Source organism: Dermacentor andersoni, chromosome 4, assembly GCF_023375885.2.
Source record: "Dermacentor andersoni chromosome 4, qqDerAnde1_hic_scaffold, whole genome shotgun sequence".
Classification (NCBI taxonomy): Eukaryota; Metazoa; Arthropoda; class Arachnida; order Ixodida; family Ixodidae; genus Dermacentor; species Dermacentor andersoni.
In genome coordinates, this window is record NC_092817.1 from 184,468,661 (window position 1) to 184,612,839 (window position 144,179).

Sequence of the window (144,179 nt, forward strand, 5' to 3'; positions counted from 1 at the left end):
TAATAAACCGTCTCAGTGTAATGTCAGTGGCTAACCTTCTCTGCTTGTCGACTTATGTTAATGTGCAGCGCAAACGATGAGGACAACGAACTGTGCGGAACGAGCCCTGAACTAACTACATTTAATTCACAGAAAAAGCCTGTTGGAAAACAAAGAAAAAGTAAGTAAACCCAGCTATTACACAAGATGAACAAAAAAAGATGGAAACAAACCACAAGGATAACACAGATTTAAAAATATAAATAACTTATGTGTGGACACCAGGTGCATGAAACTGTGCGAGAGTAGCTGAAAATCACATTCTCAAAAACTATGTGCCTGACCAGTCCTTGTGCAACAAGGTTACTTCGGATTGTAAAACTGATATTGATATCTGGCTGACACACGTGATTTCTTTTTTCTTTTTGTTTTATGCCTCTGCCAGATAGTGAGCCCTCTGATTTCTGTACTGCAAAATCATATCAGTATCACTAGAAATTGGCGTGCGAACTGGTCAAGGCATAACACATATATAGAAGAGGGATTGCGTGCATCAGCCAGACATCAGTATCACATTTAGAAAACAAGTAACTTGCATAGTTTTTCACAACCAATGATTCTGAACTAGTGTGTCACTTGTTAATGTACGTGATAAGTTGTTTTACATTTATAAGTCTGTGTTATCCTCAAGGTTTGTTTCTCTTTCTACTGTCGCTATCATCGTGTCATAGCTGGGTTCATGTATGTTCTTTTGTATTAAAACAGGCAATTTAAGCGAATAAAATGCATTTGAAATTCAGCGCTCATCCTGTATGGTTCTTTGTCCTCGTCATTCGACCTGTCCGTTACTATGAATTCAACCGACTTGCCCAATTTTTCATTCTTTCAAGCATCTATTTATGTCTTCGTCTCAAGTCACACTTTGAATCAGCGTGAAGCACACTCTTTTTTGCTAACTAGTTGGTTGATACTTGGAGGAAGGTTAAAACTGCGTGAAAAAACGAGGACAAGCGGAAGGAACACACAAGTCTGCACTCGTGGTGCATTTTGTGCTCCATCTACTTGTATTTCGCACAGTTTTAACATTCCCACGCTCATTAACAGGGTGAATTCCTATAGCAAATCCTTCTGTCCCCTGTGCCACTTTTGCCCTTCAACCACACTCGTGAATTTCTTACAGGTATGGGATGAGAATCAGGAAACTTTGCTGACAGAACTCAGCGACACCAGCCTGCAGCTTTGTGGGGATGGGCGATGTGATTCCCCTGGCCACAGCGCAAAGTTCCTCTAATACTCATTCCTGTGCCCTGAAAAGGGAAAAATCATACACACAGAGAAAGTTCAAGTGAAGGAGGTAAGTCAAGCAAGAAGCACTTCAGATGCATTCCTGATAAATCTTATTATGCAAGCAATATTTACCCCAGCCAATTAAAATATGGTATGCAACGTTGACATGCAATCCGCGCCGTTCAGTGACTCACCGCAGTATAGAGGTGGTCCTTCTTTCGAGATTTCTAAACTGGGGAATTGCTACGATTATATTTTTCAAGCTGTATATGAATACGTGAAATATGAAGATGTGATTAAGAAACACCAATGTATGAAATCTTCCAACCCTACAGCTAGAATAGAACTGGCAGAACTTTCCACCAACAAGCGTAATATAGCTGATTTAAGTAAGTATAATATGGATAGAATTGAGCATGCTTTCAGGAACGAAGGAAGCCTAAAAGCAGTGAAGAATAAACTAGGAATAGGCAAGCATCAGATGTACGCGTTAAGAGACAAAGCCGGCAATATTGTTACTAATATGGATAAAATAGTTCAAGTGGCTGAGGAGTTCTATAGAGATGTATACAGTACCAGTGGCACCCACGACGATAATGGAAGAGAGAATAGTCTAGAGGAATTCGAAATCCCACAGGTAACGCCGGAAGAAGTAAAGAAAGTCTTTGGAGCTATGCAAAGGGGGAAGGCAGCTGGGGAGGATCAGGTAACAGCAGATTTGTTGAAGGATGGTGGGCAGATTGTTCTAGAAAAACTGGCCACCCTGTATAGGCAATGCCTCATTACCTCAAGAGTACCGGAATATTGGAAGATCGCCAACATAATCTTAATCCATAAGAAAGCGGACGCCAAACAGTTTAAAAATTATAGGCATATCAGCTTACTGTCCGTTGCCTACAAAGTATTTACTAAGGTAATCGCAAATAGAATCAGGAACACCTTAGACATCTATCAACCAAAAGACCAGGCAGGATTTCGTAAAGGCTACTCAACAGACCATATTCACACTATCAATCAGGTGATAGAAAATGTGCGGAATATAACCAACCCTTATATATAGCTTTCATTGATTACGAGAAAGCGTTTGATTCAGTCGAAACCTCAGGAATCATGCAGGCATTACGGAATCAGGGTATAGACGAGCTATATGTAAATATACTGAACGATAGCTATAGCAGCTCCACAGCCACCGTAGTCCTCCATAAAGAAAGCAACAAAATCCCAATAAAGAAGGGCGTCAGGCAGGGAGATACGATATCTCCAAGACTATTCACAGCGTGTTTACAGGAGGTATTCAGAGACCTGGATTGGGAAGAATTGGGGATAAGAGTTAATGGAGAATACCTCAGTAACTTGCGCTTCGCTGATGATTTTGCCTTGCTGAGTAACTCAGGGGACCAATTGCAATGCATGCTCACTGACCTGGAGAGGCAAAGCCGAAGGGTGGGTCTAAAAGTTAATCTGCGGAAAACTAAAGTAATGTTTAACAGTCTCGGAAGAAAACAGCAGTTTACGATAGATAGAGAAGCACTATAAGTGGTAAAGGAATACATCTAGTTTGGGCAGATAGTGACTGCGGATCCGGATCATGAGACTGAAATAATCAGAATAAGGATGGACTGGGGTGCGTTTGGCAGGTATTCTCAGATCATGAACAACAGGTTGCCATTATCGCTCAAGAGAAAAGTGTATAACAGCTGTGTGTTACCAGTACTCACCTACGGGGCAGAAACCTGGAGGCTGTGGAAAGAATGATGAGTGTAACGTTAAGGGATAAGAAGACAGCAGATTGAGTGAGGGAAGAAACGCGAGTTAATGACATCTTAGTTGAAATCACGAAAAAGAAATGGGCATGGGCAGGGCATGTAATGAGGAGGGAAGATAACCGATGGTCACTAAGGATTGCGGGCTCGATTCCAAGAGAAGGGAAGCGTAGCAGGGGGTGGCAGAAAGTTAGGTGGGCGGATGAGGTTAAGAATTTTGCAGGGACAACGTGGCCACAATTTGCACATGACCGGGGTAGTTGGAGAAGTATGGGAGAGGTATTTTCCCTGCAGTGTGCGTAGCCAGGCTGCTGCTGATGATGACGATATCAACACCAGCGGTGCTTTCTCTGCATTCCAGTTTTGCATAGTGAACGAGTCCAGATGGATAAAGAGGGCCTCGTAAGAGGTCTCAAATTTCTTAGTGAGCAAGGCGTGACCGTTAGCTCATTGACTACAGACCGCCACTCGGAAATTAAGAAGCACATGCGGCTGCAATGTACGCAGATCCATCATCACTTCGGTGTGTGGCATGTTGCAAAGGGTACTAAGAAATTTATGTTGTTAACCTGCAATAGATTTCCTGTGTGTAACCTAGTGCATTTGGTGAACGGACATGCAATTGTATAATGGATTGTTCAGTGGATACGCATGCTAAGACAAGGAAATTCATACAATCATCATACAACCACGATTATGCCGCTGCTGTGATGGTTATTGCAACGTTGTCACATATTTGTTGTAATATGCTTATTATACGGTTATCGTCAGCCCATTGTCATGATGCTGTTTTCGTTGTACTGCCTTCATCATTCCATCGGCATCATTATTCATCATTCCATCGTCCATGTCTCATGAGTGTCGTCATACACTCATCATGCGATCATGGTCAGGGCTAACCCTGGCGATAAAAAATTTTCAGTATGAAGCATACATTCTTTAGCATGTCAAATTTGACCAGAACGGTATTTCAGATAAGTAGGAACAATTGTGCTTTGTAACAGGTCATACTTCTTATTCAGCACTTGACCCATCTTTCTGTGTTGTTCTTTACATTGTTAAAATTTAATTTCCTGAAACTGAACTAACTACTCCATAAACAAATACTACTACATGCCTCTTGTGTGCGCATTGTTTGTTCAGCTCCTGCAGGAAGTTGATTTGGGATTTTGGAGCAGTGGTATGGCTCTTATCGCGGTAGGCTATTCACTGCCCTCATGGCTCCTCTGTTCATATCTTTAGTATTCAAGCTGTATCAACCTTGGTTAGATTCTTAGACGCAGGATGCCTTTAATAAGTTTGCTTGCAACCTCGGTTCGTACAATGCCTACCAATGCTGCTACATCCTTATGAGGCTTATGGTACGCAAAGGGAAGATCCACGTGACATGGAGCAATAGTGTGTTGTGCTGTTGGCTTGTTACAGTCATCAGGAAAAAGCTGGCTGTAGCTTCACGAAGGGCTGGATGCAGTGCTATCACAGAATGGACACAAGCCATTACCAACTACCTGTACTGGTGTGAACGCGCTTGAGGTGGCAATGGGGACATGCTGGTGGCGGCATGGAGAAGCGTGCTGAACCACATAAAGAACATACATGAAGGATCGACATTTGGGCGAGTTGGTACTGGCTGAACATCTTGAAGGGGCAGCGCAATAAGACGATGACAGAAGGCAGGAAACACACACGACAGCGCTGAACTCGCAACTAATTTTTCGAAGGCATACACATACTTATGTACACAACCCATAGCCACGTGCTCTCCCATCCATGGCGTCATTATCGGTGCGCAGGCAGAAAACACGCAAAACTATTTAATCGAATGCTACGCTATGACGCCGCTTAAAAATTCAAATTCACTGTCATGCAAATTTAACGATGGCGTGCTTGCACAACACGACCCTTTTTTCTGATATAGAAGGCCTCAATAATCTCCCTCGTGGTCTGATTTTTATGTGCGGAAAGTATTGTGGTGTTTTTATATGTTGGAGTGCACCCATGCTCAGTGCAATGCCGCGCGACATGCGAGTAGACATTACCCGTTTTTGAGCGCCTATCCTCAGGCAATCTAATATTCAGGCAGCGACCTGTTTGACCGATGTATACGCGACTGCAGGAAAATGGAAGCTCGTAAACAACTCCCATTCTACAGTGCACAAACGGGGAAGTATGCTTAACAGTACAGCCTTTCCCAGCATGAGTGGAGGCAGCCTGGGCCAATTTCCTATCGATCTTACCACAAATTTTGATCAACTTGTTAGGAACAGAAAAAACAACCTTTATATCAAATCTGCCTGCTACATTCCCGAGACTGTGTGATAGTTTATGCACATATGGAATTACAAAATTACGGAATTACGTAAAATTAGGAGCACCCACAAGAATGAACAATCCAGAGCCTGCCGAGAAGAAGAAAAAACTGGTTGTAATTCAAGTATTCCACAAATGTGGCTCAAGGTTAGTTTTCACACATGAAGTGCCAGATAAGAACGAGCTACAATTTTTAGATACGAGGCTCAAACTAACTGATACGCATGTGTGCTGGATGTATTGCCCAAGGTCAGAAAAACCAATTTTAAATTTTAACTCCGCACATTCCAAGGTGGCAAAAATGGCATTGCCTTTTCGGTTCTATTTTCCGCACTTTCGAAATCGTGTTTTCACAAGACGTCTGAGAGTTTCTTAAAACAACTGGAGCGTTTGAGAGCGGCAGGTTTTCGAGAGGATTCTATCCGCATGACAGTACAGAAGCATGTTAAGCGTGTAAAATTAGGAGCACCCACAAGAATGAACAATCCAGAGCCTGCCGACAAGAATAAAAAACTGGTTGTAATTCCATATGTGCATGAACTATCACACAGTCTTAGGAATGTAGCAGGAAGATTTGATATAAAGGTTGTTTTTTTCTGCCCCTAACAAGTTGATAAAAATTTGTGGTAAGATCGATAGGAAATTGGCCCAGGCTGCCTCCACTCATGCTGGGAAAGGCTGTACTGTTAAGCATACTTCCCCGTTTGCGCACTGTAGAATGGGAGTTGTTTACGAGCTTCCATTTTCCTGCGGTCACGTATACATCGGTCAAACAGCTCGTTGCCTGAATATTTGATTGTCTGAGCATAGGCGCTCACTAACGGGTAATGCCTACTCGCATGTCGCGCGGCATTGCTCTGAGCACGGGTGCACTCCAATATATAAAAACACCACAATACTTTCCGCACATAAAAATCAGACCACGAGGGAGATTGTTCAGGCCTTGTGTATCAGAAAAAAAGGGTCGCGTTTTGTAAGCATGCCATCGTTAAATTTGCATGACAGTGAATTTGAATTTTAAGCCGTCTCATAGCGTAGCATTAGATTAAATGGTTTTGCGTGTTTTCTGCCTGCGATCTGATAATGACGCCATGGATGGGAGAGCACGTGGCTATGGGTTGTGTACATGAGTGTGTGTATGCCTTCGAATAAAGTTAGTTGTGACTTCAGTGCTGTCCTGTGTGTTTCCTGCCTTCTGTCATCGTCCTATTGCGCTGCCCCTTCATGATGTTCATACATGAAGGGCATGGCGGCCTGTACCCCCACTGTCTTCACGGACAATCCCGCAGCATGCAATGGCTCACTGCTGGTAGGCGCAAATAACCAAACAGCACCAAGATAAAGTGCAGCACATATAAAACAACTGTATTTATAATTCCCTTTCTTGTCAGACTCTCCAGCCTACAAGCAAAATTGAGTGCATTGTGGCAGCACCACTGTTACAGTTGCTGAAGGACATCCGCCAGCTGTCACCATCTGTTCAGACGTACAGCCTGCAGTCCTTCCGCAGTGTTCTAAATGGTTTTGCCCCAAAGTCCACTGCATTCACGTATGAAGGAATGAAGGCCCGGCGAGTCTGCATAAGCTAATGTTCTAGCAATGAAACTACAGTGGATTATTAATGCTGAGACAATAAAATTTTCTAGTACACTGATTGCTGCGCTTCACTTCAACGAGAACTCCCAACGAAAGCAAGCAATGAGCTGGGATGGCACAGAACAGTGGCGCATAAAGTCCTCCAAAGTCAGGCAAAGTACCTCGACTGCATGTGCGCTCAAGACAGCTCCCACATTTGGCAACTCAATCTGAAAGTACTTGCTGTGCTATGCTTTGCCTATTATTGCAATATGTTATGCAGCAATGTTTCTAAAAAAGAGAATGTTTTAGTCCGCCTGTCCTGTCTACCAAAAGCATCGACATATTTTGCAATGGAGAGTGAAGTGGCTGCGTTAGCTGTTTTTCACAGACATTTTCTTAACCTTCATGGCAGACTGCCCAATAAAGACATTTTGTCCGATCAGTAAAATTTTGGTCCGGATTGCCACGTACTGTCAAAAGCTATACATCATAGAGATGTCTCACTGAATAGGTGAAATGACAGACGCTCAGCGATACAGAACATGGGCAGTCAGGTAGCTGACTTTTGAAAAAGGTATCGATGTACAACTTTGCTACACATAACCAACTTCCTAGTATGCCAGAGTGTAAAGCAGAAGAGAAATAGTTGACGCTTACGCTATTTTTGAAACTAGCAACCTGTGCACAAGCAGTCAAATGGTATCACACATAAAGACAGTTAAATTGCAGCGTGGCCATGTCCTATGTGGATGAGAGGCCAGCCGCAAAGGTGTTTATTTCATATGAGGCACACTGAACCAACGCTTGAAGCCAGCACGTTTGTCTATTGAGGTGCCTCACCATTTCTTGACTATTTTGGACTTATTATGTAAGATTATGAACTACAGTTCATACTACGAGGGTTGATCCGGAAATAGGGTTCCCAAAGAGCTTCATCCACACGGGAAGGTGCGAGGCGAAATCCGGCAACACTGCTTCGCACGGCTGTTCCCCTACTCTCGATTCCCCTCGGCCACGCTTCGCTGCGCCATTCATTCTTGGCTCAGCAGCAGTCCGATATGGAGGTTCCCATTGTTGATCTCTCCATGTGCGAGATTCGTTTCGAAACTCGCTTTTTGCACGCTAAAGGGACTCCACCCGTGGACATTCATGGTCAATTGACAGAGGTGTACCGTAACAAGTGTATGTTCATTAAACACGTCCGAAAATGGTGCAGGGAGCTTAGTGCCGGTCGGAAGGAAGTCCACGATGAAGAACGGAGTGGAAGGCCGGCAGTTTCACAGGTGTTCACCGAGATTGTCCAACGCGAAGTGCTTCAAAACAGGAGGATCACCTTCCGTGAAATTGTTGCTCAGATTCCTGGGAGTTCTTACGGTACAGTGGAAATAGCTTTGGCTGAAAAATTGGGGTATCACAAGTGCTGTGCTCGATGGGTACCGCGGCTATTGACACCGCCAGTTTCTTCAAAAGTGTCAAGAAAATAACGAAGAATTGTTGGACTCTATTGTTAGGGGAGATGAAACGTGGGCGTTTCATTTCGCTCCCGAAACGAAACAAAAGTCCAAACAGTGGCATCACCCAGACTCACCAGTCGCAAAGAATTTCAAACAAATTCCTTCTACTGGCAAAGTCATGGACAGTGTTTCTTTGGGATCGTAAGCGGATACTGCTGATCGATTTCATGGAATGTGGGACAACAATCAACTCAAACAGTTATTGTGCAACACTAAGAAAACTCAGGTGACCTATTTAGAACCGCCAGCGAGGACGACTGGCAGCCGGTGTAACGCTGCTTCACTACAAGGCATGATCTCACGTCTCCTCTCAAACCGAGGAACTTAGGAACCGAGGAGAAACTGAGGAACTTTCACAAACTTTGGATGGACTGTCATGCCCCACCCACCGTACAGCCCAGACTTCACGCCGAGTGAATATACTTGTTCCCCAAGTTAAAGGAACATTTGAGTGGCCAATGCTTCCGGAGCGACGATGATGTCAGAGAGGTGAAACGCTTCCTCGACGGGCTGGCGGTGGAGGTCTATGACATTGGGATACAGAAATCGGAGCACAGTCTACAAAAATGCGTAGAAAGAGATGGCGATTATGTAGCGAAATAGACGAAAGTTGCACCTTTCCAATGATGTAAATTTTTATGAGAATAAACAATGTTGTCTATTTCGGAAATTGATGGAAACCTTATTTCCGGATCAAGTCTAGTACATGAAGTGTTTGTTTATGCCATAAGACATTCCCCTTTTTAGGTGTGTGCACGTATGAAAGGGAAGAAATGAAATAATACGTTGACCTTTTCATGTTTCAGACTATGTGCAAGACCTGCACAAGAAACTGATTGAGGTGTGTACACGGTACGAAACGTTCTCGAAAGCACTTGCACAAATGGAAGAACGTGTTCTAGCTGCATTCTCATCTTGGGATGAGCATAGAGTGCTCAAGAGACCTTGTTGCTGCACAAAAAGCACGGTTCGTCAAGTTCTGATGTGGTGCACAGATCGCCACCACGCATCTTCTTGACTCTTTCCTGACCGTTAACAATGTGCTCACTTTCAAAGTGATCATTTCATTTCAAAAAGTACTAGCCGCAACCCATACGATACAAAAAATTTAGCTTATATGCTATTTAGACGGGCAAATTTAGCTTCACTGAGCCAGTGCACCGTTAGTGTTGTTGTAAGGAATTACTGTGTTGTGTCGCTTTAGAAAACGATGCTAAAACAAAGCAAACGGCCAAACAGGAAAGAACATTGTTATTTCCTGTTCTGATGAAACGTGTAAACAATATGTCAAATTGCTTGATTTCCTATGTCCTTGTAAGGAAAGAGTTAAACATGCACGCATGATTCTTCCTACTCTGCCGTATCGCTGGCATTCTAGTCATCACTAACTTTTCCAATATGTCTCAAGTGACGCAACACATCATCAACAAGAATAGAGAATGTTTTACTGCTTAGCACTTTAGCTTTCAATAACTGAAAGCCTTGTGACTACTGATATGTGCTGACAGGTAAGCTTAACGTTTTTCGATATCTGTTCAGAAACTCAAATGCGCACGGCGATTTATCGTTGACAATGCACTGCTTCCCGCATTTTTTTTCCCTCTAGGACTCTGCGAAATTGAACCCTGTGGGTGTTTCTGTGGGGAATGTCGCGCGAATTTTTGCGACAGCACATGATGGCAACACAAAGCGTTAGCCTTTTCGAAGCCGCTCCCACAGCCACCGTACAAATTGCCTGCACGCTATGTAACCGGTACATTCTGTAAAGAAAAAAAACACAAAACAATTATTACACAATTGCGTGGAAACATTCAGTGAATTTGAGGGACTTCACTTGGCTGGATGGATTGACGCTGTGAGTAGCATCTGTACAAGAGGCAGCAGGCTATGGCCCCCAAGCAATATTTTATTGATATTATTAAAGCAATTTTTGTGGCTTCAGTTTAACTTGCATACCATGTTAAATAACTGCCTAACAGGCACTGAAAGTAAACAAACACAGTTTGTTGCAAATCTATTCGTCAGCCGGCAGGACTATGGTGGCTTTACTTCACAAGCCTAGGAGGGGGTGCTCTCTCCCTACAATTTTTTTTCAATAAAACTGTTCCATGTTCAATGTAATACACGTATGTCTTTTAAGCGGCTAGTTCCTTGGTCATATATTACCTTACATAATGTGCCATAACTTCACTTCAACATTAGGTAGCAGTCGACAGCCAGTGTATAAATCCAATGTGATATCACTTTTTCATTGTTTGCATGTTTACTATAATAAAATGTGCTGCTCACAGATCTCTTAGGAGGTTCCTATTGGTGTCAGTGAATCCATCCATGTCAACCATGTGTATTAGTATTCTTAAAAACATGAACTACCGATTCTTCTACCCATCCGCTACATCTTGTGGCCACCTATTTTGCCACACTTTCAAACCAAATATATATTTTACGCATAAACCTTGACCTCTTTTGCTACATTACTTTATGAATGAGCATACTCAACTGTCCATCTTAATTTTTGTTTTGTATATCTAGCATTCTTTCTAATTGCCATTTTTAATAAGTAGCAGTCACTCTAGATCAATAGTCATTGTAAATACATACAGACTCATCTGCTGTTTGTTGGATTCCTTCTTAATTCCCAGCCATCCTGAACTGCTTCTATCAATGTATGAATAAACAAAATGTTTTGGCAAACAGCTGTTTCAACATCTATTAGCTTTGCTATTGGGATATGTCATGCAGTATCTGCACACCAAGATGTTTAGCGGCAGAATGTTGCAATGGGAAGGCTGGCACAAAAGAATAGAAAAATGATGCTAACAAACAAACCGACTGAGTATTCTTGAGTGAACCCTTGATAACAATTCGAAGGCTTCTGATGAGGCCACTATAAAAATTAATGTTAATAAAACGGTGTACATGACCATTATAAATTACAAAACTGATGCACAGCTATTTGTTAACCAATGCTGAAATTAGGTGCGCCAGAGAAGTAACAACGTGTGATAATTGCATGCAATATGAATTGCAGTAAAAGCATAAGCAACAGAGCTGGATTCACTTGGAAGATCAACTTTACAACAAGAAACTATAAACTTGTCTCCCCGATGGTACCTGCGGCCTCCTGGATGAGAATCAACTCGATGTATACGAGGCATGTGCCCAGAATTGTTTTTCGGGAGCGGGGGGGGGGGGGCATCCCCCAAGGTAACGTTTCTATGCAAAATCAAGGGCGGGTCTACTTTTACTAGTACAAAGCTTAAAATTCCCCATCGCTCGCTACAGAGGCACATCGCAAACCCGCGCAATGGAAATGAAGCAACGTGTATCTGACAAGAACGCCTGTGGTATACACCTCTGCTTTAATTAGCAAACAAGGAACCACATCACATTGACTTGCGCAGGAAAGAGGCACAGAAAGGACACAGCCAAGAACAACTAAAATGAAGATTTCTAGTAGTGTTTTTCTAAAGAGCTGTGGGTGAAAAATAGTGAAAGATATGTTTGCAGGACAATGACAGTTCTTTTGGGTCCCTCCGGCTCCCTCGTTTACACTGCCCTACCGAGTGAAGTACTAAGGCCCCTAGAGTTTCATACAATAATTACTAGAGGGAATTCTGGCGGTAGTGTCTAAGGGATCTGCAGCGGGAGCGGTTAAGCCAACATGGGAATTATGGGAAGTGCATGGATTTGCCTAAACTTCGTTCTTCCGGCTTCATATGGCTTTGCAAACTCGTCGTTTTTAACAATGTACTGCACAGTAAATAATTAAATAAGGATTATTAAAATTGTCCGACCGCAGGATTCCAACACAGGACCTCTTGGCACAGAGGCCCGGTATTGAAACCATTATGCCGCTGTAGCATGCATCTACACGTGACAACGCCCTGTTGAATTTATTGCGGGCACACCAGTACCTTGAGACGCTAAGCGCGTTTCGACTTGGCCACCTCGAAAAGCTGAACCGTTGCAATTAGCAGCGATTGTTTGTGTTCGTAGCGTCTTCTGCACTTGGAAAAGTATACATTGCGCTGAAATTTATGGCAATGAATGCATACAAAGCGTAACAAACAAATCCACAAGCATGAAGATAAGACAAATCCATGTACTTACCATCGTGGCTCAAGAATTGCAACGCCAGAGTTCCCTTTAGTACATTGTTCGAAGCTCTATGCCAAAACCGACTCGTATTGTTATTTTGGGAGTTGCCTAATGATGCGCGGCCGCTAGTCCCGTACAAACGCGTAGAGCGCACGACGCTGTGGTTCTAGACGTACTGCGCCCACCGTGAAAGGTTAGAAAAGCGCCCTCATAGGCACAGCAAATAAGTGCCTGCGTCGGGCGGCTCGAATGATAACTGTAAAGCGCCGTTCAAAACACACGGAATAATTCTCCACTTCTGGCGGCGTTTTCCCTACTTCCTTTTTAAATAAAGATTTTCATGTATAAATATTTTCATAAAAAGAATAATTTTTCAATTTTTGCAATTCTTGTATCCCGTCGCCACTTTTCCACGAAAAATAGTCTACATTTAGGGGGAAAACCAGATAAAGTAACGGGTGACATTCATACTGCTTATGGGTTCAACAGTTATTGCAGAGTTTCATTAAAATTGTTGAATGTTGGAGAAGTATGGGAGAGGCCTTTGCCCTGCAGTGGGCGCAACCAGGCTGATGATGATGATGATGATGATGATGATGATGAAATTTTCAGGGACGACTAGGAAACGTAGATCGGTGAAAATATATCAGTGGGGCCTATTTAGCGGCAGCACCTTCAGATTTCGAAACAAACATCGAAATAATGAGAAAGACGAAAATATTCCGCCATTCTTCAGCTGGGAGACTATCAATCTGTTTCACGCCCTCAATTCAGTGTCCTTTCGCGTGACCCGTTCAACGATCGCTTCTATGCTTTGGCCATAATAATACTTAATAATACTGTAACAGCAGCCCAGTGTTGACCGCCGAATAGCTGCGAAGTCTCAAGATTGATTTGGCGGCGCTTCGGGAGTGGTGGCGTGGCCGGGAGGAGGAGGGGATAGTATGCCGTTTCATTTCGTGGTGGAGGGCAACCCCCCTGGCCCCTCCCTGGGTACGTGCCTGATGTAAGCTCTCCTACCCTATACACAGCTAGAGAGTTGATGTGCACAAAATTTTCATTTCTGATGCAAACAATTGTCGACTGGAAGTCTTGACTTTGCTGTGTTTGCAAACTAATTCTGTTAACATATTGAAAGAAATCTTTCTTCGTGTCCTTTATTTGTCCCTTCCAAAACAACCCGAATAGGTGCACAGCATTTAAAAATGCTAACGTGTTTGGTTGTTTAACAAGCTATGTGTTTTAGCGATGCCCGTTTATTTCACTGGTGCAAAGAAAGTTGCGCAAACGAAGAACTTACTTGTGCATTTCATCGTCCATAGTGTGCCCTATGAACGAAGTTCAAGGTACGCCGCACGGAGCACAGGCAATGTTCAGACAGAGAACATTAAAGTCCGGATGCTCCGTGAGGCAACCCTGCGGTTGGGCAACAGTTACGAGTGCACCCACCTTGCGACAGCACAGACACTCCTACTCAACAAAGTTCGCCGGCACCTGGCAGTGTCCACATTCGTACCTTTAATGTGAAATGTGAAAGTAACAGTAATGAACGCGCCATAATATAACGATAACGTCCAGTCTAAGAAGCCGGTACAGAATCACACGTAATTCGGAATGCTGCGTCCCGCACTGTTGACAGCACTACTCATAACTTCACCCAACACAAAGCTACAGGCACCGTGCTTGTTTGGGCTTGGCCCTCAACTGTTTTCCATCATTAAAACACGAAAATGATATGCCGCGTGATAGCTGGCCGCGAAGGAGGAAACGAGCCGGCTTCGATAAGATTCAACGGCACATTGCGAATGTCAGGTAAAGTTTCTAAGCGACCGATGCAGCACGTAATAGCAAGCCTCTGTACGTACCAGTCCATGCTTGAGAGTCGCGACGACATGTCCAGACGGTAACCATCTTCGCCGCCCGAGGTCGCATCGCTGGAGTCCTCGTTGCTTTCGCGCTCCGGAGAGCCAGTATCGAGGCCTCCGTCGTAGTAGTACGCAACGACGCCGGCAGCGCAAGCCCTCAGCAGCAGGTCGCCCTCATCAGTGCTTAAATCGCTGAAGTCAAGTCCAGCATCGCGATCCATTGTGTCGTTGTCAGGGTCCATTGCGACGAGCGTCGACGTTGGCGTCATAGAATTAAGAACCAGCTTATTGTCGCGCGCTTTTCCTTCCGCTAGCCACCATACTTTCGCGTTCGCACTGCTATCGGCTCTGTCTTGGTCTGTTTCTGGCCGCGCGCTTGAGTTTTGTACAGAAAAGCCGTAGCAGCGCCTGCGGACACCGTTTTACTCACTGACGGCGCAACGTCAATATGAGACGATCTGAAGTAGTCCATGTGATGCGTCTTAAACCCTTTTACGGACGCTGACGAACTTACTTATTTTGTTGGTTTCTTCGTTACAGGTGTTTTTCTTTATTGCTGTCGTTTGTTTGCAGCATCGGGTTTATGCTTTTTAGGGGGGTATTGACACGTGTACTTGTTTGCCTTTATCGGGCGACACGTTTCACCGCCTAACAAATATTATCGCACAGCGAAGGACGCGCCTGCATGTATCGGAAGTTTCTGGAATGGTATCGATACTTCCATCCGCTGTCGGTGACCAAACCTTGTGTAATCTGATTGCATGTGTGCGCGACGCGAATAATGTAGAACTTTGTGGAAGGCACGCGGGTCCCAGCGATTACTATGGAACATTCGGCGACTGATGTACAAAAGCCGACCGACGCGCTTAACCCGCTGACCAGATTTTCGACGATCGCCGACCGTGTTCGCCGCTATCGTTGTGCTTTAAGTGTAGCCTGTTTTTGTGGGTACAGGTTGGCCCAATAAAGGTTAGTTTTGTCTTTCACAGTATTGCTACTGTGTTCTTCAACGTCACCACCACGTGACATCTCGTGGAGGTGCTTGTGCGTTCATGTACCGAACGCCCCCGCAAAGTCGCGATCCAAGCCCGAAGCCCGAGGACAAAACCAACATCGGCCAAGACCAGCTTGCTAGCCGCCGACTGCAAGGACTGCCCCCAGAGCACGGACTTCTACCTGAGACGAGCAGGAAGATTGCCACCAAGTCCACCCCAATGGCAGCCCCAGCGTCCCCCGTCGTGCTGCAGCAGCCCAGGGAGCCCCCGACGTTCCGCGGTTCAACATTCGAGGACCCGGAATCCTGGCTCGAGACGTATGAGAGGGTCGCTGCATTTAACAGCTGGAACAGCGACGACAAACTGCGACATGTCTTCTTCGCATTGGAAGACGCTGCCAGGACGTGGTTCGAGAAACGAGAAGCCACCTTAACGACCTGGGACCTTTTCTGAAGCGGCTTCCTGCAGGCATTCACAAGCGTCGTACGCCGAGGATGAGCCCAAGCACTACTAGAAACCCGAGTGCAGCTGCCTAATGAGACCACCGTGATTTTTACAGAAGAAATGAGCCACCTATTCCGCCACGCCGACCCGGAAATGTCCGAGGAAAAAAAAGTCCGCCTACTGATGCGTGGTGTAAAGGAGGAACTTTTCGCCGAAATGGTACGGAGCCCACCGAAGACCGTCGACGAGTTTCTTCGCGAGGCCACCAGCATTGAGAGGACACTAGAAATGCGGAACCGGCAATTTAACCGCCGCACTAACTCGACAAACTACGCCGGAGTTCAGTCACTGGCCACCGACTACCTGCGCGAGTCTATCCGAGCAGTCGTGCGGGAGGAGCTACAAAAGTTGTTCCCTTCATCACAGCCTCAAGTGGCTGCAATTACCGGCGCCGTCCGTGAGGAGCTCCAACAACTCGGAGTAGCCCCTGAATCGCCGCAGCCTCAGCCGCTGTAGCCCGTCGTCAAGTACCCCTTCCGCGCCCACGGCAGAGCCCAGTAACGATACAGTTCCGTCGTCCGCCACCACCACCGCTGCCAGCACACCAACCCATCGTCCTACGTAGCATTCCAAGGTACTCTGATGTTTGGCGCACCACCGTCCGCTTTGCTATCACTGCGGAGAAGCCAGCCACATATACCGTCGATGCCCATACCGGGAGATGGGACTCTGGGGGTTCGCCGTTAACGCGCCGCGACCCCAGATTGGCGAACGACCTCGCGATATCGCAGACTACCTCGCCGCCACTCAGTGGAGCCCTCGACGACCGTCCCGTTCGCCGTCACCAGGCCGCTACCTGTCGCCGAAGCGCCGACCATACACCGGCCCAGTACGGGGCCGCTCTGCGAGCCCATATGCGGAAAACCAAAAGCAGCAACCGATGGAGGTGTGGTTGCTGTTCGTCGAACTGACGAAGATCCTTCGCCGCCGACGAAGACGACGAAGAGGCCATCTCGACGACATAATAACGACACGCCGCCGTCCCGACGAAGTCAGGAAGCAGAGACTACACCGACGAAAGACGACTTGACGACGCGACGTTCCAGCTTCAGTTCAACACGACGCAGCCGTGATCCGACGCCAAGACCTAACTGCAACGCCAGACAAAGAACCACCGACCTCGACGTGCTTTTCGACGGCTGCGCAGGTACCGCCTTAGTGGACACAGGGGCCGATTACTCCTTAATGAGTGGAAATATCGCCGCCCAGTTGAAGAAAGCTAAAGCTGCATGGGAAGGACCTCAAATTCGAACCGCTGGAGGACACCTCATTACGCCGACTGGAATCTGCACGGCAAGAATTACCGTTCATGACCGGACTTACCCTGCCACCTTCGCTATCCTCCAACAGTGCTCACGAGACGTCATTCTCGGCATGGAGTTCATGAACCAACACGGCGCAATCATCGACCTGAAGTCAAAATTGATAACGCTGTCGGAAGATCAAGCGATACCGCCGGAGCGCTCTCGTAGTCACCACGCCTTGAGTGTGCTCGAAGATCAAGTGAGCATCCAGCCGCGCTCCAGCATTATTATTTCCGTCGGCACCGAAACACCCGCTGACGTAGAAGGCGTCATCGAGGGCGACCAACATCTACTGCTCGACCGTGACGACAATCGCGTACATCGAGGAAATTGTGGAAACCAGCAATGCCTTTGTCATCTCGGATTCTGCCGCCTCTACCCCGATGAGCATAGTCCCCGAACCGGACTTCGACGTAAATCCAAGTCTTCCTATGAGTAAGCAGCAACAGATCAGAAGTCTTCTCCGACGATACACAAACTGCTTTTCGACGTCATCGAGGATTCGACAAACACCAGTTGTAAAACATCGCATAATACCGAAGAGTGGGCTCGACCACTCCGCCAGAGCTCTTACCGAGTTTCCACGCGAGAACGTGAAGCTATTAGGCAACAAGTCGACGAAATGTTGCGCGACGACATCATCCAGCCGTCGAAAAGCCCGTGGGCATCTCCTGTAGTCCTGATGAAGAACAAGGACGGAACCCTGCGCTTCTGCGACGATTATCGTCGACTGAACAACATCACGAACAAGGACGTGTACCCCCTTCCACGGATAGACGACGCATTGGATCGGCTCTGCAGCGCTAAATACTTCTCGTCGATGGACCTAAAGTCTGGCTACTGGCAAATAGAAGTCGACGAGAAAGATCGCGAAAAGACCGCCTTCATCACACCAGACGGCCTCTACGAGTTCAAGGTCATGTCATTCGGACTGTGCTCGGCGCCTGCAACGTTTCAGCGCGTCATGGACACGGTGTTAGCAGGATTGAAGTGGCAGACGTGTCTTGTTTACTTGGATGACGTCATTGTCTTCGCCGGAAATTTCGACGATCACCTTAGGCGGCTTGCCACAGTATTATAGGCCATCAAGTCATCAGGGCTCACTCTGAAGCTGGAAATGTGCCGCTTCGCATACGATGTGCTTCTATTCCTAGGCCACGTCATCAGCAAATCTGGAGTACACCCCGACCCGCAGAAGACAGCTGCCATCGCAAAGTTCCCGCAGCCAATCGACAAGAAGGCAGTGCGCAGATTCGTTGGCATGTGTGCCTACTATAGGCGCTTTGTCAAAGACTTTTCACGCATCGCGGAGCCGTTGACACATCTAACCAAATTTTATGTCGAGTTGAAGTGGGAAATGCCGCAGGCCGATGCATTCCAAGAACTCAAACGACGTATGCAGTCGCCGCCGGTACTTGCACACTTCGACGAGGACGCCGCCACCGAAATCCACACTGACGCCAGTAGCTTAGGCCTCAGTGCCGTCCTAGTCCAGAGGAAAGACGGACTTGAACGGGTGATATCTTAAGCTAGCCGGTCGCTGTCAAAAGCGGAAAGCAAGTATTCTACGACTGAAAAGGAATGCCTCGCCATCATTTGGGCTACAGCAAAATTCCGCCCTTACCTCTATGGCAGGCCATTCAATGTCGTCAGCGACCATCACGTGTTGTGTTGGCTAGCTAACTCAAAGGACCCTTCTGGACGGCTGGCGGTGGAGCCTCAGACTGCAAGAATATGACGTCACCGCAATATCCAAGTCCGGAAGAAAACGCTCTCACGCCGACTGCCTGTCACGCGCCCCCATCGATCCCCCGCCGCAAGAAGACGAGGACGACAACGCCTACCTTGGAATAATAGCGTGGAAGACTTCACTAAACAGCAACGAGCAGACCCGGAGCTAAAAGGCCTCGTCGAGGATATGGAAGGGAACACCGATGTTGTCCCCAGGGCATTTAAGCGCGGGTTTTCTTCGTTCAAGCTACAAAACAACCAGTCCGCGCCAGCTACCTCACCAGTCTGCGCCAGCTACCTTCTTGTAGTACCGTCAACGCTGCGTCCAGAAGTACTGCACGCCCTACACGACGACACAACCGCCGGGCACCTCTGATTCTTCCGGACGCTGTCGAGGATACACGAAAGGTATTACTGGCCGCGTTTCACCGCCGACGTCGCCCATTACGTCAAGACATGCCGAGACTGTCAGCGACGCAAGACACCACCGATAAGGCCAGCAGGATTACTACAGCCGATCGAACCTCCTCGACGACCATTCCAGCAGATTGGGCTGGATTTGTTGGGGCCGTTTCCGACGTCAGCATCCAAGGATATGTGGATCGTCGTGGCGACGGACTATCTCACCTGCTTCGCTGAAACTAAAGCTCTACCAAAAGGCAGCGCAGCCGAAGTGGCGAAATTTTTCGTCGAGAACATCCTGCTGCGATATGCCCCAGAAGTCCTCACCACCGAGAGAGGAACGGCTTTTACAGCAGAGCTCACCCAAGCCATTCTGCAATACAGCCAGGCAAGCCACAGGAGGACAACTGCCTACCATTCGCAAACGAATGGTCTCACGGAGCGCCTGAACAAGACCCTCGCCGACATGCTAGCAATGTACGTCGAGGTCGACCACAAGACGTGGGACGCGGTGCAGCCATATGTAATCTTCGCATACAACACGGCGGTGCAAGAAACAACACAGATCACGCCATTCAAGTTGGTTTACGGCAGGAACCCGACGACGACGCTCGACGCCATGCTGCCATGAATGTTGACGTCCCTACCTACTTCCAGCGCGCCGAAGAAGCCCGACAGCTCGCCCGCCTACGGATCAAGAACCAGCAGCGTGCCGACAGCCCACACTACAACCTGCGACGACCGTATTTGGGTATGGACACCGATACGCCGACGAGCACTGAGTGAGAAACTATTGCGACGCTATTTTGGAACCTACAAGGTCATTCGACGTATTGGCGCACTGGACTATGAGGTCGTGCCAGACGGCATTCACAGCGGTGCCGCGCACGATCTGAAGTTGTCCATGTGATGCGTCTTAAACCCTTTTACGGACGCTGACGAACTTCCTTACCCGCCGTGGTTGCTCAGTGGCTATGGTGTTGGGCTGCTGAGCACGGGGTCGCGGGATCGAATCCCGGCCACGGCGGCCGCATTTCGATGGGGGCGAAATGCGAAAACACCCGTGTGCTTAGATTTAGGTGCACGTTAAAGAACCCCAGGTGGTCTAAATTTCCGGAGTCCTCCACTACGGCGTGCCTCATAATCAGAAAGTGGTTTTGGCACGTAAAACCCCAAATATTATATTATTATATATTACGAACTTCCTTATTTTGTTGGTTTCTTTGTTACAGGTGTTTTTCTTTATTACTGTCGTTTGTTTGCAGCATCGGGTTTATGCTTTTTAGGGGGGTATTGACACGTGTACTTGTTTGCCTTAATCGGCGACACGTTTCACCGCCTAATAAATGTTATCGCACAGCGAAGGACGCGCCTGCATGTATCGGAAGTTTCTGGAATGGTAGCGATGCTTCCATCCGCTGTCTGTGACCGAACCTTGTGTAATCTGATTGCATGTGTGCGTGACGCGAATAATGTAGAACTTGGTGGAAGGCATGCGGGTCGCAGCGATTACTATGGAACATTCGAGGAGTCATGTATAAAAGCCGACCGACGCGCTTGACCCGCTGACCAGATTTTCGACGATCGCCGACCGTGTTCGCCGCTATCGTTGTGCTATAAGTGTAGCCTGTTTTTGTGGGTACAGGTTGGCGCAATAAAGGTTAGTTTTGTCGTTCACAGTGTTGCTACTGTGTTCTTCAGCGTCACCAACACGTGATAATATTAACCTGTAGTGTCCCTTTAAATCGGGCCAAGCGCGGGGTGTGGTTGACTTCGTGTGTCTGTCCAGCTTCCCTTCGCTCACACTTGCCAATCGCTCAGCAATATCATAAGTCGGATCGCGCTCGGTCATCAGCTTCAGTTGTCGTAACAAGTATGAAGATAGGAAAGATAAGACAGAGACGCACGATGAGGGGTGCAAGGAACGTAAGACGCAGGAAACCAGGTCTTCCAAGCATTAGGCGAAGATGGCTAATTCGCGTTATCACATCTTGTGCGGCTCCCGGTGTTCTAACACCGGGATTTCAGTTCTGCGACGTTTTCCTGTTTTCCTAATGAAAATTCGTAAACTCAAGTATTTCAATCTATTTTCTGAGCACGTATTCATTTTGCATGAGTAAACCATTTGTGTACAAGCCTGAGTGGACTGACACAGAGCAGTGTCGCTCGACTCGTTCGTCAAGACGGAAGCCCATCTGCTGCCGGTGAAATACTTGTAATTAAGGGTTTGAGTGCGTGTTTGTTGGGCTTGTAGAGAAGGATTGGAACGTTATAGTGGGTGGTCCTCTCGTGAATGCCGCTGGCGCTCGTAGTGCGTGCTCTGCCTAGAGTGTCGCCGCTACGCTGCTCCTATACCAATCAAATAAGCACGTTAACATTTGGTGGAGAGTACTATGCTCTCAAACCTCCCACCCTGTAACTACGATCTCGTACTCTGCCGTCCACCGTGCCTCAGGACGCCTCCCAGCAAACACCTCCTCCTGCACCAACCACGTGTCGTGATGTACCTCGTCACCGCTACCCTGTCATCTTCACTGTCACGTCTTACACCGGTGTAGAGGACTGTCTCACCACATACGGGAGGGTCAGCGCTCATAACAAGTATGCAACTCATTTTACTGGCCTACCATTTACGCATTGTCCCAGTGTATGGAATGACGTAGCCCATGCCGGAGGATATAGTGGAATAGGACCGACGTTTAACTACTTATCTATAGTAAATCGCGCGCGGAGGGGTAGGAATCTTCACTCCCGAAACGCGGAGCCCGTGCTGCTGCTAAAACGACGAAGCAAACTGGACTAGTCGCCGGCGCTCCGTTCAATCAGCTCAGTGGCGTAGCCAGGACAGCGTTCTGGCCAACTCCGGTGGCGTGAGCGTTCCGCGCACGCATACTATAGGCGATAGCACGTGCAGCTGTGTGTATGCACTGGTCTGAGCGGAATGGAGAAATAACGTGAAGCTAGCATTATGTAACAAGGCACTCAAGAACGCCGACGGTTTCTCGTAGGTCTGGTCTTGCGCGCCATTGAGGTGCACCGACACCTCCGCCATCGGCGGTTCTCGTCATGACGCCAGCGTTGGGACACTCTGGGGGTGGCTGGCACGAACATTTAACAAGGCAAATAATGACGATTTTAACAGCGCGTTAATAGGCATTCCATAGAATGCTCCAATTACGTACCTAGTCTACAGGGCGCGGGAGCACCCAACTTCACGCTGCTGTCCCTAGCTCGTCGGCCACTTCGTAGACGAGTGGTGCGACGTAACACCTCGATCAAAACTTGGGAGGCGCTTAAGCCTCGCCTTTAAGATAACAACGCGACAGCGTTAAGGGGTTGCTGACTGATCGCGTCTCATCTTCTCGTTTCTCACCACGACCTGCTTATCGTGGTCTCGACGGGGGACAATCACTTGCTTCTCACTGCAGTGGCGTTGTTTACTTTACGCCATCATTTGCTTATCATCGCATCGCTGTTTACTTTATATGCTTTCATGCGACTTTTTCCTTTCTCTTACATTTTTTTCGTACTTTAGTACTTACTCGATCATGTGACCTACTTCGATGAGCAGATGCGCAAGTGCGGGTGTTGGCCCGCACTTGCGTGTAGCTGGAACACAGTCTTAAGAGTTCACATTCAAAGCATTTTTTTTCGTGTGGAGGCATCTCCTGCAAAGCGAGTATGTGATCTATGGTTTTGAGACTAGTAAGACAATGGTCTCCACATAAAAATACCACCGCAGGCATTACTGTGAGCAACGTTTGCCGTAGTTTTTTTTTCTACTAATCGCTTCGCTTCGAAGCTCATTCACTGCGGTCGCGCGGCCTAGTTCGCAAACGGTCATTTTTCTAGAAAAGCTACCAATTTGGGCCAGTCGCTCGCTGCTCGACTTTTAAGTCACGCGACCGTGGTCGCAAAACCGTAGTCACCGAAAGTTATGTTAGCATGCGGTTCCATCCGGCGTCGTCCTTCGTCGCACCAAATACAAAGTCTACGCCACCATGGCAGACTACAGAAATGCAGTTCCGTAGTGTCTTGCCTCGTGATGCTGAGGTGCAGCAGTTCCAGCAACGTGTCGAGTGTACGCGGTAGCATTCCCAGGAAGTTAAACAGCAGCAAAATAAAGCAAGAAAATTACGCACCAATTACCATGTAACGCGAAGTAGAAGTTACTTCTCGGTAATACTCCTCGTTGTGCGCACGGAGTTCGGGCAGGAGGCCGCTTACGTGGCCAGCCACTTATGGAGGCAGGGGCTCACCCGCTAGCATCGCTTTTTCTTTGGAGGCTTCGCGCTGCCACAGCTGACACCATGGCAGAGCACATCGGCACTCTTTTCTCGAATCAAAATCCATGGCTGTTGCTGGAACGCGAAGCCAGCGAAGTGCGGTCCGTAGATCTTTATAGAGTGCTCAGTGAGAAGGATAATCTCCGGGAATGCGACCTGCACGTCGCCCTCAGCCTCGCTTGCCAGCGTGAGCGCCGTTCGCATTCAGTGGCTTTTTGGTCGCCTGTCGCAAATGGTCGCGCGACTTCTTCCAGTCGCAGATGTGATTGAGCCTTATTTCTATGGATGTCCGGATAACCGCACATCCCCTGACCCACTTACCCCTCCACCGCTTTTTTAAAATTCACACGCGCAGCGCAAGCTAAAGGCACGTGGTAAACTTATCCAGGTCATTCCTCCAGCTGTTACTGTTCTTTTGCCCTAAAGAGACAAGAAATGTTTAACGATAATGGAAGACAGCCCGGCACCACGTAGAGGCAACTTCACATTCAACTTCAACTAAAGCAAGTATTGTTTACCGCACGTGAACAGTGAAAAGGTCGTCGCAGAACATTTCTGCATTTTTAGTTTTACGATAGAGCATTTTCTATTTGTATTTTTGACTTTTTATTGGGTTCTTGATACCTTTATCCCTGTAATAAATTAATGCTATGCTTATCTGCATGTCAGCGTTTGTATCAAACAAACTGCAACTGGCGAGCTCGTTGGCAGGCCCGGCATCGCTGACAGCATTATTGCTAAGTTCTGTTAATACTGATGCCGCAAGTAACTTGCATTTAATTTAAAAGAATATACGCAGCGTCGCAAGCTGGCCCTCGTGCGCTTTATTTCTTTTAAACCCCGTTGGATGTTCACTAACTATACTAAATAATACACTATCGGAGCGCACGCGGCCGGCCTGCTTACTTCGTCATTCCCGGAAGCACGTAGGGCTGCTGCTACAGAAGTGGTATCGAGGCGCCTATGCCGACAAAACAATTAATGCATAAGCTGTCCGATACTTCTACACTTTGTCCGTTACCCAGTCGCACATTTACGTAAAAACAGCGCACATAGCATGCCTACATGTTTGAAGCGAACAAGAAAAATTTCGTATCAGTTACTCTATCAACTTACACATGGGGCTGGGCCACCATCACAGAGGCACGCGTCGATCGCCTTCGTAGAGGCTGTTATTCTCCACTCGGTTCTCGGTGTGGAGTGCAGCCGCTAGCACTGAGAAAAGGGTACTACGCTACAGGGGCATGATAAAGGTTTTTGTAAAGCTTCTATGCCATGTTATCATGGGGGAAAATTGGCAGGACCCATCGAACGATGAACGGTAATGCGTCGAGCACTGAATCAATACAGCAACCCAACGTATTGCCACCGTTGAAACGAGTTATGTATGAGGAGGGCACTGGAGGGCGGGACAGCTCTTTCGCGCGTTCACAAGAACGCTTGGCTCCATCTAGCGCCGATGCGACAAAGCCTGCGCTTGGCCTCCGAAATGTGTGCCGCGCCAGTGCGTGCGATGAAACGCGTCGTGTGGCGACCGGGCCCCTCTCTCGGGCTTCTTTCTGAATACGCTCTGCCATCTGGTGGCACCGCCGAGAAGTTCGCACGTGGCCCCTGATGAAACAAGCGTGGCGTGGCAGTGCCTGCGAACGCGGAGAATTGTTACCTATAGCCTGGCCGCACGCTCAGTGGCACATACTCGGCGATGCATGTTGGCGAGAGGTTCAGTGAAGAAGCGGCACATTCCCAGCGCATTCACGGCGCAGCTCTCTAAAGCATTGGCACGAAAGGCGTTCATTGAAAAGTGTCCCGTATACCCAGTAGAATTGCGGCGCAGCCTGCTCTCGAGTCGGGTCGCTATCCTTGATGAACCCTTGTGGCGTGTGTTCGATAAGGCTGAGCATCGAAGAAATTTAAGGCGCATTCGCAGTGGCACATACCTAGCTACCCAAGTTGGCGTCAAAAACGTTTATTGAAGAGCGTCACGCACCTAACCGCACATACCCGGCGACCTCAGTTGACGTCAGAAAGGTTCACTGAATAACCAGCGCAGACCGAGTGACACATACCCAGTGCTGCGGCCTATCTGTTTGACATTACTCACAGAAACGGAAACTAAACGAAACCTTTAACTGAAATACAAAATTTCGTATCAGTTACTCTATCAACTTACACATGGAGCTGGGCCACCATCACAGAGGCACGCGTCGATCGCCTTCGTAGAGGCTGTTATTCTCCACTCGGTTCTCGGTGTGGAGTGCAGCCGCTAGCACTGAGCAAAGGGTACTACGCTACAGGGGCATGATAAAGGTTTTTGTAAAGCTTCAATGCCATGTTATCATGAGCCAAAGAAAATTCATATGACATTGTGATGTTCAAAGAAATTTACGAGAGGGAAAGATACAAAGATTTTACGTGCACACGATGGTTCAAAAATATGCAAGGCTCAAGGGCGCAGGTTGCGGCATAACATGGTAGCTTTTGTGAAGTAGCAGACGTATTTGCTTTGCTGGGCAAAAGAAAAAGAAAAACTCTCTTGGGAATGGTACAGAAAGCTAAAGCTGGTGTCCTACGAAGGCAGATTACGGCAAATGAAAGCGATGGTAAGCCATCAATGACAAAATTTCAACTCTTCAATAGACGGTTATTGCCCAAAGTGTCAAAATGCTCAACATTTTCAAATTATGAGCGAAAAAAGACCAATTGTGCATCACTCAAAAAATTTTTAATAAACTTTAGACGGGACGTAACTGAAGCACTCGGGAAATAAACCATTTCGTCGACTAAAGCATAACGTAGTAAATAAAGTAAACATAGCAACGTAGCAAATAAGTAAACGTAGCAAAGTCAACATCACAGCAGTGAAAGGGTCGAGGCACAGATCGAAAAGGTCAGGAACTTAGTCGTAAAATGAACACTTCGGTGCTGGATTCATCTTGGAGCCCACGGTACAATTGAAGGCCTTGGCGAACGGCGCAAAGTTCTCGACCGCTTTGTTGCAGTCGCCGCCGTAGAGGTTGTCGGCGGGCGTCGTAGCGCAGGCGGAGAGACAGGCGGTGATGAAGAACACCTTCTCCTCCGTCAAATCCTATGAAAACAAAACTGCGTCTTTTATTCTTGCTAAATATTCACCGCAGTTATAACATTTGGACGTTCAAGATGGAATTACACATACTTCAACACTTGCGGTATTTACAGTTACAACAGGTAGGTATAACAATGGTTTTAGATCTTAAACGGACCCTAAAGAGGAACACTTGATCAGATTCTACAGCTAAAAATATGTATTCGAAACTGTTTCGTTAATTTCTCGGTAAGAGGTTGACTACTACAAGAAATAATAAGGGCCGAAGTTTCTTATAGTGAATTTTGTGTCGAAAACCCTGCGGTTGCATGTCATGGTGACGTCAAGGATATGGAACAATTTTTTCGTGGTATATGGGTCATTGTGGCTCAATAAGTGTTCTTAATGTTTCCAGAGCTTTGTCAATGCCTTATGGGATTACAAATTAGTGGATCATAGCTATGAACATATGCTGATTTATTCCTTCGGTAAATACCGAATCTAAAATGTGTTAAAACAGTGTTTTATAGAGTCAGCAGTCGCAGCGTAGTACGCTCAATTGGAAATGTGACCTGACAATGATAGCAATGGTCTAACAACCATTCAAGTCCTACAACCTGCAATATTATTTGTGTCCAAATTGGCGTAAGGAATGCTCTTTTTCGTTTTGCACGTGAAACTCAAGTTTGGTTCCTTTGTGGTATTCACTTAACTTGTGTAATCTTTACATGCTGCTTTGTAATGTGTTATATGTAACCTATTCTAACCAACACATGTATTTTTCACCCCACTAAAATTCCCAATAGCAGCTGCAATTAATTAAGTGAATGAACGAATGAATTATTTATTATTGAATGAATGAATGAATGAATGAATGAATGAATGAATGAATGAATGAATGAGACCATTGCTTGCCCGATTTGAATGAAATTTGTTGCATATGAGAGAGAAGCCTAAATTCTACCTGCTCTGGAACGCGGAATTCGTTGTCAGTTGGAAGTTTTATCAAAATAGTGAAACATTCGTGAGCTAAAGAAATAGATGCACGAAGCATAGGAACACGTAATTCTGCACCAAAAAACAGATATCGCACTTCTTAAAACGCTTCTGTTAAAGCGCAAGTGCGCAATCTTGATATCTGAATAGACCACCAGAAAGGCTGCCTATTTTTACCGAGATTCTGGGGATGCTATACTCACAAATTAGTAGTATATACTTCAGAGCAATGAATAAAAGATAGTTTTTCCCCTTTTAGACGTACTATTAGGTGCAGTTTACAGAATTGTGACAGCGTATCTTTTGTTGCTGAGATACAGAGTTCTCATCTTAATACACAACCTTTCTTCAATTTTGCAATTTTCAAATTTTTTTTCTAAGCGAATTGACGGTCTAAACTAAAAATCGGCTTCCCACAGTCTCTACATTTTTTTTTTCTTACAAGTAGAATTACCTCATAGAATTTTGTGCATTGGATGCGGAATAAAACATTTTTTTCTTTCTCGTGCATTTTTCATAGATGCCCGAGCTCAATGTCCTTCGCAATCATAACGGCTGAAGTAGCGAGGGGCGGAAGTCAAATGTGTACCGCGATATCTTGTCTCGCTGATTACCGTCGTTAGTTGTGGCAATCCATTGCAGTACTGAAGCACGGCCGTTACGTTGGTCACCACGAGGAAGATGCCTCGTAAATTGCCACCCACCTCTGATAGTTGGACAGCTTTATCTTCGAGACTTCGCTTGAAAGCTTCGTATGCAACTTCCATCGCCGGAACTTCGGGAAAGATGCTGACGTTTCCGGGAAGGCATCCGAGCCAGCGCTGCTCGAAAGTCTTCTGCAGGTCCTTGCTCAGCCAGGATGACACAATCTCTCCTTGCGAGTTGATCTGGAGGGAATTTATGATTATTAATAAAAATTATTGGCTCAAGGGACACATAAGGCCAAAGAGCGCCAGCAGGGAATTGTTTTAGAAGACGCGGCTGTGGCCATGACCCTAACAAAACTGGACCGTAATGCTGCATCACTATCCCAAAAGTAATAATTCTTCACAGTCGTCACATAACATAGCGATACAATACACATAATGCAGTTCGTTATCGTATACACAACCTGTTTTTTTCGTTCGAACCGATTAAAAACAACATTGAACGTCAGTGACAGCATTGCTTCACCTTTTCATGTTTATTTAGGAAAATCAGTGTATGTTACATGCACGACAAGTAACAACGTCCACTCCCTTAGTGCATAGGTATTTTATACATGCTTGTTCACCGTCGTATAATAGTTCTTTTTGCTTTTTACTCAAATGGTGCATAGGTATTTTACATGCTTTATATGGCGCATCATATGCTTAACTTATAGTATAACTCTTGTAACTCTTGTTATTTCTTTCTGGTGTACCCCCCCCCCCTACAATAATGCTTTAGAGGGTGCTGTACGTATTGTACATAAATTCTTAGGTAGTGTACATAAACTTTGTCTTGAGATATTGTGGCAAATGGACGTGCTTTTCGGGGCTCCATGGCGGCAAAGAAATCATAAGTTCTTGTGCATGCTTAGAGCTTGCTTCTGTTTTTGATTTGCCGGTTTTTGTTTCCTTTAAATTGTAATTGGGTGGTTTTCTTTTTCCTTTCTTTTGTCTGTCGCATTTCGTGTGCGCGGGTGTGTTTCGTGTACATTTGCTTTTGCAGGATGGTCAGAGCGCCCTTTCGCACCACGAGCTTCAACACGTGCAGCCAGATGGGACGTTGAGTTATTAGAGAGACTAATAGTTATTAGTAATAGTCGAGACTACTAATAGTTGACTAGTAGTTGAGACTAATAGCTATTAGTGGTTTTGCTCTGCTTGTTTTGGTAGGAAAGTAAGAGCGTGGCCGCGTGGTTGAGCGCGTGCGGGAGCGTGTCATATCTTGAGTCTCCGCAGTATCGGTTGCTTTTGAAACAGTGGTGAGAGTTGCTTTGCGACATTTTGAGGTTTTGGATCCTGTGCGTATCGGTTTTCGCAATAAGGCACGTGCTCTGCATTCTTATATTATTATAGCATTTGCATCAGAAAAAGCGGTGCAATACATGGCAAGAAAGCCGGCAAAGCAGGCAGTGCGCGGGTGGTCCCTCAAGGCAGATGAAGGGACTGATGAGAATGGAGAGGAAATCGAGTCAACCGGCAAACACTGTGATGTCGATACTAGGCTGCAGAAAATGGAAGGCCTTCCAGGAAAAGCTTGTCAAACAGGAGGAACAGCTCAAAAATAAGCTAAACAGGGAGCGCGATGCGTGGAAGGTAGTTAAAAAAAGACTTGAAGTAGCTGAATAAAAGCTGAACAGGGCCGCCATTGTGAGCGAGAATGCGCGTGACAATGGAACGCAGTCCCCCCAACGTGACCGAAGAGGGAGTGCTAGCAAAGTACGTGGAATGCGTGCAACATGGTGAAGGGTTAGCCGGAAGGAGCGGCACCTACCTTGAGGCCGCCACGCGGAAAAAGCAGGGGCACAGGGGACAATGCCCTTTGTCGAGTCCGAATAACGCGCAAAAGGACAAAGGGCAGGAGGGAGAGGTAGGAGAGAGTAAAAGTGTGATTATCGCCGGCGACTCAAACCTGGCTGGGTGCTCAGAAGCAATTGTGGAGAGGGTAAAGGCGATAAAAGAGTGGCGGTAGGGACAATTCCAGGGCGGACACTGGCTTCTGTCATGGAGCGAGCAAAATAAAAGCTCGCGGAAAATGCCCACGTGCGCAACCTTGTCATAGTACCAGGTGGGCTAAATGACGTCCTAAACAGGAAAGGAACAGGACTAGCCCAGCGCTTGGCGAAGGGGGTGGACGACTTGCGCGAGCGATCCCCTCAGGTGTGCACGGTGCCGGAGGTGCCTGTACGTGACAGTCACATACAAAGAGCCGTAGTGGCTGCTAATGAGGCGATATGGAAAATGAGCCGAGAGAAAGGCTTCGAGGTTGTCGAAGTAAACAGGGAAGTGAGAAGGTGCAGGGGTTCTAAACGAGACGGGATCCACTTCAATTACAGGCTGGCACGAGAAGTGGGCTGGCGATTTGGTGGTCGCGCTGTTGCTTTTTAGGGGTCACACGGGCGCTCAGGGGGCCACAGTAGGTAGTAGTGAAGAAAGTCCCCTAGGGGAACCTCAGAAGAGCATCGACGTCCATAACAGAAAAAGGAGGAAAGCAAGCAAGAGAGCTCGCCACGCAATAGGCTACATAAACATGCAGGGCGGCAGAAGAAAGGAAAACTGGGCAGCGATTGAGGAAAAGTTAAATAGAGAACAAATAGGAGTGTATGCGGTGACAGAAACGCACCTTAGAGACTTAGAAGAACCGCCAGTGATTGAAAATTGTTTGGGAAGGGTACAACAGAAATAAGTTCGGAAAGAAAGTGAGGGGGAGTCGGAATGTTCATCCATTAGGGAGCCAAATGGAAAAGAGTCAATTCAAAATGTCAAGACCATCTTTGGTTATCAGGTACAATGAGTGGGAAAAAACTTCGTTGGGCGTTACGTATTTCCGGAAGTAATTGCAGAGAGGAATAAAGAGTTAGTGGAATGCACAAGCGCTTATATTAAAGTTTTCGGGAATGCTGCTGAAATTATCCTATTAGGTGACATGAATGCCCACATACAGGATTTAGATGGCTATACCGAAAACAACGGGAAGTCATTACTAGACCTTTGTGCGCCCATAACCTCGTTATCGTGAATAAAGGCAGGTCACGTCAGAAGTGGGAAACCGGCAATGAACCATTGATTACTGTGATGATGATGTGTGGCGTGTTATGGCGCAAGGGCCAGGTATGGCCAAATAGCGCCATGACAAATGTAATGTTTACGTTGCATTGTGAATGGTGTAGACAATGAATTCCTCATGGTATATGTGACATGGCTGTAAAAAGGACTAAAATCTGTTGCTGTGGATGGCGTAAAATATATTGTTGCTAAAATAATGACACTAAGTAGTGCTGTGGGCTATGGCAATGGGCTTTCGTTAAAAGCATGATGCAATAAAACATAACGGTGACATTTTAGCTTCAAGAAATTCTTTGAGTACAGGGGCTGTTATACGTGCGCTAAAAATTCCCTGGCCAAATGATTTCCAGAGTGTCTGTTTCAGCTAAAAATTATAAGACTAGTTTCGGATTAAAAAGCGGTTCATTGCTAAGAAAAATTTCGGGTGAAGATGTATATTTTCGCGATATGCAGAAATGAAATACTGTTTCCTCTGTGGTTCTATTGCAGGGCATTGAATAAGAACGTGCAGGACAGATTTTAGCCGCACTTACTACAAGTCGGAGGATACCCCCCTGTCAAGAGGTAAGAGTGAGTGCCGTAAGTGTGCCCTATTCTTAATCGGCAAAGGAGCACTTCGTTATATCGTGATGTTCTCTCCGATACCCAATATCCTGATTTCGGTTTTATCAAGTGCAGTTTATTTGGTATCTGAGCATTCCACTGTTGCTGCCAGTGGATTTTCAGCTTGTGACACAAGTATGCTTTAAGATCTGTGGCTGCGATCGGTATGTTTATGTCCGTGTCACTAAAAGCTACCGAAGTAGCTTTCTCGTCAGAAGCTTTGTTGCCTTTTATGTCACAGTGGCCAGGTACTCAGCATAGGATGATCGTTTGTTGAGCACTATAAGCTGAGCATAGCAATGTATGCTGGTCCTTGTGCTGCGTAAGCAACACCAGAAGGGGACTTAGAGGCATCCGTGTAAAATTCAGCACAAGAATACCTCTCCTGAAGCTCAAGAAAATGTGAGAGTATGTGTGCCTCAGGTGCTCGTTTTGATATTTCTGCAAATGACACGTCACATTCGATAGTCTTCCACTCCTAAGGCGGTGGAAGCCGCGTAGCTGCCATTATGACATTCTCTAAATTTGACACGCCCGTTTCTTCAGACAATGCTTCCGACCGAAGGGACAGAGGAGGTCTAGTGCCTGGGCGGTTACGGAAAAGCCTAGGCGTAGACAGGTCGTGGGTAACTGAATGACATGGATGATGGAAAATCTGATTTCACTTTGAGGACGTAAGAGAGAGCTAAATATGTTCTTTGAAGATGTAGGGACCATTCGTTAGATTCAGCATACAGGCTTTCTACGGGGCTAGTCCTGAACGCACCAGTAGCAAGACGGATACCCAAGTGGTGGACGAAATCGAGCATCTTCAAAGCACTAGGCGTGGCAGAGTTATACACGATGGCTCCGTAGTCAAGGCGTGAACGTATAAGGCTTTTGTACAAGCTCAAGAGACATCTTCTGTCACTTCCCCAAGATGTGCGGGACAAGAGCTTGAGTAGATTCATTGTCGTCAAGCACTTCAGTTTCAAATATTTTAAGCGTGGGATAAAAGTTAGTTTGAAGTCTAAAATGAGGCCTAGAAATTTATGTTCATGACTCACAGATAGCCGTTCTCCATTAAGGTCAATAACGGGCTCCGGTATTACGCCTCTCTTATTGGAGAAGAGAATGCATGTACTTTTTTCAGGGTTTAGTTTAAAGCCGTTCTATTCTGCCCACTTAGACAACTTATTCAGGCCAAGCTGCACTTGTCGCTCGCAGATACTAAGATCCTGAGCACGAGGTCGCGGGATCGAATCCCGGCCACGGTGGCCGCACTTCGATGGGGGCGAAATGCGAAAACACCCGTGTACTTAGATTTAGGTGCACGTTAAAGAACCCCAGGTGGTCGAAATTTCCGGAGTCCTCCACTACGGCGTGCTTCATAATCAGAAAGTGGTTTTGGCACGTAAAACCCCATAATTTAATTTAATTTTTATATACTAAGATTACATGACTTGTAACCTATTTGGATATCATCCACGTATACGGAATAAAACAGTGTACGTGGTATGATAGTATGGAGCAAATTCATTTTTACATGGAATAAAGTACAGCTCAGCACTCCACCTTGTGGCACACCTGTTTTCTGAGTAAATAGACGAGACGGGACGTTACCAATCCGAACATAAAATGTGTGGTTGCACAGATAACTTTGAATCACCTTTAGCAAGTTGCCTCGGACGCCCATTCCAGCTAGATCACGAAGGATTCCGAAACGCCAAGTAGTATCATATTGTCACGTGGTCGTGACGTCAAAGAACACAGTAGCAAAACTGTGAAAGGCAAAAACTAGCTTTTATTGGGCGAACCTGTGCCCACAAAACAGGCTACACTTAAAGCACAACGAGAGCGGCGAACACAGTCGGCGATCGTCGTAAATCTGATCTGCGGGTCAAGCGCGTCGGCTTTTATAGAGCAGTCATCGAATGTTCCAGACTAATCGTTGGGACCCGCGTGCCTTCCACATAGTTCTACACCATTCGCGTCAGGCGATGAAATCAGATAACACAAGGTTCGGCGACAACAGACCGCGGATAGAAGCATCGATAACTTCCCAGAAACTTCGGATACATGCATGCGCGTCCCGCGCTGTGCGATAACATTTGTTAGGCGGCAAAACGTGTCGCCCGATAAAGACAAGTACACGTGTCAATACCCCCCTCTTAAAAAGCATCGACCCGATGCTGCAAACAAACGAAAGTAATAAATAAGCACTCCTAGCAAAGAAAAAAAACAAAATAAGGAAAGTTCGTTAGCGTCCGTAAAAGGGTTTAAGACGCACCACGTGGACCACTTCAGGTCGTGCGCGACGTCGCTGTGAATGCGAAATGCCGTCTGGCACGACCTCATAGTCCAGTGCGCCAATACGTCGGATGATCTTGTACGGTCCGAAATAGCGACGCAAAAGTTTCTCGCTCAGTCCTCGTCGGCGTATAGGGGTCCAAACCCAAACACGGTCACCGGGCTGGTACTCGACGAAGCGTCGTCGGAGATTGTAGTGACGGCTGTCGGTACGCTGCTGGTTCTTGATGCGTAGGCGGGCGAGTTGTCGGGCTTCTTCGGCGCGCTGGAGAAAGGTCGCGACGTCAAGATTCTCTTCGTCGGTGACGTGCGGCAGCATGGCGTCAAGCGTCGTCGTCGGGTTCCTGCCGTAAACCAGCTTAAACGGCGTGATCTGTGTTGTTTCTTGCACCGCCGTGTTGTAAGCGAAGGTTACATACGGCAGGACCGCGTCCCACGTCTTGTGCTCAACGTCGACGTACATCGCTAGCATGTCGGCGAGGGTCTTATTCAGGCGCTCCGTGAGACCATTAGTTTGCGGATGGTAGGCAGTTGTCCTCCTGTGGCTTGTCTGGCTATATTGCAGAATGGCTTGGGTGAGCTCTGCTGTAAAAGCCGTTCCTCTGTCGGTGATGAGGACTTCTGGGGCGCCATGTCGCAGCAGGATGTTCTCGACGAAAAATTTCGCCACCTCGGCTGCGCTGCCTTTCGGCAGAGCTTTTGTTTCAGCGAAGCGGCTGAGATAGTCCGTCGCCACGACGATCCACTTATTCCCGGATGTTGACGTCGGAAACGGCCCCAACAAATCCATCCCAATCTGCTCGAATGGTCGACGAGGAGGTTCGATCGGCTGTAGTAACCCTGCTGGCCTTGTCGGTGGTGTCTTGCGTCGTTGACAGTCTCGGCATGTCTTGACGTAACGGGCGACGTCGGCGGTAAGACGCGGCCAGTAATACCTTTCCTGTATTCGCGACAGCGTCCGGGAGAACCCGAGGTGCCCAGCGGTTGGATCGTCGTGTAAGGCGTGCAGTACTTCTGGACGCAGCGCCGACGGAACAACAAGAAGGTAGTTGGCGCGGACTGGTGAAAAGTTTTTCTTCACGAGTAGGTTGTTTTGAAGCGTGAACGAAGATAATCCACGCTTAAATGCCCTAGGGACAACGTCGGTGTGCCCTTCCAAATACTCGACAAGGGCTTTTAGCTCCGGGTCCCCTCGTTGTTGATCAGCGAAGTCTTCCGCGCTTATTATTCCAAGGAAGGCGTCGTCATCCTCGTTATCTTGCGGCGGCGGGTCAATGGGGGCGCGTGATAGGCAATCGGCATCTGAGTGTTTTCGACCGGACTTGTATGTTACAGTGATGTCGTATTCTTGTAGTCTGAGGCTCCACCGTGCCAGCCGTCCTGAAGGGTCCTTTAAGTTAGCTAGCCAACACAACGCGTGATGGTCGCTGACCACTCTGAATGGCCTGCCATATAGGTAGGGGCGAAATTTCGCTGTAGCCCAAACGATGGCGAGGCATTCCTTGTCCGTTGTGGAATAATGGCCTTCCGCTTTTGACAACGACCGGCTAGCGTAAGCTATCACGTGTTGATGTCCATCTTTTCTCTGGACTAGGACGGCACCGAGGCCTAGGCTACTGGCGTCATGTGGATTTCGGTATTGGCGAGCTCGTCGAAGTGCGCAAGTACGGGCGGCGACTGCATGCGTCGTTTGAGTTCTTCAAATGCGTCGACCTGCGGCGTTTCCCACTTGAACTCGATGTCACATTTAGTTAGCTGTGTCAGCGGCTCAGCGATGCGTGAAAAGTCCTTGATAAATCGCCTGTAGTAGGCACACATGCCAAGAAATCTACGCGCTGCCTTCTTGTCGGTGGGCTGCGGGAACTTTGCGATGGCAGCTGTCTTCTGCGGGTTGGGGCGGACTCCAGACTTGCTGATGACGTGGCCTAAGAACAGAAGCTCATCGTAGGCGAAGCGGCACTTTTCTGGCTTCAGAGTGAGCCCTGATGACTTGATGGCCTCGAGTACTGTTGCAAGCCGCCTAAGGTGATCGTCGAAATTTTCGGCGAAGACAACGACGTCATCCAAGTAAACGAGACAGGTCTGCCACTTCAATCCTGCTAAAACCGTGTCCATCACGCGCTGGAACGTTGCAGGCGCCGAGCACAGTCCAAATGGCATAACCTTGAACTCGTAGAGGCCGTCTGGGGTGATGAAGGCGGTCTTTTCGCGATCTCTTTCGTCGACTTCAATTTGCCAATAGCCAGACTTGAGGTCCATCGACGAGAAGTATTTAGCGTTGCAGAGCCGATCTAATGCGTCGTCTATCCGTGGGAGGGGGTATACATCCTTCTTCGTGATCTTGTTCAGTCGACGATAATCGACACAGAAACGTAGGGTTCCGTCCTTTTTCTTTACCAGGACAACAGGGGATGCCCACGGGCTTTTCGACGGCTGGATGATGTCGTCGCGCAGCATTTCGTCGACTTGTTCTCTTATAGCCTCACGTTCCCGCGTCGAAACTCTGTAAGGGCTCTGGCGCAGTGGTCGAGCGCATTCTTCGGTTATGATGCGATGCTTTGCGACTGGTGTTTGTCGAATCCTCGATGACCTCGAAAAGCAGCCTTTGTATCGTCGAAGCAGACTTCTGAGCTGTTGCTGCTTAATTACGGGGAGACTTGGACTTATGTCGAAGTCTGGCTCGGGAACTACGGTCATCGGGGTAGATGCGACAGAATCCGAGAGGACAAAGGCATCGCTGCTTTCCACAATTTCCTCGATGTATGCGATCGTCGTGCCCTTGTTGATGTGCTTGAACTCCTTGCTGAAATTTGTGAGCAACACTTTCGTGTTTCCTCCGTGCAGTCGAGCGATCCCTCTTGCGACGCAAATTTCACGGTCGAGCAGTAGACGTTGGTCACCTTCGATGACGCCTTCTACGTCAGCGGGTGTTTCGGTGCCGACCAAAATAACAATGCTGGAGCGAGGCGGGATGCTCACTTGATCTTCGAGCACACTCAAGGCGTGGGGACTACGAGGGCTCTCCGGCGGTATCGCTTTATCTTCCGACAGCGTTATTGACTGTGACTTCAGGTCGATGATTGCGCCGTGTTGATTCAGGAAGTCCATGCCGAGAATGACGTCTCGTGAACACTGTTGGAGGATAACGAAAGTGGCAGGGTAAGTCCGGTCATGAATGGTTATTCGTGCCGTGCAGATTCCAGTCGGCGTGATGAGGTGTCCTCCTGCGGTGCGAATTTGAGGGCCTTCCCATGCAGTCTTAACCTTCTTCAACTGGGCGGCGATGTGTCCACTCATGACGGAGTAATCGGCCCCTGTGTCCACTAAGGCGGTAACTGCGTGGCCGTCGAGAAGCACGTCGAGGTCGGTGGTTCTTTGTCTGGCGTTGCAGTTGGGTCTTGGCGTCGGATCACGGCTGCGTCGTGTTGAACTGAAGCTTGAACGTCGCGTCGTCAAGTCGTCTTTCGTCGGTGTAGTCTTGGCTTCCTGACTTCGTCGGGACAGCGGCGTGTCGTCATTAGGTCGTCGAGATGGTTGCTTCGTCGTCTTCGTCGGCGGCGGAGGATCTTCGTCAGTTCGACGAACAGCAACCGCACCTCCATCGGTTGCTGCTTTTAGTTTTCCGGATATGGGCTCGCTGACCGGCCCCGGGCTGGGCCAGTGAATGGTCGGCGCTGCGGCGACAGGTAGCGGCCTGGTGACGGCGAACGAGAAGCTCGTCGAGGGCTCCACTGAGTGGCGGCGAGGTAGTCGGCGATATCGCGAGGTCGTTCGCCAATCTGTGGCCGCGGCGCGTTAACGGCGAAACCTCGCAGTCCCATCTCCCGGTATGGGCATCGGCGGTACACATGGCCGGCTTCCCCGCAGTGGTAGCAGAGCGGGCGGTGGTCAGGAGCGCGCCAAACGTCTGTCTTCCTCGGGTAGCTGCGCTGGGCGACGGGTGGTCGTGCTGGCGGCGGCGGCGGCGGCGGCGGACGACGGAATTGCGGCGTGACAGGGCCCTGGCGCGGTCGCGGAGGGGGACCTTGACGGCGTGCGACGGCGGCGTAGGTCATCGCTTGCGGCTCAGGCTGCGGCGATTCAGGGGCTACTCCAAGTTGTTGTTGGAGTTCCTCACGCACGGCGTCGGCAATCGAAGCCACTTGAGGCTGTGATGATGGGAACAGCTTTTGTAGCTCCTCCCGCACGACAGCTCGGATAGTCTCGCGTAGGTCGTCGGTGGCCAGTGACTGAACTCCGGCGTAGTTTGTCGCGTTCGTGCGGCGGTCGAATTGCCGGTTTCGCATCTCGAGTGTCTTCTCGATGCTGGTGGCCTCGCGAAGAAACTCGTCGACGGTCTTCGGTGGGCTTCGTACCATCCCGGCAAAAAGTTCCTCCTTCACACCACGCACGAGTAGGCGGACTTTCTTTTCCTCGGACATTTCCGGGTCGGCGTGGCGGAATAGGCGGCTCATTTCTTCTGTAAAAATTGCGGTGGTCTCATTTGGTAGTTGCACCCGGGTTTCTAATAGCGCTTGGGCTCGTTCTCGGCGTACGACGCTTGCGAACGTCTGCAGGAAGCCGCTTCGGAAAAGTTCCCAGGTCGTTAAGGTGGCTTCTCGGTTCTCGAACCACGTCCTGGCCGCGTCTTCCAAAGCGAAGAAGACATATCGCAGTTTGTCGTCGCTGTTCCAGTTGTTAAAGGTAGCGACTCTCTCGTACGTCTCAAGCCAGCTTTCCGGGTCCTCGAAAGTTGAACCGCGGAACGTCGGAGGCTCCCTGGGCTGCTGCAGCACGACGGGTGACGCTGGGGCTGCCATTGGTGTGGACGTGGTGGCCATCTTCCTAGTCGTCTCAGGCAAAAGTCCGTGCTCCGGGGGCAGTCCTTGCAGCCTGCGGCTACCTCGCTGGTTCTTGGCGACGTTGGTGCCTTCCGAGTGAGGGCTTGGGTCACGGCTTTGTGGGGGCGTCCGGTACATGAACGCAAAGCACCTCCACCAGGTGTCACGTGGTCGTGACGTCAAAGAACACAGTAGCAAAACTGTGAAAGGCAAAAACTAGCTTTTATTGGGCGAACCTGTGCCCACAAAACAGGCTACACTTAAAGCACAACGAGAGCGGCGAACACAGTCGGCGATCGTCGTAAATCTGATCTGCGGGTCAAGCGCGTCGGCTTTTATAGAGCAGTCATCGAATGTTCCAGACTTATCGTTGGGACCCGCGTGCCTTCCACATAGTTCTACACCATTCGCGTCAGGCGATGAAATCAGATAACACAAGGTTCGGCGACAACAGACCACGGATAGAAGCATCGATAACTTCCCAGAAACTTCGGATACATGCATGCGCGTCCCGCGCTGTGCGATAACATTTGTTAGGCGGCAAAACGTGTCGCCCGATAAAGACAAGTACACGTGTCAATATGCTCTCTCCCATGTCCAGAAATACTGATAAGAAAAACTGTTTGTGCACAAAGGCATCCCGGATATTTGTCTCGATACGGACAAGTTGATCTGTTGTGGATCTATGTTCCCTGAAGCCGCACTGCAAGGGATCTAGTATCTTGTTCCACGCGACGGTTAGTCATTTTCTCAAAAAACTAGCATAGGCAGCTTGTTAGGGCTATGGGCTTATAGCTGCTGGCCAAGGACGGGTCCTTGCCCTCTTTTAGAATAGGGATTATGAATGCTTGCCTCCAGGCTGACGGGATGTAGCTGGCAGAGAATATGGCGTTAAAAAGAGAGGAGTGTTTTGTGTGGTTCGGGATGTAGGTGTTAAATTATCTCGTAAATTATTCGATTGGTTCCAGGAGCTGACTTATTACAACTATGTAGTGCAGCCTGAAATTTAGCGATATTAAAAGGACGGTTGTAGGATTCATTGCTCTTTCCTTTCAGGTCCAGAGGCATTCTCTCAGCTTGTTGCTGGTATTTAAGGAGTGCATCGGAGTAATGCAACGAGCTAGAAATGTTTTCAAAATGTGCCCCTAGAGAGTCAGCTTGGTCCTGAAGAGTATTTCCTCGCGTGTTTACTAATGGTAGAGGATAAGTTTGCCGACCTTTGATTTTATTCATTCTGTTCCAGGATTTTCGTTCGTCAGTATAAGAGTTAATGCTACAAATATATATTTGCCAGCTTTCCCTTTGCGCACGGAGCCGCGTTCTTCTACCCTAAGACTTTATTTTCTTGAAAATGATCAAATTCTCCGTAGTTGGAGAGTCTCGAAGGTTGTTCCAAGCTTTATTTTGATTTCTAAGTGCTTTCTTGCAGTCATCGTTCCACCATGAAACAAGTCGCTTACAGGACGATCCATTTGTTACGGGGATACATATTGACGCCGCATCAACTATGAACGCCGTGAAATATGCCACTGCATCTTCGATAGAAAGATTACAGATATCATTCCAAGTCAAATGTGTCAGCTCCCTGTATCGCGTCCAGTCGGCACAATCGACTTTCCACCGGGAGACATGTGGAGAGCACCCATCACCTTTTGTTAGTTTTATGACAATGGGGAAATGATCGCTCCCGTAGGGATTCTTAATCACGTTCCACTCCAGATGCGGCAAGAGTAAACTCGATGCGATGCTTAAATCGATAGATGAAAATGTTTTGTTTGCGACACTGTAAAATGTAGGTTCTTTCCCATTAAGCAAGCAAGCATCTGTAGTGAGGAGGAAGTTTTCAACTAAGCATTCTCTGGCATCACAACGACGGCTTCCCCAAAGGGTGTTGTGTGCATTAAGATCTCCAACGACAATCTAGGGTTCGGGTAGTTCATAGATGAAGGCGTGGAATTCTGTTTTTGAAAGTTGTTAGTTCGGGGGGGATGTATACAGAGGTAATTGTGATCAGCTTGTTAAAAAGTAGCGCACCGACTGCAACTGCCTCTAGGGGTGTTTTAAGCTGTAGTTCCCGGCAAGCAACACCCTTATCTACTATTATCGCCACACCGCCAGACGAGGCGATGGCGTCGTTTCGGCTTTTTCGATAAACGGCATATTGCCGGAGAAATTTCGTGCGTGAAGGATTAGGATGTGTTTCTTGGACACACAGCACCTTTGGACTGTACTTATGTAAGAGTTCCTTAATGTCGTCTAGGTTGGGGAGTAAATCTCTGATGTTCCGTTGTATTACCTGTGTATCCATTTTGCATGTGTTTTGTGCCGTGTGTCTAATAAATATAGATTAGATTATCTCACGATACCTTTCCAGGCCCCGTGAAACGAAATCTCTCTATCTTTCGGACGCACTCGAAAGAGCTGCGCAGTTCCTTGGGCGTCTGAGGGCCGGATTTGTGCTCGTATCCATCACCTCGTCTGAGGCAGTGGATACTGGCCGCGCAGCGGTCACTTTCGCGGTAATGTTGGGCCGATCTGCTTGGGCAGTAGCCATGGGTCCAACAGGCCCGAGGGTCTGCTGGTCCTCCTTTGCGGGGGCCGGTACAGCGCTGGCTGTTCCAGCCGGGGGGGCTGATGGCGTGACCGCCGTCACACTCCGTGTGACTTGGGCGGCCGCCGAAGGATGTAGCGCTGCCCCCCGGCGCGCCACATCGGTGTAGGATGGACTAGATTGACTGATGGAGAAGCGTTTGCGCGCCTCTTGAAAGGAAATGGTTATTTTTACTTTGATTTCGATTATTTGTTTTTTCTTTTTTCCAGGATGGGCAAGAACGAGAGTACGCGGGGTGATCCCCTTCACAGTTAGCGCAACGTGTGGTGGTAGTGCAAGTGTCGGACGAGTGCTCGTTTGATGCGCATTTTTCACAAGTAGTGCGCCCTCGGCAGCTTTGCGAACCGTGCCCGAACCGCTGACACTTGAAGCATCGGCGTGGGTTAGGAAGAGGTGTGTGTTGCCTCCGCCGGGGGGCCTTAACGGTCCGAACACCCAGCATCGGCTCAACCTCCAGGATCCCCCTTTCCCCAAACATGGCTAAGCCGCGCACGGCTACACGCGGGAGGGTCCAACCCTCGTGTGCTCGGGTACGTGGCGTCGCAACACACCAAACGGCTGCTGCCGCAGACGCGCCGGGGCATTGATTACTGTCTGATGACCAAAGAAATTAATGATAAGTTGAGAGAAATGGTCATTGATGAGGAAGGGTAGAGCAGCATAGGGAGTTACCATAAACACATCATTTTGAAAATGGGATATGTAGTTGGGAAAGAGAGCAAGGAGTGCAAAATGGCCAGTGCAATCTTTAACGCTGAACAAATAACAAATATCGTCACTAGAGTCCAGGAAGAACTTCGCAAATGACCAAATAAAGAGTGGGAGTATAGTGAGCTTCTAAGTGTAATAACGACAGAAATACGGAAAGAGAAACAACATGTTCGTTGGAAAGGAAAAAAGAAACCGAAAAGCTGGTGGAACAGGGAGATACGAGAAGCGATCGCCGAACGACAGAAAGCATCCCAAGAGCATAGGTAGGCAAAGAAGGCGCAGTTGCCACAGGATGAAGTAGCCAGTAAATGGGAAATATACCGGGAGAAAAAGTCTATGGTTCAAATACTGGTACAAGCAAAATTAAAAGGTGAAAGTTAACGTTGGTTGTTAGAAATACGTGAGCAAAAGAAGGCCTCACCTAGAATATTTTGGAACCACATAAAATTATTAGGCGGAAAGTCAACAACAATACAACAACATATCCTAGACGAAGATGAAAACATACTGGAAGGAGAAGCGGCAATAAATTACGTCCGAAAAATAACAGCAAAACCTATCCAAGGCAATAACGAGGTTGTAGTTGAGAAAAACAGGGGATGAAAGAGAACCAGATGGAAAAGGAGCTGGTGCAGACAAATTTGAACTGGAAGAAAGCCGAAGAGAATATTACTCGGCGCCCAGCCACAGGGCTAGACGAGGTTCCCGTTAGGCTGCTTAATGAACTACGACCAAAAAGTAAGGAAACTGGTGAGAGCAGTGCAAGAATCTTTAAAAGATAGACGAATACCAGACAGTTGGCGACAAAGTAGAAAGAATTCACTTTACAAAGGTAAGGGGGAGAAAGAATTCACTCGTATAGACCGTTGAACATTACATTGGTATTATACAGGCTAGCAATGCAGCCAGTCAAATTAAAGCTTCAAGCACGGGCAGAGAATAATGGCATTTTGGGAGAACTTCAGAATAGGTAGGCGTTTATGTGATAACTTATTTGTTCTTACTCAGTGTATTGAAATATCAAAAGTAGAAAGCATACCGTTATATGTGGACTTTTTAGACATTACAGGAGCCTATGACAACGTAGACCGCAAGATTTGGTGGGATATTCTGGAAGGGGAAGGCTTAGGTGACGATTGTCTACAGCTTTTGAGAGCGATTTATCTAGAAAATACCGTTTACGTTGAATGGGAAGGGGTGAGGAGCAAGGAGAAAGTTCATATCAACAAAGGACTGAGGCAGGGGTTCCCTTTATCCCCACTGCTGTTTATGACGTACATGGTTAGGATGGAGAGGGCGCGAGAAGGAAGTAATATCGGTTTTAATCTCTCATACAAACAGGCGGGTACAGTAGTAGAGCGGCAGCTTCCAGGTTTATTTTATTCGGACGATATTGTGTTGCTAGCTAAAAAGCAAAGTGATTTGCAACGTCTGGCTAATATCTATAGACAGGAAGGCAGCAATTAGGGTTTGAAATTTAGTGTTGGAAAATAAGGTGTTATGGTATTCAATGAAAACAGTGAACAGACAGTGGCGATACAGGGCCGGGAAATACCTCGGGTAAAAGAATACAAATACCTTGGTATATGGATAAACGAAGGCAAAAAATATATAGAAATAACAGTGAAGGGGAAGAGCAATTAAGCCATAATGAAGGACAGGGCGCTATGGGGATACAATAGGTACTAGGTGCTCCGAGGTATGTGGAAAGGTGTATTGGTTCCACGACTTACTTTCGAAATTCCGGTTGTTTGCTTTAAATCAGGGGTACGATCAGGACTCGATGTGAACGAAAGGTCAGTGGGTTGCCTCGCAGTGTGCGCTTACGGGAAGACTACAAATGAAGATATGCAGGGTGATATGGGCTGGACTAGTTTTGAAGTGAGGGAAGCTCGCAGTGAAATTGAGTATGAAGAACGACTGAGGATTATGGAAGAAAGTAAATGGGCTGGGAGTGAGTTGAGGTATCTGTACAGGAAAAACATTGATTCACAGTGGTGGAAGAGAACTAGGAAGCTTACCAGCAAGTATGCGGCCCGTAGGGTGGGCAACACAGCAACAAAGAACGTCAAGCGGAAAGTCAGAGAGGCCGAAATAGTCTCATGGGTGGCGGCAATGGAAAATAAACCTGCTTTGAGTAACTATTTAAAAGGAAAAAACGAAATCATGAAAGAAACAATTTATGATAACTCGGAGAGAAGCTCGCTACTTTTCGAAGAGAGATCGATGCCTTAGAACACGCACCTATAAAGCGAGATATAAGAAGGAAGAAGAATCATGTGCTTGCTGCGGTAAAGCTAGGGCAACTATGGAACATGTTTTATGGGCATGTGAAGACGTCTACCCAGCGGTCGATTTAGGCACCACTGGCGTCCTTGAAGCCCTTGGGTTCAGCGAGAGCAGTGGAAAAGTAAACATGTCCGCAATAGGGATTAGTAAGAAGCGATTGGAGGTGGAATAAAAGTAGGGAAACGACAAAAACCAGAACGTACAAAAGCACAGTCCACAATTGGGGATCAGAAAATTTGGTTGTGGGAGTTCATAGCGTTTTCTTTTTCTTTTTTATTGTTTAACCTAGGTAGGACATTAGGCAGTATAATAGCAATAGCTTGGTGGCGCAACCCACCGCCCCGTTCCAAAGGGCACGCTTAAAATCCATCCATAAATACATATAAATAAAAGTCATTCACCAATTAGCGAGAAGAAAGGAGGTTAACAGAGGGGGCCGAATTTTTATTAGTCATATCACAAGAAGCCAACAAACACTGACACCAAGGACAACATAGGGAAAATACTTGTAGTTAAATGAAATAAAAAAACCATAAATTAATGGAAATCAGAGTGGATGAAAAAGCAACGTGCTGCAGATGGGGAAGGACCCCACGACCTTCGCTTTACGCGTGCGATGATCTACCAAATCAGCTACCGCGGCGCCGTTTCTCCATCCACTTTCTTGGATATTTATGTTTCCTAGTACATCCCTGGGAGTGTTAGCTAGCGCCATCACTCACAAACCTTGGCGGCCGACGTGCAACATCCTTTCTGCCGGCGTCAAGAGAACGCGATCTTTTTTGGGTGAAGGCAACTGGTCAATAAGCCCACACATGCTACCTGAAGGCATCAAAGGTGCCGGATTCGAGACCCTCAAAGGAGAAGAAAGGGAGTTAAGCGAGGGGCCCGATTTTTATTAGTCGTATCATAAGAAGCCAACCAACAAAGACACCAAAGACAACATAACGTAAATTACTTGTGCTTAATAAATGAATTCAAGGAACGATAAAATAATGGAAGTCAAAGTGGATGAAAATACAACTTGCCGTAGGTGGGGAAGGACCCCACAACCTTCACATTACGCGTGCGATGCTCTACCAATAGAGCACTTGAAAGAGGGTCTCGAATCCGGCAACAATGATGCCTTCAGGTAGCATATGTGGGCTTATTGACCGCTTGCCTCCACCCAAAAAAGATCACGTTCTCGTGACACCTGCGGCAGAAAGGATGTTCTACGTCCTCTGCCAAGGTTTGTGAGTGATGGCGCTGGCTCACACTCCCAGGGTTCTACTGGGAAACATCATCATCATCATCATCAGCCTAGTTACGCCCACTGAAGGGCAAAGGCCTCTCCCATACTTCTCCAACTACCCCGGTCATGTACTAATTGTGGCCATGTTGTCCCTGCAAACGTCTTAATGTCATCCGCCCACCTAACTTTCTGCCGCCCCTTACTACGCTTTCCTTCCCTTGGAATCCAGTCCGTAACCCTTAATGACCATCGGTTGTCTTCCCTTTTCATTACATGTCCGGCCCATGCCCATTTCTTTTTCTTGATTTCAACTAAGATGTCATTAACTCGCGTTTGTTCCCTCACCCAAACTGCTCTTTTCTTATCCCTTAACGTTACACCCATCATTCTTCTTTCCATAGCTCGTTGCGTCGCCCTCAATTTGAGTAGAACCCTTTTCGTAAGCCTCCAGGTTTCTGCCCCGTACGTGAGTACTGGTAAGACACAGCTATTATACACTTTTATCTTGAGGGATAATGTCAACCTGCTGTTCATGATCTGAGAATGCCTGCCAAACGCACCCCAGCCCATTCTTATTTTTCTGGTTATTTCAGTCTCATGATCCGGATCCGTGGTCACTACCTGCCCTAAGTAGATGTATTCCCTTACCACTTCCAGTGCCTCGCTACCTATCGTAAACTGCTCTCTTCCGAGACTGTTAAACATTACTTTAGTTTTCTGTAGATTAATTTTCAGACCCACCCTTCTGCTTTGCCTCTCCAGGTCCGCGAGCATGCATTGCAATTGGTCTCCTGAGTTACTAAGCAAGGCAATATCATCAGCGAATCGCAAGTTGCTAAGGTATTCTCCATCAACTTTTATCCCCAATTTTTCCCACTCCAGGTCTCTGAATACCTCCTGTAAACACGCTGTGAATAGCATTGGAGATATCGTATCTCCCTGTCTGACGCCTTTCTTTATTGGGATTTTGTTGCTTTCTTTGTGGAGGATTACGGTGGCTGTGGAACCGCTATAGATAGCTTCCAGTATCTTTACATATGGTTCATCTACACCCTGATTCCGTAGTGCCTCCATGACTGCTGAGGTTTCGACTGAATCAAATGCTTTTATGGTAATCAATGAAGGCTATATATAAGGGTTGGTTATATTCCGCACATTTCTCTATCACCTGATTGATAGTGTGAATATGGTCTATTGTTGAGTATCCTTTATGGAATCCTGCCTGGTCCTTTGGTTGACAGAAGCCTAAGGTATTTCTGATTCTATTTGCAATTACCTTAGTAAATACTTTGTAGGCAACGGACAGTAAGCTGATCGGTCTATAATTTTGCAAGTCTTTGGCGTCCCCTTTCTTATGGATTAGAATTATGTTAGCGTTCTTCCAAGATTCCGGTACGTTCGAGGTCATGAGGCATTGTGTATATAGGGCGGCCAACCTTTCTAGGACAGTGTTCCCACCATCCTTCAACAAATCTGCTGTTACCTGATCCTCCCCAGCTGCCTTCCCCCTTTGCATAGCTCCCAAGGCGTTCTTTACCTCTTCCGGTGTTACATGTGGGATTTCAAGTTCCTCTAGACCATTCTCTCTCACCTTATCGTCGTGGGTGTTACTGGTACTGTATAAATCTCTATAAAACTCTTCAGCCACTTGAACTATCTCATCCATATTAGTAACGATATTGCCGGCTTTGTCTCTTAACGCACACATCTGATTCTTGCCTATTCCTAGTTTCTTCTGTACTGCTTTTAGGCTTCCTGCGTTCCTGAGAGCCTGTTCAATTCTATCCATATTATACTTCCGTATGTCCGCTGTCTTACGCTTGTTGAGTAACTTAGAAAGTTCTGCCAGTTCTATTCTAGCTGTAGGGTTAGAGGCTTTCATACATTGGCGTTTCTTGATCAGATCTTTCGTCTCCTGCGATAGCTTACTGGTTTCCTGTTTAACAGCGTTACCACCGACTTCTATTGCGCACTCCTTAATGATGCCCATAAGATTGTCGTTCATTGCTTCAACACTATGGTCCTCTTCCTGGGTTAAAGCCGAACACCTGTTCTGTAGCTTGATTCGGAATTCCTCTAGTTTCCCTCTTACCGCTAACTCATTGATTGGTTTCTTATGTACCAGTTTCTTCCGTTCCCTCCTCAAGACAAGGCTAATTCGAGTTCTTACCATCCTATGGTCACTGCAGCGCCCCTTGCCGAGCACGTCTACATCTTGTATGATGCCAGGGTTCGCGCAGAGTATAAAGTCGATTTCATTTCTAGTCTCACCATTCGGGCTTCTCCATGTCCACTTTCGGCTAACCCGCTTGCGGAAAAAGGTATTCATTATCCGCATATTATTCTGTTCTGCAAACTCTACTAATAACTCTCCTCTGCTATTCCTAGAGCCTATGCCATATTCCCCCACTGACTTGTCTCCGGCCTGCTTCTTGCCTACCCTGGCATTGAAATCGCCCATCAGTATACTGTATTTTGTTTTGACTTTACCCATCGCCGATTCCACGTCTTCATAGAAGCTTTCGACTTCCTGGTCATCATGACTAGATGTAGGGGCGTAGACCTGTATAACCTTCATTTTGTACCTCTTATTAAGTTTCACAACAAGACATGCCACCCTCTCGTTAATGCTATAGAATTCCTGTATGTTACCAGCTATTTCCTTATTAATCAGGAATCCGACTCCTAGTTCTCGTCTCTCCGCTAAGCCCCGGTAACACAGTACATGCCCGCTTTTTAGCACTGTATATGCTTCTTTTGTCCTCCTAACCTCACTGAGCCCTATTATATCTCATTTACTACCCTCTAATTCCTCCAATAGCACTGCTAGACTCGCCTCACTAGATAACGTTCTAGCGTTAAACGTTGCCAGGTTCATATTCCAATGGCGGCCTGTCCGGAGCCAGGCATTCTTAGCACCCTCTGCAGCGTCGCAGGTCTGACCGCCGCCGTGGTCAGTTGCTTCGCAGCTGCTGGGGACTGAGGGCCGGGGTTTGATTGTTGTGTTCATATAGGAGGTTGTGGCCAAGTACTGCACCAGGGTGGCCAATCCTGCTCTGGTGAGAGAGTGCGTTACCGGTTCTGGTCCCCGGGATCAGGCAGCACTCCAGGCCTGTTTGTGCAATTTTCTCAACACACGGTTTTTTTTTTTCTGGTATTTTCCGGTGGAGAATTCTGCGGTCCGGGATTTGAATCACGGTCCTCTTGCACGGGAGGCGGATACTGTACCGTCCGCGCAGGAGTTAAATTTAAAATAAATTGTGGGCTTTTACGTGACAAAACCACTTTCTGATTATGAGGCACGCCGTAGTGGAGGACTCCGGAAATTTCGTCCACCTGGGGTTCTTTAACGTGCACCTAAATCTAAGTACACGGGTGTTTTCGCATTTCGCCCCCATCGAAATGCGGCCGCCGTGGCCGGGATCCGATCCCGCGACCTCGTGCTCAGCAGTCTAACACCATAGCCACTGAGTAACCACGGCGGGTCCCGCAGGAGTTGTACGCCTCATTTAATATACAGTGGTGCCCTATTTGATCAGTCAAGGTGTACCAATCTGAGCTCGGATATACCGCACGGATGGCACTCGGCTAGAGAACCTGGTATTTATGACTTGCACATGTGAGGCCATACATATTTGAAGATATATATCTATCTTTTTTTTTATATTTTAGGAGGGTTCCCGTACAGTGATAAAATAAAGGAAAAGACATTAAAAGAAAGAAAAAGAAAGAAAGAAAAAGGGGCAAAAAAAGAAAGGAACATAACAGGCGATTTGAACTCGTGACCCTTCGATGTTGCCCGAAAAGATAGCTCAGTCGGTTGGTTCGTCAGGCCCCAGGCTACTTTCAAGCGCCACAGCTCCTGCTCCGAGCCTCACACTTACGTGGAAAGGGACTCATGTCATTCCGAGTGGTTGGAAGGCATACTTTCTTGGAAAAATGGCTGCCCGAGGAGAAGAGCGAACTCGAGCGGCTTTAGAGACAAGGAAAACTGCCTTAAAATATTTAGAATTGAGGGAAAGCTTCGTTAAGAAACTATAACACGGCAATCAGAATTCGAATACGACGAGAGAAATTATTGAGACGTGGAAAATTTCCTTGAAATAAATATGGTTTGCGAGACAAATGCTTGTAAGTATTGAACCTCTTAAAAGATGAGGGGAAATTTGCGCTCACCGAGAGGGCATCGTCCGTACGAGACCACCACAAGGCACCTTACTGAGACGTGGGGAGCTTCGCGGCCGGAACGAAGCCTCCCGTCCCCGCCGGCCAAGAGGGGGAAACGCGCTTTCCGATCGCTCAAGGTTGCGCGGACATAGTGTAACTCTAGCGTCTAGGAGAAGCTTAACCAGGTGCGATGGCGGCACGCATAGCGTGGGAACCTAGCCGCCAGAATAACAATCTCAAGGACTGCTGCTGACGAGGGCGAAATACCTTCGTGTAATTATAATAACCCTAATAGGACTACTTTCGAAAGAAAAAAGAAAAAAAGAAAAAAGAAAAAAAAGGAAACGGCCCAGAGGGCTATACTACGAGAGCTATGGCTGATAGTTCTCTCCCTCTCTCTCTCTATATATATATATATTAATCTCATCTATGGGATTGTATGCGCGCGCTGTTGCTTTGTCTCTGCGTGTAGTAGTTAAGAGAGCCAGTTTAAGGGCGGAGAAGAAGGAAGGAAAGGAAAGCAAAAACATAAATGGCAAAAAAGTAAATGGGGAAACGGCGCCGCGGTAGCTCAATAGGCAGAGCATCGCACGCGTAATGCGAAGGTTGTGGGATGCTTCCCCACCTGCGGCAAGCTGTTCTTGATCCCCTTTGATTACCAATAATTTATCGTTTCTTTATTTCATTTATTAAGCACAATTAATTTCCCCTATGCTGTCCTTGGTGTCAGTGTTTGTTGGCTTTTTATGATATTCACCAATTAGACGTTTTAGTCATTCAATTTAGAGCACATATTTCAAATGCAATATCCAAACTAAACAAGCAATTCAGTCATCTTTGCTGAGCGCAAATTTTAACTTCAGCACCACCTTAGAGTAATCAGGCGCCAAAGTTTCCTGCGAAAAGCATAGGTGTTCCAGGCGGAAGTTTCCAAAAAGCGTGCGTCATGCAGTTTGGAATGATCTTACCATTAACACAGATAATTTTTTTTCATGCAGTTCGGAGACATATGTTTCGAAAGTTGCGTTAGTCTTAAGACTCCTGTTGAGCAGACACGACTTGTATTTCGCAATTGCAACTTGTGCCCTGAAGGGCCCAAATAAAAATGTCATTTCGTGAATAGCTCTGTTATCCACCTGTACATTGCAATTCGACGCGCAAGTAACGTGCGCCTCTTGAGGTGCGATCTATTGGAATGAATTTTTTTTTAACTATACAGCTAAGACAGGCACACACGCACAATCACTCGTACCATGGCTCTGCGAAACAAAAAAAAATCATACGCCTCTGTAGTGTTGCAGTCCCATCAACAGGACTTTAAAAATAGCTATGTTGTGTTGCGACAAGTTTCACCCGCGTAGGTTAGTACTGATAAACTTTATCTACTTTGTTGTATAAAGCTATGTTAGCACATCAATTGATCATGGTAATGACTACGCATGCATTTTTGAACTTTGAATTGTTTTACTGCAGAAACTAAGTGACTCAATGCTCAACATGTCTCATCGATACAACTCAGTCCGCCGGTCACGTGTCTTCTACTGGGGATTTCTCCGATCACTCGTGTACTGGTATTGTTCAGTGTATCTGAAACGACATGTTTGACATTATAGTCCTAATTGAAAAACCGGTTACGGCAGCATCTATTTCGCAGTATTCTTTATTTCATTTCTGCAGATCATACGATATCTATTCTTGATCGTTTCAAGCTATCTTTGGTAGACCTGACAGTTACGAAGTGTCGCCGCTACGAAACCGGTTCGAAACATTTGCGTGTGTTTCGTATTGCCTATTAGAGCGTCTCGTAGGCAACAGTGAAGGGCGGTGGTGAATTTTTCGGGCATGACAACGGACAAGTCACAGGGCGGCAGAATGCGCAAAACTCTTTTATGCTAACACTCCTCCCGACTTCCTATGGAAGCCACACCACACCCGGTATTCTCATGTCTTGCACGCTCGTGATTTCCCCCTGACAATTGCTACGAGGCGTGGCGCTCGCGCGGATCGTTCCGCCACTCAGGATTAGTTAAGAGAAAAGTGCCCGCGCGGTTGTGTGGCCAGCACAGCTACTCGATGCTCTAATCATGGCCTCCGAAAACAGACCAAGTGCGCCGCTCCTTCTCAGAGGCCACACACTAAACTTTGGACCACTGTCATTGGAGCATCGGACTATTCTGCTGGAAAACTGAGGTTTCATTCCCCCATCGGAGTCAGCCATTCTTTTATTTTCTGTGTCTGAACTGTTCGGCAAGACAGCAGCGCCCAGAAGCAGCATGCCACGCTCAGCGAAGGCCGCCAGAGTTCACTAAGAAAACTTCGCCTTAAAAAGTCAAGAAGAGGTAAACATTGTTTTTTTTTTGTTTGTTTTCTTTTTGTTTCAGTTACAGTAAACGTAAGTTATCAGTACGAAGCACTTTTGTATGCATTTCTCGACGTCCCTCTTATATGGTTTTATTAAAATATGTATAGAATATGCGCAAAACACTCTGTAACTGAGCCCTGGACATGAGGTCACTTAAGCTCTGCTGCTCGGCTTCTCTACTGCGGCGTATTACACAAATTCCAAGTACAAAGTGCTGTCGCATATCGCAGCGAACACGTGTAGTGCAATGCGAACCTCTGTGGACAGAAAGAGCTAGGAACGACCAGCTGCGACGCGGCCGCACAGTCTCTCAACAGTCCGCTAAGAAATCATCAGTGGCTACATTTCAGCTGCGAGTGTGGAAGCTTTCAAGCACTTCAGAATTTTCGCGATAACCTTACTTTCTTGATTATATCACAACGTTTCTTTGGCGTGGTCTGCAGTGAGCCTTTATTTCCTTAAAAATCGTTTTTATTGTTCCCTTAAGCGGTCTGAATATACTTATAGCGAACACCTGTTTCAACTTGTCTCTAACACTCCCATCGTACCCGACAGCGTTATTTGGTACACATTGCCAGAGGTGGCTCATAACGTGAGTACAGACGCGGTTGCATAGGTAAATATTAACGCACCTGGAACCTGAGACCAGGTACATTACGCGCTGCGAGCCCTTCACCAGTGTGCACTGGTTTAAGAATTTGCCTAGTGACAATACTTAGGTGCTGATGTGAGACGAAAGTGCACCTTGGGAAATGAATTCTTTCAGAAACCATCGAAGATGATTGTCAAAGTAACCGAATAACTTCTGTGAACCACACAAATAAAAAAACGCACGAAGGAGAAATGTCCGCGCTGAGGCAGCAGAGCGTTCATGACCCCAGAAAACTTCCGGTCACGCATTTTTGACAATAAAATTAGCCAACCAAATTATAGTATACTATAGGTACATGCTCTTGATATGTTCAAATATATGGCATATGCTCCGTGTGACGAGCTCATGCGTGCAGCTTTCTCGTTGTACTTAGTAGTGAAACTCACTTTTGTAACATTCTTTAGCTCTGCAGCAAAAATGGTGCCAGCTGGAGAGTTCTATATAGTTATAGGCTATTATACCTCGCGTTGTTTCAGAGGGCTTAACCGGAAGTACTTTGGGAAGTACACGGTATGCTGCTATAGCTTCGATGAAGATGATTGAAGATGGCGGCACAAATTATTGACAATATGTGTTAGTGGATGTCATGGAAACGTGACAACGAAGACAGTGGCGTGTCGATGTCGTGACTGTACTCCATCTCAAAAGCTGGTTGCAGCATGGTGGAAGCCACGAAGCGCACGGCGGCGGTGTCCCGGCACCGCGCCCGAATAGTGCGCTCATTACACGGTCGGTTCCTTCGTCTAATCACTAAAGTAAGATATTGTCGTGCCTATTCATGAATCTTAGGGCCAACAAGGAGGCCTTCATGCTGGTTATTTTAGGTTCCTTGACATTAGTATGGTAATTTGTTTGTCTTTTTTTTTTCCTTTCTGCCTAGACCGCTGAAGAAATGGTACCTTGCACATTCGAACATTATGTCGCAAATATGCCCGAAATCAATCCACGAGTTCAGCACTGATTTGAGCCTATTGTTCAGAAAGCACAGAGAGCTTTTTTGCATGCAATTAAACGAACGTAGAAAGCAAACGCGAAAGAAAAAAAAAGGAAGCGGAGGCTTCCTGGGTAGTAGTGCGCAGTCATTAGCAAACAAGGCGTCCGCTGAAACGGTAGCGTCTCGTGCACGCCATTGTTTCAAAGTGCAATGTTTCCCGAAAGAGGCGAAGACATTAGCTTTAGGCGTCTTAAAAAAGCTTCGCCGTGAGTGTGGGGAAGGAGCCAGCATGAATTTTCTTGTCAAGAGGACAGCAGAACCCTCGAAGGAGAGCGAGAGGACGCTGTGCGAGTGGGTGTCGGAGAAAGAAAAGGCGGTCATAGCGTTGACACCGAACAAGCATTCTGGCGGAAGCGGTCGTGAGCGCAAAAATGAGATGAACTACTTTGGCCTGGGGGGTTGCGAACGGTCGTGCACAGGATTTTTTCAGAGAAGTGAGATCCCCACTGTCGACAAGCTGATGCGCCACTTTGAATGGGACAGCGCGCTGCCATCCCTATCGACCGCAACTATGCATAGGGTGTTGAAGCTTGGCTTCAGATACAAGAAGCGGTCTCGGAACACACCTATTGATGAACCTTCGGGCCAACTAGGAGGCCTTAATCCTGATTATTTTAGGTTCCTTGACATTAGTATGGTAATTTATTTGTCTTTGCTTTCCTTTCCGCCTAGACCGCTTCGATGACTACACACTGTGTGTCATCGAGGCGACGCACAGTGTGTAGTCTCACCGCCGCTACCTGCGCCAGATTGCGGAGTTGCGATTTCAAAGTGGGCAGATTTTTTTTACACCGACGAAACGCGGGTCACCGCGGTAACGCGAGTAGTAGTAGACAAGTGTAGGTTGACTAAATCATAGATACCGTGCAAAAGGCGTGTCAATTCGGACTGCCGACGGGCTTCCAAAACCTCAGTGGCGAAGGCGGCCGGCTTACTGTGACCCACTGCGGCAATGAAAATGGTTTTGTGGAAGGTGCAGGGAAAGTGTTTCGCGCAAAGTAAAGGTCAGGCGATCATCATGAGGACATGAATGGCAAACACTACGAAAAGTGGTTCACTGAGAAAATGTTGCCTCTTCTGCAACCTGGACATGCTTTCGTTATGGACAATGCAGCATCACTCCGTAAAGCAGGAAAAGTTGCCGCCAATAAGCAGGCTCAAAAAAGGAATACAGGACTGGTTTTCTGCAAAGGGTGTTGCGTATGGCCAGGACATAGCAAAGGCTGAGCTAATGAAGCTCGTCGAAAACACTGCCACGAGTGGAGGCCGATACCGAGTGGACTGTATCGCTGCAGCATCAGGCCACCTCGTTGTGTGCTCGCCACCCTATCACTGCCGCCTGAATGCGATAGAACTAGCATGGAATGACTTCGGAAGTTTCGTGGCCATGGAAAACAAGACATTCAAGATCGAAGATATAGAGCCGCTATTATGGAAGCAATACGGTAAACTTGTGCTGAGAATTTGTGCTGAGAAGCACGTTCTAGACTAATAAAACTCTATGAAGAGAGTGGATCACATCATTGATGATTTTGTTTACAGTCTTGACCCAGTAGTGGTAGAACACGAGTAGTGATGGCACAATCTCTGCTGATGAAGAAGACCTCGAGTGCGGGCCCCTGTAATGGCCTTCATCGAGAGAGAATGTGAATTCGGCGCGTATTCGTTGCGTTTTACGCGTGTCTTCTTTAAGTGCGCATAACATTCAGAACTGTACCTTTCCGTTGAGGGATTCCGTTCTGGAAGGCTTTGCAATAGGTTAGAAAGCTGTATCTCTTTTCTTTTTTTTTTTGCTGTGACTTGCAATTTCTCGATAAAGCTTCCTTGTTAACTATACCAGAGGCGATGACAGGAAGTTGTATGAGCACGACATAAGGAGTAAGCCCATTTTATGAGCTTCGTCAGATGTTTACATGAAAATTCGTTATGTTCAATACCATCATGTGAAGTAGAAAATTGCCTTCAACCTGCATTTCTCCTTTTGGGGGTGGTTATCTTGTTTTAGATATTTTAAGTTAGCTGCTTCTGTGAAGATAAAATTCATGTTTATTACCGAAAGAACTGCAAAAGTTTTAGTGCTCATCTGCAATGACTGAACTTGACGGTTCCCAAAGAGCTTTTTGTGCAATAAGTAGGCCACCCTGCTGACCACATATACATAATACAGACAAGTTTCTCAAAGTATTCTCTGTATTTTATGTGTACCTTTCTGAAAAGCACAAATGAAAACCTTTCCTGCCAGGTGTTCTACATTTCAGCATAGTGACACGTGTGCTTGTTTATCCTTCACCGGTGACCGCTGTTCACCGGTTACCAAATGCTAAACGCTATCGCTCAGTGCAAAGCGCGTCTGCATGATTTAGAACTTTCGCGAATATTATCGTTCATTCTGTCTGTTGTGTATGTCCTCGCTGAACCTTGTATTATCAGAATGCATGCGCCACGTCAATTGTGTAGTAGTTTCTGGAAACCACGCGTCAATAGCAAATACACTAGAACCTTCGAAGAGTGACGCATATAAGCCGACGCGCTTCACTCGCTGATCAGATTTGGAAGATCACCGACTGTGTTCGCCGCTATAAGTGTGCTTTGAGTGTAGCCTGCCTTTGTGGACACAGGTTAGCCCAATCAAAAGCCGGCAGATCTCACGCCCTGTGGGAATCGATGTTATTACGAAGCAGTGTGCGGGGAGCCTACCAAGTTACAAAAAACGACCATGAGAGCACCAAGACGTAGGCGGCTGTTTCATAACCTACATGACATACATGTCATGATATTCATGTCACCACCGATCGTTTATGTTCGCCATAAACTCTTGTCATACTATGCCAATTTTGGTACATACCAAGTTAAAAGAGGAAGAGAACAGCGACGAGCGGAAGGAGTAGGCAAGACTAGCGGTACAGGACGAGCCTTCGTCTTACGTCCCGTCTGAAGTTGCGGTTCTTTTCTTCTTTAAACATTCCGGACCAACTGGCCCAAAAATCCCCCCTCTTGATACCAAGTTAACAAAATGACCATGAAATCTCCAAGATGTATGGGGCTAGATAGATGGATAGATGGATACTGTCAAAGGGGCAAATGTTCGTCAAGAAATGCTTCGCATTTAAAGCTTAGTTTCCTTATTAATAGTTTTTCTGCTGTGTTCTTCACTGTCATTACTACGTGAGAATATTTTAGACAACTGTCGTATGTTTTCTTGTTTCTTTCTTTTCTTTTGCGCTGTGACATGGTGATGGTTGCTGAATGAACCTGCTTGTGCAATAAAGAGGGAAACCGAAAACATGGACCTGTCTGTTTTATAGTGGCTTCGTGGTGCTGCTGGAATGAGGTAGCGGCGGCATCATGTTATTTGTATCAAAACTGAGACAGATAATTATCCATGATACTGGATGAGATAAACATCCCCACGGTTATGTAGCTGTCTGAGCTGTAAATCGTCATAAAACTTGTTATAGGGTAATTTCGGTGATGCACGCGGTATAGCCGATTTTTGTAACCTTGCACCTCCTGTAAAATGCCATATATTGACGGCAGACGGGAATTCCGAAGCGTTTACGACTCCACAGTAAACTAACTAATTATGGCAAGTAAATTAACTCGGCGTAATGTTACAGTCGTGTTAGCGGGCTCTTGCACAATGCTTTTTTTTTTTAATATAGATTGAGAGCTACAAGGCATTCGCGGGAAAGTTGGCTTTGCCGCATTAGCGCATTCTGCTGACAGATCACGCCAAGAAGAAATCCAGAGGTGCGAGTCATACACAGTTTCGCTGTAAAATGACATAATGCCCATAAAAACACAACCAACTTTACAAGAAAGGGGCTACCTTTAGATGGTTTTATCGGCTTCCGTGAGTAGCAGTCTATAGGGTCGCGGACGCCCGGCAAGCACGCTACAGAACGCAAACGAACAAAAGTATTACTCAAACAATGCGATGTGGTGTATTTCACAATAGGCAGCGACGAAAGATTAAACGTAAAAGAATGTTTGAGGATGACCTATCCGGGTTCGAACTTCCGTCCGCTGAGACTCGCACGATCTAGCGTTACGAACGTTCAACCGATTAGGCCACGGCTTAAAGTGAGCACGGACTAACACAACCTTGCCGATTGTTTGAAATGCGGCCAGGTTTCGCATCGCTGCTACCAACTTGCGAGATAGATTGTACGACAGAGTTGATGACGGTGCGACAAAGGATGACAAAGACAGCATGACGACAAGTGGAACCACGACAGTTTCACGATGTCGGCGTGACGACGGCCGCGCAGCTACGTAATTCATCCGGTCGTTTGCTCCGCACAGGCCGAAATCTCTTCTGACAATTTCCTTTGGTATCACAAAAGATGAATGAGTGCATCCTGACGAGAACCGCAACGATGTAACGGCGTCACCCCAGGGAGCGTAGAAACGCGGCACAGCACCTCCACCGACCGCAGCATGCGGACGCCGCAAGGCTGTCGCGTGAGGGCCGAGGATGTTGTGCATTAAAACTTAAGGAGGAGCAGCCCCTGCAGCTACCTGCGGGAGACAGTGAAGCCGCCGACGGCCACATCGCGAGGAAAAAGAGGGCGGCTCCAACATTGGCAACCGCAGAATACGCACGGCTCTCCATTGTGTTTGCACTTCCGCGATGAAAAATCAAGAACAAACCCCCTTACGAAGTATGTTGGTCCACAGTCATGCGGCGGGGTTGTAGAGAAAAGTATTCCTGCGCCAATTTATCCCCGAAGGATTGGAGAAATGTTATCGGCCGTACGCTTAGCTAATCGTACTTCTTCGCTTGCTTAAATTATGCACAGTCTATCCGTACAAGCGAGTTTTATGTGATATGATGGCGTAAGGAATATTCGCCACTATAATGTGAGAGATTTTCAGCCGCATTGAATATAGGCTCAATATACTTTCCGCCCACCAACGTCTGAATGACCAGCAGCGTTGTGTATTTCGTGAGCGCTATCACGTGGCTGTAGACATGCGCATAAACAGTACTGAATATCTCGTATCTGCTGCAGATAATTCTAAGAGGATCATCAGGCCACTGGAGGCCTTGCTTAAATCTCAATACTGTATGAACTGCTTCTATTCTAGTGTAACGCACTTCTTACACATGAAAGACGCCGTAAACCATGTATTTATTTAAATCCCGAAAGGCTTGATATTTATATACTGAAGCTAGAGGTTGCGTAATAAGGAACTTCACCGTGACCGCATTCTTATATTTTTATACGCGAATAAAAAAATTGTTATTGTAAAGGACGGGACAGCTGAAACCTATCAGTGAGAAATGCTAGACACGCATAGGAACAGCTGAAAAACCTCCTAAGAGTTCTAAGGTTCTTAAAAAAAGCTTATTCATTCACTATAAAAGCACATATAGGGTCCAGGTTCGTCGTTAATCTTTAAATGCTACAAATCTTGATATCAGTGCTCACGTGTTTTTTTTTTCAAGGCAATGTGGTGTACCGTAAACCTAAGTCATTGCAATGCCTAAGCACTCTGCAATCTTTTGTAATAGATCGCTCTTGTCCTGCACCAGAACATTTCGCAAGAAGAGGTGGTACAAATGAATGAACAGAAAACCTACGAACCATACAGACGCGTACGAAATGGGCATGACTAGCATTGAAGTTGCGAGTTTGACCTTGTTCTGATTGTAGAGCCCGTGCTGTCCACGTCTTCTCTAGTTCTATGCGTCTAACTAGCTTCTCTCTTAAAGCACGAGCGCTGCGCGGTAAGTACACAGTGCAAACCGAAAAGTGTGTCTTCCTACAAGCACACCTCGTGTATTTAAATCCAGCACAACCCGGGATCACTGCAATCAAGCGGCGGAATCTCATCCTCTCCTTCTAACACATGCAGCCCGTGCATGCACTATATTAAAACGATACAGTGACGTTCGAACGATTATTTAGGGCGTAGATCTTGTATTGACATACACCTACGAGAAGCAAAGATGCGCACGATGCACGGGCGGTATTGAGCAAACGACGAGAACTTATGTTGCAATTGAAACGTTAAACCGCCTTTGCACAACAGGTGCAGCTATGACCTACTGAGCTGTTGTAATGCCATCGGAAAGCGTGCCCCGATCATTTTGACTTTTGCAACAGCCCACAATAAAAATAGGCAGCGCACGAACTTATTCTACGCTCTGCAACGGCCGCTAAGCCGGTTCGGGCTTCTTGCCTCCACCAAGATGGCGGCAAATGGTTTCACTTTGGACAGCCACGCCCACTCCCTTCACGCGCATGGCTTTGGACGCACCCCGTGACCTTTCTCCACTCCCACCGCATCTCTTTCCTGTCCCCGACGCGGCCATCCACTTTTCGGTGGCCGTGGCGGAGGCGCTGGCAGGCAGGGTTGCCCCCCCCCCCCCTCTTTATCGAGTTACCAAGCCGCCGGCGCCCTACCATGCGAAAGATTACGAAACAAATGTATTCCTGCTTAACATTTCGTCAGCAAATTCAAGAAATCCTCATCGAAGCACTTCAGTGACCGTGCGAGAACGTCAATCGCACCGCGGCATTCTTCAAGGTCTCATTTGCGTGGGAGTATGAAACAACAATAAATGACACCAAATTTGTAGCGCCCCATACGCCAGTCATTACTGCTAAATTATTCGATCTATCGTCCCAACTACGAGATTCAAGGATTCGCCGGTGAGCAGCGTAGTCATCGCACGCTCTACAAGTACAACGTTTGCAAACCTAATACTTTAATTTCCGTCACATTCTCTTTCTGCGGTGTGCACGAGCTCTCATTTCGAAACATCTCCACTATTTAGTGGCGAGCGCCACGTTATTAATTAGGTATTCAGTATATCCTGAATGGTATATGTATCGTGAAATATAGTACGGTATATTACGTATGAGCTCGCCCGTCGTTACTTTCTTACATGTCGCCGCTACATCTGAGAGCCGTGAGAGCCAATGCTCATCAAGGCTTCCGCTGGCGAACACCTCAGCGCGCCCTTTTCGAAGCTGTTCACCTGACCTGTTTCGAAGTTCTACCTGCTCGCACACGCAACACCACGTGGCCTCCTCCTGAAAGCCCTTACCGTGACTCCCTCGTTGTCAATGGCACCGACGAGCGCCCGAGCGTACAGGTACAGGATGCCGCCGTGCAGCATGGCCTTGGTGCCGTTCGGGTAGTAGAGCGGCGCCGCCAGTGCTCCAAGGGAGAGGGACAGCCGGTTGAGCACGTGCACGTACTCCACGTACGGCAGCCGAGAGTTGTCGCCCAGCGACAGTTCCAGCTCGGCCGCCTCGGTGCCGAACAGCCGGCGCTGACTGCGCCGCGTGTCGATCCAGAACTCGGCGAACGACGGAGCGCTGCCGGTGAAGTTGGCGTACGCTTGCTCCAGCGCCTCCGCATTAAGGAACTTGTCCGGGGGCCAAACCACGGTACGCACGTTCTTTAGCTTCTCCACGGCAACTTGCTTGCTCTTGTTGTCGAGCCACGAGGCACGCGACGTTTTCTCCACGGCCACCTGATGCAGGAAGAGTTTGTGACACGCACCTTGCCAACGACGCTAAATTTCTGCTCATATTTGTTCACTTCGCACATCACTGGTGCCCACCGTTCTAGAGGTGTAATGAGTGACCCCTAGAAACGGCCTTTCGGAGCTTCGAAAAACGGCGCTCTTCCTTATTTTTCCTTCTCTAAGAAACAACGATTTCAGGTATCATAGCACAAACGATCCTTCGTACCGTTTACACACTGGTCATTACCAGATACAACTTAAAGCCTCACTATGGCCATCCTCATTTGAGACGTCAGCGCATTCAGAGCTTTCATTTGGCGCGGTGTCACATTCATTTCGTTCAAAAAGAAGTTAATCACTAAGGCACAGTTATGTGCCCCGCGCGCCACGGTCGCACACAAGGAAACATGTTTCCGCTATACTTTTATTATTCTCAATATGGGAAACCATCATGAAGTAGTACCGGTGAAACCACTTTCTCTCGTAATAAACCTTCAAGCACGACAGCGTGTGCGGATAAGCGCGCACGCATTAGAGCGAAAAAATATTATTTACTCGGGAACTTCCTCCGCTCGTCTGCAAGTGACCAGAACGCATCTGCTTCAAAAGCCGAAATTTCTATTGGTGTTGCAATGCAAATGGCAACGTTTTCACATGCAGCATTAAAGGCGACTTCGGCAGCTCCTCTTGCGATCAAACTCGCAATGGCATTACGTACGCGTGTCAAAATAATACGAGACCCGCGGCACTGTATCAATAGGCTCCGGAGGCGTCCAGGATGGCCAGGAAACAAGCTTTGCCACCAACAGCTTAACTCGGTGGGGTGCCCCTAAACTAGCGAAAATTGCAGCAACACGAATAAAAGTAGCCGAGGAGACCCATAATTACGTAAAGCTCGTATAGCAGAGTACTAATGTACGTGACTTTGATAGCAACTGCGCATGAATCATAATGCGGAACAAGTTAACAAGTACAGAAAGAATACTTCGTTTGGAAAAAATAAGTTGCAGACGTATTCACAATAGCGAAATTGCGCATGTAAATAAATAAAAGGAGAGAAGAGAACACACGCGAATATTAACAAAATAAGATTTAGGGTAACGGTGCTTACATCACCTCGCTAGAAGAGCATCATGACACATTACAGCATGTTGAAATAATATCCCCTAAGCTCGTATGTCTTGTTTCCAAGGATTTTAACGATTGCGCTACGTTATCGAATAATATTCTATTCAAACATATTGCCAACAGTTATTGGTATTAAGATATATAGCTTCTTACTGTCCTTACAGTCATGAAAAGTTCAGTTTTAGGGTTTTGCGTGTGAAATCCTCGAGCGGCGTGTATATTGTAATTTTGCGTGTATTTGCGGTTTTCTTTCCAGCTCGGAAAAACATTTTTATGTAGCACGTATCGAGCAACAGGAAGCTGTAGCGGGAGTTTCTCGTGTTGCCCCACAATTGTCTCATTGATACTGTTCATCTAATTATAATATTTGAAAATTTGAATAATTAATGAAGACTATAATTATCTAATTAGGCGGAATGAAAAAAAAAGGAATCAGAGTATCTACAAGCGACGCCAAACGACATTACCTTAGTTCTGTCCAGCTACGTGTCATTTACATATTTTTCATGTTTGGCTCAAGTTACGTGGGACACGCTGTATACGGAATGTTCCAGCGCGCTATTTCTTGCGAAATCGAGCGGAGTCGCCATGGTTACCGCGCTTAGCGGCGATTCCTCCTGGCGTCGTCTGCTATGGTCATCTGCGTGTACGTGCATGTGTACGACGTTGCTCACTGGTCATTGCTGTTCCATTCTCGCGGCGCACTCACAGCGACTTTTCGGTCCTTTTTCGACAATGAACTGCAGCATTTGGACTTCAGCTACTGCGTCCGCACTGTAATAGTACGTTTGTCTGTCCAGCGTGTGCTGCGAGTTCGGTCGCCCGCTCCGTTGGCCGTAGACATTCTAATTGAGTTGCTGGCGAGCGCGTTAGACAAATCACGAAATACGTTTGAGGCCATTCTCAGGAAACGAGGTGGTCGCTGCGGTTCGTTAATGCATGCACTGCATTAGCAGCCTTAACCCAAAATGTGTTATGGAACGTATAATAGAAGGGTGGACACAATTAGTGGGCAAAACAAGGTTACCTATTCTTATGCTGCTGTGGTGACTTTCTGGAGGTGATTTTAATTAAACTTAATTACTTCCAACACAACGTACCCCTGAAAGTTAGCTGGCTCAGAGTAAGCCTTTCTTTCTTTGCTCCTTTAATGGGTAGCGAGCATACTTTCCGGCCAAGGTTCGTTCAGCGATGAGAATTATACCTAAAAAAGTGGCGATAACCTTTGCATATACGACAGTTTTCAATATAATTTGTCGTTGACAGGAATTATATGGACACTCTAGGCGCATGGGCGATAACATCTCCGCGTCGTAAGCTGTAAGCACGCGAGGGAAGCGGACGACTGCGCCTCAATCTGGCGCGCGCAACCGAAGAAAGCGGAGAGCAAACGCGCCGTCTTCCGTCGCGCGAAAGGCTGTGGGGGATGGCAAGAAAGGGAGGAGGGAGCGAGTGGGGCGGGCGGCGTCGTTGTCCCGCAGCAACTGCGCATTTCGCGACCTGGCGCAAGGGGAACTGATGATCGCGGCTCAATCTCGCGCGCCAAATATGGAGGAAAGCGGAGAGGCAGCGCGGGAGAGAGGGTGGGCCGGCTTTGACTCCGCCAACAAATGCATACTTTGTACGGCCGCGCGCAGTCATGCGGCGCATCTTTAAAGGAATCTGCAGGTGGCGGTGGCAGAAAGATTTTATTCACGAAGTTTACAAGATAGTTACTTGCTGTGCGCCTGAGTAGCAGCCCTTAGTCTGGGACGCCATTGGAGATGGCCGCAGCCTCGACGCGCGCCACCAAGGAACGTTGAGCTTCCAAGGTAGAGCAGCCGAGAAGTTACTCCTCCCAAGCCTCTCTAGCAGGGAGGGGGAAAGGGTATGAGAAAGACTGGAGTAGCGGGGCATGAAGCCACGACGTGGAAGGTGTCGGCGAGGACCTGACAAGTCGGGCACGTGCCAGAGATTTCCGGTACGAAGGGCCGGGTGACCGCTGGACCAAGGAAAGTATTGGTCAGAAGGCGCCGTAACAGCCGTTCGTCCGCTTTCGCCAGTCTGCGTGCGGGATCAGGGTAAAGTCGGCGTGAAGTGCGAGAATAATCCGGAATATCGCAATAGCGTATGAAGCGCCAGTTGCCAGGATCCGACTCAGGACATGTATGGACAGCGGCCCGGAAAGAAGAGCGGGCAGCGGCATTCGCCGCCTTGTTGCCGGGAAGACTTGTGTAGCCTGGGGCGCAGACTATTCTGATGGAGCGAGCGTTGAAGCACCAGGACGCCGCCCGAAGGAGGCGAGCCGCAAGGAGGGCGATGGAACCCTGGATGTATCGAGAACAGGCTGAGCACAAATCACAAAGGAGAGGCCATCAAAGCACAAAGGAGAGGCCATCGACATGTACCCTATGTGATCACAGCGGCCGTGAAGTTACCCGAGAGGAAAGTGCCCAAGGTGTCTACGTAGAATACGCCGGGGCGATCGTAGTGGCCTGCCTGAAGCGCAGCAGCATGCGCTTGCCTGCGACCGGGGCGTTGTTCGAAATTCATGTCGCGGGGGACTGGCTTCACCAATACCTTCTGGCGCCAGAGTTCCGGTACCGGGGAGAGAGGGACCGGATCAGAGATTGTGTTGAGGCCAAGACTTTGTAGCAGGCGGCGCCGGCAAGGCGTCTGCGATAGACGATTGAGTTGGTTGACGCGATAGGCTTCCCGCAGCTCCGCGAAAGAGTTGTGCACCCCCAGTGGCGATGGGAAGGCCCAGCGAGCGCGCTTGTACACGGAGCGGAGACGAACATTGAGCTGGTGTTAGTGGTGACGACGCAGGCGAAGGTAGGGTGAGGCGTAGAGGACCCGACTGTTCACATACTGTTGGGCCAACCGGAGGGACTCGGTCCCTCGGAGGCCGCCACGTCTGGTAGAGACGCGCTGAATCATACGACTCACTTGTTCGCTGGTGCGTCAGAGAGCAGCTATGGTACCCTAAGGTTCCAGGAAGAATGAGAGGTGAAGCCCTGACGAGACGGGGCCGGACGGGAGAGAAATCTGGGGTGTCGGTAGGCGGGAGACTGAAGGGTTGATTTTCTGGGTCCAGGCTGATTTGGCTGACTCCAGGCTGCAAGAATCGGCGTAAGTATCCACCAGAAGGGCCGCCTGTCGTAGGCGTTCCTAAATTTGAGCCAGTGTTGGTCCAAATTTTAGTATGGTCAGCATGGAGCGCATGGTGTATCCCCTCAACCTCGTGCAGGAGGGAGGGAAGGTTCAGCACGGCCAAGCTGAAGAAGAGGGGTGACAAGACCGCTCCTTGACGCGTACCACGTGTGCCTAGCGGGTACGAGCAGTGTTCAGTGGAATCGAGGCGGAGGAAGACGGAGCAACGAGAAAAACAAGGCGCGGATGTAGTCGAAAGTCTTCTGTCCGCAGTCTGTGGTGCAAAGGACAGCTGGAAACAGGTCGTACCTTCGTGTGCGCTGTGTTCTCGCCGCTCTTGCGTTGAAGCGATAGACCGGTCGAAGGCCACTTCGCTCGCTGCTGGTGCCGCGCATACTCGAAGCAGCGTTTTGACAGCGAGTCTCCGCGGTCGTCGAGTGTGATGTATTCATGTTTCCTTGTGTGCGCTGACACCATGCTTGGGCGCTCTAACGTAACGCTATTCCGAACGTTTCTATTCCGATTCTGCAATTAACCCTCTGCCATTGGTCAAAAACATTTTTGAAACACCCACACATCGCCTGTCTGTCACGCGATGTCACGAAAACCGCGATGGCTCCCCATCTGATATGACACGTACACACTGATTATGCATCATTGGACCAAACAATAGAAAAATAGTTATTTCTGAATCGGCGCCTTTTGGCCATTAGCCCTCGGCTATTGGTCAAAAGTTTTTGGGCTGCACCAACTTCAACTGCCTGTCACGCGACGTCACAAAACCGCGAAAATTCACCGCGTCAAAGTGACGTGTACGCATCAAAGATGCGTTAATATGCCGAACAAAACTGAGCTTTTTTTCTGAGTAGCCGCAGGCTGTCCCGTTCCGGAAGGAATAAAAGATGGCTGCCGCGATCACTCAGGCACTGGCTGCTGGCACATGTCGGAGAGCATGGGTTTATTTGCGTACAGTAAAACTTTTTGCGTGGCCGTGTAACGTTTTCGAGGATTTTCGGCACGTTTACGACCTCGCTGCGCCAACTCTTTTTTGCTGAGGATCCGTTTTAGCGGCATTCATAACCTTCCGTTGCATGCCACCGCGATTTTCGACCAGCCACCTCAAGGTGAATAAGGGAAAGCATACCACAATCGCAGACGCCAGCACCAGCCTCTTCATCCGGTTATCGCTTTTCAGTGCATTGACTCGGCCCTATCGAATCCATCTCCACTTGAGCGTGCTCCTCGCCTCTTGTCAACCAATTAGATAAGACAAGCCACTCACTGTAGGCAACGCTATTCGTTCTTAAAGCAAACAAAAATGACCGCCTATAAACGAGGAGATCGTTTCATTCGTCTGTTCAGACAACCCTGCAGGCAAAGTTGACGTCAGAAAACATATTGGAATAGTTTTACGTTATAGGGCCCCTTGTTACTTCAGTTAGCAAGTGAAGGTTTCCAAGTTTGTACGGCCAATAAAATTGATATTCGTACTTTGTACTTCGTCTAATAATTTGCTATCGCAATCGATGCTTCGCATTGCGGGCGAAACTGCGACTTTTGATATAGAGCAATATCTTTATTTCTACGGCTATAAAGTGGTGTTTTCCGCATGGTCTCCGGTAGCCTGCAATTGCGTTGAACAAAAATAGTCATATGCTAACCTAAACAATCTTCCTGCGTTAAAGAGTGGTAATGACCTTTACTTGCAAGGAAATAGTGCAAAGCATGTTTGATGTTTGCGAAACGTGATAGAGCGTGGTGCAACTAATGTTCGAGATAAACCCCTCGTCATTGAAAAAAAATGGATTTTTCTGGTCGTTAAAGGTTTTATAATGCAAGACCAAGTGACTAGAGTTGTTATGATGATGTGATAACTTTATTTTGAATCCGGTGATTGGGAGGCGCGGGCCTGGGGCCGCCTAGATGGCCACTGGGAGCTGCTGCTCCCGTGCGGCTACTTTGGCTCGCTGGACGGCCCAAAGTTGGTCTTGGAGTTCTGAGCTGAGCAGCACGGCCGGCCACCGCGCCCGTAGATTTTCCGGGGAGACTGCCATTTTATTTTGGTATATTTCACATCCCCACAACGTGTGTTGAAGGGTGGCTCTAACAGACTTGCATAGCTTCCACATAGTGCAGTCGTATATATCGGGGTAAAAAGTTTTTAGTTGCATGGGACTCGTATAAATTTCTGCTTATAATCGCCTCCAAGTAACGGACTCAGCTCTGTTCAGTTTAGTGTGAGGCGGTAGTAATACTCGCGTCCGATTTTGATACAATTTGGTAATATCGCTAAATCTTGTTAATCTGCCTTTTTCTCTCCAGATCTCCTCCCCCACGTTCTCCTGACCGATGGAAGTCACTCTTTGCTCAGCTCAGCGAGTAAGACCTCAAGCTTCGCGGTGTGCTACCTCGTTGAGGTTGATTGCAGGAATGCCTGGAGTCGTATGCGCTGGCCACCAGAGCAATTGCCTGCCGTTCTTCTCTGCGTTGGATAATTTTGCTTCATTGACTCTGATGATGTGCCATGCCTCAGGAGAGATCGTACCTTTTGCATAATTTCTAATGGCCGCTTGGGTATCGCTAATAATGTAGTGAGCATTCGTGGAGACAAATGCTGTGTGAGCGAAATTTAAAATTTTCATTCATCTACAAGACCAGTAAGCTGACGCGAAATTTTTTTTATGACTCCTGCAATCGAGCTTCATTTCAAAATCTGCGTAGACTCATTTACTCGCTCGGCAGGATGTTTTACGACTGAGTCACGATGTCTTATCCCTGCCCGCGAGGGCGGTCCTCGCATACTTTTCTTTTTAAAATTAAATTCCTAGATTTTACGTATCAAACCCAGCATATGATTACAATGCACGGCGTAACGGAACACCCCGGACTTATTTCGGTCACCTGTCCTTTAATGTGCTCCTAAATTTAGGCATACGCGAGCATTTTTCGCAATTAGTTGCCATCGTAATGAGGCTGGCGCGGCTGGAGTCGAATCGCTGACCTTGAGCTGAGCAGCACAACGCTATTGCCATTGGGCTGCGCATCGGGTGGTTATATAGCAGATACATTAAATATACAACGTTTGTTGTCTTCTAAATGCATTTATAGAACTACGGAAAAAAGATGCAGGCAGTAAATGGAGAGCGCCGTGCTATGCGATACGCACGCAGAGAGCGAGAAAACGCATGAAAATGAAGCTATTCGGAGCGTAGCAGACGAAGAAGGCGGGTCCCCCGACTAACGCCACTGGAGCGCCGTTCGCAATGAAGCCATCACTCGCGCACAAAGCTAATAGGAATTGACAGCGCATTCTTACTGAAGCAGAAGAAATGACCAGATATGTATTTTGCGACTCACACGTTTGTATAATAGACACTTCGTTTGCAGCATTTGTAAAAGCCCGAGAATATAACGCTGTATCTCATTGTTTTCTTTGGCGACATGCGGCAGGCCCTTACTGCGGTCCGTAATGTGTATATATGGCCTGTAGAAGCTCTGAACCAGGGTTTATGTGCCTGCAGCTATTTGCAGATATGACTGCAGAGAGAACAGAAAACATTTTTCGGGACTGTACTTATCCGGCCACTATGTCTGCCGTGAATGCAAATCAACCAAGAGAAGATGGTCGCCATACGGCCATACTACGTACTTGTCTGGAACGTATCTGCCCTTTTTTTATCATGGGCCAGTACCAGGGTTCTTAGCCTGCTTTCGCCAACAATCATTTTAATAGGAGAAAGTGTGCGCTACAATGTCTTGAGCATCGGTACGGGTAGAATTTCACCCACCTTCACGATGCCGTCCAGGTGCTCGTCGATGCGGTGACGCTCTTGCTCGGAAAAGTGGATTAGGGAAGTCATGGCGGCTACGAGGAGCTTGTAGCTTGGCTCGATCTGGCCAGCGCAGAAGCCGGGCCGTTCCTCTTCGAAGCGGTACTCGTTGCCCTGGACCATGTTCAGAACGCCCGTGGGGTAAGCCACCGGCGCATATGCCTGTACGAACAGGAACGCCAGGTGGCGCAGCAGCGCCGTGTCGTTGACTCGGCTGAATATACGCAGGATGCTATCGAAGTGGGACCGGTCGCTCAGGAGCACCAAGTCGTTCATTGTGAACGGTGGATCCAGTCCCAGCACGGCATTGGACATATTCACAATTTGCTCGCCGATGGGAATAGGTGAGACTTTGTCAATTTCTCTCAAGGTGAATAACCCTGGAATGCGTGCCTTACAAGGACATGACGGCACCAGGGTATCGAAAACGTACTGAAGGAAATTGTGCGTTGGCACAATCTCGTTGGTTTCGGGGTTTTTGTTTGTGTCGTCGGCAAAAATTTTTGATAGGTTGGTGTAGACCCCTTGGAAGGTTTCCTTCGATATCTGGTTAATCATAGCCTTCCAACGTAGCATAAGTTGGTTGGGCGCAATGAAGATACGCCTTGGTGTCTTGTTGGAAATAGCAGGGAGAATCTCCAACGTGAACCAGAGGTGCACGTTCCAGTTGAAAGAAAGGTCGAAAAGAGCCTTCACAGGAGGAACTCGTTTTTCCGGGTTCTCCGGCCAGACGATGCCTCGTGCCTTCATGAATTCCTTCATGATACGGACCTGAGACTCTTTCTGCGTCACGCATCTGTTGAACATGGCAGTGGCTTTCTTGCCTACGGGGAATTGGACAAGACCTTTTTCCACTGTCGCCGAAAGCTTGTACAGCCACGACAGAAGCATGTCAGACAGCTCGGAGCGGGACAGGTGAAACTCTTTGCGAGGCTTCCAGCGTCCGCAGACGTAAGCGTGGAAATCGTCACAAGGGTCCTTGCTTTGGTCCAGTTGACTTTCTATGCGACGCCTGCGAGTAATAAAAAGTGGATGTCAAGAATGGCTACCACTACCTGCAGCAACCATGCCTGCATCAAGGCAGTATAAGAAATTGTTGCCCTAAACACAAGGATATGTGTTGCCTCATCGCGCTTTTTCTGTACCGATGGCGAGGTTTACGCTGCTAGGCAGGGGATTGGAACCTGCTCTACATTTTCGCTCAATATCGGACACTAAAAATGCGCGTCCATCAACAGCCGACGCTCAACATTCGCGCTCTCTCGCACCATAGCAAAACACATTCGTCTCCAAAGACGAACTTACGAGCCAAGGTTGAACGTTAGGCTTGTTCGTGTTGCACTGCCAAAGTTTCCCTTCGCATCAGACATGGACAATAAGAATTAGACACTTGCAGCACTGAGTGCAGAGAGCGCCAATTTCTCTTTCTCCATGTTTGATGCGCTGGGAAAATGCGAACTCAGTAGCAAGCCCTTCTTTTAACTGTACGTTATGTCATATCGGCTGCATGCAACGGCTACTCAAGTAACAGTAGGCTAAAAAATAGCAAGGCTAAAAACGTGAGCCCAATAGCAAAGAACAACTCTGACGCTGCTTACATAGGTTTCAAATTTCTCTCACGAATGTAGTAAATCTCTTCTCAGCACCAAATTGAGACAAAGAACAGGCCTGGCTCACTTTTCTAACCATACGTACCACTATATTCCCCACGATTAGCAATCAAACAATGTAGAGGGACAGCGTATTGCTCAAGGCACCTTTATTTAGATTCTGTACCCGTGGTAATATTTATATTCCTATTGCTTCGGCTGTATGCGATATAAAGTGCCCCGAGGATTGGCCCTCTTTTTTCAATTACATTCGTACGCAAGGATTGCCACGACCGCAACGGGACGGCAACGACTTATGACGACGATGCAGGAAAGATAATTGAATCACGTCGATGGAACGACGAAAGCAGCATGACTACGATGCCCTGACGACAACGTGATAACGATTCGGAAATTACGACCACGTTATAACGACGACAGTGTGACGACGGCGGTATCGGGAAGGAGGACATGAGGGCAACGAGTGTTTAACCGTGACGGCTACTGCGTGACGAAGATGGTATGATGAGAATCGGATGATGGAGCTGCAGTTGTAATGAGGACGATCGAAGACGATCGTATAGCAACGAGTGCATGAGGATGACTGTTTGACGATGACACAATGACAACAATGGCATGACAACGGCGGCCTTATCACGATTGAATGACGACAGCATGTTGGTAAAGGAAGGAAGAAAATGAAATTACGTTGATGGAACGCCGAAGGCGGTATGACAATGTCGGCATGAAGAGAGTCAGATGAAGGAACTCCAATGACGATGATGGAATGACCACGATGATATCCCGGCCAATATTCTATTCTTATTTGGCAAAGTTAGTAGACGACTTCGGTCGCCAAGTTGGAAATAACGCTTCGAGAAACGCATGGGCTTATATAGATAGATACAAGAAATTTTGTTCTATGTACTAAAAATATTAGCCATATTATGCAGCATCTCTGTGTCCTCAAGTAATCTTACTTTTTTGACCTGAGAACTTCACATTTTCGTCGACCATAAAACGTCAAAGAATACCAAAATCTTAGTTTTCTATCTTTGTAGAAGTACCTTGCGCATTTCCACTTTTAAATGGGCCGTGCGACCATGTTACACCCGCCAAGTTATGCATCATACCGCACTCCAATCGTTGTTCAGAGGTGCATGCAATAATAATTAAGAAAAATTACGCGGACAAACAAAATTTATTTTGCTTACAAACTCAAAATAAGAGGAGAAAACAGAGAGGCATTGCCATCACATTCCCCTTACCAAGCGACAACTTATGTTGCTTCCAATCAAAGTGTGGTTTCCATAGCATGGTACCGAAAAGCTTTCTTTCTGTTGAGGCCTTTCCTACGTAGCCCCGCTTGACATAAGGAAGCGCCGTCTAGTTAAGGCGCCTGCAAACGCAACTTCTTGTGCAGAGTAAATTTTATAAATAGCCATCCGACGTTCGTCGAAAATACACTGAATACAATAGATTCACTGTTCATAATGACACGCGTACTTGTTTACCTTTCTCAGTTGACCGCTTTTCACGAGATAACTAATGTTAAACGTTATCGAACAGCGCAAGACGCGCCTGCATGTGTCGGAAGTATGTTTAATGTTGTCGATGGTGCTAACTGTTGTCTGTCGATCCCGAACCTTGTGTAATCTGGTCGTATGCGCGACACGAACTGCGTAGTACTTTTTGGTAGACACACGGGCACCAGTAATTACTCTGGAACCTTGGACGACTGATGTATAAAAGCCGGCGCACTGAACAGATTTCGACGATCGCCGACTGGGTTTGTCGCTATCGCTGTGCTTCGAGTGTGGCCTGTTTTATTGCGATATCGATTGCATGGACGCTCCAGGCGCATTTCTGCCGGCGTCGCCGTGAGGTTCCCGGTAAAGTCCAAGGACAATCAAAGCGTCGCCGCGTGCCGTATGCTGTATGTAGGAGCGAAAGCGTGCGAGGGTGATACGGCGAATGCTGCTTATTCTCGCGTGTGCGAGCTTGGAAGGCGGGCCGCCGGAAGCGCGCCCTCTCCTGTCGCGCGCGAGGCACGGGGGTGACGCGAGGGAGGGAGGGGGGTTCTTCTCCGGCGGCGCTGCTTACGGCGCGGCCATGCGGGCGTTGTGTCTTGAAAAGCGATCTGCGACGAGGCCAAAGTGCGCACCCGTGCGGGCCTCATCTTCAAAGCAATCGGTGGTGTTTGCCGGGTGCATGTAGTGTCGGTAGCTTCGTATGCGCTGTACTTTCGACGTTTCGTTCGCGTAGAAGCGAGAGCTGCACAAAGGTCAATTGGATCGCTTCTGCTGCCGCGATTCCTAACTCCGGCATCTTGACTGCGAGTTTCTGCTCTCATCGAGCGACTTGTGTTCAAGTTTACCTGTGCACGCGTGACACCGGGCTCGTTAAATTCGTTCAAACACGTTGGTGGGTTATTTGGTTTGAATCCATGGTAGAATGTCTAAGCGCGAGTGAACGAGGACGTAAAAAGAAACAGACACACAGAGATACCTCTGTCTCTGTGTGTGCCTGCAATACCTCGGTGCAGCAGGCAGGGCTTAGTTTCCTATTTTAATTATTTTACTTTTATTAATTTTTATTGCCCAACACAACCCTTATGTCCCTTATGTCTCTGTGTGTGTCTGTTTCTACGTCCTCCTTCAGTCACGCCTACACATTATAGCATTGCTGTGATCAGCCGTTCACCCCGCGACACCCTCGGGTCACGGCTCGCGCGATTGTGAGGAACGGGCCGATGGCCTCGTCAAAATGCTTCTCAAAACGGATGATTTATGGCCAGCACGGGAGTACCTCGGTCAGGAGAGGTTTGGGGAAATAGTGCAAGGATACGGCTACCACTTGTCAGCCGCCCAAATGGGCATGTCCACGCCGGGGACGGTGTCAGTGTACGATTGGAGTCAACGTACGCCCCCCCCCCCCCCCCTTTCCTTGTTTGTGCCCAGTGGTGTGTGTGCGTTTCCGACAAAGCTCCCAATGGAGGGAAAGGGCAACCGACCTCCGGATTGGTGGGACCTGATGTCATCGGTCTCCTGACGCCGAATTGGGGGAAGTAACTGAACAATGGCCATGCAGGGCATAAAAGGAGCAACGGACGGCGGGAGTCAACGGCTGCTAAAACTTCATCAAGAACTTTTTCTGCATTACTTTGAACTTTCTTGTAAATATGTTAGCATAAACGCGTTTGTAAAGCGTCCTGAATATCGGGCCCAGCCTCAAGTTCCCCTACTCCTCCGCGAGCAAAGTGAATTCCACATCTTCGGACCCCCAGTCGCAACAATATCTACTAATTTTCTATTGCAATCGGTGCTTCGCCTTTCGGGCGAAACTTACTTTTTCTGGGCACAGGTTTTCCCAATAAAACTTAGTTTCCTCATTCGTAGTTTTGCTGCTTTGTTCTTCACCGCCAATACTACGTGATAATACTGTTACGTGTGGAAAGACACAGATGAAAGAGGCTATTTACAGGCTATTTACACTGGAGCCAGACCGCCAGATCGCCAGGCCAACACTCGCTCGCGCCAAAGGCACAGACCCACTTCGTCGTCGTTGTCGCGGCGCCTCGTCCCTTGAGCATCGCTCGATGATATCGTAATACTAGGCCCCGGCGGAAAAGTACTGTCACGCTGCTGTTAAATATCAAAAGCGCGTGGAGCGTTGTAGGGTTTGAGTCGGCCGACGTGGACAATATCACTGGTTGTCACAGCGGAGGACGTAGTGGGCGTGGCTAGAACGATTTCATAGGTGACATCAGTCACTTGGCGGAGCACACGATATGGGCCTGTGTAGCAGGAAAGCAGTTTTTCACAAAGGCCAACTTTACGGGATGGTGACCAAAGCAACCCGAGGGTGCCGGGCACAAAATGGACATCACGGTGACGGAGATCGTAGGGTTGCTTTTGCTTGCCTTGAGAGACTTGTAGAGGAGCGCGCGCAAGTTGGCGAGCATGGTCAGCATGGGCGATTGCATCACGCGCATAATCGCTAGTTGATGCTGTGGCGGACGGAAGCACAGTGTCCAGTGGTAGCGTTGGTTCGCGGCCATACAAGAGGTAAGAAGGCGAAAAGCCAGCAGGTTCGAGACGAGAAGAGTTGTACGCAAAGGTAATATAAGGCAGAGCCTGGTACCAGTCACGGTGGTCATCTGAAACGTATTTGCATAGCATGTCTGTAAGGGTGCGGGTTCAAACGCTCAGTGAGGCCGTTCGTTTGAGGGTGGTAGGAGGTGGTAAATTTATGCTGTGTTGAGCAGGCACGCATGATGTCGTCAATGACTTTGGCTAACAACGTACGGCCACGGTCTGTTAGCAATTGACGCGAAGCACCATGAATCAAATGATATCATGCAGGAGCAAGTCTGCAACATCAGTTGCGCAACTGGTCGGAAGAGCGCGGGTTACGGCGTAGCGGGTCGCGTAGTCTGCCGCCACTACAACCCACTTGTTTCCTGATGTAGATTCCGGAAATGTACCGAGAAGATCTAAGCCGACACGATGGAAGGGCTCGGCAGGGATGTCGAGCGGCTGCAGGCAACCAGCGGGGAGCTGGGAAGGCTTCTTGCGTCGTTGGCAAAGTTCACTAGCGGCGACGTAACGTCGTACGGAACAGGCAGCGCCCGGTCAGAAAGAACGGCCACGTACACGGTCATAGGTTCGAGATACGCCGAGGTATCCTGCCGTTGGTGCGTCGTGAAGCTCTTCTAGAACGGTTGAGCGGAGGTGTTTCGGTATGACAAGTAGGAACTCAGAGCCGTCCGGATGAAGGTTACGACGGTACAGAGTACCGTCGCGGAGGACGAAGAGGCGTAGAGTGGCATCGGCCGGAGAGTGTTCAAAACGGTCGATGAGTGCTCTGATGTAGGCGTCACGACGTTGCTCGTCGGCGAAATGAAGCAGCTGCGATACAGAGAATACGCAAGCAGCACTGGTAATATTGGAGGAGTCAGGGTCGTCAACAGGGTAACGCGACAAGCTGTCAGCGTCTTGGTGCAGGCGGCCAGACTTGTACACCAGGAATATGAAAATTCTTGTAGCCACAAAGCCCATCGACCAAGCCGGCGTGTAGGATTTTTTAGCGATGAGAGCCATCAGAGAGCATGATGCTCAGTCACTACGGAAAAAGGGCGACCGTAAAGGTAAGGACGGAACTTCGCAACCGTCCAGACTACAGCAAGGCAATCTCGTTCCGTAATGGAATAGTTGCGCTCCGATGGTGTGGGAAGGCGGCTCGCATAAGCAATAACGCGATCCTGCCAAGCTGATGCTGGGCTAAGCCATGCCATGCCATGCCTACGCCATGACCGCTGGCAACTGTACGCAATTCTGCAGGGGCATCAGGGTCGAAGTGGGCGAGAATGGGTGGTGAGGAGAGAAGAGTGACGAGACGAGAGAAGGCGGCGGCTTCTGCAGTACCCCACAAGAATTGTACGCCTTTCTTCAAAAGATTAGTGAGGGGTCCAGCAATTGCCGCAAAATCTTGAACAAAACGACGAAAGTACGAGCATACTCCTACAAAACTTCGAACGTCTGCGGCTGTCTTCGGAGCCGGAAAGTCTCGGACAGCGCGAGTTTTGTCGGGATCTGGCTGTACTATGGAAGCGCCAACGATGTGGCCCAGAACAGTAATTCGGCGGCGGCCGAAACGATGTTTAGACTAGTTAAGTTGCAGCTTCGCCTTTGGAAATACATCAAATATAGCTGTTAGACGCTCAAGGTGAGTGTCGAACGCGGGCGAGAAGACGATGATGTCGTCGAGGTAGCAGAGACATGTGGACCATTTGAAACCTCGGAGCAAGGAGTCCATCATACCCTCAAAGGTGGCAGGGGCGTTGCAAAATCCAAACTGCATTACTTTAAAGTGGTATAGGCCATCAGGTGTGATGAACACGGTTTTTTCTCTGTCCATATCGTCAACCGTAATCTGCCAGTATCCACAACAAAGATCAATAGAAGAGAAGTAGCTGGAACCGTGGAGGCAGTCAAGGGCGTCGTCTATACGTGGGAGCGGGTAGACGTCCTTCTTAGTAATGTAGTTCAGATGACGGTAGTCTACACAGAAGCGCCACGTGCCTGCCATCCTTATTCTTAACCAGCACTACAGGTGACGCCCAGGGACTCTAAGAAGGCTCAATTAAGTTTTTATCTAGAATTTTGTTCACTTCACTTTGAATTACTCGGCGTCCCGCCGCAGAAACTCGACACGGACGTCGGTGAATAGGAGTAACATCGCCAGTAAGAATCCGGTGCTTGACCGCGAGCGTCTGGCCTAAATGGCGATCATCGAAGTCGAAAATATCTCGGTAGGACGATAATACTAAGCGACGTGTCCGACGCGACAGCAGTGGAAGCAGATCGGCCTGTCATCAGAGGTACGCCATTGGGACGGGTTGCGGCGAGACGTGGAAGAAAAGGACTACCGGGGACGTGGAGGGCTGCTAGAGAACTGGGGAACCGTGGGTGGAGACGATGAACGCACGGAGTTGAGACCCATGTTCTCAAATTCCTGTATGACGACGGCCTGAATCATCGCAATCGTGGTTGGTGGTGGATCAGGAGGCGTCGCGGAGAAAGCTGGCGAACAGGCGGCCTCGAGCTCGTGGCGAACATTACGGGTGACGTCGTCGCAGGACGTGGTCTGACGCGGTTGACCCTTACATGTCCACGTAGCAGCAGTGTTGGGTAGCCACGTGATGTGATGTGTGCTACGGCGGCTCTTAGCTTGTTCAAGGCGACGGCATTCTTTGATGATAGCGCCGATAGTCGAAACTTGGCCCAAAACAAGCAAATTGAAAGAATCGTCGGCGATGCCTTTTAGCACATGAGACACTTTATCTGCTTCAGACATAGTATCGTCAGCTTTGCAGCATAGAGCCAAGACGTCGGGGATGTATGAAACGTACGTCTCTGTAGATGTCTGAACACGAGACGCAAGAGCCTTTCTCGTGGCAGCCTTGCGCCGAATGGGGTCGCCGAACAGTTCCCCGAGCTTTTCTTTGAAACTGTCCCAACTGGTTATCTCGTCATCATGCGTTTGGTGCCACACGCGTGGGGTGCCGCCTAGATAAAAGATGACATTGGCGAGCATTATCGTTGGGTCCCACCTGCTATTAGCACTGGCGTGTTCATAGAGCTTGATCCATTCGTCAACGTCCTCTCCCTCCAGGCCAGAGAACACACCAGTGTAGCGATGCTGGGCAACTGTGATGATTGGAGCAGTCGGACAAACCGAAGCCGTTGCAGAGGCGGTCTCGTCACCGGGAGGCATGGTGACAAGCTCGATGCACCGACCACTTCGGAGTTCCGTGGTGAGAACGGGGATTGCTGACCTGCACCAGAATGTGTCGTGTGGAAAGACACAGATGAAAGAGGCTATTTACAAGCTATTTACACTGGAGCCAGACCGCCAGGCCGACACTCGCTCGCGCCAAAGGCTCGATCAGACCCACTTCGTCGTCGTTCTCGCGGCGGCTCGTCCCTTGCGCATCGCTCGATGATATCGCAATAATATGCACAGTCGTGATCAAAGGTTTGGCGATCACGACACCAGCGAAAAGTTAAAATATATTCAAGCGCAGCCTCGCGGCCTGGCATCGCTTTAATACAGCATGCTGGTCAAACACGCGCGTGCACGCGTGCCTACTTGATTTCAGCCGCAATGCGCAGGCTCCGGAAAAAAATGGTGACACGTTTTGTCACCATACTTTTAATCGCGACTGTACGGAAAAATGCCTAATTTTGCGTCACATTGCGACTTTACATCGTTGAACAGTGCACACAGCTCCAGTTGCAAACGAAATTCATTTGTCTTGCACTAATTTGTGTGCACTGTAGATCTTTAGAAAGCACAAAACCCCATTTCATACTTAAATTTGCCTGTGTATGCATAGCGTAAACATGCACAATATATTCTTCGTGCCCAACCAATGAAAACAAACACATAAGTGGCGTGCATTTGGGTCGCATCCTCTGCCAAAAATTCATGTATGACCTGCAGTCAGAACGGAAAGTGGTTTCAGAAACAAATTAAAATATTGAAGTCGCCGATTTCTGTGTTTTCACTGGCGCTGGAGGTATCACCAAGTCCTAACGAATGAAAGCATGTAATAAAAATAACGTGCATAATTTAGGGTGCAGGGATTGCTAGCATTTAAAGTTTGTGAAAACGTGCACGCACTTGTAGCCAATACGTCTATGGCTACCAGAAATATGTCTCAAGTCCAAAACCTCCCATAGAATGTAAACACTTATAGTTCACATTAGATCTCTTTGCGGCTACCGTACAGCAATGCGTGACTCCTTTCTTGATATTCAGGCATTGTCAAAAATTTGACAACACCGGATATAAGAAATAACAGCTAGTACTATTCCAGAACAAATTATATGTGACATACTCGGCAACCCACATATTTGCGAACCAAGGTTACCCCCACTGGCTTGCACCTCCTAGTACGTCACAGCATGACACAGCGAATACTTCGAATGAAAAGGGTTGAATTGGGTAAGAATGACACCTTTTAGAAAGAGTTTCCGTACATGACGATGTTCCCGATGTTTCAAATCCTGTTGTAAGACTCTAGTGAGGGAAAAAAAAAGAGTATAAATGTGAAGGAAACCATGAAAGCCTAGTTTAATTGCAACAAATTGGAGTCAAATTTTTATTCCTTTTGTTACTACAAGCCCTTGGAAATGTGCCTAACACGAGATCAACACCATCGGTCCGAATTCAGCGCCTTGCCCTTCGCCTGCGGCAGTACGCACTTGAAATCCCCCACCTTAAAGGGATCAGCAATCCATCGAACCTTTCGATGCGTCTAGTACCTGAGCATAAGGTAACCACTTACACTGATAGTGTTCCAGGCCAGGTGAGTGTGTCAATTTCATCCAGTATCAATCTACCCCGAAAGAACTTTCAACCAAAGAACTTGCTCAACAGACAAAAGCGGAAAAGCAACAATAACTACTTACGAAAGCGCTTCAGCCACCTGAGCGAAATATCTGGTTGTGCCCAGAACTAAGACCATTTGCCGCAATATGGGCAGAGCTCGCAAAAACTCAAGAAGGCCTCATCATTTGATGAATGCGCCTAATTCCGCTTGCCACTCCTCAGAAATGTGCTGGGCGGCTTGCCCACCGAGCTTCACACGGCATCAGTAAGACCAAAAAAATGCTCAAAGAAAATGTTTGCTTTCCCGACGTGCACAGCCTGGTACGCGCAATGGTGAAGAGCTGTCTCCCATGTCGAGCTGTCATGCCACAACGAATGAAAGAACCACTTGTTCCTTCAGTGCCACCAAATGGGCCTCAGGAAGAACTCCTCGCCGACTTATCTGGTTCATTCCCAGATAGTAAATACGCCGTTGCGGTAATAGATATTATACCCTGTGGTGCAAATCAAACTCCAGAAGTGCGCGAAGCGCAGCCGCTGCTCTACCAGCAATGAGCAACCAGTTTCGCGTATCACATCAAGTAAAAGCAGACAACGGTCCCCCGTTCCACGGTACAGCATTCAATTATTTGCATAACAGCTTGGTTTCAGACTGCAATATTACGCCCTTGTGGTCTCAGACCAATAGAGAAGTGGAAATATTTATGAGGTCATTAAGAAACACGTCATCGCCAACGAATTGCAACGCAAAGAACGCTCAATTGACCTGGGCACGTTCCTGATGTCATACCGCTCCACAAAACAAGGGACAACAGAGCAGACGCTATATGAACTGTTGTTTGGCAATCCCATAAAGAATATTTTCGTGCACTATATCCCGAAACGTGCCGTCATCTGAACTCCAGAAGAAAGCCGGCAGCAAGCACTATATCGATGCAAAGTCAGCTGCTCGACCACATCCCATTTCTGAGTCGGTCAGCGGGTCTTCTTATACCAACAACTACCACTGAACAAGTTCACTCTGCATACCCTACACTAGCATCGGTATCAATGGTTCAGAAATAAAAGGCCTCATATACAACAAGGAGATTGTGCGCCACTTGAGATTTTATTGTGATAGCAATTATATGGACAGTCCAAGCGCATTTCTGCTGTCGGCGTCGCCGTGAGGTTCCATATAAAGTCCACGGGCGACAACACCATCGCCGCGCGCCCTACGCTGCGTGTGTGAAGGCGAAACCGCATGGCGCGATTTCAGACGCGATTGACGTGCAGATGGTGGGACGCGCGCGTCATTTTGACGCATGCCCAGCATGGTCCGTCACGAAATCGCGCCGCCGCGTGCTGCTACTCGGAGTAGAAAAGAACGCTAAGATTACACTAAGATTATTTACACTAAATTACACTAAGATTATTTTTATTGTAGTGTTCTGTAAGTTTAAGGGCATGTTATATATGCGGTAAGAGAGATAATTACTGTCGTTTGCAGATTGAATCTGGCAACCCGCAACACGCGGCGCGATAGCGCCAATCCTTTTTTTCGTACTGGTTCTCGCGCGTCGGCGGCAACGGGGGCGTATGCCGCGCGTCGCGCTTTTCGCTCGCGAAAAGCGCGCCATGCGGTTCCAGCTTGAGAGACAGCTTGCGAGGGAAGACGACGATCGCGGCTCAATCTCGCCCACGCGAAAGGGAGAGAAGCGGAGAGGAGGCGCGCCTTCTTCCGTGGCGTGCGAGGAACCCAACGTTGCGATGCACCGGAGGGAGGGGAGGGTCGGTGGCGCGTTTCTACTCCGGCAGCTACTTGGCGGCTGCGCGCGGTCGCGTGGCCGTATCTCGAGAACGATCTGCGTTGGGGGCAGAATCTCGGTACGTCAGCGGCTCGTAGCTTTGTGCGTGCTGTGTGTTCTCGGCACTCATATTGTGTTGAAGTTATAGAAAGTACGAAGAAGCACTTCGCTCTGCTACTGCGATGTTTCCTTACACCAGCATTTTGACAACGAGTATGCGCAGTCATTGGGTGTGATATGTTCATGTATGCTGTGCCCGCTGACCCCATGCTTGTTAATTCAGTTGGCAAGCGAATGTTTACAAGCTTATACGGACGATAAACGTACTATCCAAACTTCGTACGGCTGTCTGCTAATTTGCTGTTGCGATCGAAGCTATGCCTTTCACGCAAAACTACGACTTTCTCTTATAGACACGTCAAATATCAAAGAGACGCATCCAGAAAAGTATGAAGTGGATGTCCTGCCGTCAACATCATTTTGTTTAGACAGTCGCCCTCCCACAAATACATCCATGCCTACAAGTAGCCCCGGTTCACCTGTGCAAAGCCCACCTAACAGGCGGCATCCATTCCGAGACCGCAGACCACCGAGGCGGTTTCCAGACATTGCTATGTCAACTGTGAGTAGTCCTTGTAATCTGGTCTTCATGTGCTAAATTTAGTGTCTATGTTGCTATGCTTTATCTTGCCAAGTATACAAAGCGAGTGGGCAACTATGTAGCGCTAATGCTGGTACATACCCGTTCTTTTCTAACCGAAGCTGTATACACCATTGACAAACCTGTATGCGGAGCAATGGTGGGTTAAAACTGCGTCTGGTCCAATCGTGTCCTTCATTATACGGGCCAATTGTTACAGTTAACGACATAACAGCATGTGTTATTATGTTCAAGGACAACTGCGTAAAAGCCAATGTCATAGAATACACCTCAGCCAAGGTGTTCAAAGAAAAAAAAAAGATTTAAAAACATGGTGAATGATAAGATCTTAAGACCTACGGTGTCCGATCGTCATACTTCCGACGACCTACCACCGTAGATCTTAAGAACGTATCTTGCACCATATTTTAGTTCTTTTTTTTTTGTACAACTTGGCTAACATTAGCTGCGACACCCTACAGAGAAATACAGCCGCATTCAAGCCAAGATACTGTACATATACGCGGTCCATTCACATGCCTGGAAACACTTAACCCTGTCATGCATAGCGACCTCACATGAGGACAAATAAACAAACAATTAGGAACTTGCATTGGGTGGCCACCTTGCGGACCGCTTCTGTGTGGTGCCCTCGAATACGGACGGAAGCGTTTAAAGATGTCCGTGAATGGCGCTAGGTTTCCATACACAGATATAATTTCAATTACGCGCATAAATGTTAAATACAAAAGGATGGCGGGAAAACGCAGAAATTCAGCTGCCGTCCTTTAAGGACACTATCCAACAGGCGTTTGGCTGTGCATTGACGATACCGTGGAAATATCACTGGCTGAAAACGCAGGCCTTCATGTGAAGCTCGGTTCTTGAAGCGCCCCAAGCGAACAGTGTAAAGCCCGTTTATTTTTTCTCCGTGTTTTCTTTTTCTTTTTTTGACGCCATCTGCAGTGATAGTTCAATCTAAGACTTCTTGCCAGAAAATACACAGCGTTAATTCTATAAGCGCCACACGACGGCGGCTCTAGAGGAAGAAATCGATGCGCATTTGGTGTTGTCGTCCGACTGTAAAGATTAATGGACATATTCAGATTACTGTGACGAGCTGTTCGTCGACTTGAAACACAGGCAGTGTCCACGAAATGCCCAGGCAAGTAAAACTGAACAAACTCTACATGATATAATTGTCTACCGCTTCTTTCGTTTTCCTACATTATGAGTTTACAGCTTTAGAATATAGTGGTCTTCTAATGACTTTCTTAATTTTATCAGTGACTCCTGGGAAGCTTGTTTATAACTGTAAAGTAGCACCCACCGACGCCGCTACGCGCGCAGGCTAAAGGCCGGCGCTCTCGGTCGCTATGGCAAAAGACGAGGAAAATAAATTTGGGCGGCTCGCATCCAAGCATGGCACGCGTAGTCCGTTCTAAGAGCCTGCTACGCTGGTCCTCGTCGTCCTGGTGCTCCGCTGAAACCTCTCGGTTCGCTACATGCTTTTAATGTTGTCTTCCTTGAGGACAGGTCATATTACGCATAATATTGCTTTCAAAAATTTGGTATTTTTTTCTTTGAGTCAGCGTCTTTACCAATACCTAATAAAGAAACAAAGATGTCTGCCACCAAATATTTGTTTATGCATGAAAGGGTTATATTGGTTATTATTCGAATTTATGCGACGTAGTATACATTAAACGATCGCTCGTGATCGATACCCTATCTATCTTACCGCACCATACCTGGTACCTCCACACGCTTCAGCGTGTTTTGACTACAAGGCGAAACGAAACTGTGCTCAGAAGCGCATTCGTGCTCTTTGATTTCAGGGATCATTCAGCACAGTCGGCCACCTGAGCTGACCAGTGCTGCTCACGTGCCTACCTTCGCCACCGTCTTTCATAAGTTGCATTGATAAATGACCCTGCCTAACTACAAACGAGCGTCAGCGCCTATTATATTGCCACCTGGTGCTTTGAGCCAGCGTTGCGTGCCCAGAAATAACGGCGATGAAGACGACGAAGTCAAAGATCACGCGCCCGCTGGAAAACCGTCCATATTGTGTCTGACATCTTCGTGTCTGGCTGCTGATACTGCTGCTTACTCTTGCCTTAGCGCGTGACAAACTGGTGGAGGTGCGGGGTAATCTAATCTATGCACCAAACCCCTCCGAGCAGCAGGAGGTCCAGCCCTGTACCGGTGGTTACGCCTGTACACAGCGCCAGCAGAAGGATCCGTGGACAAGCCCTTGAGTTTGGACTCCTCTCAGAGAAAATGGCAGCTCTGACCACCCCAACCGATATGGAAGGCACAACGCCGATTCACTGTACGCTACTCAATCCGCGAACGCCGAATCCCTTCCACGGCGCCATACATGAGGATGTTGAAGATTAGCTGGTGCACTATGAACGTGTTGCCGCGTTCAACAAGTGGGATGACGCAGACAAACTCAAAAACGTATATTTCAGCCTTAACGATGGCGCACGCGTTTGGTATAATAACCGTGCAGATGCCCTAACTTCATGGGCAGAATTCAAACTCCGGATTCTTGAGACGTATCCGAGCCCGGGGTAGTTGGAGAAGTATGGGAGAGGCCTTTGCCCTGCAGTGGGCGTAACCAGGCTGATGATAATGATGATGATGATGCGAGCCCTGATCGCCGAGAGCGAGCTGAGCGTGATCTCCAGTCCCGTATACAAATGCCGAACGAGGGTGTCGCAATGTATGTCGAGGACATGACACGTCTCTTTCGACGATCCGACCCCAGCATGTCGGAAGAAAAGAAGGTGCGGTACCTGATGCGCGGTCCTCTCAAGACTGTGTCAGAATTTCTTTCCGAGGCCATCACCATGGAACAGACTCTTCGGCAGCGGTCACCATCATACGAAGACCAAGTGAACACTGCCTCACCTACGGACTTCTTCGGAGCTCTCGGGGGCCACGTCGATTTCTTTCGAGAGCTCATTCGTTCCGTAATCCGCGAAGAATTCCAGAAACTGTCGGTACCCTCACAGCGGACGCTCAGCTCCTTGTCCAGCGTTCTCCATGACGAAGTTCAGCATGCGCTAAGAGAACCACCCTTCAACACAGAAGCTCGACCGCTAAGAAATGACAGCCACCGTACGTCATATTCGCAAGCTTTGAGGCAACCTACCTCGCTCCCCGCTTCGCGCCGCGCGCCCGGCCATGCTAGAGCCCGTCCAAGCTGCCTCGTATTACCAGGAACACCGACAGGCCCCAAAAAAATCAGACGTGTGGCGGGCACCTGATCGCCGTCCCCTTTGCTTTCGCTGTGGCGAAGCTGGGCATGTCTACCGACAGTGCTCCTATTGAGAGCTCGGACTACGCGGATTCTCAGCAAACTTGCCGCAATCTAGGTTCGACCAGCGTCCTTCTGGAATTGAAGAATACGTTGCCGAGAAGCGCGGATCTCCATCAGCTCGACACCAGTCACGCTCCCCTTCGCCGCGGCGGTTTTCTCCGACTCGCCGTACGTATTCGAGCGCAGTGCAGGGTCGATCACGCAGCCCACGCCGGGAAAACTAACCACAGCGACCTTTGGGGGCGAGGCCGCTCAATCTGGACCTGCTTAAGGACCCCTACTGACGGGTACGCGGACCGACGATACATCGACGATGACAGTAGCTGCCGATTACGGAAGAATAATTTATTTGGACATTCCTGTACTGCTCGACGGTCGTGAATTTACTGCTTTAGTGGACACTGGAGCGGATTATTCTATAATCAGCAAAAAACTGGCCACCCTTCTGAAGAAAGTGACCACGCTTTGGAATCAAACGCCAGTTCGTACAGCTGGCGGGCACATCGTCACACCACTCGGCATGTGCACGGCACGAATACAGATTAACGGCTCTACGTTTTTTGCCAGTTTGAGCATTCTCCCTCAGTGTTCTCGAGACCTAATCATCGGCATAGACTTTCTCAGGGAGCACGGAGCTATCATCAACATTCGACAACGCCTCGTCACTCTCTCGACAAAGAGCGCCACAGCGACGACCAACACCATCCACCCTCGAGCATCGTCATCGATGACGCTGTCACGTTACCACCGCGTGCAAGTGTCGTGGTTCAAGTGGCATGTGACAGATTCTTACATGGTGAAGCTGTCACAGAAAGCAATCGCTCTCTCCTGCTTTCTCATGGTGTTTGCGTAGCAAGAAGCCTTGTCGTCTCCATGATGGCCACTGTCACGTTCTTGTCACGAACTTCAGCTACGAACACCGGCACCTTTTCCCCGGTACTGTGATCGCCTACGCCGACCCGATCGCCGATGTCACTGAGTGTTTTGTTTCCGAGGCAATCGACAATGCTGAACCATCTATACGCAACGTCGACATTAGTCCAACGCTTCCTGAAGAGAAGAAACAACCCCTACGCGAGCTGTTGCTCGAGTTCCACTCTTGCTTTGCACGGTCGTCGAAAATACGTCAAACGTCGATTACGAAACACCGTATCATCCCCTATGACGACGTGCCCCACACACGGCAACAGCCTTATCGTGTTTCCCCGACCGAACGACATGCGATTCAAACGCAGATGAAGGAAATGCTTCAAGACGGCGTAATCCAGCCTTCATTTTATTATTATGGGGTTTTACGTGCCAAAACCACTTTCTGATTATTAGGCACGCCGTAGTGAAGGACTCCGGAAATTTCGATTACCTGGGGTTCTTTAACGTGCACCTAAATCTAAGTACACGGGTGTTTTCGCATTTCGCCCCCATCGAAATGCGGCCGCCATGGCCGGGATTCGATCCCACGACCTCGTGCTCAGCAGCCCAACACCATAGCCACTGAGCAACCACGGCGGGTCCAGCCTTCATGCAGTCCCTGGTCATCGCCAGTCGTTCTTTTTAAAAAGAAAGATGGCACGCTTCGATTTTGTGTTGACTACCGGAAGCTAAACAACGTCACAAAGAAAGACGTGTACCAGTTGCCTCGTGTCGACGATTCTCTGGACAGGCTGAGGCGCGTAAAGTATTTCTCCTCTATCCATCTGAAAAGTGGCTACAGGCAAATTGAAGTAGATGAGCGTGACCGCTAGAAAACTGCTTTCGTGACACCGGACGGCCTTTACGAATTTAGAGTACTCCCTTTCGGCCTCTGTTCCGCTCCAGCCACATTCCGACGAATGATGGATATCGTTCTCGCATACCTCAAATGGAAAAGCTGCCTCGTCTATCTCGATAATGTCGTTGTCTTTTCGGAAACTTTTGACGAGCACCTTCGACGCCTTCGGAATGTACTTGAAGCCATTCGATCGGCTGACCTTACACTCAAGCCAGAGAAATGCCATTTCGGTTGCGAGGAACTGAAGTTCCTTGGCCACGTCGTAAGCGCGGCAGATGTTCGGCCCGATCCCGAGAAGACTGTTGCCGTAGCAGCTTTTCCCGCTCCAACCGACAAGAAAACTGTCCGACGATTTTTGGGCTTGTGTGCATATTATCGACGCTTCATTGAAAATTTTTCGAAGATTGCAGAGCCACTATTTCGCCTTACGCGTGACGACACGCCACTCCTCTGGACTGGACATTCCTCTGGACATTCCTCTGGAAGCCTTTGCGGAGCTATAACGTCGATTGTCTTCTCCTCCCGTGCTCGGTCATTTTGATAAGGATGCTGACAAAGAACTACGCACTGACGCCAGCAATATCGGTTTCGGAGCTATCCTAGTGCAACTGCAAGACGGGACTGAACGAGTTATCGCCTGCGGGAGCCGCACTCTTTCACGCACCGAATCCAATTATTCCACCACAGAGAAGGAGTGCCTCGCGGTTATTTGGACTACCACAAAGTTTAGGCCGTATCTCTACGGGCGGCCATTTAAAGTTGTGAGCGACCGTCACGCTTTGTGCTAGTTGACCAACCTCCGAGGCCTTTCTGGACGATTGGCACGTTCGAGTCTGCGACTCCAGGAATTTAACATCACCATCGTATACAAGTCAGGCACAAAAGATGAAGATGCTGACACGTTATCACTAGCACCTGTTGAATCTCAGAATCCTGACGAGGAAGACGACAGCGCCTTTATGGCAACCCTCAGCGGGCCGGATCTGCTCGCTAAACAGCAATCGGACGCTGCGTTAACGCTAAACAGCGATCGGATGCTGAGTTAAGACCCATCGTCGATCACTTAGAAGGCGGCATCTCGTCCATTCCTCGCCCTATTTCGCGACGGTTGTCGTCATTTTGCCTACGTAGGGGCATCTTATACAAAAGAAACACGGGTGCCGGCGACAAACCAAATCTTCTAGTAGTACCTCAAGCCCTTCGCGACGACATCCTATTAGCCTGCCACGACGAGCCGACATCTGGTCACTTGGGCTACTTAAGGACTCTGGACAGACTACGGCAACTGTACTACTGGCCTAGACTAACTGCTTGAGTCAAACGCTACGTGAAAGGATGCCGTGAATGCCAGCGCCGCAAGTCACCACCCTTCAAGCCTGCAGGCCTTCTACAACCCATCGACCCTCCGCATACGCCGTTTATTCAAGTTGCAATGGACTTTCTTGGACCGTTTCCCTTGTCTTCCTTCGGCAATAAGTGGATCATTGTCGCAACTGATTACTTGAGGCGTACGCTGAGACGAAGGCACTACCACGCGGGATAGCATCTGAAGTTGCGCAATTTTTTATGCATCACATTGTTCTTCAGCATGGCGCACCGTCGTTCATCATCACTGACCGAGGGACGGCATTTACGGCGAAGCTTCTCGACTACATCTTCAAGCTGAGTTGCACGAGTCATCGAAAGGCCACTGCATAACACCCTCAGACTAACGGCTTGACAGAAAGACTAAATAAAACACTGGCAGACATGATTTCTATGTACGTGGTTGTGCAGCACAAAACGTGGGACGAAACCCTGCCGTACGTAACGTTTGCGTTCAACACTGCCACGCAGGAAACTACACGCTTCACGCCATTTCGCCTCCTTTATGGTCGAGATGTCCAAACTATGCTAGACGCCATGATTCCGTATGAGGATACCGACCAGCTCGACCAGTTAACAGCACCTGACGTCGAGGAGTACATTCAGCACGCCGAGGAAGCACGTCAACTGGCCCGTGTGCACATAAGACAGCAGCAGTGTACAGATGCAATAAGGTACAATCTCCACCATCAACAAGTTACCTATGAGCCTGGTGACCAAGTTTGGGTTTGGACACCCATTAGACGGCGAGGCCTCAGCGAGAAACTCCTGAGCAAGTACTTCGGACCATACACAGTACTAAGGCGTGTAGGCGACGTGAACTATGAAGTGATTCCAGACGGAGGCCTGCCATCGCCCAAGTGCCGTTTACCACGCGCAGAGACTGTACTTGTCGTCCGCCTCAAGCCGTATATTACATGGTGATGTGAAGTGTACTAGTGAAACAACCCTTTCTTTTTTTTGCTGTCGTCGCGTCGTCCTCCAAAGAACTGCGAAGCGTTTCTTTTTTGGTCCCGACCACAGAACACATTTTTCCGTGTGCATTTCCGTATGTGTGCTAGCGCGTTTCATTTTTTTTTCTTACCTAATTTGTGTGCTTTCCTTGCACGTGTTGTGTCTGAGCATCGAACAGATGCTCCTTTTGGAGGGGGAATAATGCCACCTGGTGTTTGGGCCAGCGTTGCGTGCTCAGCAAAAACGGCGATGAAGACGACGAAGTCAAAGATCACGCGCCAGCTGGAGAACCGTCCCTTTCGTGCCTGACATTTTCGTGTCTGGCTGCTGATACTGCTGCTTACTCTTACCTTAGCGCGTGACAATATGATGCCATATGTCCGAAAAAAGAAGAAAACACAAAACGCTTTGTCCGCATCGGCTCCCGTATTTTGGGAAGTTGCTGACCGGATTTCTTGCTTGCGGGAGCCCAACTTCATCGCCCACGGATCCGTGAAGTTGTGAGCTCCAACTGGATACCAGACTGTTGCCAGTGAGCGAACGTTTTTTTAAATTTTACGGCTCTTTCCACTTCGACCACGCCGCCGGTGGACCACAAGAGTTCGTGGCGGGAAACCGCTCCAGGCCTTTTGGCCACTCGGTGAGACCTCTTCTAATGGAATACACTGTGCAAGGGGAGGAACTACCCCCCGACGATTTTCTAGAGGATTCCGGCTGGCAGTTAGACGACCAAATACACCATTTGACAATTTAGTCGAAAAATATGCCCGGCAATGGAGCCAGGCCTAGCGCGGTGCCCGGGCACAACGATCGTGGCAGTACCGGAGCCGCATTATTCGTCGTGGAAGAATGCCGCTGCTTCTAAGGGAGGACATCAAAATTGTGATCATCAAAATGACTGAACATCAAAATTCTGAGTAAGGGGTGTCCTGAATATATTGACACGTGTACTTGTGTTTATCGGGCGACGCGTTTCACCGCCTTAAAGGCACGTTTATAGTCCTACGTTATCGGCGTGCGGGCGAGCATCGTTCACGGTCAGTCACGCTACGTCGCTTGTGCTGCGCCAGCCGAGATGCCATCCCCTCTATACTTCAACGCGCGAGCCGTCGGCTGCTATCTTCGGAGCATGCGCAGAACGTTCGGCAAGTCGCGTGCCGTCCACAAAAGCCGTCTGCGGAGTTGTGTTGACGGAGTTGGCGCCTTTTTGTTCGCGCGCAATGCATTGTGGTGCGAGAGTTCCGCCGACTCCGACGCGCGAATGGCTCAGGAGCCATATCGGCGCCGGGCCCGTCGGAGCGCGTTGGAAGCCGCCCGTTAGGTTGGCAGAGCCGGTGCGCCCGAATATAGAGGGGTCGTTTTCGCCGACGTGACATAGCGTGCGCGCGCGGGGGCGTTACGTCGGACTATAAACGGCCCTTAACAAATGTTATCGCACAGTGCAGGACGCGCCTGCATGTTTCGGAAGTTTCTGGAATGTTATCGATGGTTCTATCCGCTGTCTGTTGTCGCCGAACCTTGCGTAATCTAACTGCATGTATGCGCGACGCGAATGGTGTAGAACATTGTGGAAGGCACGCGGGTCCCATCGATTACTCTGGAACATTCGACGACTGATCTATAAAAGCCGACGCGCTTGACCTGCTGATCAGATTTTCGACGATCGCCGAGTGTGTTCGCCGCGATCGTTGTCCTTTGAGTGTAGCTTACTTTTGAGGGCACAAGTTCGCCCAATAAAATGCCAGTTTTTATAATCACACTTTGGCTGCCCTCGTCCTCGTCACTACTACGTGACAATATTGACACGTGTACTTATCTTTATCGGGCGACCACGTTTGGCCGCCTAACAAATGTTATCGCGCAGCGCAGGACGCGCCTGCATGTAAAAAAAAGTTTCTGGAGTGTTATCGATGGTTCCGTCCACTGTCTTTCACCGCAACTTGTGTAATCTGATTGCATGTATGCGCGACGCGAATAGTGTAGAACATTGTGGAAGACACGCGGGTCCCATCGGTTAATCTGGAACATTTGACGACTGATCTATAAAAGCCGACGCGCTTGACCCGCTGATCAGATTTCGACGATCGCCGACCGTGTTCGCCGCTATCGTTGTGTGATAAGTGTAGCCTGTTTTGTGGGGCACAGGTTCGCCCAATAAAAGTTAGTTTTGTCGTTCACAGTATTGCTACTGTGTTCTTCAACGTCACCACCACGTGACATCTGGTGGAGGTGTTTTGCGTTTATGTACCAGACGCTCCCACAAAGCCGTGACCCAGGCCCGCACGCGGAAGACAACACGAACGTCGCCAAGAACCAGCGAGGTAGCCGCAGGCTGAAAGGACTGCCCCCGGAGCACGGACTTTTGCCTGAGACGAGCAGGAAGATCGCCACCAAGTCCACCCCAATGGCAGGCAGCCCCAGTGTCCCCCGTCGTGCTGCAGCAGCCCAGGGAGCCTCCGACGTTCCGCGGTTCAACGTTCGAGGACCCGGAAAGCTGGCTCGAGACTTATCAGAGAGTCGCTACATTTAACACCTGGAACAGCGACGACAAACTGCGACATGTCTTCTTCGCATTGGAAGACGCGGCCAGGACGTGGTTCGAGAACCGAGAAGCCACCTTAACGACCTGGGACCTTTGCCGAAGCGCCTTCGTGCAGACATTCGCAAGCGTCGTACGCCGAGAACGAGCCCAAGCGCTATTAGAAACCCGGGTGCAGCTACCTAATGAGACAACTGCGATATTCACGGAGGAAATGAGCCGTCTGTTCCGCCACGCCGACCCTGAAATGCCCGAGGAGAAAAAAGTCCGCCTACTCATGCGTGGTGTGAAGGAGGAACATTTTGCCGGAATGGTGCGAAGTCCACCGAAGACCGTCGACGAGTTTCTTGGCGAGGCCACCAGCATCGAGAAGACACTCGAGATGCGAAACCGGCAATTCGACCGCCGCACGAACTCGACAAACTACGCCGGAGTTCAGTCACTGGCCACCGGCTACCTGCGCGAGTCTATCCGAGCGGTCGTGCGGGAGGTGCTACAAAAGCTGTTCCCTTCATCACAGCCTCAAGTGGCTTCAATTACCGGCGCCGTCCGTGAGGAGCTCCAACAACTCCGAGTAGCCCCTAAATCGCCGCAGCCTCAGCCGCTGTAGCCCGTCGTCACGTACCCCTTCCGCGCCCACGGCAGAGCCCAGTAACGATACAATTCCGTCGTCCGCCACCACCACCGCTGCCAGCACACCAACCCATCGCCCCACGAAGCATTCCAAGGAACACTGATGTTTGGGGCACCACCATCCGCTTTGCTATCACTGCGGAGAAGCCAGGCACATATACCGTCGATGCCCATACCGGGAGATGGGACTCCGAGGGTTCGCCGTTAACGCGCCGCAACCCCAGATTGGCGAACGACCTCGCGATATCGCAGACTACCTCGCCACCACTCAGTGGAGCCCTCGACGACCGTCTCGTTCGCCGTCACCAGGCCGCTTCTTGTCGCCGCAGCGCCGACCATACACCGGCCCAGCCCGGGGCCGGTCAGCGAGCCCATATCCGGAAAACTAAAAGCAGCAACCGATGGAGGTGCGGTTGCTGTTCATCGAACTGACGAAGATCCTCCGCCGCCGACGAAGGCGCCGAAGAAACTACCTCGACGACATAACGAAACGCCGCCGTCCCGACGAAGTCTGGAAGCAAAGAAATACGATAACGAAAGACGACCTGAGGACGCGACGTTCCAGCTTCAGTTCAACACGACGCAGCCGTGTTCTGACGCCAAGACCTAACCGCAACGCCAGACAACGAACCACCGACCTCGACTTGCTTCTCGACGGCCACGCAGTTACCGCCGTAGTGGACACAGGGACCGATTACTCCGTAATGAGTGGACACATCGCCACCCAGTTGAATAAGGTTAAGACGGCATGGGAGGGCCCTCAAATTCGGACCGCTGGAGGGCACCTCATCACGCCGACTGGAATCTGCACGGCAAGAATAACCATTAATGGCAGGACTTATCCTGCCACCTTCGTTATCCTCCAACAGCGTTCACGAGACGTCATTCTCGGTATGGACTTCCTGAACCAACACGGCGCAATCATCGACCTGAAGTCGAAGTCAATAACGCTGTCGGAAGATAAAGCGATACTGCCGGAGAGCCCTCGTAGTCACCACGCCTTGAGTGTGCTCGAAGATCAAGTGAGCATCCCGCCTCGCTCCAGCATTGTTATTTCGGCCGGTACCGAAACACCCGCTGACGTAGATGGCGTCATCGAAGGCGACCAACGTCTACTGCTAGACCGTGAAATTTGCGTCGCAAGAGGGATCCCTCGACCGCATGCAGGGAAAACTGAAGTGTTGCTGACAAACTTCAGCCAGGAGTTCAAGCACATCAACAAGGGCACGACGATCGCGTACATCGAGGAAATTCTGGAAACCAGTAATGCGTTTGTCCTCTCGGATTCCACCGCATCTACCCCGACGACGATGGTTTCCGAACCAGACTACGACATTAATCCAAGTCTCCCCGTGATTAAGCAACAGCAGCTCAGAAGTCTGCTCCGACGATACAAAGGCTGCTTTTCGACGTCATCGAGGATTCGACAGACACCAGTCGCCAAGCATCGCATAATCACCGAGGAGTGCGCTCGACCACACCGCCAGAGCCCTTGCCGAGTTTCGCCGCGAGAACATGCAGCTATAAGAGAACAAGTCGACGAAAGGCTGCGCAACGACATAATCCAGCCGTCGAAAAACCCGTGGGCATCCCCTGTTCTCCTGGTAAAGAAAAAGGACAGAACCCTACCTTCTTGCGTCGGTTATCGTCGTCTGAACAAGATCACGTAGAAGGACGTATACCCCCTCCCACGAATAGACGACGCATTGGATCGGCTCTGCAACGCTAAATACTTCTGGTCGATGGACCTCAAGTCTGGTTATTGGCAAATAGAGGTCGACGAAAGAGATCGCGAAAAAACGGCCTTCATCACCCCAGACGGCCTCTACGAGTTCAAGGTTATGCCATTCGGACTGTGCTCGGCGCCTGCAACGTTCCAGCACGTCATAGACACGGTGTTAGCAGGATTGAAGTGGCAGACCTGTCTCGTTTACTTGGATGACGTCGTCGTCTTCGCCGGAAATTTCGACGATCACCTCAAGCGGCTTGCGACTGTACTAGAGGCCATCAAGTCGTCAGGGCTTACTCTGAAGCCGGAAAAATGCCGCTTCGCTTACGATGAGCTTCTGTTCCTAGGCCACGTAATCAGCAAATCTGGTGTCCGTCCAGACCCGCAAAAGACAGCTGCAATCGCACAGTTCCCGCAACCCATCAGCAAGAAGGCAGTGCGTAGATTCCTTGGTATGTGTGCCTACTACAGGCGCTTTGTCAAGGACTTTTCACGCATCGCCGAGCCGTTGACACGTCTAACTAAATGTGATGTTGAGTTCAAGTGGGAAACGCCGCAGGCCGACGCATCTGAAGAGCTCAAACGACGCATGCAGTCGCCGACGGTACTTGCGCACTTCGACGAGTACGCCTATACAGAAATCCATACTGACGCGAGTAGCCTAGCCCTCGGTGTCGTTCTAGTCCAGGGGAGGAACGGAGTCGAACAGGTGATAGCTTACGCTAGCCGGTCGCTGTCAAAAGCGGATGGCAGCTATTCTACGACCGAAAAGGAATGCCTCGCCATCGTTTGGGCTACAGCTAAATTTCGCCCTTATCTTTATGGCAGGCCATTCAAAGTCGTCAGTGACGCTCACGCATTGTGTTGGCAAGCGAATATAAAGGATCCTTCAGGACGACTGGCGTGGTAGAGGCTCAGACTACAAGAATACGACATCACTAACCTACAAGTCCGGACGAAAACACTCCGATGCCGATTGCCTATCACGCGCCCCCATTGACCCGCCGCCGCAAGACGACGAGAATGACGACGCCTTCCTTGGAATGATAAGCGCGGAAGACTTCGCTGAACAGCAACGGGCAGACCCGGAGCTAAAAGGCCTCGTCGAATATTTGGAAGAGCACACCGACGTTGTCCCCATGGCATTTAAGCGCGGATTACCTTCCTTCACGCTTCAAAACAATCTACTCGTGAAGAACTTCTCCCCACTCCGCGCCAACTACCTTCTTGTTGTCCCGTCAGGACTTCGTTCAGAAGTATTGCACGCCCTACATGACGATCCGACCGCTGGATACCTCGGATTTTTCCCGGACAGTATCGAGGATACAAGAAAAGTATTATTGGCCGCGCCTGACCGCCGACGTCGCCCGTTATGTCAGAACATGCCGAGACTGTCAGCGACGCAAGACACCGCCGACAAGGCCAGCCGGATTACTACAGCGAATCGAGCCTCCTTGCCGACCATTCCAGCAGATCCGGATAGACTTGCTGGGACCCTTTCCGACGTCAACAACCGGAAATAAGTGGATCGTCGTGGCGAGGGACTACGTCACCCGCTTCACTGAAACTAAAGCACTGCCGAAAGGTAGCGCAGCCGAAGTGGCGAAATTCTTTGTCGAAAAACTCCTGCTGCGACATGGCGCCCCAGAAGTCCTCATCACCGACAGAGGAACGGCCTTTACAGCGGAGCTCACCCAACCATTCTGAAATACAGTCAGACAAAGCACAGGAGGACAACGGCCTACCACCCGCAGGCGAATGGTCTTACGGAGCGGCTGAATAAAACCCTCGCCGACATGCTAGCGATGTACGTCGACGTCGAACACAAGACCTGGGATGCCGTCCTGCTGTACATAACATTCGCTTGCAACACAGGGGTGCAAGAAACAACACAGATCACGCCGTTCAAGCTGGTCTACGGCAGGAACCCGACGATGACGCTCGACGCCATGCTGCCGCACGTCACTGACGAGGAGAACCTTGACGTCGCTATCTATCTCCAGCGCGCCGAAGAAGTCCGACAGCTCGCCCGCCTGCGGATCAAGAACCAGCAGAGGACCCAGAGCCGACACTACAACCTCCGACGACGCTTTGTCGAGTACCAGCCGGGAGATCGTGTTTGGGTATGGACCCCGATACGCCGACGAGGACTCAGTGGGAAACTACTGCGACGCTACTTCGGACCCTACAAGGTCATCCGACGTATTGGCGCACTGGACTATGAGGTCGTGCCAGACGGCATTTCGCATTCACAGCGGCGCCGCGCACGATCTGAAGTGGTCCACATGGTGCGCCTTAAACCCTTCTATGGACGCTGACGAACTTCCTTATATTGTTGTTTTCTTTGCTACGAGTGCCTCTTTTTTTATTACTTTCGTTTGTTTGCAGAATCGGGTCGATGCTTTTTAAGAGGGGGGTAATGACACGTGTACTTATCTTTATCGGGCGACCACGTTTGGCCGCCTAACAAATGTTATCGCGCAGCGCAGGACGCGCCTGCATGTAAAAGAAGTTTCTGGAATATTATCGATGGTTCCGTCCACTGTCTTTCACCGCAACTTGTGTAATCTGATTGCATGTATGCGCGACGCGAATAGTGTAGAACTTTGTGGAAGACACGCGGGTCCCATCGGTTAATCGAACATTCGACGACTGATCTATAAAAGCCGACGCGCTTGACCCGCTGATCAGGTTTCGACGATCGCCGACCGTGTTCGCCACTATCGTTGTGCTATAAGTGTAGCCTGTTTTGTGGGCACAGGTTCGCCCAATAAAAGTTAGTTTTGTCTTTCACAGTATTGTTACTGTGTTCTTCAGCGTCACGTTGCCCGGTGTTGCAGCGCAAGGTTGTTAATGCAAGAAACCCCCTGGCGCTGGCAGCCAAGAGGATCAAGGACACCGGCACGGTCATAATTGCATTTGACAGATATCCGGTACGGAACTGTCAAAATCCGGTAATATATCCGGAAATATCCGGTACGGAACTACGTCAGGTAAAACAATGCATTGGTCAAATGCACTTTATATCGTAAGCAGATCGACATCTGCTACGTTTGCGGAAGGCTCGGCCATCGCGCCGACGTATGTCCGACGCCCAGCGAAGCCGTATGCAGTGGATGTGGAGCCTCGAACCCAGACGAGCAGCGTCAGTCCATTCACAAGTGCAAGTTGTGCGGCGAGAGCCACCTCACGGCAGGGAAGGAATGCAGACAAGGCTTTAAAATCCCATACGTTGTTCGACGTCGTCGAAGCGAATGAGCCAGAGCCGAAAGGAGCCGGGTGAGAAGCCCTACCCCGGATCACCGCGGTGCGGAGCTCCAGTTCCAGGAGCTCGACCAGCATCGGCCACAGCAAACAGCCTCCGACGGAAGTCGCCGTCGCTCCAGATCGCGGTCTAGGGGTCGCCACCGTTCCAGGAGTTTATCCCGGCGCCGTTCCCGTGGTCGCTCCAGGGGACGATCTGCTTCCAAGGTTCGCTTCGAGCCCAGCAGTCGATCCAGGTCAAGATCCGAAGCCAGGGAACATCTTCAGCAGCAACAGGTCACCCACAAGGAGGGCCGCCCCACTTGGGCAGATAGGTTCCGTGGAGGACCATCGGAGGTGATGTCGAGGTCGCTGCCAGAGCATGATGATAGTTCGGAAAAAAATCATGAGATTAGAGCTCGAGAACGCGGCCATGAGAGAGAACATAGGTTAATGGCTGAGATAGCAGAGATTAAGGGCGCTAGGAACTCGCAACCCACCGCTACCGTCAACGCGGAAATTATGGAAGTCCCGATGGCCGAGGATAGCAACGGGTCACGACCACCAAAGAAGAGAAAATAGCTTCTGATCAGGAGAATGTGTAATGTAAAGCTAAATCAGAGGTGCGAGAGATGTTAACCGCTCTCAGCGAAAGTGCGAAACAGTTAGGTGATAAGATCACTGATATGCAAAGCAAGATGACGACGTTAGAAGCAAACACCAACCAGCGATTGACCAAAATGGAATCCTTTCTCGTGTTTGTTGTGGGCCCAGTAGCACCACCGAACCCACCGATACGTCTTTCTGACCCATCAGCTAGCAATGTAGCTACGATTCTAGCCCCACCTACGGTCGGTGTCCAGCTCGTAAGAGATGGCTCCACCCCTTGAGACATTCCGAATTTGGCAGTGGCACTGTAGGGGCTTCGCTAGGGAGAAGGCTCCCCTACAGCAATATCTACGCAGTTGTGAAAAGATGCCCCAGGTTATCTTAATACAGGAAACCCTCTCGCCTGGCATCTAGATGACTGGGTTTTGCTCGGTCGCCGTGCAGTCGGGGGGGAGGGGGGTATGTACTCTCGTTAGTAAGAAACTCACTCATGTGACACATGATCTCAAATTGGCTGGTAGTAATATTGCTACGGAACAATATGTGCGATCACGAAAAGGCGAGCAGTGTGAAGACGACGACGATTAGAAGCTAGCGCGGGCTGTTGCCTCTTGGCCAAGCGCAGCGTATTTCGCTTGTAAATATACTTGTACATAGCTTTTCGTTTGCGTCTTCCTACGTAACATATCTGGTGGAGGTGGACGTTCCCTGTACCTCGTCACGGAGCTTCGCAGTGGACGGTACGTCGAGCCTTCCTTCATGGCTCCCGGCGACGACAACCCGACTCCGCCGGCTCCGACACCTGCTGCCACTTCGACGACCGACATCACTCTCCCCGCTCCCCGTGATCCTGGCGTATTCTCGGGCAAAGATGGGGAAGACGTCGATGACTGGATCAGCCTGTATGAACACGTCAGCCGCAATAACCGGTGGGACCCCACTATTATGCTCGCCAACGTCGTCTTTTACCTCGGTGGCACACCTCGAGTTTGGTATCGCACGCACGAAGATGAGCTCACCAGTTGGGATTCACTTAAGACACAGCTTCGAGACTTGTTCGGCAACCCCTACGGTCACCAACTTGCCGCGCAGAAGGCGCTTTCCGGCCGTGCGCAGACGTCAACAGAGCCCTATGTCACGTACATTCAGGACGTCTTGGCTCTGTGCCGCAAAGTTGACACCCACATGACTGAGTCAGACAAGGTTGCCCACATCCTCAAAGGCATTGCCGATGACACCTTCAACTTGCTCGTTTGCAACAACGTAGCGACGGTGGATGCTGTTATAAAAGAGTGTCGCCGCCTGGGACTCGCTAAAAGCCGGCGTATTGACCAGCAGTTCGCCCGTCTGCCCAACACTCCAGCGACATCTTCCTGTGCCGACACTCCTCGTCCCAACAACACTGCCGATGTTACCAGGATCGTCCGGCGTGAGATCGAGGCCGCCTATCCGGCTGCCTTCGACTCCAGTCCCACCAACACATCTGCAGTCACGGTCTCACTGATCCAGGCAGTTGTCCGCCAAGAGTTTGAAAACATGGGTCTTCACACCATCTGCTCGGCCCATCGCCCTGATACCCGCCCGGCTTCTTCGATTCCGCCCCGTCCCGCATCTTCCTACCCACCACGTTTCCGCAACCCATCTGAATGGCGCAGTGCTGACGACAAGCCCATTTGTTTCCACTGCCATCGAATCGGGCACATTTCTCGGCACTGTCGCAGTCGCTGGAGTTCCCCGACCCGGTCTACTTATACTGCCTACTCTCGCCCCCCAGGTGGCCCTTCTCGTCCCTATGCCGCACGCTTCGATAACGCCGCCGCTGATTCTCCTGCACCGAACCGCTTCTATTCTCGTTCGCCTTCGCCCCAACGATGACAATCTCGCTCTCCCCAGCCCCGTCGCTCCTATTCGCCGACTCCCTTCGGACGCCGCTCCCAGCCGGAAAACTAGACGATGCAGCGCCTCGAGGAGACGCTGCATTGCTCCCTACGCCGCCAAATCCTCTACTGACGTTGCCCACTCATCTGAACCTTCTTGACGTGCAAGTCGACGGTGTTTCTGTGTCTGCACTCATAGACACTGTGGCGCATTTGTCCGTAATGAGCGCTGACCTTCGTAACCGGCTCAAGAAAATTATCACGCCCGCCACGACGCCTGTTGTCCGTGTCGCCGATGGCGGAACAGCCCCCGTAATTGGTATGTGTGCCGCCCCGGTCTCCTTCGCCGATCGCTCAACAATCGTGCTATTCACAGTCATCGCCCACTGTCCCCACGACATCATCCTCGGCTTAGACTTCCTCTCCGCACATTCTGCTCTCATCGATTGTTCCGCCAGTACTCTTCGCCTTGACCTGCCTGTTCTGGATCCTGCTGAACCACACCCCAGTCGCCTCAGTTCCGTCGACTTCGTTCACTTGCCGCCTTCGGCACTGACCTACGTTGACCTAGTGTCATCCCCACCAGTCCCCGATGGTCACTACATCGCGGCTCCTATGCAAGACGCCCTGCTTACACACGGGATCACAGTACCTCATACAGTTTTATCTATTACGGCGAATTGCGTCTGCCTGCCAGTGGTCAACTTTGGCTTGACGACACAAGTGCTGCAACGCGGGATGTCTCTGGCGCAGCTTTGCTCATTCGAGGATCACTCAGTAGCATCCATTGCAGTAGACGACACTTCAGCCGATACTCCTCTACCATCGCAGTCGGCAAATTGTACCATCGCTGACTTACAGAAAATGATTGCGCCCGACTTGCCGTCCGAGCACACTCGTGAACTCTACCGCGTTCTCTTTTCCTACCACGACATTTTTGACTTTAACGGTCGTCCTTTGGCCCAAACTACAGCTGTCAAACATCGCATTAATACCGGCGATGCCCCTCCTATTCATCGCCGCCCGTATCGAGTGTCACCAGCTGAGCGTCAAGTTATTAACGCAGATGTTCGCAAAATGCTTGCCAAGAACATTATTGAACCATCATATAAGTCCATGGGCGGCACCTGTTGTACTGGTCAAAAAGAAGGATGGCTCATGGCGCTTTTGCGTGGACTATCGGCACCTTAACAGGGTTACCAAAAAGGACGTGTATCCCCTACCTCGGATTGATGACGCCCTTGACTGCCTCCACGGTGCTCGCTATTTCTCCTCTATTGACCTTCGCTCCGGCTACTGGCAGATTGCCGTGGACGATCTCGACCGCGAGAAGACTGCTTTTGTAACACCCGACGGTCTTTATCAATTCAAAGTGATGCCGTTCGGTCTATGTAACGCCCCTGCCACTTTTAAACGCATGATGGACTCCCTTCTTCACGGTTTCAAATGGTCCACGTGCCTGTGCTACTTGGGCAACGTTATCGTATTCTCCCCAACGTTCTCTACGCACCTCGAGCGCCTCTCAGCAGTCCTGGACGTTCTTCGTCGAGCCGGTCTGCAACTCAACGCATCGAAGTGTCAATTCGGCCGTCGCCAGATTACCGTCCTTGGACATCTCGTTGACGCGAACGGAGTGCAACCGGACCCAGGCAAGATCCATGCTGTTACGCACTTCCCTGTTCCGAAGTGTGACAAGGATGTGCGCAGCTTCATCGGCCTTTGTTCGTATTTCCGCCGTTTCGTGAGAAATTTAGCCGCCATAGCACGACCACTAACCGAGCTTTTGAAAAAATACGCCCCTTTCCAGTGGGGCGATAACGAGGCCTCTGCATTCTCACATCTAATCGACATTCTCACAACGCTTCCCGTTCTGGCCTATTTCGATCCTTCTGCGCCTACCGAAGTCCGTACTGATGCCAGCGGTCACGGAATTGGCGCAGTACTGGCACAACGCCAGCGTGGCCTCGACCGTGTTATCGCTTACGCCAGCAGGCTCCTCTCACCCGCGGAGCGCAACTATTCCATCACTGAGCGTGAGTGTATGGCCCTAGTTTGGGCGGTTGCGAAATTACGCCCATACTTATATGGCCGACCCTTTTCCGTTGTCACAGACCATCACGCGCTTTGCTGGTTATGCTCACTGAAAGATCCTACAGGAAGACTTGGTCGCTGGGCCTTACGCCTCCAAGAATATTCGTATACTGTCACTTATAAATCTGGCCGACTACACAAGGACGCTGACTGCCTGTCTCGCTACCCGGTCGACGAGCCTGACGACGCCGACAGTTGTAACGCCAACGGCATTTTCTCTGTGTCTGCCTTCGCTAACATCGCCGATGAGCAGTACCGAGACCTATCGCTGCGATCACGAAAAGGCGAGCAGTGTGAAGACGACGACGATTAGAAGCTAGCGCGGGCTGTTGCCTCTTGGCCAAGCGCAGCGTATTTCGCTTGTAAATATACTTGTACATAACTTTTCGTTTGCGTCTTCCTACGTAACAATATTGAGTATGTCATGGTACAGATCATACCTAGTCGGGTCAACCGAGGCAGCATATATGTTCTTAACATTTACAGTAGTCCCAACGAAAAAAGGCAGCGATTTAAGACTCTGCTCCGCAAGGCAGTAGACCTGGCAGGCTCAAGCCCTCTTATTGTCACAGGGGGCTTTAATGCCCCGCTAATGCCCCGCTTCATGTCTGGGGTTATAAATATGATACCAATAAGGGTAAGCATCTCTGGCAGAATGCCACTAATCTGGACCTGACGCTGATCACTGACCCTAACTTTCCAACCCGAATCGGGACATACACGTGTAGAGACTCTACCCCTGATCTCATCTTTGTGAAGAACGTGACTGAAGCCAAATGGAATAACTTGGTTGAGAACCTTGGTAGTGACCACTATATTTGTGAGGCCCAGCTTCCTATCGTTGGTAAAAAACAGCTTGAATTCTTGTACATGGACTGGGATAAATTCCGAAAGCTTCGGGAGGAAAGGCCTCCCTCAGATTCCCAACCTGCCCTAGAGCAATGGATGGTTAAGGTCCAAGAGGACATTCGGCGTGCAACCTCTACGGTCTGCACCACCCGCCGTGGTTGCTCAGTGGCTATGGTGTTAGGCTGCTGAGCACGAGGTCGCGGGATCGTATCCCGGCCGCGGCGGCCGCATTTCGATGGGGGCGAAATGCGAAAACACCCGTGTACTTAAATTTAGGTGCACGTTAAAGAACCCCAGGTGGTCAAAATTTCCGGAGTCCTCCACTACGGCGTGCCTCATAATCAGAAAGTGGTTTTGGCACGTAAAACTCCATAATTTTTTAAGGTCTGCACCGACCTTCCTGTTGATAAAATGGGCAGCAGGTTAGCCCATCCGTTAGAGGTCAAATAGTCCATTCTCAACAGATGGAGGTGTCAACGACTTAAGCGTTGGCTATGCAAAAAGATATCCGAGAATAACAAACACATTGGGGAGCATTGTGTAGCCCTCTCTAAACAGCAGTGGCACGAAGTTTGCGATTCCATAGACGGTCAAATGCGCAATTGTAAAACTTGGAGCTTGCTGAAGCGTCTGCTTAACGAGAGCAATAGTAAGTCTAATCAGAGGCGTGTCATTGGTAGAACCATACAAGAGGCCGCACGAATGACCTCTGAGGATGAATTAATCCACACGCTTGCTGACAAATATCTCCCAGTCGGCTCAGGGCGGTCTCCTGCACGTCTCGAGTACCAGGGCCAGGCCAATTCCTGCCTGGATGCGGAGTTTGGCGTTGAGGAGGTTCGTAGGGTTCTACATGGACTCAATGGTAGATCTGCACCAGGGCCGGATGGCATCTCCAACAAGGCGTTACGAAATCTGGATGACAAATCAATCGCATACCTGACAGAGAAAATTAATGAAATTTGGAAAAATGGAACCGTCCCATTACCTTGGAAAACTGCTCTCGCAGTACGCATTCCTAAACCTGGAAAAGCACCTAGCGTTGACAACTTGAGGCCCATCTCGCTTACATCCTGTGTAGGTGAGACAGCGGAGCACGCGGTCCTGAATCGGCTCTCCCGGTTCCTGGAGAATAACGCCATTTATCCCCATAGTATGATAGGATTCTGACCAGGCCTGTCCACACAGGATACCATGAAACGGATTAAGCATCAAATCAAAGACAACGACTCTAGCGACACTCGGGCCGTTTTGGAACTTGATCTTGAGAAGGCCTTCGACAACGTTCTACATTCGCATATCCTAGCCTCGATATCTCGGCTCAATAGGGGTGATAGGTTTTATAACTATGTTAGAGCGTTCCTCTCGGATAGAAACGCTACCCTCCGGGTGGCCGATCTCGAATCACAACTGCTGGAACTTGGCGAGAGGGGCACCCCACAGGGGTCAGTCATTTCCCCCTGTTTATTCAATATAGCCATGGTCGACCTAAGCAGAAAGCTTCTCGTGATTGAAGGCAGCAAACACACTATGTATGCTGACGATATAACTATATGGTGCACAGGAGGCAATGATGGTCAGGTTGAGGGAGCCTTACAGGAGGCCATAGACACTATCGAAACCTGTCTCGAACCAACCGGTCTCAGATGCTCCCCCTTGAAGTCGGAACTCGTACTGTATAGTCCCAAGAAACGCGGTCCAAGGCCCGAGGGATGGACATCGGTAGAAGACAGAGACATTAACCTGTATACAAAAAACGGTTGCCGCATACCCAGAGTCGATTCAATCAAGGTCTTGGGCATGATCGTTGAGTCAGGGGGTACAAATGGCAAGACTATACGAAAGCTAATTGCTAAAACTGAAAGTGCTGTTCGTTTAGTTCGGAGGGCATCAAATCGGCATCATGGACTCAAGGAGGATAACCTCATTCGACTAATGCATGCCTTCGTTATGTGGCACTTTACATACGTGGCAGCCATGCATCGATGGAAACGGGAAGAGCGGGGTAAATTGAATGCGCAGCTTAGGAAGATTACTAAGCGGTTTCTCGGGTTACCCGTACACACTTGTACAGAGCGCTTAATGCAGGTTGGTATTCATAATACTCTCGAAGAAATTGCAGAGGCCCAGGAGCGCGCACAGCTAACTCTCCTGACTACAACGAAGGCAGGGAGATCCATCTTGCAGGAACTCGGATATCACCCCGATAGAGTAGCGGAGGAGTTCTCTGACGTTCCTCCGTCGATTCGTGAGAACATTACGGTCGCGCCCATACCTAGGAACATGCACCCCGATCATAATCGCGTTAGAAGGAGGGCCAGGGCGGCCAACCTCCTTAGGCAAATACACAGTGATCAGCGACAGGTCAGCTTTGTGGATGCCGCTTCTTCTAAGGGACGTCGGGCGTTCACCATCGGCACTGTCGATGGTCGGCAAGGAATCACCAATGCGGCCACGGTTCGGAGGAGGGACTCCTAAATAGCTGAACAAATGGCTATTGCACTAGCCCTGCTGGATAGCTCACGGGATGTCACATATAGTGATTCAAGATCTGCAGTCAGAGCATTTGAAAAAGGCAATGTTTCCAAACAGGCCCTCAGACTTTTTAGGGGCAAGGTAATCACGCCAACTTCATTTATTGGTTTCCCGCACATCAAGGTCAGCTAAAGGGTGCTCCTCCCAACCTCAACGAGTCGGCTCATGGGGCTGCGCGTGAACTTGCCCACCGCGCTGCCCTCGACCAATCGGAAGCCGACTTCCCAGAGAACAGGGACACGCCCTCCACCTACAACGAGATTGCTAAACACTACTGTCTCAGCCGTAGAACCTACTTTGTTCCTCATCCGCGGCTCAATACAGCTCAAGTATTAACGCTCTGTCTACTACAAACGAATACGTATCCCAATCCGTCGGTCTTACATAAAATCTATCCGGATACTTACACCAACGCTACCTGCCGCGATTGTGGAGAAATAGCTCCGTTAGACCACATGCTCTGGCGGTGTGCCCGGTCACGCTCTATCATCGATAACAGCTCGGCCAGATGGGAGGCGGTTCTCCGCAACCCTCTTCTGGCTGACCAACTTTGGGCTGTCCAGCAGGCCCACGATGCGGCCTAGAGGCTCGGCCTTCCGGTTCCCACGTAGGAGCGGCCCGCTTCGTGAAGACTCACGATCTGCAGGACTTCATTAAAGTTTTGCCATGCCATACCATACGGCGCAAAATCTAACTTTCCAGTGCGGTAGGCGCATAGGTTCACGGCGGTCTTACCGATGTTCGTCGCAGTCGCTCGTGGTACAAAATCCATGTTGCCCCTTCGCTTTGGGCTGCAGGAGGAAGGCGAATCCCAGGATGACCGTGATGAGGAGCGCTGCCATAATCACCTTCAGATCATGCGGCAGCTTGGACATGAAGCCACCAGCATTCTGTGGAGACGAAACCTGCGATAATGAAAAATTATAAGGGAGCACAATGTGCCGAGAAAGAAGTGGGCACACAAAGGTCCAGCAAAAACTGCATCGCACTATTTCAGGGCTCTTCTTCACAAGTACTGTACGTGGACGGGGCTCCTTTCACTTTATAACATTTTGTTATTTTTAATCATCACTTTACCCGCAGTAACAATTTTATGGCCGAGTAAGCTTCGAGGAGCCAGTATGTGATCGACGCTCTACTGGTTCTGTAAACCGTGTAATCAAGTGCGGTAACTTAAATGGGCTGACATTGTTTCCAGTGCACCAGACGTGCCCTCGCCATGGGCTTTCGTGTGGTTTGTAAAGCGGGTCAAATGTTGAGGCAGTTGAACTTCACAGCAGTCGCACACGTCATAGCTTAACCTACAGACTTATCCAACAAGTTTCCACAGCAGCATGTCTCAGCAAGTGCGCCGAGAAGTTATCGCCTGACCTTCACAATTATCGTACAACTGTTTCTGCTAAATTTTTATGGCGATAAATCCTACCATCGCCAGCCCATGTTCCCGTGATCAGCTGTGGTGCGACCCGGTGTCATTATTGCGCACACCTATAGCTATAGCAATAGTGATCCCTATTCAACCGTCCCCACGATGCCCATGAGCGACCGTAATGCGATAGGATTGTGACGTCCTGTCACTCGATTATTATTCATCGTCATCGCTTGATAAGAACAACCTCTAACAGAGCAAATAGGTGGAAAGCATTGGGCATTGTACGCAACGACATAACTGCAGTGACTCTGTCACTTGCCTCTCTGCGTCAAACTTCTCCGCTCTTCCTCCTTCCGCACCCTCCACACCCCACCACTTCTCACCGCTATTTCTGCTGTCGAGGACATACCTCGCAGCCTTACCGAGTGCCAAGTTATGATCTCCAGAAAAGCAAAACCACACGTACTTGCAGGGGCGCGCAGGCTCGTGACAGAGCGCCTACGCATACGCATATGGTGCGGGACAGCTTGTGCGAGTCAAATCGTGGCACAAGCACTTATAGTACGTGCGTATAGCAAAATTTACTTAAAGTATGTTGTTTCATGTGCTCAAGCCACGATTTGATTGTGAGGCACGCAGTACTGGAGAGGGGGGCTCCGGAATAACTTGACCACATGGGGTTCTTTAACGTGCACCTGAATCTAACTACACGGGTATTTTCGCATCTGGTCCCCATTGAGATGCGGTCGCCATGGCTAGGTGTAGCGACCTCGTGTAGCAAAAGGTTGGCCATGTACACGACATGGCTGGAGTACACGCTCGCGCTCATGAGGTCGTCTGGCTGCGCAATGGGATGCGAAGCGGCTAGTCCTGCATCAGCTCGACCGACAGGTAGTACCCAGATCACCACTGTGAATATTGAAACGCTGTCAATGAGCGCTATTCTCGACACGCATGGCGGCTGCACGGCCGCCATTATCCGCCATGTTTACTCTCTGATTGACTGTCGAGAGGTCACGTGCTTTGAAATTTGGGCCGGGAAGCGGCAGTATTGCAAAATGCAATTTTGCGTTTTCATCAAAATGACGAAACGTGGCGTGCAGCTGCAAATTTTATAGACTAATACATTTTATTAGTCCTTGGCAGCTACATTGCGACGTTATCGCTTCAAAAGGAATGTGAGCGGTAGCATACAGAAGCCAGTGCAATGCATCTGCAATTTCGCGAATATGTGGTGGCAATCCAAGATATGCGCCATGCCAGATTGCTGATTGACGTCATTTTGACGATGCGTGACGTTGCGCTGGGCCGCCATTGCTGAGATTTTCCGCCATAATTTGTGGTGCGACGAGCCGTGCGAATTATGCTAATGAGCAGCCATATGCAATGGCAGCCGAGAGGAATGCGTATCGCCACATTTTCCCCGTCGTTTGGCGCACTAAAATCTTTTGTTCATAACGCGTGCTCATAGTATTTGCATCGCTCTCGGGTGGTGTTGGCATTTGCGTTTGGGGCCATCATTTTTTTAAAAAACGCCTTTATACGAAATAGTATAACTTTCGACAATGTTGTCCGCTTTTCACTGCTGCATTTGTACTGTAATCAAGATTAATGCCTTTTCGCACAATCAGAAGTTATGACAACGACGTCTTTCTAATTTATAAGAAGAAATGTACGCAAGGCGGCGCCTTGAAGTTTTCTCCCCCGCTGTGAGTAACCAGCGAAGTGAACAAAAGATGGCAGCGCCGGCGCTTGCGTCGCGCTAGTGGATATCTCTGGCGCGCGCAACGCTATCGGTAATATTCGACCGTTTCTCAGCCAGCCGAGTCGGGCTGAGTCACTTGCGTTTCACGAGATAGCGATAACATGGCCTAGAACGTGCGCGCATCACCACTGGTAGGTCCCGTATGCTGTCTCAAAGAATAAAACAAGAGCGTTGGCGCCAACATACGATGACTCATTCCATTTCCCGGGGACACGCATCCTAGCTAAGGCAGCAGACGACGGCTTATTCGCAACTCCAGCAATTCATGCGACACCTAGCGGCAGTAGGGAGAAACGCCATACGGAGGTCCAGTCGCCGTGTGTGCCGTAGAGGCTGCTGTCGCGGACGGAAGAATGGAGCTGCTAGCAAAGAAAAAGCGAACGGCCAAGCAGTTCTGCTGTGTTCCTCGGTGCGTGCCAGCGAGATGGAAGGACAGCGATATTTCCGTTCACGCATTTCCCTCCGAGTCGAAAGGCTGAAGCCGCAGAACCAGGTGGATCGCTAACATCCGCATCGGCAAGGCTGTGACGCTGACAGTGACTGTTTGCTCACGGCATTTTGCACGGCATAATTTCTCCTTACCAGGTGAGACACTATTGTGAACTTGTGAACTCGAACCTAATGCATGACCATTGTGCGTGGCCATTATACATGTCGCTGTGTCACCTTATGTAAACACGTTTCACATTGCGAGCACTGGCGATTGGGCTATGCATTATTTGCTGCATATGTTAGCCGCAACGCGAAATTCCAGCACAGGTTCGAGACCTGTCACAGCGGTTTCTCCGAGCAACGTCTCCTCTGCACTCGTTAAGCACATTGGCTGTAATTAGAGCTCATGTTCGACGCTTCACAGCGGTTTCTGCGAGGAACGTCGCCTCTGCGCTCGTTGGCTACACCCGGCTGTAACTCGGGAGGCTTTTGATGCCCAGCACGTCTCGCGCAACTTATACGGGCGTCGGATATTCAAATGTTTACGAATGATGTACGAGCAAGTTCGGGAAGTGTTGAGTGTAAACGTGCCACGTATGTGGCATGCTAAAGCTGAATAAATATCATGCGTGGCGCGGATGAACTTGCAGCACAGGCGCACTGCACACGGGCACTTCCCAGCGCGACTGATTACGGATTTGCCACTTGCACTTGAGAATCTCCGACGCGCTCAAGAGTGGCCATATGACACTGGTATTTCGCACCGACGGCGAGCCTATCACGTTCATTGCAGAAGTTTGCCACTTACGCGACAGCCACATGTCAATTTTACACGCGTTTGCTAGTTGCGAGGAAAATTTACGGCGTCCGCCGTCTACTGACGTGTCGCATATGTATGTGCAGTATTAGTACCTAAGCTAGCTTTATCTGTTATTAAATCATCCCCAAGTCAGTGGCAAAACTACTCCGGTCATGTGGTGGTGTTTGCACCTGTGTACTTTGCGTTATGAGCAGCTTTCAACTACGTTTTGCAGATGCTACAATCGGTGTACAACGTTGCATAGCCTTGCACACTCAAACCGTGCTTCATTTCCTTGCAAATGCTTTTTTATAAATATTGTGGCCTTGTTTCTGAGGTAAAAAGAAAAAAAATCTGGGTGCAGCCCATATTGAGGCACAATAAAGCATAAACAATTCATTTATTTTTTCAGATGTAGCATGTGAAAGACTGGCTGAAAAAAATGCAATACCAACTGAAAACCTGCCAAGGACGTCATGTTATGATGAGAACAAGGATGCTCATATGAAAGAGCTTTCACTGGCAAGACTTCGCCGACGTGCGTGTCGGTCAGCCAGAGTAAGTTAATTTGACTGCATGGTGCAGCACTTATATGCTTATGGTACATACACCATGCCTACAAGCATGCAATAGATGTCAACACCTTTTAATGCATTACAGAATGAATCAAGCAAAGAAACTGCTGCCTCCCCATTAGAAGCAAAGATGTTGCCCCATGCACCTGTCAGCACGACCACCATGGTAAATTGGCTGCCTGCAACTTGTGCACACATTGCTTCACCACTAATTCCTTGGGATTAAACTCTGACATTGCAGGACGATCTCCCATCCCCTGACAGCAACGGCATGGACCAAATAAGTGACAAAGGAAATATGGTAATTTCTTTTTGTATATGTATGTGTTGTGGTAGCTGTCTTTACCTAGACGGTGGCATGCTTTCTGGATTTACATCGTAAAAGCATTGTAGCACGTGGTGTGTGATGGGTGCACATTAACTGCAACTTGTGCACACATTGCTTAACATCTGGTTCCTTGAACTGAACTCTATCTGACATTGCAGGACGATTTCCCATCCCCTAACAGCATGGACCAAAGCCTTGCAAACACCATAAGGGACAAGGACATAGCAAATATGGTAATTTATTTTTTCTATATATTTGTGATGTGGTAGCTGTCTTTACCTAGCCAGCAGCATGTTTTCTGGATTAACTTCGTGAAAGGATTGTGGTGTGTGATGGGTGCAAATTAACTGATGCAAAAAGCCTGGCTTTCCTACTTCCAACATTGAATTTAAAACATTGACGTGCATAATTGGAATGACAAAAAGAAGCTGCATCTCACGTCAGATATGTCAGACATTATAACTCTTGCTTTTGTTTTGTGACAGGAATGTGCTTGCCAACCTGGCCCCCGGACATTAATGGCAGAGTACTCAAGAGAAGAAAAAGACGTGGCAAATTTTCTACTAGAAATGGCTTCAGGGACAAGGCTTACAGAAAGCAAGGCTGTCCAAGTGACATCGGATACTTTTCCACAGAAGTTTGTGAACACGATAAATAGTAGCAACGTAAATACATTCACAGGCCTGCCATCATTCGATGTTCTGAATGCTCGTGTGACGTGCTACACAAAAATTCATCCACTTTCAGGACGGCACCAGTTATGTGTAAAAACAATTGCATTGACATTGGTGAAATTGAAGCATAATATTTCCACTGCATTCTTGAGTCACCTTTTTAACTGTTCTCTAACTACATGTAGCAACATAATTGCAGAGACTGCTCAGTTGATGTCTGAAATTTTAAAAGTAACTGTGGCTGTGCCACCAAAAGATGATGTTGAACATTTGCCTGTCTGTTTTAAACACTTCAGTAATGTGCGTGTCATTGTAGATTGCACCGTAATTCCTATTAGCCAGCCCAACTGTTTGCGATGTGCATTACAGACTTACCCCTTCTATAAGAAAGGTTTCACGGTTAAATATATGGTGACTTTTACAACAAGTGGTCTTAGTGCCTACATATAAGCCAAGGATATGGAGGCCGCACCTCAGACAAGGCCCTGTTTGAGCAAAGCTGCCTCGTCAAGCAACTAGACCCGGTATCAGATGCCATAATGGCAGACTGTGGCTTTCTTATTGATGACATTTGTGCGGACAACTTAATTGAGTTAATCAGGCCTCCATTCAGGAAACAAAAGCAGATGTCAAAGGGTGATTCACTTAGGACACAAAAGATAGCATCAGCAAGAGCTTATGTAGAGCGGGCTATACAGCGAATGAAAATATTCCGTGTTGTCAACAAGAATCCCATGGAGCATGGTGGTATTACTTGACGACATTGTCATAATAGCTGCAGGCATCACAAACCTTTCATCACCGATTTTTAGCAACACATCGATTTTTGTGAGTCCTGCATCAATTCCCAAACGTATTATGTGCATCGTAAAAGTGGTTCGTGCTTTCCATGCAAGGAATTTTAAAAAACTTTACAGGAGTGGAAGCGCCATGTTCCTTACCAGCAGAGGTGAAGCCAGAGCTTGCCCTTATTTTACATTTGAAATAGACCTTCGTTGGGTTGTCCTCTTACAGATCAAGTGCTTTGGCTCTGGTAATGTAATTGCGTGGCTAATTAGAAACTAAAAGCATGTTGTTCCTGTCAGAAGTATTATCTTCCTCTGAGTATTGATTACGTTATTTCTGAAACAATTCACCAAGAATTTCAGGCTTCATCTTAAAACCAGTAACACTAAGATACACGTCAGCCAGTGCTCTGTATGGCAAAATAAGTCACGTTAATAGGGTTGAGACATCAAATTTTTGGCTTGCGCGTTCTTTGTTTCAAACGTTTCTTATTGCTCCAGGAAGCATGGTGCACACTCGAATATTCTTATATTCTCAGTAAATAAGTTAATATTGCATTATTTATGTGAACAATTTTCAGTTTCGGTTTGTGGGCGCAGAGTTGGACAGTGATGTCAATGTCTAGAAAGCTTGGTCACGTGGGCCCACCAAGCTGTGACGCGCACACTGCTGCATCGTCTGGTCTCGCACACACATTCTGTGCCAGTGCAGGCAAACAAAACCACGCCGACAGTTGTCTGGGCTAGCTGCAGCAGCTCCAATTATGACTCTACGACTGACGCGGCTCATTGCCCTCTAGACTCAAGCCTCTCTAGGCTTGCCCGGTGCTATGGGTCACTACTCGTTGCACATCACTCTAATGTGGTATGACGTCACTAAAATTTTCGTTGTGCTTCCAACACAGTGACATCGGTGTCAATCGCGGTAGCGATGGGTTTCGATCACGAGAACGAGCATTTAGGCACTCTTTGGAAGAAAATGAAAACATACTTTAAACTTTTCTGTGTCTAGCACTTCATGTTGAGTGTCTTTGCATACAGAGGAAGCCTACAGTATATTTCTTATAGCCTCAATATTTGGTGTCTCAACCCTTTTAAACTAGCGGGAAGTGTGAGGAAAGCACTTTTTCCTTCATTGAAAAATAATCTTTTATAGTGCCCCTCCTAAAATGGTGTTGTTTGTTCACTTTTGGCACATAAATTCCCCTCCAACAATTTTCTTATATTCCTTGTTTCCATTGTGTGCTTCCTTACTATAGCCTGTTCTAATGTTTAGTTTGCATTTTTTTACATCTCCACAATCTTGTGTATTGTTGCAGCCCATTTGAACTTAACATGTGTTGCTACGTTGCCCGAGTTTATTTTTCTTTGTTAGGAAAACTTAATTGTGCATGGCCTCGTAAGGGCCCCTCACCAGGCCCTATTGCAAATTTTGGTTATACACTGGTATATGTAAGGTGTCGTCTAGAAAGCCTTTTTTTCGAAGATTTTCAAATTAATTCACCCGGTGTCACTTGGACAACCTTGGTTTCTGTAAGCCAAGTGCCTGAAGCCATTTCTAACAGGAAATTTGCCACATCTCGGGAAATGGAAGAACCTGTCCTGTTACCATGCTGCCAGAAGGCAAGCGTTACTACCAGCAGACATTTTGTCTCTGCCTCGACTAGGGTGCGCAAGTGTTCTTTCCCTGCCTTCTGCCATACCAAAGCGAAAAGACCATGTCACATGAATGTGTCGTACCCTGCATTTTTAAAAAAAATTCTTCACAATTCCAGTAGCACGTTTGCATATTCGGCATTAGGTGATTCACCTGAAGTCATGTGCCATGGCTGGCGATATTGCAAGTAGCCTGTATTGCATAGAGGCATTTGTGCGTGTGTCCTTGGCTCCGTCAAAGCGTGGCGGCCTTGAGAGTAAGTGCGGTCTTCTGTTTGGAAATCCAGCATTTTTTATGCCACTCAGCCATTTCATACTTTTCAGACACGGTCGTTGCCATGTGATCTACATGCTGCACTTGTTTGCATTGGCCAAACCTGCAGACTTCAACTTCAACACACTTTTTGTAAATTAGCAATGCACATTCTTTTGCAACTTGTATTCTTCATTGAAGTGCTGATTTACGCTACGCATTCTGATGCAAGTTTTCATCTTATGGTATTCCGAGATATTTGCAGTTCACTTATGATCTGTGTGCATAAGGTTGTGGTTATTCTTCAATGGCTGTTTGTTGTCCCTTGCCTTACTTGTTTTTTTTCACAAAATAAACCACATCCACTCAATATTTCGTTCACTGTACTCAGTGTCAAGGTGTTTGCCTCATACGTTTTACTCAAGCCCATTTTTGTTGCACTTTTTAGCATATGAGGGTATATCTTGCCAAACAGAACATGAGAAGTAACATGGAATAGTGTCAAACCTCCATACGATGAGTATTTAAAAAGTTTGACCACCAGAGTTGAGTACCCTGAAAGAATGGTTTGATTCAAATGACCCCAGCTGGTATATGTACCATAATTTATGCTTCTTCCCAATTTGTTGAATACAGTGCAAATGGCTGTCCTGGGAAGCATAACTAAACCACTGGTAATACAACATGGGGATACACTTGTGCAGACTTAACATCAGTGAATGATAATTATTGACCTCCAGAGAGCATATAGAGCTGTCCTTACTATCAAAATATCAATAAATGGAAAGTAAGTGACATAAAAGTTTAACATGCACTTAAAGCACTTAACACTTAAAGGGGCACTGAAACACTTCCGACTGATCATAGTTACCTCACTACAAAAGGACATCGCCTGCTGCAAAAGTTTTCGTATCATTGAACTGTAAGCGGAATTAGTAGTTATTGCACTGATGCATTGCTTTCTCCTTTCGCCTCAGCTAGTGTGCTGGAAGCTACACGGTGCATAGCAAGGTCCTGGTCAAGTTTTTTTTTTTACACATTGCTACTTGTGGTTCAGGCATGTGTGGCACTCTCTAAACGCGAGATGGACGCCTGGAGCTACATCACTTACAGAGACCAATAAATACACACGGCTGTCTGATCGTCCTGCGAACAGAGCTTGTGGTGGTCGTGGTATCTATATTATGCAGCATGCCAGTTTCAGGGCCCCTTTAAGAAGGGCACGAACAAAGACAACAAAAGTTGGTTTCATGAGTTCTGCCTGAGTCGCCACTGATATCACGCAGTTGTTCGTGCACAAATTGTGAAACAATAACGTATGGGCCATAGGAAACGAACAGTCATGTCGGCAAAAAAAACAGGATATGTATTGATAGGTAACCTCAAGTGCCACAGCACAAGGTGAAGCAAAGTTGCAGTTTGGCACATAATAGGATCTCTTCTACTTACAACGGTGCACGCACATGAACATTTCACTTTATACGATCTTTGCAATATGAACAGCATTGAACCGCAATGTAGAGATGAAACATTATAGGGACTAACAACTACACCAAATGTTCCAGGATAAGGTGCCAGGAGAAACAGCCGACATGTGCTTGCACTTTTGCGACAATCCAGCAGCGCACGAGCACTTTGCCTCCACGATCGATGGGTCCCGGAATGCGTCGGCGATTCTCATCACAATCTCGTGCGGGTCCGCTGTCACGCCGGAGGTTTGCACACACGCGCGACCACTTCTACTTAATTACTCACTGTACCACTGGTACCGACTAAAATGAGGTGCTCGGCGTCCACTACCCGTTCTCCCCCCACAAAACAGCGCGAATTAACATCGCAGTGCAACAAACTTAATATTTTCACCAAGGACAGCGTACGCGGGACCTCCGTAAAGCCGCCATACTGCACAGTGTAGCCAGACCGGGCCAGGCTTCGCAGCGCCCCCTAATGTTGATTTGAGTTGCGAATACGCAGCAGATGACGGAAGCGAGATGCGTTTTCAACGGAATCATCACGCGCTTTAAGCTAGCTGCTTTATTTTCACTGCGGAGGAAAACTGTTTTGCTGTACCGGCAACCTTAGGTTCAGTGCCTTCGTTTCAGTTTCTTAGGCAAAACGTCAAGTTGGCGTCACGTTACGAAAGCAAAATAGGGTCATCAGCGCCATTTTATTCGCGTCGAATCTACGTCACGCATCGAAGAAAATGGCGGAATGTCCAGAATAGCGCCCAATAGCTCGATGTGAAGCGATGTCTGCGAAGGCATCCATCCGCCACACCATCAATGGGTGCACGCTGGCATGCATCTTTTGCAGATGCAAACCGCCATTCCTCGTGAGGCGCGGCAGGCGCATGGGCGCGAGCTGGCGCGCGTCGTCAAGCGCACGCATCTCTTTGAGGTCAACTCCAATTACATGCGAAGCATAGAAATTCCTTTTGTTCGACAGTTACTCATGTAATCTGAATCAACTTTGTTGCATGTAAGAGACAAAGCAAAATAAACAATATTCGATTTTCTTTTGAGCTTGTTTTCTCCCCAAAAACTGACCAAACTGTTTTTAACGCGACAGCGTTAAGGAGCTCGTGTCGCAGAAAAGCCGGTGCCGTCGGCGTCGGCGGCGTTGGCCGTGGGCGAAAAATCCCGGAAGGCAATTCATAAACAAAAACTTTCAAGATGGGCTGGGTCGGAATCGAACCAGGGTGTGCGGAGTGCGAGACGGAGACGCTACCACTCAGCCACGAGTTTGATGGTTCAAAGCGGGACAAAAGCGCCTCTAGTGAATGCGGTGTTGCCTTAGAAACGTGCCGTAGCAAGTTATACTGCGGTATATATCGGTAATTATTAGCATGTAAATTACAGAATTCGCACTTAAAAGAGTAGCGAAGTACGTTTCCGCTACATTTCTTCGGCGCTTAGCGCACACGCAAAGCCATCTTGCGGCAAACACAGAAGACCCCCTCCTCGCAATGTACAACGCTGTCCCGACCGGTGGCGCGCCACTTGCCCGCTTTTATTATGTTGCTAGCTAACAAGCAATGTGATTTGCAAGGTCTGGCTAATATCTGTGGACAGGAAGGCAACAATTTAGGTTTTAAATTTATTGTTAGAGAATCAGGTGTTATGGTATTCAATGAAAACAGTGAACAGACAGTGGAGATACAGGGCCAAGAAATACCTCGGGTAACAGAATATAAATACCTTGGTATATGGATAAACGAGGGCAATAGCTATATGGAAACACAAAAAAAACAACAGTGAAGGGGAAGAGAAATGCAGCCATGATAAAGCACAGAGCGCTATGGGGATACAATAGGTTCGAGGTCCTCCGAGATATGTGGAAAGGTGTAATGGTTCTAGGACTTACTTTTGGAAATGCGGTTGTTTGCTTTAAATCAAGGGCACAATCAGGACTCGATGGGAACCAAAGGTCAGTGGGTCGCCTCGCACTGGGCGCTCACGAGAAGTCTACAAACGAAGCGGTGCAGGGTGATATGGGCTGGACTAGTTTTGAAGTGAGCGAAGCTCGCAGACAAATTGAGTATGAAGAACGCCTGAGGAATATGGAAGAAAGTAAATGGGCTGGGAGAGTGTTCAGGTATCTGTACAGGAAAAACTGATTCACAGTGGAGGAAAAGAACTAGGAAGCTTACCAGCAAGTATGTGGCCTGTAGGGTGGGCAACACAGCAACAAAGACGGTCAAGCGGAAAGTCAGAGAGGCTGAAAAAATCTCATGGTTGGCGGCAATGGAAAGGAAACCTGCCATGAGTAACTACTTAAGAGGAAAAAACGAAATCAGGAAAGAAACAATTTATGATAACTCAAAGGGAAGCTCATTACTTTTCGAAGCGAGATCGGGATGCCTTAGAACACGCACCTATAGAGCGAGATATAAGAAGAAACAAGAAGCATGTGCTTGCTGCAGTAAAGCTAGGGAAACTATGGAGCATGTTTTATTAGAATGTGAAGACGTCTACCCAGCGGTCGATTTAGGCACCACTGACCTCCTTGAAGCCATTCGGTTCAGCGGGAGCAGTGTAAAAGTGAACATGTCCGCAATAGGCATTAGTAAGAGGCGATTGGAGGATTCGTGGATGGAAAGTAGGGAAACGACAAAAAACTGAAACGTGCAAGGGCACGATTGGCAATAGGGGATCGGAAAGTTTGGGTGCGGGAGTTCATAGTGTTTTTTATTGTTTAACTTAGGTAGGACATTAGGCAGCATGATAGCAAGAACTTGGTGGCGCAACCCACCGCCCCGTTCCAAAGGGGACGCTCATAACATCCATCCATCCATCTCCCCTTCGTCTCGTTTGAGCGCATTGGGGCCGTGCGGGGACCGGTGCGAGGATGCAATACCCTTGCGTTTAATAAGTTTTCTCGCTCTCTCCCCTTCAAAATTCCAGCGTGCGTCACTCGAACCCTCGTGTTTAGGAGACGCGGCTCCTCTTTCCGCTCACAGCGCGATTCCTAAGTGCAGCGTCCGATGCGGGACGCCTCTGACGTGATCGCTACGCCGTAGCACGTCTGGTGTGAAAGCGTCCCCTGCGATGGGTGCCGTGCTGCTGGCGAGGAGTCATGCGTCTCCCAAGCGAGATAGAGGACTATCCCATCGAGGCGCCAGCCCCATAACCGCGTCCGCCTTCGTGGCGCGTCGAGGCCCGGCTGTCCGTGCCGATCACGACGTTTGGCTCGCGTAGATCCTTTCTCTCTCCGAGACACCGAGTTCTTTGGTTCGTTCCATTTGCTCAGGCACACGTTTCGTCTTTGTCTAACTCAAGAGCATGCCGAGCGAATGAGTGGGCGGTACGAATGGGGTGCGATAACGCTGTCGTGTTCCACTGTTGAAGGTGAAGCTTAAGCGTCCTCCAATTTTTGTAGAAACTTGCGATTTCGTTAACACTGTGATGGGATCGCGCATGCTCAACAGCTGGTGTCAAACGACGGCTACGGGCGTTCATGTGCAGTGGACGCGCTTCACATGTGCTGCGTGTTTCAAGACCCATTGACTTTGGATTTTTGATCCATCGAGCCACGAGAAGTGTGCGACTGGACGGATAACAACGAGAGGGATCCTTGGATACCACGTTGCAGACCGTGAGTGCCATATTTTTGGTTTTCTGGGCCTTTGAAGATTTCAAGCGTAGACCGCCGGCCCAAGCCTATAAGGCAGACCGCTGCTCGCCAATGTGAGCACATTTGACGCGCCAAGCCTAAGCGAGGTTTCGTTGAGCTACATCGGACACCGACCAAGGCCGCTTGCCAGCTAGAACTACTACGAAAGCCAAGGGAATGTTTTTTTTAAACTCTAACAAAAGAATGAGGTACTATCGTGGAACGAGTCGATGCCTAACTGGAGGGCTCACCGCCCCATAAGAAGGAGAAGTTCTGGAGTGGTCCTCTTCTCGACAGCGAACTTTGGCCTAAAGGCGAGTGCTTTTTAAAATGGCGGGACACACTTCACTGTTGTAGGAAGTGGACATTTCGTTTTGACACAGGCAACTCGTCAGGAACGTGCCATCGAAGTTGCTAGAGTTGAATCTGCCACAATAATTCCGTGGTGTGGTCGGTCTGCCTTGAATATCTCGGAGACGTCTGGTGACCGTGGATGGTTTCCCGGCGGTGCTTATTTGTGCAACAAGAAGTCTTCTAGCTGTCGAAACGTGGGCGGGCCACAGGAAGGCATGCATCCTGATTTCTGAATCTTGAAAATACAAGTGTCATGATTCGTGGAAAGCAGGAAAACAGTGCTCGAACGTCCTGTGGCAAAATGTTGTTTCGAATAGAAAAGGAAAGCGACCGACATTTGCAGACCACGATAGCGATGAACGCGGAGTTGCCGTTGGTTCCCGAAGAATAGGTAGAAATGAGCCCGATGTACTAGAAATGAAGTTACTGACGTAGCGTTTTGGTCGTGTTGTGTGACATGATGAAGCTTATGGCGCACTAAAAGACGTGGACACAGAAACACGTGGTTTTCTGTGTCCATGTCCTTACCTGGGCTACAATTTTTATGTAATACCAACATTTTTGTACGCAATTGTATCATGCTCGGAGCACTTTCCGCGTGCTATGATAGGCCGGCCGCGCTGCTGCTGCATTTCCCTACGCGTTTTTCTAGGCCATATATTAAACAATGCGTACACGTGCGTTTCTGGGAACAACGAAACTTTTGGGCTACTTCTTCCCAAACTGCTGCTTACTTACACTGTGACAAGGTTTATTGTCGTTCACAACGTTGTGGAATGCTGGGTATAGAAAGGCACTTCAAGGGCTGTCCGTAGGACGGGGCTCCCTCGCGCCTTCCTCTTCGTCTTCCTCTTCAGTCGGAACATACACAGGGGCGCATCTGCTTCATTACAATACCCAGGGAGCGAAGCGTAGCTATCCTGGCGACTCAGGGCGCGGAGATGATGAGCGCGTCGTAATACGGTTTTAAGCGGTTGACATGTACTGTCTCTCGCCCACAACGACGCCAGTCTGGTGACATTGTGAGAGGCTCGACGATGTAGTTGACCGGTGAAGTGGCAACGGTGGTACGGTGCGGACCGTGATAACGCGCCGGGAGTTTGGAAGAAAGGCCAGGAATATGGGATCATATCCAAAGCCATACAAGCGAACCAGCAGCAAAGTTGTGCGGTGGTTGATGGGTACGGTCGTCGTGTCTTTTGACGTTCTCCAGTGTCGCTAGTCAGGGCACGTGCCAGCTGACGGCAACTTTCAGCATATTTGGCGACTTCGAAAAGCGGAGTATACTCTGCAGCGTCAATTTGGTACGGCAGTATGGTGTCCAAAGTTCATGAAGGCTCATGGCTATACACGAGGAAAAAGTGGGAAAAGCCGGTAGTCGCTTGCGTCGCGGTGTTGTATGCGAACGTAACAAAGGGGAATACGGTGTCCCAGTTGGAGTGGCCGGATGAAATATACATCCGCAACGTGTCACCAAGTGTGTGAATGAACCGCTCGGTCAGGCCATTGTTTGGGGATTGTACGCGGTCGATTTTCGGTGAAGTATCCTGCACTCAGGGAGTGCCGGATACTTCACCCACCGGTGTCCACACCCGCTGCATAGATGCGCGCCGTAGAGGTCGATTTCAACGTGGTCGAACGGACGAGACGGGCATGGTAGCCGCTGCAACTGTCCTCTGAAACGCTGGGCAGGTGTCTTGCCTTGTTGGCATGTAGTACAAGACTGCATGTACTTTTGCACAAAGTTGTACATGCCTCGCCAATTATAGCGCTGACGCAACAATGTGTAAGTTATGAGGATGCCGGCATTAGCGCTTAGGGCATCAGCGTGAAAAGACGCGCAGATGTGAGAACGCATATGACGAGGTATAGCAAGGAGCGATTTCCGACTGTCGGGCGTAGAGTTGCGGCGATATAGAATGTTCTCCCGCACGGAAAAGTGCGTTGCTTGGCGACGCAGTGCTCGCGTCAATAGGACATCAGACGGAGCGGCAAGGTACACAAGTAGCATTACAAGTGTTGGGTCCTTGCGGTGCTCTGTGAGCATGTCAGTGATGGTCGACGGTGACAGGGTCGACGAGAAAGCTGACAAAGACGCCAAATCAGGCGTCAGTGGGGAGCGAGAGAGCGCATCAGCGTCGGAGTGCTTGCGACCGGAGCGGTACATGAGGCGGATGTCGTACTCTTGCAAGCGAAGCGCCCAACGTCTCAAGCGTCCCGACAGGTCTTTCGAGAAAGAAAGCCAACAAAGGGCATGGTGTTCAGTAACTACGGCCAAAGAACGGCCGTAAAGGTATGGGCGAAACTTGCTTAGTGCCCAGATGATCGCTACACGCTCCGCTTCTGTGATTGAGTAATTTAATTCTGCTTTCTTTAAAGTACGGCTCGCATAAGCGACAGCGTATTCATGATAGCCAGCTTTCCGGTGCGATAAGACCGCACCAAGGCCAATTCCGCTGGCGTCAGTATGAACTTTCGTGGGAGCAGCAGGGTCGTAGTGACGAAGAATTGGTGGTGAGGTCAACAAGTGGCGCAACTGCTGAAATGCTGCATCACAGTCAGGGGACCACGCTGCTATGCCGTTACTGGCGGAAAGTAAACTTGTCAAGGGCGCCATGATGGATGCGAAATTACGTACGAAGCGATGAAAATAGGAACATTAGCCAATAAAACTTCTCAGGGTTTCGATAGACGTGGGCTTTGGGAAGTATGCAACGGCGCGGAGCTTGTCTGGGTGCGGGAGGACGCCGTCTTTTGAGATAACGTGACCCAAGACGGATAGCTTGCTACCAGCAAAATAGCACTTTTTGAGGTCAATATTTAGGCCGGCAGATGCGAGATAGGTCAGAATGGCATATAGGCGAACGAGGTGTGCCGCAAAATTGGTTGAGAAGACGACGATGTCGTCAAGGTAACATGAACAGGTCTTCCATTTCTGGTCGCGAAGCATGGTGTCGATCATAGGTTCAAAAGTAGCAGGCGCGTTGCACAACCTCAAGGGCATGACGGTAAACTCGTAGAGGCCATCGAGTGTAACGAATGCGGTTTTCGGACGGTCAGGTTCGGCCATTGGAACATGCCAGTGCCCAGAGCGCAGATCCAAGGCAGTGAACTAGTCTGCGCCTTGTAAGGCAGTCGAGAGCGTCATCGATCCGAGGCAGTGGATAAACGCCTTTTCTCGTTATCTTGTTTAGGCGTCTGTAGTCGACACAAAAGCGAATGGAGCAATCTTTTCTTCTTACCAATACGACAGGTGAACACCAAGGACTTTGACAAGAACGGATGCCTCTACGTTGGAGCATGTCGTCCACTTGCTCCGTGATGATTAGCGCTCTTCGGCGGAGACACGATACGGGTGCTGTCGCAAGGGGGAGTGGGACCCGGTGTCGATGGTGTGAGAAACACTGGTGGCACGGCCCAATTACATCTGATGACAGCCGAAAGAAAAGAGAAACTTGTGAAGGAGGGTGAGAAGTTTGCGGCTATGAGATGGGGAAAGAGCAGGGTCGATGGAATTGTCGAAACCCACTGAAGGTGATGAGTCTGAGACCGAAGCAATGGCGTCATCGTAACATCGGAAGGAGTCGGTAGGAACATCGAGATCGTCCACGTAGTCGACCGCCTGAAAGTATCCTAGGGTCTCTCTACGCAGTAGTCTGATCGGGTACTCGTAGTAGTTGGTGACCAGCACCACAGTTTACCTGATGTTATTGCGAGCACGGCATCGGAATAAAAATGCCCTTGGGCTGAGCAAACACATCTGACGGCGTGAACACTACAATGGCGTCCGATGCGGCATCAGACGACAGGACAACAGCCATCGACGGCTCAGGGGGTATGGTTGTGTCGGCATCAACCGTGAGTTTGTCGGCAGAGTGAGGAGAGCCGGTCAGCACTGATTCACATAGTGGTAAAAGCGACACTTCTGCACGCGAACAGTCAATGACAGCATGATGACGGGACAGGAAATCCAAACCAAGGATGAGATCGTGAGAGCACGATGGTAGCACGAAACACTCGATTATGTACAGAACGTCGTTGATGACGACACGGGCCGTGCATACAGCTGAAGGGTGAATTCGCTGCGCGCTGGCAGTGGCGAGCACCAGGCCAGAGGGAGCTGTAGCCACTTTTCGTAGTTTGCGACAAGGGTTCTCGTGAATGACGGAAACGGCTGCTCCGGTATCGACTAGTGCCACTGCGGTACTCCCTCTATAACAATGGTAATAACATTTTGCGGCGACGATCGAGGTCTTGAGAACGTCGATGCACTTGCAGTTCTTGCCTCAGGAACTGCACCAGTCAGTTTCTCTCTCCAGTGGGAGCTCGATGACGCAGGGGCGAAATCGGACGCCGACGAGGGGAACGGAAACGCCGAGTTTCTGACCGGCGATCAGTGTCAAGACGTCGCACTGAAAATGGAAGCGTGGCGGAAACTTATGGTGCGTAGCTAGCGTTTCTAAGGTGGTATGCGTAGTTGGGACGCGGCGGCGACAGAAGCGCGTCACATGGCCAGCAGTGTCGCAGGCAAAGCATATAGGCCGGCTGTCTTGAGTGCGCCACCGCCTGGTGTGACGAAAATTTGCCAGGGGCTTAGCTCGGCTATGTCAGGATATACGTAGCGAAAGCTAAGGCATAGCATGGTTAGCCTTTGTTAATCTTGATTGCAAGTCCAGGTTAATTTGGTTCTCTAGCTATGTTGCGGCGTGTAGCCAGTCGTTCGGCGCGCTGTTCGTCTCTTTCCTGAGCGATTCGTTTCCTCTTCCATCTCGTTACGATGTCGATTCCAGGGCTCCTCCTGCTTATCAGAATTGTCGCCGTCCATACTACCGCCTCAACTGTGGTTGCGGCGCACGCGAGCTCTTTTTTTCAATCCTCCGACATGCTATCAGGCATGCGACGCAGCTGGTGAAGTGAGCGGAGGCGAGCGCAACCACGAAGAACGCGGTGTGACGTCATACCAAACGGCGGCGGCGAAAAGGCACGGCACTGCGCAGCGGCGGAACACCTGTGGCTCGGTGCTGCTAGTGGCGCATGCGCAGTAGTGACAAGGGAGCGAAAGAAACAAATATCCGCGGCGAGGCGCGCGTTGTGACGTCCTGTGCCTCCTCGGAGCACCGCCGCTGCGAAATCGCAAGTTCGCGGCCAGTAATGCTTTCGCTTTAAAAACTGTGGTGACGGTCGGGCAACTGGCAATGAAGCCGGATGCATGGGTGATGAAAAGGAAGCTGTCGGCGCAAGTGGCCGTGCAACCACGGCTGCGTAACTGAGCGGCAGCGACGTAGGGTGAATGGCAAAGTCGGTATGGGACAGCGGCAGAATCATAGGATTGGGTGGGGAGGGGGTTTGTAGGAGCTGCAGGAAGCGCTTGCTGGAAGCCCGGTAGGATTGCTGTAGCGTTTGAGGCAAAGCTGCCGTAGGTGCGTCGCTGTGAGGCAGCAGCGAGAACTGCCTGGCCACCTCTTCACGAATAAAATCTTTTATATACTGCGAGAGGGCCGAGTTGGTCAGGTCGGTAGAAACCGCGATGCTCGAGACGGAATCGGCGTGCTGAGTGTTCTGGCGGGCGATGGAACGTTGGCGGCGCAGCTCATCAAAGCACTGGCAGAGGTTAATGAGGACAGATACGCTAGTTGGGCTTTTGGTCAGCAACATCTGGAACGCGCTGTCCTCCTTGCCGTTGAGGATATGTTTGACCTTGTCCTCTGACAGGCTGGGATTTACACGCTTGCATAAATCGAGAACATCCTCGATGTAGCTGGGGAATGTCTCTCCAGGCTGCTGTGCGCGCTGGCGTAGACGCTGTTCAGCGCGTGGCTTACACAGAGCTGGGCGGTCAAACACTTCGGCAAAAAGAGTCTTAAACGCTGACCAGCTTGCAAAGTCGGATTCGTTATTGAAGAACCAAAGTTGGGTTACGCCGGCGAGGTAGAAAGGCACGTGGGTCAGCTTAGACTGGTCTTCCCATTCGTTATGGGCACTTGTGCATTCGTGCGATGACAGCCAGTCTTCTACGTCGTGTTGGCTCGTCCTAATAAAGATGGGTGGGTCGCGTTGACGAGGGACGCCGGCGCAGACGACAGTGGCAGCCGGTGGTGCAAGCAACGAGGTGGCGGGATCAGGCATAGTGCAGGGCGATCTTGTTGGCAGGGTTCGAATGCGGAGCTCCAGGACGAGACGAAGGATCTCAGCAACCTCCACCAAATGAGACAGGGTTTATTGTCGTTTACAACGTTGTGGAACGCTAAGTATAGAAAGGCTCTTCAAGGGCTGTCCGTAGCACGGGGCTCACTCGTGATCACGGCACGGTCCTTCGTCTTCCTCTTTAGTCGGCACATACACAGGGGCGCGCCTGCTTCACTACAACACGTTGTATGATGGTGACGTCAGGCTCGCGTCTGAGCTGTTTGGAACGACCGAAACCTTTACGATATTTAATAGGCGTTGCCGTATTTCTATTAACGGGGAACGTTTGTCTCTGTTGACTGTTAGATTTCTGTCTCGCGACTTCGGTTATTAACCGTCTTGCTTAAGCTCTGTCTGGCGTTAACAGAGCTTTCTTTGGGTAACCGCGATTGTGAAAGCAATCATAGAAAAACGTAAGCATGGAATAAGCAAACTTTTGTAGGCGTTTGTTGTAGGCATGGTTGGCCGGTCGTGCTGCTGAATGCCCGCACTCTACTTTTAGGCCGGTATGTTGTTCATGCGAAACAATTCCGTACGCGTGCGTTTCTGGGAATAACGAAACTTTGGGGCCACTGGTTAAACTGCTGCTTATTTACATGTTGTCGAGTGAATGCTAGTATAGGGCTACGGCCAAGCTTGCGTCTCGGTTGTCTGTAACGATCGAAACGTTTACGCTATTTATTCAACTATTTCTCGTTCGTACAGTCTTAAGCAAAATTACACCGTTTTGCCGCACAACAATAATCGTCATCTGTCTTGTCCGCATTTCCTTTCTTTAACGCGGCGAGCCAGGTACTTCCCAGTAACGAAGGGCATGCGCGTTGTCAGCATGACATAGCATTTTCGACAGGAAAGTAGCGGGCGCGGCGTTTTCAAGAATGGAAACGCAAGCAAGGCAGATGACGATTAGTGTTGTGTGGCGGAGATACACCCCAAAGGGTGTACCTTTGCCTAAGAGCGTACGTTGTCGTATTTTTAGTAATAGATATCGTTTGTCATCGTTGACTAAATTAAATTTCAGTCATGCGCCTTCGGTGACTTAGTGTTGCTTAAGCTTCGCCTACCATTTGAGTTTTCTTTGAGAAATCCCCATTTCAAGAGCAATTGCAAAACCGCGGAAGGCCGAATAACGTAACTATTCCAGACATTTGTATATTAATGGCACCGTCTCTCACACACAGCGGTTGACCAACCGTGCTGCTTAAGGTGTCTTTCCTCTCGCATTTGCTATCATTTGGACCAGCCTATGCTCTGACATGTGTGCTGTGTGTGAGGTGCTGTATAAGGTTACGCGAGTATTGCTTCCCAATATTGTCATTGTATTATTACTGAAGCTATATAGTCGACATTCGCCTGATTATTTAGGCATGGAATGCTGTTAGCTCCCGTTGTCGGCGACCTTGAAGAGATCTTGAGCTAAAAGACAGAGCCGTTTCGGCCACTCAAGACACGACGGAGCGAGAACGAAACGATAACATCCGGGCACCGTTGCGAGAATAGAACGCAAGCATCCACGCAACCAGTCAAAACTTAAGAAAATTCGGTCTCTGGCCCCCAAACCTTTCTACAGGAACGCATTACATACGCTAGTTACTGTCCAAACAAGTTACAAAAATATTACTTCCGATTTCTTCCTGTTTGTTGACAATGTCATTCAAGCTGTAACTTCTCGTACGCTGAAGCTTAATTTTTCATTTCCAATAGCGACGGTCAAAAGGTACATACAGGGCATTAGACACTTGATTGTCATCTTTTGGAGCTGAGACAAGGTTCCCTGCGCTCTTTTTAGCGCCAGCAGTCCGTGAGTTCCGCGGCACGGGTTCTGCGCCGCCTCGAGAGGTGGCGCCACGCTGCTTGACCGAGCCGGCAGCGTCCGACGCGCGCAGGTGGTTGTTTGTCCGAGACGAAACTTGCAATGAGGTTCAGTTCAAAACAGGTTCATTTCAGCTCAGTAAGCTTTCCAGCTTGCGTCATGTCGTGGCCGCATACACTTCTGCATCATTCATTTCATTGAGGTCACTGTCACTAACGCTGAAGCCGAGCAATGCAACGCAATGAAATGGCAGGTAGGAAGCATTTTCCGGAAACTGATCGCTAAGTACGCCAGAGCAGAAGACTGCTCGACTCTGCCGATAACGCCAGCATTATGCGGCCTTTCACAAAGGTGACAACACACCGCCACGGACCGCGGCCACCTACATAAGGCTGCACGTGTGCAGCCGACCACTTCGACGCGACAATAAAAAAAATTGGCAGTGGCTTAACTCGGCTAAGCCAAGATATACGTAGTGAAAGCTAAGGCATAGTTAAGCATGGTTAGCCTTGGTTAATCTTGATTGCAAGTCCAGGTTAGTCTGGTTGTCTAGCTATGTTGCGGCGTTTAGCCAGTCGTTCGGCGCGCTGTTTGTCTGTTTCCTGGGCGATTCGTTTCCTCTTCATCTCGTTCCGATGTCGATTCCAGGCCTCCTCCTGCTTATCAGAAAAATCGCTGTCCATACTGCCACCTCAACTGTGGTTGCGGTGCACGCGAGCTCTCCTTTTCAATCCTCCGACATGTTATCAGGCATGCGACGCAGCTGGCGAAGCAAGCGGAGGTGAGCGCAACGACAAGCAACGCGGTGTGACGTCATACCAAACGGCGGCGGCGGAAAGGCGCGGCGCTGCGCAACGGCGAAACACCTGTGGCTCGGTGCTACTAGTGGCGCATGCGCAGTAGTGACAAGAGAGCCAGAGAGAGAAATTTCACGGCGAGGAGCGCGTTGTGACGTGATGTACCTCCTCGGAGCACCGCCACGGCGAAATCGCAAGTTCGCGGCCAGTAAAGCTTTCGCTTTAAAAGTAGCGACAGACGCTGAGCGCGCTGCACTCTTGGAAGAAGAAAAGCGGTTGGAAGCAGTGGCACCCCAGGCAGCAAAAGACGCCATGTGGACGCAATTGTTTCTTGTCACTGTATGTGACGGGAAACAAATGCGTCCACCAATCTGTAACCAATCTGCTCTGCCGGTAGCCTTTTCATGCTTACATATACTCTCGATTACGAGAGAGCCAGTATTCCTTTTTTTTATTATCGCGACAGAAATTGTAGGGACACTACTGACGAAATTCTGCTGATGCTGCGTACACAGCGTACGTGTGCCGCGGTTGATTGTGGCTTCGTGAGCGCTGTTCCCAAGCAGCTGTAGTTTTGAAGGTCGCGTAAACTTAGCTCTGCAAGCTCTTGAAGCGCGTTGTAGCTGGAAGCCGCAAAAAGCAATCGCTTTTCGCTGCTGCTTCGCTTCATCACGCCAGCGTTCTGACAGCGAGTTTACGGGCATCGAGGGAGATGTATTCATGTATTGCTTTGCTCACGACACAAAGTTTGTTAATTTAACAAGGAATCGAAGGTTTACTATATTTTAGACTGGCGTTAACACGTACAACTGATTAATTTACTTATTTAATGCCTGGTAATTTGCTGTCTCTTGTCGGGTGACACTGCGACAATTTTTACTGGGATCAGCTCGTTTACGAAAGCTGATGTAGACACTACGAGAATTCCCTTTATCCTTGCTCAAAATTGAAATAATTACTTTTTTTCTGGTGGCTTAGCTTAGCGACTTTGTATAAAGCCACTAGGAAGCATAGTTGCTGTCAGAACCAGGAGATTGCTTTTAAAAGTTCAGGTTGTTAACATGCACATGTTATATAATAATTTTCATACATGTTTCTAACGTTTTTCTTGCATACGTTACAGCCATGTTGTTTGCCTGCCATCAGCCTGGTTTCACTTTGGGTCGACATCAATCTTCCTTGCTCATCAGTACTGAAACAAGCCCACAAAAATCTCCTGCTTTACTAGCACCTCTGATCTTAACAGTGCATTTATTGTTTACGACCGCTGGAACAATGCTGCAAGACGACTAGTAAATTGTGATGTCGCCTACGCACCCATGATCTGTTCTGCGTCTGCAACCATGGATGAAAGGTTGCACCCAGCAAGAAGTAACTTCCTTATGGGCCGATGTAGATGTGAACTCTGGTTTATTTTTGTCTCTGTTACTGTTCAAGCATCTCTACAGAAATGCCCCACTAAATTTCTTACAACCTGTGCACTCCAATGTAAATTGTGTTTGTAACCACTGAAACCTACCTGCAGCTAGCCTTAGTAAATTGTTTAGTCGTCAAGATACGCCTGATCTTTCCAGAAATATTTGTATCTGTTGCCATGGAAGAACAGCCACACTCTGCCGCTGTTAACATCCACCGTTGCCGTGTGATATCCGTGAATTTTTGGTTGACCTTGTGTTTGTGTACAACCGCTCAAGCGATCACACACAAATCCTCTGTTAACTTTCGGTACTGGTGCACTCATACAATACATTTCTGTGTCTGACCGCTGAAGTAAGCAAGCTGCAAGCCTTTAGTTAATTGTGTAGTCGCCAAGGTACCTGTAAAGGCATCAACAATATTTGGCGGCGAGCACGGAAGAAAGGCCGCATTCAGCTTCTTTCACTTGCTTAGAGGTCTACGAGCCTGTAAACACATCAGGTGAATTTGTTTCTGTGACCTCTCAATTACTGCAAGTATCTTGTATGTGAACTCAGTTTGGTTTTGTGCTGAAGCAAGTGTCTTGTAGCTGGTTTTGCACCTGTGAAACCTCCACTAATGTTTGTGTCTGCGGCTGCTTAAGTGATCCTTCAGTAACTTTATTATTGTCCGAAGTATTTATCAAATCGTTAGTACATTTATTCTGTGCGACCAAAGAAGGAAACCAGCAGAAAGTCTGGAGTAACTTCGTTGATGGCTAAAACACTTGTTCACTTTCAGCGAATTTCGCATTGATGTGCCTGCGACCGCTGAAGTGAGCCAGCTCTCTGTAGGCCTAATACTAACTTCCTCTGTAACCTCCACCCTTACAGAGGGCTTTTAAAGTTATTTTACTGGCCGAGGTGCATCTGCTAAATATTAACTCTGCTGAAAAGGTCTCACCACTGCTCGAAAGTGTCACTTTTTGCTCTGGTGATCTTTACCAGAATTTATCATGGATGCAGAGTGCGTTTGCACTGTAAATAGGTCATCATGAGCAACTGTTTGTGTCTATGACCACTGAACTAATCTCAAGTAACTTCGTTAATGCCTAATGTAGTTGTGAAATCTTTAGCATAACTCGTGTTAGTGTGTGTAACTACTAAAGATGGCCTGCAGAAAGGCTCTGGTAACTTTCTTATGGTGGCTAACATATCTGAACTTTTCAGCAAATTTTGCTTTGATATGGCTGTGACCAAGGAAGTGAGCTCGCAGCACGCCCTACGATAACTTCTGCAGTGGCCTCATCGCGATTTCTTAAATTTTCTTGCTAGCTAAAGTGGATTTGTTAACAGTTGAATTACTTCACTCTCTTACTGGCCATGGTGCGGCATAAGTTATAATTTTCTTATTTTCATGCGGCCCATTTGTTTTACTGCAATGGAAAGCTTACCGGTCAGAGTGTTTAATCATGACGGGCTAACGCGAAAAACACCGTGGAATATTTTTTATCAATTTTTTTTTATCTGCAGTAAGGATGGAGTCATTCACTAGAAGCATTCTGAAAACAGTAATAGGCGAACGCGATAGCGATTAAACAGTGGCATTAGTAGGAGGCAGACGACAAGTGTGGCCGTGCTGCAACAAGCTATAATTTTGTTTATCAAATTCATCTTCCTGTGATTCGTGCTTTCCGAATTGTTAAATGATTTCTACGATAATAGCTACGTTTTTTTCGTGGTTTCCTGTCCAACTGCCTTGGTGCTTAGCCAGCCAAAAGAAAACCAATCGGATTGAAAATGAAACGACGCCTTTACACGTGATACGGAGTTCAGCGTCTTGCCGTGGCCGCGCGTGCGTTTTTGATTTCCGAAGCATAAAATAATCCGCGAGTGTCTAATAGTACACCAACTGTAAGTTTAAGCAATAGTAATCCTGTACTTATAACAGTCGACTCACATACAGTAGCCTCATAGATTACATCTGAAGTACCAAGATTTCACCGCCAGGTCTCGCCACTCACTGGTTATTGAGACTTTCTTTGGCAGTTTAAAATTATAATTCCTACTGAAATATCTAAAAGCGTATTGGATTCTATCACCATAAATCATGGTCATTTCATTTCCATCAACGTCTCACAACACATTCTGGCCAGTTGTCAGCCCCTTTAAATGTTTCGGCTGCCTGCCGAACTTAGTTCTATAGCTTTAGTGTTAGCGCAAAAAATGTATAGCTTCGATGTGCTGACTAATTATAGTTTGTGCTATATGTTCTGATATAATGCATTTTTGGGATGGATGGATGGATGGATGGATGGATGGATGGATGGATGGATGGATGGATGGATGGATGGATGGATGGATGGATGGATGGATGGACGGATGGACGGACGGACGGACGGACGGACGGACGGACGGACGGATGGATGGATGGATGGATGGCATCCATCCATCCATCCATCCGGATGCAGCCTCTCTCCGCTGCAGTGCCCACTGATCGGTGCGTAAAATGCGTCCTTGTGGCTTTCTTATTTTTTGCAGCCAAACACAATGCCCGTCGGTCGCGTCTCAGGAGACCAGAAGTTTGAAGTAGTGACCAGGTTATTCAAAATTTTTGCAGAAGATTACTTACGCAAGCTCCCCAGACCCTTACGAGCGTACATTACAACAAAAATTTTGAGAAAACGGAGAGCGTGTGCGGCCTTGAGTACATAAGTTGTCAAGGGCAGAAGTAATTACGGCTTTTGGAAAAACATTTTCAAAGCAAAAGGTTGAAAGCGCCTTACAAGTGTCATCATATAATTTTCCCGAAATCCTGAAAGATCTGCACGCCACACCGAGTTTACGTTTCGAGAAAATGGGGCAAATGTTAAATCTAATGTGTGGCGAAGAAATTGAAGCTTTTGTAGCAATTAGAAACGTGCCTATTGGGTACTGAACCCCGTTTTTTTTTTCTGTATTTGCATGCGTTGCACCACATCGTTAGTTGCATTTCTGGTGTACACAATGTAACTAACTATGCACCCTGTTGTTATTTTGTGAAAGTAAGGAACAAGGTTATGTGTGAGTTACAATATATCACGTGTGAAAGCGCTCCGCAGCATCATGGGGTTCTCCAGTGGAACGAAACAGGCCGCTGGCCATAATTACATATGCCAGCGAGGTAAAATTAAGCAAGAATTAGGGGTGGTGTGATGGGTGCGTGTGTGAACGGGAAGGGGGGCATACGCTATGAAAAAATTTGTCTGCGGAGGTGTTTACATCAGTAACAGCCTTTTAAAGCGATTGCAGATCTCACTTGTGGGAATCGGTTTAAGTAAAGCATGCATTGGCTTTTCTGTTTGTGCATCGCTCACAAAAACAAGGACTAAGAAAAGCAATGCACATTATGCAAGCTGACTCGCAACTATGCTCGCTTTTGTGAGCGCTCGTCGACCAGAAACACGGATGCTTATCAGCTAGCTCAGTTAGGGTTGTCAGGATTGGGAGCTCAATCCCATCGCTCGAGATCCGTTGCCAAGATTGGAGTCCGGCATGAATTCGAAGGTAGCTGGCCCATGCCGTCGTCCAACTTAAACACGCTGAGGACGTTGATGAAGGGAAGAACTGCTTCTCATCGAGAACGAGGAAAATGGGTTTATTTACAGAATTTAAATCAGTCTAACATGACTGCCTAAGAAAAAGTGTGTCAGTCCAACCTGACTGCACGAGAGAAGTGTGTCGAGCCTCCGCCCAACAGCCGTTTTTAAACACTCGGTCCTCCGGCGATACAAGGCAGCGAATGTTCGTTTCGTCATCGCAAAACTAGCCGCCTCCCGCGACAAGGTGACGCGAGCGTTCGTTTACTCATTGTAAATTCGCCGCCGCTCCGAAGAACAGTTTACGCACACAAAGGCACACACATTCCAAGGTCTGGAGCCGACGACAGAGGGGCGCCGTTCCGCAGTATCGTTTACGCCCACACACACGCAAACACACAGGTGCGAAGGTCTGGAGTCGTCGTCGGAGGGGCGCCGTTCCGGGAAGCTCGGAGCCATTGTGAGTAACTCGTTGTCCTGCTCATCTTCGTCCGGTGAGAAGCGCGAAAAGACAGCTTTCCCGCGGCCGCTCGCTCACGCGTATCAAATCAGGTCCGCGCTGGGGACCTCAGGCACAATAGTTCGTCCGTCGAACCCGTTTCGTCACAACGGCGATAGGGCTGGTGGATGGAGGCGGTTTTCAGCACAAAGCCCGCTTCTTCGAACGCAGCCTAGCTGCAGCGACGGAGAGTGGGGGATGCGCGTCTTGTCCCCCAGTCGTAATTGGGTGGCAATTTTGCCTTGCAGCTCGCCATTCTTAACAGGGTGAAGAACGCTATTTTGGTTTAGCGACAATTTTGTTACGTCGAGCGCATGACCAAGTTGGACAAATTTTCCCCTAGAAACGTGTTTCCCAATATAACTTCTAAGATTCAAACATGCGAATCCAACGCATGACCATGAAGACAATGTGATGACGTCACTAAAAAGCTGACGACGGAATGACGACGCCGGAACGAATACGATGGCAAGACGATTATTGGTGATGACTTGAAAGCGCCAGAAAGGCGACAATGTGATAAAAAATGGTTTTGTTAACGTAACTACTCTGTATTTCTGTTTTAGCCCCCCCCCCCTTTATGTAATACCCCGAAAGAGGCCTTTAAGAGTTAATGTTAATAATGAATATTATTTTGTCGTGAGAGGAAGGCTGATTAAGACGCAATGACTTCTAGGGCTTCACGGCAGCAGCCTGAACACGATGGCAGGAAGACCATGATAACAGAAAGACTACGATAGCATAACGACAATGGGTTGACCACAACGTCATGACGACGCTGCCACAGTCATGGCAATACGTAGAAAGAACGACCATTTGATGACCACGGAGTGACAAGACTTGAATAATTGCGATAGTATGACGACGATAATGTGGCCAAGAAGGCACGACGTATGAAGACTGTGATGCAAACGCAATGACGATGAAGGAATGGTGACTACGTCTTGATTGTGGTGGCGTGATGGCAACAGTATGACGACGACGGAACGACGACCACGAAATTACGGCGATGCAACAGAATAGCGTTGACGGCGTGACGGCGCTGTGACAACGAAAGGCAGTGAAGATAACAGTGTGAAGACTGTGGAACGACGACGGCGTGACAACTAAGTAAAAATGATCGCAGCGAAATGAAGGCGATGAAATGACGACGATGGCATGATTACGCCGGTGGCTTTTTTGTTGGAGCTTACGTACATCGCCGACCGCCCCGAGTGGCCTATGGTTGCGCTATATCCGGTTCTGCTTTGCTCCATGTCCAGTACCAGGAAATCCTGGAAGACAACGCTTTCGTATATACATTCACAAATATATCCGCCCAGTTGCCTACTGACCCAACCGCAAGGACAGCAGCAACAGCCACGCTAAAGCAGGGATGTTACGCTAAGAAAGCTTGCTTTAATAATGACGAGAGACCATAATGAAAGTTCCATAAAGGAGGCAGATGCGCTGTGATTATTGCTGCGAAAGAGTCGAATGGCTCGTTGCATATCCAGCTTTAGTGGACACGTACCAACTAGCGCCCCAAGCGGCCCCGGCACGAAGCTAGCGCGTTTTCAATGGAACGAGTGGGTTTTTCGCGAATAACAAAAGCTGCAGGTCGATTATCGAAAAACGCAGGTGACAGACGTGTTCTGGAAGACAATCCACACGATCCAAATGCAGTGATCACGCTATGGCACGTAAGAATTTTGTTCCCACAGCGGTTAAAGTTTTAGCAATGGAAGCCTATGGAAACGACGGAAATTTGTACTCGATTTTCGAGGCACGAACGGTGCCTGTAATTAACCTACGACGTCTATCGTAATACGCAGTGCAGCGTATGTAGTCCGGAGACTTAGCTTTCGATAGATGCCTATCTGGACTCTCCACACATGGCGCAACACTGTTCCCAAAAGCGTTTTTTGTAACACTGTCGTGAAAATTCACGTGGCATCTATAAAAACATGAGCGTACCACTGGGGGAAGCCTCGGAAGCCGTGGCCGAGGGGTAGAATCGCGCGCACCTTTCGTATCCCGTCGCGGTTGCCGTGGTTCGATTCTCGCTTCGCTGTTTTTTTTTTAAGCCGCATAGGGCCTAGTTTTGTAGTCTCTCACTAGATGGCAGAATCGCAAAACCCAAGATTTGCTTTCGGTTTTGGTTTTCCCGCAGCGCATTTTTTTAAAGCCGCATAGGACTTAGTTTTATAATCTCCTATCAAATGGCAGAAACAAAAAATTCAAGATTTGCTTTCGGTTCTGGTTTTCCAGTGGTGCTGTTGAAATATTATGCTTTCTATTTTTCCTTCATAAAACGTAGCAGTATCGTGTTCATTAAGTCATCGGTTTTATGAAGATTTTATTCATTGGACATCTTAACTAGAAGCTTGCGCATGGCTTTGTGTTATGAAAAAAAAAAAGCTTTCGTGCTTTGTAGCGTGGAACGTGGGAGAACAAAATGGCTATTCTTATTGCGTTCTTCTGGAAGGTCCGTTTTCTTCGACTTTCGGCTGTCCTTAATGGCACACACTCCGAGCGAATCACGTCCACCTGTGCCCCAATGCCACCCGGTGACCAGTGCCAATCCTATGCAACATTCGTGTGGAACAAAGGGTCTGCTAGGCTGAGTCGCTGCCCGAACGTTAATTATTTCTAAAGATTCATCGAAATAAGAAATGCACCAACTAGGAGAAGATGTGCAGCGTCTGGATTAATAGCTACTGTTAATGTGTTCCCTACAGCCAAGTGGTATCAATCCGTAGGTGTGGCCGTAAAAAACCATTTGAATAAATGTCCCGTGCTGTGTCTGCCCCGGTCTCTCTACAGAGAAGCTAGCTTGGCTAGCCGTCAGCATTTAGGATCAACATATGGTGTCCTTCGTTCGGTGCATTTGCTTTTAATGCGCAGCTTTCTTTGGCGAGTACCCCAGCAATTTGGTAGCAAAATCGTGCAAAATCGTGTCTGTAACGCCAAAAGCTTGACGCATTTCCCATATAAATATATAAAAAAAAGGGTTGGGGTGGCCAACTTGAAATTGGAAGTGGCATCAGCATAAATTTGGGCGTGATACAGAGATGGGCCAAGCTGAATTTGGTAATGATATGGGAGTGGCCCTACCTAAATTTGAGGTGAAATGCTGAATTTGAGGCTGATATGGGGGTGGCCCCACCTAAATTTGAGGTGATATGGGGGTGGGTGAGCCTAAGTTTGGGGGAATATTGGGGGTGCGACAGCCTGGCTTTGGGGATGATATGGGAGTGGGAGAACCTAAATTTGGGGGTGATATGGGGCTGGACCAAGCTGAATCGGGGGGGGGGGGGTAGGGGGGCTAACCTAAATTTGGGAGTGATTTGCGGTGGGCCATCCTAAATTTGAGGTGATAGAGGGGTGGGCCAGGCTAAGTTTGGGGCTGATATGGGGTTGGGCCAACCTGGATTTGGGGATGATATGGGGGTGGGCCAACCTAAATTTGGAGGTAACATGGGGACGGGCTAACCTAACCATGGCGGTGATGTTTGGCTGGGCCAAGCTGAATAGGGGGGGGGGGGGGGGTTGATGGGTGGACTAAACTATATTGGGGGATGATTTGCAGTGGGCCATCCTAAATTTGAGGTGATCGAGGGGTGGGCCAGCGTTAGCTTGGGGCTGATATTGGGGTGGGTCAACCTTGATTTGCAGGTGGTATTGGAGTGGGCCAATATAAACTTGGTGGTGTTGTGGAGGCGGGCCAATCTGTATTTGGGGGCGATATGGGGGTGGGCCAACCTAAATTTTGGGGTGCATCGACTGGAAATTTGGGGGACGATTTATGGAAATTCGTGGGTGGACCAACTTGAAAATTAGGGGTGGCCTAATTGAAATTGGGGATTGGGCCAACTCCAAGTTTAAGGCTGGGAGAAAAGAAAATCGGGCGTGGCCAACTTTAAATTTGGGGGTGGGCCAATTTAAATTTGAGGGTGTGCCAACTTGAAATTTAGGGGTGGGCCTATTTAATGTTTGGGGGTGGGCCAATTGAAATTTGGGGGCCCGTTTACGAATAGTTAGACAACACCAGTAGTGTTTCTGCATCTTTTTCATTATCGCAAAAGTACGTACATTAATAATTGTTACTTAATACTCCTCAAGGTGAGCTACCACTCGAGCCTTCCCAGCCCACTGGGCTAATAATGTCACAGAAGTACTCTCACCGTGACAACTGCGACGTTCAATGTGGAGATCACAAGAACAAATCGCGGACCGAGCTGACCGTTTTCACACCAATGTCATCGCTAACACTACTCGCTCGTGCTAGAGGCAACATAAGCTCACAACGATCATAATTCAACTTTCACTCGCACGCTAGTCGACACGCTCTCAGTGCACAATTTCGCCCATCATTGGATAGAACCTTGCTGGATGTTTTACTGTCATGTTGCGTCGTTTTTCTCGAAGGCCGTCTCCCGAAAAGAGAATACATTTTTGAGATTGACGAGGCAAGCTAGTATATAACTCATACGAAGCAAATGTATAAACGGTTATAGTGATTTTTCAAAAATGAATATAAGTAAATAAGATTTCAGATGGTATTATTTCGACCAGGCATGACAACGAGTTTTTTCCACCTGTAACAGTGATTTGACCGAAAACCTAATCATATTGCTCAAACGTGTTGCCCCAATACTACATGTGCTGAATGTACAAAAGTGCGGTGCGTGGTCACAGCTTCAAAGCCAGTATATTTTGTGTAGGGTTGTTGATATTGTAGTAATGTGGAGTTTTCTTCTTTATAAGAGCACAAAAAGAAAAATATAACAGATGGTAGCTAAGCGTAAAGTACATTGGAAGATCTGAAACCAGCAATTATATTAATTTGTGGGTTGGTCCTCTCCACCGGTAGATCGCTGTCCGATCACTTCAAAGAATTTTGTTTGTGTGCAACTGCAGCAAAAACGAAGATACTGCCATTTCATTGCCAGGACCTTTATGCCCTCCACACACACAAGGAGGACACCAGATAATTGGCAATATCAGTTTATAAACTGACATTGTTTTGCTAATTTCAGTGTAGCGTGGTGCCGGCGGACGGAGTATTTTCTTAGTATCAGTCCAGTGTTAGCAGTGAGAAGCAGTTCGGTCTACCATTCCCATGAGGGCATACTTGCCATTGTAGCGCTTTACTGTAGGACAAGTTAAGTGCTAAAAACTTGGTGTGCCTTGTCCTTTCCGCAGATCGTCCATCCATTCTGTTATGGTGACGATCAACGTTGTGTCCGCCAGGCCTCTTCCTCATCTTTAGCTTCACCATCACAAGAGTGGACAGAGAAAGGAAGCTTTCTTCACAATCAGCCCCAGCGGGATTCCACCACTCGCAACTGCTGCAATTCGCATTCAGTGGCTGGGCATGCTAACCACATCCTTAGTTTCACAATGACTAGAGTACGCAGAAAAAGTAGAGCTTTGGTCGCTATCACTACCACGAACCTATGTCAATGCAGATATAAGTACTTGCAGGGGCTGGGTATGCTAACTTCTCCGCTACCACCTGCTTCCACCACCTTAGATTTTCCAGGCATACCTGCTTCTTGTTTTGATCGCAGACGCATGCAGGATAAACGCGGATAACTAAAAAATCTCAGTGCCCTTCCAGTCTGTGAAGAAACATGACCTGCAAGCTGTGTATGTGGGCCCCTTAATGGCGAATTGCACCTCCACCGTATGTCAGCCCCGCATTGCGCTGTCTTCGGGATCGGCCCACGTATGGGGAGTGCTTAACGCCTGCTTCATCTCCGCCGCGGGTCTCCCCGGCATGGCGTTACATTCGGGATCAGCCTACGTATGGGGAGCGCTGAACGCATGCTTCACCACCGCTGCGGGTCGGGCCGGTATTACGCTATCTTCGGGATTTGGCTCTACACGCCGACGCGATAGTGGGGAAAGTAGCCCTTAAGAGGAAGCTTTAGCTCTGGTGGTCCTATCTAAATAAATGTAAAAGTTGAGTTCGTTTTTCTCGACAGCCACTGCATCTAATTTGACAAGGTTTGTTGCATTTAAAACAAAAACCTAAAATCTAGTGTCTGTTGGTTTCGAATTCTGGATTTAGGTCATCATTTGTTTATTCAATATTGTCAAAAATCGCAAATTTTAAGAAAACGAAACCATCAAGTTTACAACTCTCTTTCGGCAATGAAAACTGATGTCACAATTATGTACATTGTATCTAACAGCACATCTAAAGCAGACAAAATTGATATATTACGCATGAATCTCAAAAAATTTATAGATATGGAAATACAGCTTTTCCACAACCCTTGTTCACAACGTGACGACTTCACGTAAGATATAAATCGGCATATTGGATTTGTCCGCTTTGAATTGTTTAATGGATGCTGTTTACAGAACCGCGATATCAGTTCTTGATGCGGAGTTAATAATTTGTAAACTTCGTGCTTGTGTACTTTTCGCACTTTCGAATTTTTGAATATCTTTTACAAAAATTCAAGCCCTAAATAGAAATTCCACTTCCAATAGTCACTAGAATTTACCTTTCTGTCCCGAATCCAACGAATTTCATTAAAATCGGTCCAGGGGTTATCTAAGAAAAGCGTTTCGGCGTTTTACATCTATTTGAATAGGCCGAGTCGGAGTAGGGCCCGTGTTAAAGCTTCCTCTTAACGACTTCGCTGTAAAAAAAAGAATAAAAGAACAAAAAAAAAACCGCTGCAGCCATCAATATCGCCGCCTCAGATTTCGTCATGATGGCACCGTCACCATCGGCACGGCTCCGTGAGCAGCTACCAAGCTGTTTACTTTCGTTATCTTCCATCCCTTGGCGGCCGCGCATTGTCTTGATGCCAGCGACGCGCTAAATCTGCACCGTCATACCGTCATGCATCGCTTCTGCGACCAAGCAAGCTTTCGGCGGCACACGTACAGTCGCGATCAATTTGAAGGTGATCGCTCGAGCTGCGACCGGCGAGCCTTCCAAACAGCATAGCGGCCGATTTCGGAACTGCGAAGATAAAAATTGCGCGGCCTTCTTCCCCTTTTACGCTCGTACAGGCTGCAACCGTCACCCCCAAGACTAACTTGACACATTTTTTGTTTGTTACCGTTTCATGGCTATGATGTGTGCGCGTCCCTGCCTCATGCATACATTGGCTAACAATGACGCCTCTGTGCACTAGCTGATAAGGCAATCGAAATGAATTCGCAGGTTATCTCGTGATGGGTGACGAAAAGCTGCGAGTTGCCAGACGGGAGTGACACCTGCTCAGGGAACAGCAAAAGAGAGAGAGGGAAGCTTACTGATGTTTCCTTCTTGACTGACGGTGATGACGTAACGTGGCGCTGCTCCTAGTTTCGGTCGCTGCTCGAGCGATCACCTTCATATTGATCGCGACTGTACACTGCCGCATTGACACCAAAAATTTAAAATGCTTGCCTTCGAGAAAGCAGCATGAATAAAAATGGAATGCGACTATGTGGCCACGGGGAACATGTTCACGGGGCCATACTATTGATGACAGCATCACAAAAGGCTAGATGGGGTCAGGTTGACTTTACAGGTTTGGAAGCAATGACTGACGGGCTAGTTGCTACATTATCACATAAACAACAGCGCCTAAGGTTAGCGCAGTTTGTGTGTGTTTCCTCCATTGTGTCCCGTCGTGATCTGCTGTTCTTTCTGTGGCTTTACAGATGTTCTTTTCCTGCGTCAGTTACGCCTTCCAAGAGTGTTTACTTGGAAAATTTTTTTCGCATGGCTCTTACAGAAGCATGTTTAGTCGAAAGTTTTTCGCTTGGCTGCATAATCTCGAGGACGGGCTCCAAACTGCTCATTTTCTTTAGCCACATAAGAACCATTACTAAAAATTTAATTAACGTAGCTTTGTTAATTACGCAAACAACTTCTCAACTTACACCGCCCATCTAGAGATTACCAATCTGAATACTCGAATGATAAAATGATGTTAACATTGTTTGTATCGTTTCAATAGTTTTGTTTCGTGCAGTTAAAAGCAGCCGGCATATTGATGGTGCTGTAGACTTCTCATCAAGTAAGTGTGAAAGCTTGGACAGGTTATCTTGGCACAAATCAACTTCATGAGCTTAAGCACATGGCCCAACCTTGCACGTCTGTCTTTACAACCGATTCTCATACATTATACAAGAAGCACCTCAGCGCTACGGCACATCCCACAAGGTGTGCGAGAACATTGTGCGCGCTCCCGATTAGGTTTCTGAGCGTTGGTGGCATCAGGCTCGGTTTCCTGGCATCATAAGGAATAAAAACAGCTTGCTGGAGGAAAGCATTGGGTACATTTTCAGTACTTTGTAACATATGGATAAGCACGGATATGTACGTTAGAACGAAAAGTACTGAAATATTAAGGTGAGGGTTTCGCTGGATGTATTTTAGCTGTCTAATGATAAGATGTAAAGAAAAAAATACTGTGATTTTGTGACAATTAATGCTGACATGAAATATGAGCTCCGACACAGTACCCGTGGTGGAACTGGCCCCTGGACTACAGGGCTACATTGAACCCCGATATGCTGGTTTGATAAATACCAGTAATTGGAAAGTGGTTCGCTCGTGAATTTCCTGTATGTCGGCGTCGCTGTGCAGTGTTGGGGGCCCTTTTTAAACCACAAGCATTATGTTTCAGTTAATATTGAAAGCAACTGTACTCTTTTCTTTAAGGGAGGGGGGGGGGGGGGGGGGCTTTTTTTAGCGTCTAACCACACTTCCAAAGTTATCAGTTAGTTCGAGATGCGTCTGCATGTGTTTCTAATATCCAGTATGTTGTCACGGATTCAATAGCGAAAGAGCATTATCTTATCAGATTGCGCGCGTGAAGCGAATACTGGCGTACATTCTCCATCACATTTGACGACCCGAGATTGCGCTGCAATGTACGAGCATTCCAATCTGACGAACCGACGCCTTGATCCGTAGATCGGAATCAGAGGAAGCACTTTGCGCGCAGCCATCGTTATGTTTGAGTGTTATTTTCTTTTCCAGCGCAAGCTCATCTTATAATGAGTAACATTCGTGACTGACTCTTTCGGAAGTGTTTTGTTCTTGACATTACTACAACGTGAGAGTATAGAGGTGCTCCATCTTCATTGAGTGAATACTGGGAAACAGACTATAGCGTTTTCTTGCGTCTGCGTTTGCACATTTACCGCACCAATTTATTTTTCATAACTTACTTTTTAATTTGAGGGGCTGTAAAGCACAGCAACCTTTTATTAACACGATGTTTTAATAACACAGAAAATTTAAATGCTTATTAGTCGCTTTCACCTCATGGTAACGAATTTATATAAAGACATACTTATGATAATTAAAAGCATATACGTTTGACAACGTTTCATCTGAGTTCCCCTTTGCAAGGTCATACAGACTTGCAGGTGGTTCGTATCGGGGACCCTCGACATATGTCCAACCTCCAAACAAAGGGTTATTCCGAATGTTTCATTTCAGGAAGGCGTGTTACCCTCCTGTCTTTCATTCCCGTTCGCAAACACACATCAAGACGAAAGTGCTGCGTGAAGAGCGTCGTTAGTCCAGGCCAACGAGCTACCGTAACACACCTCGCCTATATCGCTGTCATTTAGGCTTAGATAAGAAATATATATATTTCAAATCGACGCATCACGAATACAAGAA

The 144,179-nt window shown here is 48.4% G+C and overlaps 1 protein-coding gene and 1 pseudogene across 1 annotated transcript; one reads left to right on the forward strand and one right to left on the reverse strand.

Annotated features, from left to right (window-relative positions):
- Positions 1-26,326: 26,326 nt before the first annotated feature.
- Positions 26,327-70,773, reverse strand: LOC126530400 (endothelin-converting enzyme-like 1). Its single transcript, XM_055070305.2, has 4 exons — positions 69,695-70,773; positions 61,221-61,652; positions 28,381-28,563; positions 26,327-26,704 (listed from the first exon to the last, which is right to left on the reverse strand). Exons 1-4 carry the CDS (start codon positions 70,625-70,627, stop codon positions 26,516-26,518), a joined length of 1,737 nt encoding a protein of 578 aa, XP_054926280.2. The 5' UTR covers positions 70,628-70,773; the 3' UTR covers positions 26,327-26,515.
- Positions 54,390-55,652, forward strand: LOC140217061 (uncharacterized; annotated as a pseudogene).
- Positions 70,774-144,179: the final 73,406 nt, after the last annotated feature.

What these genes read in the sequence shown, in the direction of transcription:
- LOC126530400 (XM_055070305.2), bottom strand. Translation starts at nt 70,627, where the DNA reads ATGCTTCTGTCGTGGCTGTACAAGCTTTCGGCGACAGTGGAAAAAGGT. An exon ending in ACCTGGACGGCATCGTGAAG is followed by an intron (nt 61,653 to 69,694) that starts GTGGGTGAAATT and finishes TTCCTGCATCAG; the next exon opens with GTGGCCGTGGAGAAAACGTC. An exon ending in TTGACAACGAGGGAGTCACG is followed by an intron (nt 28,564 to 61,220) that starts GTAAGGGCTTTC and finishes AATTCCCTCCAG; the next exon opens with ATCAACTCGCAAGGAGAGAT.